Here is a 144,179-nt window from a genome sequence, read left to right as displayed (position 1 = left end):
GTGTACGAATGGTATATATATACTGGGTGTGTATGAATGGTATATATATACTGGGTGTGTGTGAATGGTATATATATATACTGGGTGTGTATGAATGGTATATATACTGGGTGTGTATGAATGGTATATATACTGGGTGTGTATGAATGGTATATATATACTGGGTGTATGAATGGTATATATATACTGGGTGTGTACGAATGGTATATATATACTGGGTGTGTATGAATGGTATATATATACTGGGTGTATGAATGGTATATATATACTGGGTGTGTACGAATGGTATATATATACTGGGTGTGTATGAATGGTATATATATACTGGGTGTGTGTGAATGGTATATATATATACTGGGTGTGTATGAATGGTATATATACTGGGTGTGTATGAATGGTATATATATACTGGGTGTGTATGAATGGTATATATATACTGGGTGTGTATATGAATGGTATATATACTGGGTGTGTGTGAATGGTATATATATATACTGGGTGTGTATGAATGGTATATATACTGGGTGTGTATATGAATGGTATATATACTGGGTGTGTATGAATGGTATATATATACTAGGTGTGTATGAATGGTATATATACTGGGTGTGTATGAATGGTATATATATACTGGGTGTGTATGAATTGTATATATATATACTGGGTGTGTACGAATGGTATATATATACTGGGTGTGTATGAATGGTATATATATACTGGTTGTGTATGAATGGTATATATACTGGGTGTGTATGAATGGTATATATACTGGGTGTGTATGAATGGTATATATATACTGGGTGTGTGTGAATGGTATATATACTGGGTGTGTATGAATGGTATATATACTGGGTGTGTATGAATGGTATATATATACTGGGTGTGTATGAATGGTATATATATACTGGGTGTGTATGAATTGTATATATATACTGTGTGTGTATGAATGGTATATATATATATACTGGGTGTGTATGAATGGTATATATATATATACTGGGTGTGTATGAATGGTATATATATACTGGGTGTGTATGAATTGTATATATATACTGTGTGTGTATGAATGGTATATATATATATACTGGGTGTGTATGAATGGTATATATATATATACTGGGTGTGTATGAATGGTATATATACTGGGTGTGTATGAATGGTATATATATACTGGGTGTGTATGAATGGTATATATACTGGGTGTGTATGAATGGTATATATATACTGGGTGTGTATGAATGGTATATATACTGGGTGTGTATGAATGGTATGTATATATATATATATTACAGTAGGTGTCTGTGTATTTATATGATGAGTGAACTGGCTTGGGTTTAACACATGGGGGGGGGGGGGGGGTAAATATCTGGGGGTCCCCTCCACAGGCCCCCTCACCCACAAGGCCAGAGATGCGGGGGTGAGAACAACAATGGGGCAAGGTGCCCTGGAAGGGTGTCCTCCTTGTTAGTTGCCCTCCCATGTTATGGGCAGGTGGGCTGGCATGGTTCTCGATGGTGGAGACACACGCTCATCGCCCCCCAGTTTCCCACATGCCTGGATAACAAAAATTCAGGGGCCTCCCTCAAAATCCACACCTGGTCCTTCTCCAGGCACAGAGCTCGGCTAGGAAAGGACGGGGCAGCAAACATGTGGCCCCCCTCTTTCCAAAACCACACCAAGCCAGATGCCCTCAACCCCCGAGAGGGTGTGGTACAAGGTTGGTGTTGCCCTGCAAGGCACCCCCATGTTGATTAAGACCTCTGACCCAATGGATGTGGGGGGGGGGGGGGGTCGGCAGAAAAGACCTGATGACATTTCTAAGCTCCTTTTAGAACCCGGGGACCTCAGATATACACCCCCCTCTACATGAATGGGGTCACAAAAAGTAGAAAGTTCATAAAAACATCTAGATGGGGCGGAGACTTGTGTCTGAGGCGTGTCCACCATAACGGGAGAACCGGACAAATCGGAACGTCTGGTTTGCCTTTTTTTTTTTTAGCCAAATGGCAGCCGGGCTCAGGGTGGGTGGAACTCATTCTGGACCTAAAGCTCATCACTGCAGTATATAAATAATAATAATATATATAGAGAGAGAGATAAATAAAAAAAAATAATATATATAGAGAGAGATAAATAAATAAAATAATAATATATATATAGAGAGAGATAAATAAATAAATAAATAAAATAATAATATATATATATAGAGAGAGATAAATAAATAAAATAATAATATATATAGAGAGAGAGATAAATAAATAAAATAATAATATATATAGAGAGAGAGATAAATAAATAAAATAATAATAATATATATAGAGAGAGCTAAATAAATAAAATAATAATATATATAGAGAGAGATAAATAAATAAAATAATAATATATATATATATAGAGAGAGATAAATAAATAAAATAATAATATATATATAGAGAGAGAGATAAATAAAAAAATAATAATATATATATAGAGAGAGTGATAAATAAAAAAATAATACATATATAGAGAGAGATAAATAAATAAAATAATAATATATATAGAGAGAGAGAGATAAATAAATAAAATAATAATATATATAGAGAGAGAGATAAATAAATAAAATAATAATATATATATATATAGAGAGAGATAAATAAATAAAATAATAATATATATATATATATATATATATATATATATATAGAGAGAGAGAGAGATAAATAAATAAAATAATAATATATATATATAGAGAGAGAGATAAATAAATAAAATAATAATATATATATATAGAGAGAGAGATAAATAAATAAAATAATAATATATATATATAGAGAGAGAGATAAATAAATAAAATAATAATATATATATATAGAGAGAGAGATAAATAAAATAATAATATATAGAGAGAGAGAGATAAATAAATAAAATAATAATATATATAGAGAGATAAATAAAATAATAATATATATATAGAGAGAGAGAGAGAAATAAATTAATAATAATATATATATATAGAGAGAGAGGTAAATAAAATAATAATATATATATAGGAGAGAGAGAGATAAATAAAATAATAATATATATATAGGAGAGAGAGAGATAAATAAAATAATAATATATATATATATAGAGAGAGATAATAAAAAAAAAATAATACATAGAGAGAGAGATAAATAAAAAAATAATAATATATATATAGAGAGAGATAAATAAAAAATAATAATATATATAGAGAGAGAGATAAATAAAAAATAATAATATATATAGAGAGAGAGATAAATAAAAAATAATAATATATATAGAGAGAGAGATAAATAAAAAATAATAATATATATAGAGAGAGATAAATAAAATAATAATATATATATAGAGAGAGATAAATAAAAAAATAATATTATATATATAGAGAGAGAGATAAATAAAAAATAATAATATATATAGCGAGAGATGAAGTCCGTGATTTTGGCGCTCTGTCACAAAGGTGAGAAACTCTGAATGAGAGAACATTTCACACCAACGATTGTACCGGGGATCGGCAACCTTCAGCGCAGAGTGCCGAAAAATGTGTTCAAAGAAATCGAGAGTGACGGCTACATTGTTACCATCACAATTCCAATCATGAAAAGTAACCTTTAACCACTTCAGCCCCGGACCATTTGGCTGCTAAATGACCGGGGCCACTTTCTGCGTTTCGGCACTGCGTCGCTTTAACTGACAATTGCGTGGTGGTGCGACGTGGCTCCCAAACAAAACTGGCGTCCTTTTTTTCCCCACAAATAGAGCTTTCTTTTGGTGGTATTTGATTTGTTTTTATTTTTTACACTATAAACAAAAAAATAGAGCGACAATTTTGAAAAAAAAGCAATTTTTTTTACTTTTTACTATAATAATAATAATTAATATAAAATGTATATAATAAATATCCCCCAAAAATATATAAAAAATGTGACAATGTGTAAAAATTCCAATGGAGGAGGGTAGGCGGAGCATTAGGTTCCGCCTCCGCCAGTTGAATGGCCAGTTACTGGCCGCTCAATGGGGGCACCAATGCCTCCCCCCACTGTGCCAAGTGCGCTCCATACTGCCCAGCAAGCCGCGGGCCGCTGGAGACTGTATATGTGCGGGAAGCGGCCGTGCAAGGTGGGACTTGAGAGGAGGTGTCGGGGGGCTTTTTTGTGCAGAAGGTGGCTTTTTTGCCGCCCCCGCAAAGTGCCGCCCTAGGCCTGGGTCTTGCCAGCCTGCACTGAGACAGCACTGCCAAACTAAACCCCCCAAGATGTATGAGCATTATGTGTCAGAATAGAAATCCCCCCCCCCAAAAAAAAAAGAATTGAGCAGTAATCTGCATGCTTAACCCCTAAGCATAAATCCCCCCTCCTCCCAGTACAAATCTCCCCTGCCAGCACTAATCTTGCCCCCCTCAAAGTTTAAATACTCTCTCTCTGAAAATTTCCCCAGCACAACCCCCCAAAAAAATCACCCCTCCTCTAAGCCCCAAAATCTCCCCTCCAAGCACAAATCCTCTCCCCAATCCCCCCTCCTAGCACAAATTCTCCTCTTCAGATTTCCCTTCCTAGCATAAATACCCCCCAATCCCCCCTCCTAGCACAAATTCTCCCCCAATCCCCCCTCCTAGCACAAATTCTCCTCCAATCCCCCCTCCTAGCACAAATTCTCCTCTTCAGATTTCCCTTCCTAGCATAAATACCCCCCAATCCCCCCTCCTAGCACAAATTCTCCCCCAATCCCCCCTCCTAGCACAAATTCTCCCCCAATCCCCCCTCCTAGCACAAATTCTCCCCCAATCCCCCCTCCTAGCACAAATTCTCCTCCAATCCCCCCTCCTAGCACAAATTCTCCCCCCAATCCCCCCATCTAGCACAAATTCTCCCCCCAATCCCCCCTCCTAGCACAAATTCTCCCCCAATCCCCCCTCCTAGCACAAATTCTCCTCCAATCCCCCCTCCTAGCACAAATTCTCCCCCCAATCCCCCCTCCTAGCACAAATTCTCCTCTTCAGATTTCCCTTCCTAGCATAAATACCCCCCAATCATCCCTACTAGCACAATCCCCAACCCCAAAAAATATCCCCCTCCTAGCACAAATTCCCTCCCCCTCTCCCTATCACTTTTTCTTGCACAAACCCCCAAATTCCCCCTCCTAGCACAAATCCTCTTTACCATCCCCCCTCCCAACACAAATCCCCTTCCCCCAAATTACCATTCCTAGCACACACCCCTTCCTAGAACAATCCTTATCCCCTGCCACCCTCCATTTTCCTCACCTCAACGCATATTCCCCTAATCTCCTGGAGGTGGCCCCCTACCTCACATGATACCACCAGTGGCAGCCTGTTCATTAGGGGCACACGGGTGCCACCCCCCATACATTGTGTCTGACCCCCTGATTTACATGCGGGGCGCCGGACGCATTGGATTCCAATAGGGGGTGTTTTTTTTTAAAGCACATGATTAAAATCTGAGGCTCTAATAGGCTTCAAAAAAGGATGTGCTCAGGGCGCAGAGCACTGTGCCCGAAGCCCACCCAGTTGTGTGAGAAAAGCGAATGAATATTCACTGTTGTAACACTGAATCTCCTCCCAGGCCAATCAGAAAGCAGGTCATCAGACCCGTCACCCGATTGGCCGAAAGGATATCGGATTGGATTGGCTGCCAGGAGGAGAAGGGAGGAGACACACGGCACAAAGAGGAAGGGAGAAGATGCTGGAGAGAAGCCGCTGTCGCCCGCGGCGCTGCCTGTGAGATGGGGTAAGGGCCTGACTGACCGACTGGGGGGGGGGGGGGTTCCGCTTGTGACCCGGCCGACCAACCCAGAGGGGGTGGGTGGATTGTTTGCCCCCCAGGAAGAAGAAACACCAGCCGCCACTGGATACCACAGTGCCCAGGGCAGCCGTCCCTTTAGCTCCCCCCCTTGTCCCAGGCCTGGTCACAGAAGTATAAAAGTAAGAGCACAGCTGTGACCCAGTATAGAAGTAAGACTAAAAAAGCTCAGACAGGAGATTCTAATCTGACCGCCTTGTTACTGACTTGGAAATTCTGGGGAGGGCGGGGCTTAGTACTACTTCCCCCATTGTCTGCACACAGCCTGGGGTTTGTCAGACCTCACTGGTGTCACAATCGTGTCATCATATTTACCCCATATTGGGGATGTAATGTCAGGGGGAACACATGAGGGGGGTGACCATTCACTGCACACCGAATTTACTCTTATAAGAATTAATGTTCGGGGGGAGGGTGGGGTGCCTGCTATGGGGTCCTCATGGGGACAGATTTTGTATCCAAATTTCCGAATGGACATAATAATGAAATCGAACAAATCTGAGAAAAGTTGTAACAACATTTTCAGATGCATTGAGAAGCGGGTTGCCAAGGAGCGGACAGCTGTCATGTCCCTAACAACCATGACTCATCTGCTGTCAGCGGAATTCCATGCTGTCAGCAAACTGTAAACAAAATAAATGCAGATGCTCAAAAAAAACAAAAAACAAAAGCAGCCCAAACCAGGCCCTTATCTGAGCATGCAGCCCGGAAAAGGCCACGAAAGAGGGGGGAACGTGTGGGTACCCCCCTGAACCATACCACATCATACACCCTCAACATGGGGAGTTCTTTGGAGGAGGGGGGCTCCCCCCCCTCAAAGCATCTTGTCCCCATTAGCGATGAGCCGAACACCCCATCAGAACCTTCGAACGGACCGAACGTTCGCGCGAACTTTAGAACCCCATTGACGTCAATAGGACTCGAACGTTCAAAATCAAAAGTTCTCATTTTAAAGCCTAATATGCAAGTTATTGTCGGAAAACGGGTTTGGGGACCCGGGTCTTGCCCCAGGGAACATGTATCAATGGAAAAAAAAGTTTTTTCGGGAGCAGCGATTTTAATGATGCTTAAAGTGAAAAAAAAAATTGAAAAATTCCTACCTGCTGGGTGTCTATAGTATGCCTGTGAGGTGGCACGTGTTTAGAACTGTCCCTGCACAAAATGAGATTACTATAAGAAAAAAGTTATTTAAGACTGCTTGCGGCTTTAATGTAATGTTTGGTCCCTGCAATATGGATGAAAATCATTGAGAAAAAAAAACCCAAGCTCCCCTGAGCCAGTTCTGCTGCCATATTGGCACAGGTACTCATTGATGGCCCTCTGCTGCGTGTGCAGCCGCTGCAGCATGGCCAACGTAGAGTTCCATCTGGTGGGCATGTCACAGATTAGGCGGTTCTTGGGCAGGTTGTATTCCCTTTGGAGGTCTGTCAGTCGAGCAGCGGCATTATATGACCTTCGGAAATGCACACAGACTTTCCTGGCCTGCTTCAGGACATCCTGTAAGCCAGGGTACCTGCCCAAGAACCGCTGCACCACCAAATTGAGGACATGAGCAAAACAGGGCACATGGGTGAGTTGTCCCTGTTGCAGGGCGGAGAGGAGGTTGGTGCCATTGTCTCAAACAACCATTCCTGGCTTAAGCTGGCGTGGCGTCAACCACCTCTGAGCCTGCCCCTGCAGAGCTGACAGAACCTCTGCCCCAGTAGCCCCTTGAACGCCTACGGAGCACCACTGGTTCCGAGGACAAATCACCACAGTAAGAGGCCACAGAGGAAGAAAATCTGGTCCTTCACGGGCAGCCAGTGAAGGGACCTGAGGGAGGGAGTGATTGATTCCCATGGTTTTTTCCTGTTACAAGTTGTGCCACCATGTTCTGGACGACTTGTAGATGAGCAACCTGGTATTTTGGAAGACCAAGGTAAAGGGCGTTTGCATAGTCGAGCCTGGAGTTGATTATTGCTCCCACCACTACCGCTGTGTCTTCTTTTGGGATGAAGGGTACGAGTCTGCGTAGTAGGCGCAGCAGATGGTGGGATCCACTGACTACTGAGCCTATTTGTGCATCCATTGTCATGTCGGAGTCAAAGGTGACTCCGAGGCTTTTGACTTTGGTGCTGGGGGTAATGGTTTGTCCCAGAATGGGCGGGGGCGTCCATGTCGTCGTCGCTAGTCTCTTTCGATTTGTGTGGAGCAGAAGAAGTTCTGTTTTTGATCCATTAAGTTTAAGGTAACGCTCCATCATCCAGTTCTCTATCAAAGTGAGGCATTTTTCTAGCCCGAGAGAATGATCCTTTTTACTGCTGATGCGAAAATAAAGTTGGGTGTCGTCGGCGTAGGAGTGGTAGAGTAACTCCTGGTTACTGATAATTTTCAGGAGAGGGCGGAGATAAATATTGAATAGTACGGGTGACAAGGGTGACCCTGAGGGACTCCGCATGACACGGTACGTTTTTCTGAAGTGAAAGGACCTAGTTTCACTGTCTGGGATCGATTTTCCAGAAAGGAGGAGAACCAAGGAAGATCCGAGTCTGTGACTCTAGCTACTTCTGCTAGGCGAGTCAGCAACATTTTGTGATCTACTGTATCAAAGGCAGCACTCAGGTCCAGCAGTATCAGAAGACATGATTCTCCTTCGTCTGCGGCTTCGAGAGCGTCATCCCATATTTTGAGAAGTGCTGTTTCTGTCCCGTGACCCGGACGGAAACCCGATTGTAGTGGGTCCAGTAGTTTGTGGGTGTCTAAATGGTGTTGTAGTTGTTGCACTACAGCTTTCTCCATTATCTAGGAGAAGACGCTTAGGCCTGTTATGGGGCGACGATGATTTAGGTCTTTGGGGTCGAGGTTGTTTTTTTTTAGAATGGGTTTAATTATGCCTTGTTTTAGGGAGGTCGGCACCATGCCTTCCTTAAACGATAATTTTATAAGGTGTGTAGCGCCCCCTTACGTTCAGTATGGGCGCTACGCTAAAGTTAGTGGGAGAATGGGAGAGTTATTTTGCTCCCATTCCTAATTTGTTAAATTATGGGCTGCTGTCATTCCTGAACTGTCCTGGGGGCCAGTCTGCGCTCCAGGGGTGCCGATCCCACCCCTGGGCGACAGTTGGCGCTAGAGGGGTTCTGGCGGAGCCACTTTTCCCCAGCAGCCAATTGGAGGAGTTTTCCCTCGCGGGGCATGCTGGGGGAGAGTATATCTGTGGCAGATGTCATTTTCTTCCGGGTGCGGCACCCACCTTTAGGGTGGGCGCATCCAATGGACCCCGGCGATATGGCCTACCAGGCCGGGGTCGCATACTACGCGGAGCTCCATGTTGCTGGAAGGAGGCCCAGTGACTTGCTGGGTCCCAAGCTTTATTGAAGAGATCCCCAGCTATGTGCTGTGCGGTGGGGGGTCGGCTCAAGGAAAACCCGGCAGGTTATCCGAGGGGCCTGAACGAACCATCGGGGATCTGGTGACCAGGGACATTGACAGGTACACTTCAACTGTCACCTGGTGACCCTAACCTAATCTACTGGGAGGATTTGCTCAATCCATTTAGCTCATCCAAGTACTACGCCTGTGGCACAGGTCCCTAGAGCCGGGTCTGTGGCAGAGACCTGTTCCTCCCAGCAACCATAAAATGGCGCTCCGGCTGCCAGGCTCGTGGCAGGGGTCTGTCCGGAGGCACTTCACCCACTCTTGCTAGAGTGGCGACAAACTGTATCTACTACTACTGAGAGCAGGATTGCTCTGTTCATATCCAGGCCTGATACCGCAAAGTTCTCTCTCGCTTCATCAACCTTTTCTCCCTACCTCATGTTGATGTTGGTCGTGTTGGGCCGAGAAATAAAGCATTCGGAAAATCTCATTCGCTGATTGAACATTCGTTTACTGCTCTACTAAAATACGCCAGCTTGTGTTCCCTGGTGCAGACCTTTATGGGGAATAACTTAACGCTGGACGTACAACTTACGCGAACCTCGTGTAGCCTGTGTGGGGCGCACGCAGGTTCGCGAATTGCCGTATTTCCCTCATTTGCATGTTTGAATGGCTAATCAATGGGAGCGGCACCATGCACCCAGCCTAAATGTGCGCCCACCCTACTCCGACGTAAGCAAGCTACGTCCGCCGGGTGTAGCCTGATTTTAGGCGCATATCTTTTTGTGGGTCTGGCGCACAGATATGACGGCGCACATTTGCACTTACGTTGGCGTAACTTGTTATACGTCGGCGTAAGTGCTTTGTGAATCTGGGCCATAGTGTTTCATAATTCGGAGCCTCTAGGCAGGCTGGATTCATGGTCTGAGCGACTAAATTAAAGAGCTCGCGGGGACGGTTACGGGCTTTTGCGAGGATATTTAAAAAATTATATTTTTTTGCTTTAAAGATTTCTTTGTGATATTTTTTAGTGATTAGTTTGTAGATTGTGTGGTTTTCCTTTGTTGAGGTTTTTTCTCCAGGCAGCTTCTGCTCTTCTGCGTTCTTGCTTCAATAATGTGAGAGCGGCATTGAACCAACCAGAGTTGTTTTTCCGGGTTGAGCGTTCTGCGTTTCGGAGCGATTATGTCTGCGGTCTGTAGTAATGCTTTGTTGATGGAGTTGAGTGTTTCCACTGCTGTTTGACGTTGCTCTATTGTTTTTATTTGGTTTAATAGTGTAGTTTTGAAGAGTTCCGAGTGAAGCTTCTTCTGGGATCTTGTTAACGGGTTTGGCGTTTTTTTGAAGACGGCGTTAGTAGTTATTTTGAATTCGATTGCGTGATGATCTGTCCAGGGTAAGGGCCTATTCTCCGTTATGTTGAAGACCATATCCTGTTTGAAGATGAGATCGAGGGTGTGACCTGAGGCATGCGTGGGCGCACCTATCAGTTGCTGCAGACCTAGTCCTTCCAATTGGTCAATGCAGGCGTCGGCGACGGGATCCTGTGTAGAGTTGGCCCAGAGGTTGACGTCCCCAAGTAACAGGAGGTGTTTGGTATTTAAGGTGTAGGTCGAGATGAATTCAGTCAGTGATGTACAGAGATGCGTCTTTGGGCCTGGTGGTCTATAACACAGTAGTATGTGGAAGGTGTCCTGGGTGTCCTGGGGTGTTGTTTGGAGTGAGGGTTTCCATGAATGGCAATGTGCTCTGTAGATTTGGTTTGGTGAGCGAGAGGTGAGCCTTGTAAATCACTGCCAGGCCTCCTTCTCTTTGTCCCACTCTGTTTTCGGTGAAAATACCATAATTCTCTGGCACAAGTTCTGCTAGAATTGTAAATCTACTGTTAGCCAGCTTTCTGTGACGAAGTGGCAGTCAATGTTGTGTTGAATGATGAAATCGTGGATTTCCTGTCTGTGTTTTACTGCGGATCTTGCGTTGATCAAGGCGCATGATAACTGTTGTAGCTGAGCTGGCGCCATCCTGTTTTTGATGGTAGATTGACTGCCAGATTGCTGTCCTTCTTGGGTACCCCCTCTCTCTGGGCTCACGTTACTGCCTTCCTCTAGCTGGGTACCATCATCGGAGCCTTCAAAACGCTGCACATCCTCCTGCAGCATGTACCCAACACTGTGGTCAAACAGTTTCGGGGGACTCCTCAGGAGGACATGGTGGGGCTAGGGAAGGAGTGACTGATGCCATTGAGCAGAGGGAAGAGGCCACGTTGGCAGCTACTTTGCCAGACAAAGTACCCTGAGCCTGGGTGAGAGAGAATGAGGAGGATGAGGACGGCTTGGTCATCCACTCTACCAAGTTTTCGGCATGTTGTGGCTCAACACGGCCAGCTGCCGAAAAAAAGGACGAGCGTGTCCCACGGCCACGTGCTGATGAGGATGCACCGTGTCCACGACCAGCACTGTTGCCTCTAGACGCAGAGCCTGCTTGCCCTATTTTATCGGCTCGTGACTCTCTGCCTCTCCTTGTTGTCCTTCCAGACATACTAATGGCCTGCAGGGAGATGTAGCTGCACAAATACTGACAATACTTGCTGATCACTGCCTGTGGTATTAATATGAGAACACCAGCAATTGTATTCACGTAGCTTTAGGTGCACACTGTGCAGAGGACACAGTAGACCAAGTGAAAATACTTGCAGATCAGTCACTGCCTGTGGTATTAATATGAGAAATCCACAATGGTATTCACGTAGCTTTAGGTGCACACTGTGCAGAGGACACAGTACACCAAGTGAAAATACTTGCAGATCAGTCACTGCCTGTGGTATTAATATGAGAACACCAGCAATTGTATTCATGCAGCTTTAGGTGCACACTGTGCAGAGGACACAGTACACCAAGTGAAAATACTTGCAGATCCCTGCCTGTGGTATTAATATGTGGACACCACAATTGTATTCACGTAGCTTTAGGTGCACACTGTGCAGAGGACACAGTACACCAAGTGAAAATACTGCAGCTAGCACAATCACCTGCCTGCCTGTCAGTATATTAGGGAGAGCATACAGGAACGGATCTATCTAAACTCAATACAGTGTAAAAATATATATACCGGTACAACACCTGGGATGCATATATATCCTCTACACACTGTAACTGACTCGCCTGCCTGCCTGCTCTATCTAACTCAAAATAAATGACACTGTCTCTTTCTCTCTATCTGTCTTTAACCACCGCAACACACTACACAAGGCCGCCACGGAGGCGGCCTTATATAGTGTGGGGCGTGTACTAAACCCCCTGAGACATAATTGGCCAAAGCCACCCTGGCATTAGTTCGACTCGAACACGAAGCTCATCCCTAGTCCCCGTATTGATGGGGACAAATGCCTATTCCCCACAAGCCTGCCTCAGTGTTTGTGGGGGTCTACAGGCAGCTTATCAGAATCAGGCAGCACCCTTTAACAAGTGGGCCCCCAGATCCCGCTCCCCCATGTGAATGAGTATGCCTACTCATGCACCAAAAAATCAACAACCCAAAATTTGGGATTTTCTTTCACTCTCAGTGATAACAGTGACCAGGACAAATAGAGCGAGTGAATCTCCCTACTGAGGGCAAAGACAGCAATACAAACTGACAGAGGTTCTAATCCACCTTCACTCCATCCAACACTAAAATAAAATGTTGCCTTTAGTTCTGTCACAAGGCAGAACCCCCTGTGCCCCCAAGCACCCTCCCCATGTTGAGGGCAGGAAGCCTAGTATGGTTCAGGGAGGGGGCGCTCGCTCAGATAAGGGTCTGGTATGGATTTTGGGGTACAAAGTATTCCAACTGATTCACCCAAAAAAAAAGTCAAAAGTAAATAAAAACAATACACAGTTTTTGACAAGTTCTTTATTTAAACAAAACAAAACAAAAACATTAGGCCGGATTCAGATACATCAGCGCATATTTCTGCTGGCGTAGCGCATCTCATATGCGCTACGCCAACGTAACACAGAGAGGCAAGCACGGTATTCACAAAGCACTTGCTCCCAACGTTGCGCCGGCGTAACGTAAAATCGTAGGCGTAAGCCGGCCTAATTCAAAGTAGGTGGAAGTGGGCGTTATCCACTTAAATGATGCGTGACCCCATGCAAATGATGGGCCGAAAGAACGGCGCATGCGCCGTCCCATGGACGTATTCCAGTGCCCATGCTCAGAATCACGTCGAATATACTCCCTAAGATACGATGGCTCAATGCCTACGACGTGAAAGTAACCTACGCCCAGCCCTATTCACGTACTACTACGTAAACGATGTAAAATACGACGGTCCATACCTTACCATGACTTACACCTGCTTTATGAGGCTTAACTTTACGCCGGACGTACGACTTACGTAAACCGCGTATATTAATGCGCCGGGCGCAAGTACGTTCGTAAATCGGCGTATCTCACTCATTTGTATATTTGCAATGAGGCGGCCAGCGTAAATATGCGCCCAAGATACGCCGGAGTAGGAAAGTTACGTCGTTCGGAGGAAGCCTATTTTCAGGCGTATCTAGTTCTATGGGCACGGCCCTTAGATACGACGGCGCACATTTACACTTACGCGGCGTATCTGTAGATACGTCGGCGTAAGTGTTATGTGAATCCGGCCCATTGTTTTTATTATTGTAAATCGTCAATCATAATGGACGCTGGCCGACACACAAAAAAAAGAAAAACCCCACCCCCTGAGAAAACGACGCTTCTCTCTCATTTCTTGAGGACCTAAAACCCCAGGACAGTACAAATATCGCCAAACAAACCATTTTTGGAAAGTAGACAGTCCAAGGTATTTAGTAAGAGGCATGGTGAGTTTTTTAAAGTTGTAATTTTTTGTCATGATTTTTGGAAAAATAAGACGTTGAATTTTTTTCTCACAAAGTAACAATTTTAACACATTATTTCTCATGCACATGCATAGGTACTGTATACTTATAATTACACCCGAAAATACATTCTGCTATGCCTCCTGAATATGGGAATACCACATGTGTGAGACTTTTTCACAGCATGGCCACATAGAGGGGCCCAACATCCAAGGAGCACCTTCAGGCTTTCTAGGGGCATAGATGACACATTTACTGTCATTTCCTGACCACCTATCACATTTTTGGAGGCCTTGGAGCACCAGGACAGTGGAAACGCCCACAAAGTTACCACATTTTGGAGATTAAACAGCCCAAGGTATCGTTTAAGCGGCACAGTGAGGCCTTCAAAGACTTCATATTATTGCCACAAGATAAGAAAGAAAATGAAAAATTTTTTTTTACACAAAGTTGTCACTTTAATAAGATATTTTGCACACATAGCATGGACATACAAATGATCACACCACAAAACACATTCTGCTACGTCTCCCAAGTATAGAGATATCACGTGTGAGAATTTTTCAGTGTCTGGGCAGATTGTAGACCGGACATTGTATCTTGTGTATCACACATATCAACCAAATGTGTGAAAACCAATGTACAGTAAGAATCGCCTCTATACAAGTGGTCAGAGAATATAGCTTAGTGTAAAGTGACCTATAGTAGTCCCAGTTCCTATAAGCCAAGCAAGCATAGCCTACTAGTATGTGGTTGCCCCACAGAAATGCCATGTCCACTGACCTGGTGTCTTGTAGGTATGTAGTCAGTGGGGTGTGCAGATGGGTCAATACAGGCCACAGACAGAAACATGGTCAGCAAACAGGCAAAGGATTGGTCCAGGTAGCAGGCAGAAATGTGGTCAATAAACAGGCCAGGTGGCAAGTAAAGGCAACACTGCACTGGTGTGGAGGTGAGCAGGGACACTGTAACTGGTGTGGCGATGATCAGGGACACTGTAACTGGTGTGGTGATCAGAGACACAGTAACTGGTGTGGTGATCAGAGACACAGTAACTGGTGTGCCGGTTATCGGGAACACTGTAACTGGTGTGCTGGTGATCAGGGACACTGTAACTGGTGTGCCGGTGATCAGGGACACTGTAACTGTTGTCCTGGTGATCAGGGACACTGCAACTGGTTTGCCGGTGATCAGGGACACTGCAACTGGTTTGCCGGTGATCAGGGACACTGTAACTGGTGTGGCGGTGATCAGGAATACTATAACTGGTGTGGGGGTGATCAGGGATACTAAATGGTGTGGCGGTGATCAGGGGCACTGTAACTAGTGTGGTGGTGATCAGGGACACTAACTGGTGTAGCGGTAATCAGGGGCACTGTAACTGGTGTGGCGGTGATCAGGGACACTCTAACTGGTGTGGCGTAAATCAGGGACACTGTAACTGGTGTGGCGATGATCAGGATACTATAACTGGTGTGGCGGTGATCAGGGGCACTGTAACTGGTGTGGCGGTGATCAGGGGCACTGTAACTGGTGTGGTGGTGATCAGGGACACTGTAACTGGTGTAGTGGTGATCAGGGACACTGTAGCTGGTGTGGCAATGATCAGGGACACTGTAACTGGTGTGGCAGTGATCAGGGACACTCTAACTGATGTGGAGGTGATCAGGAAGCTGTAGCTGGTGTGGCAGTGATCAGGGAAACAGGAACTGGTGTGGCAGTGATCAGGGACACAGGAACTGGTGTGGCAGTGATCAGGGACACAGGAACTGGTGTGGTGATCAGAGACCCCAATTGGTGTGTCGATGATCAGGGACACTGTAACTGGTGTGGCGGTGATCAGGGACACTCTAACTGGTGTGGTGATCGGGGACACTCTAACTGGTGTGGCGTAGATCAGGGACACTGTAACTGGTGTGGCGTAGATCAGGGACACTGTAACTGGTGTGGAGGTGATCAGGGACTCTGTTACTGGTATAAAGGTTATCAGGGACACTCTAACTGGTGTGGCGATGATCAGAGACACCAATTGGTGTGCCGGTTATCAGGGACACTGTAACTGGTTTGCCGGTGATCAGGGACACTGTAACTGGTGTGCCAGTGATCAGGGACACTGTAACTGGTGTGCCGGTGATCAGGGACACTGCAACTGGTTTGCCGGTGATCAGGGACACTGCAACTGGTGTGACGGTGATCAGGGATACTATAAGTGGTGTGGGGGTGATCAGGGATACTAAATGGTGTGGCGGTGATCAGGGGCACTGTAACTAGTGTGGTGGTGATCAGGGACACTAACTGGTGTAGCGGTGATCAGGGGCACTGTAACTGGTGTGGCGGTGATCAGGGACACTCTAACTGGTGTGGCGGTAAACAGACACTGTAACTGGTGTGGGGATGATCAGGGGCACTGTAACTGGTGTGGTGGTGATCAGGGACAATAACTGGTGTGGAGGTGATCAGGGACACTATAACTGGTGTGGCGGTGATCAGGGGCACTGTAACTGGTGTGGTGGTGATCAGGGACAATAACTGGTGTAGCGGTGATTAAGGAAATTGTAACTGGTATGGCAGTGAATATGACTGGTGTGGCGCTGATCAGTCATTAGGGATACTGACTACTGACACTGGTCTGGTGACATTGTACTGGTGTGGTGGTGATCAGAGATAGTGAGTAGTGGTACTGCAATGCTTGGCAGTATAGCCAACGGGCTTCAAAACAGTGAATGTTCAAGAGTACACCTCTTTCTTAAACCTACACTGCGTAACCCTAACTAGGGGGTGATCTTATAGGTGTTTACCCCAGTAATCAGTAGTACACTCTTCCAAATCTTCTGCTGGCCTGCTTATTAGGGCCCAAACCTTGTGTTGGAGTGCCCAGAGTAGAATCTCTAAAAACTTATGCTCACTTCTATGGCTTGAACTGAATGGACTTTTTTTCAACCAGCCTAATGTTCTTAGTCAGCAACTCTGTCCCTCTTTTGGAAATTTGCAGTCTAAGGTGGCCAACGGCCTCTCGCCAGTTCTGTTTAGGATGAAGTTCTCCTTCTATCCACTAAGAAAAGGGGTCTAGCTCTCTTTCTCATGCTGCGGCTCCTCTGTGTCCCGTTCTTTAATTGAACAGCAGGCTTCTTGAAGTCCAGGTCTCACCCCGGTGCTCGGGTATAGAATCTGCTCATCACCTCCACGGCTTCCCGGCAGTAATTGCCCCTCTCTTCTTCCCAGGCACAGAAGGTCTGTAGCAGTGTCGGTCTCCCTCCATAAAGAGGGACCTTCCTTTCTATTAACCTGGAAAAAGGAAAGGGCCTCAATCCACCCTACTCAGTCTCTCTGTCTAGGAATTGTAGTTCTGATTAAACCTGTAATAATAGTCTCTTTGGTGAACTACACTCCCCAGAATCCTCCACGTTTCCTCTCAAACATCTTCAATAGTTCATGTCTTCACTTGCCCCTCCTAGTGGATGGAGGACAGTTAACATTAAGAAGTGATATGGGGGATAAGAAGCGCATAGCTCAGGGTTACATATATTTTGCAACTAAATAACATTTCTAATCAAAAGTTAATCACATGAGTCCCCCTTTACATCTGAATCCACAGAGTTCCCTTATACTGTGAAGGGGGACTCTGCAGTCTGTGATGTAAGGGAGAACTCTGGGGATTCTAACATAAGGGATGCTCTGGGAACCCTGATTTAAGGGGGAACACTGGGAACTCTGATGCACGGAGAGGACTCTGATGTAAGGTGGAACACTGTGGCCTCTGGTGTAAAGGGGAACTATGATGTAGGGGGTGCTCTGAGAACCCTGAATTATCTTGGTGTACCCACTCAGAGTCAGGAGAGAGAAGGGGGGAGACTTCAGTCACAGACAGGGATGGATGGTGAGCTCACTTACCCCTTGGCAGTCATCACCTCCCATCCAGATGTATCTGAGGCTGCTGGACTTAACATTTACGGCCCCCACTTTCCTTTTCTGAGGCACAGTGCCTGGGATTGGAGTGTGGGCAGACACAGAGGGGTAGGGGCAGGAGGAAGAGGAGCAGATGGAGCCCTCTCTCCTCTCCCATCTGTATGTGGGGTAATTGTTAGTGTTGGCTTTGGGCAGAGTGAAAGAGAGTGTAACAGATACTCTCAGCTTAGACAACTGCAGCCAGTAACCCTGCTGGGAGGCCATAGTCCGGTCTGAATAATGTGTCTGGGTTTCAGACAGTTTGAAACCCGAACACATGATTCCGAACCCGAACTGTCCGGGTAAATCCCGGACAGGTGGTAACCCTAGTTTGGAGTCATATTAAAAATTCCCAGCCATTAACACACCAGCTGAGGGGTAATTGGCTATGAACGGTGTAAGTTTACGGAGAATATGTAGGGTCGCTGGGGGGGGGGGGGGGGGGGATGCAAAGTCCCACAATCAAAGGTTCCAGCTTATCACACATTGCATGGAGGGACTTGTGGATCAGGACACTGACACCTCTAGAATATGACGAAAAGGTTGAGAGGTAATAAGGTCCCACCCAGGGCTTCCTGAGGGCCAGTGTCCTGCCCCCCCACTAAGTGAGTCTCCTGCAACACACACATGAGGATTATATTTTTTCAAGTAGTTAAAAACCAAAGACTTTTTGATCTTAAGGTCAGGCCCCGAACTATCCAAGATAAAATGGGAGCCATCAGAGTCGTTGTGACGGGAGTCACTTTGGGTGGGGGGTTTGTGCAACTCGGCTTACCTCGGAGAGCTCTGGGAACTCTGGGCCATATTCTCAAACAAGTTACGTAGGCGTATCAACAGATACGCCTACGTAAGTCCCTTTCCTATGTTTAAGTGTATTCTCAAACTGAGATACACTTAAACATGCCTAAGATACGACAGCTTGCGCCGTTGTATCTTAGGCTGCAATATTTACGCTGACCGCTAGCTGGCGGTCAGCGTAGAATATGCAAATGACTAGTCACGCCGATTCTCGAACGTACGCTTGCCCGCCGTAGTGTTTTAACGTCGTTTCCGTAAGCGATACGCGGCGTAAAGATAAAGATGCCCCCTAGGTGGCGTACTCAATGTTAAGTATGGCCGTCGATCCCGCGTCGAAATTTCAAAATTGAACGTCGTTTACGTAAGTCGTCCGTGAATGGCGCTGGACGCCATTGACGTTACAGTCAAAACAAATGACGTCCATGAGACGTCATTTAGCGCAATGCAAGTCGGGTAATTTACCCGACGGAGCATGCGCATTACGATCGGCGCGGGAGCGCGCCTAATTTAAATGATCCACGCCCCCTGCCTGGATCATTTGAATTAGGATGGCTTACGCGGGTGGACTTTACGCGATGCCGCCGCAAGTTCACAGGTAAGTGGTTTGGGAATCCGGCACTTGCCACTTAAACTTGCGGTGGAGTAACGTAAAGTACATACGTTCCGCCGCCTGAAATGTATGAGAATATGGCCCTCCGTGTCCAGCTTCCCTGCACCCTCTTATGTGTGAATCACCCTGTGTCTCTAATAGGGGTACAGGGTGACCGAGAAATCCACTATGATCTGTACTAGTCAGACTCACGGTACAGCCACATTGGAATGTTGCGTATATATATATATATATATTGTATATTGTCTCATTTTGTTGTGGGCTCTTTGCTGTGATGGTTTGGGGTGTGACTGTATTCTATTGTTATATTGTGGTGTCTGCCTCAACTCTTATGGGATGTGTAAAGCCGGCCATACACAGTCGAATTTCGAACAAACTTTATTTTCAAAATCAGAAAGTTCGTTTTTTTTTTTGTGATCCGCCACCATTGATTTTCGAAATTCGGCCGACCAAACCTTCATGTTGCTAAAGAAAAGAATTTTCGTGGCTGTAAATCTTCTTTTCTCTTCGGGAATTTTCTTTTCTTGCAAATGTGCAAATTTTTTTTTCTGTTACATTTCTCGCACGATTCTCCCATCATTGATTAGAAAATCGTTTGTTTTTCCAAAAATGTCCAACATGTCCGATTCCTCAGATTTGATTGCTGCACGAAAATCGGCTGTTGCTGCCGCCCACAAACGTGCGAAACTCGTACAAAAATTCTTAGAAACGATTTTCGAAAGAAAATTATTTCGAAATTCGAACCGTGTTTTGGCCGGCACAAGTGTGTTTGCTGTGAGGAAAGAGGGAGGGGGACTCCTCCAGCAGCCCCCCTGCTGATAAGACTGTTTACTGATGAGAAGTTTGAATACACCTGACCTGTGTTTCTATTGTTATTAAACAGTTTACCCCCCCTGAATCCAAGGGCCCAGATTCAGGTAGATCCGCGCAATATTTGCGTGGGCAAAGGGCAACTATTTTTGCTCTGCGCCCACGCAAATATTTCGATTTGCCCGCGATTCACGGAGCAGTAGCTCCGTAAATTGCGCGGGCGCTATGCTAATTAGCCGGCGTAAGGGCGCCTAATGTAAATGATCCCGCCGGGGGCGGGAATCATTTCAATTAGGTGCGCTCCCGCGCCGAGCGAACAGCGCATGCTCCGTCGGGAAACTTTCCCGACGTGCATTGCGGGAAATGACGTCGCAAGGACGTCATTTGCTTCTAAGTGAACGTGAATGGCGTCCAGCGCCATTCACGAATCACTTACGTAAACGACGTGAAATTTAAATTTCACGAGCGGGAAGGGCGGCTATACTTTAGCATTGGCTGCCCCTGCTATTAGCAGGAGCAACCTTGCGCTAAAGTCGCCGTACGGAAACTCCGTACCTTGCGTGCGCAGGGCCCGCGCAACTTTTGTGAATCGGTGGTAGTATGCAATTTGCATACTATACGCCGATCACAATGGCCGCGCCCCCTAGCGGCCAACGCAAGAATGCAGCCTGGGATGTGAAGGCATAAGGAGGCTTATGTCTGTCATATCCTAGGCTGCAGTCCGCGTAGCGATGTTCCTGAATCAGGGGCATTCGCTACGCGGGAGCAAAACAGCTATTGCGCCGCGCAACCTATGGTTGCGCGGGCGCAATAGCTTCTTGAATCTGGGCCAGTGGTGGGAGGGAGTGTCTCGGAGTTGAATATCTGTGTAACATGTGCTTGAATAAAGTGAGTCTGCTGGTTTTTACCCGACACTGAAGTACGGCTGGTGACTGGGGGGGGGGGCTAAAGAGTCTTGGATAGCGCTGGTTCTGGACAGAGGAAGCATTGACGGCGGACATAGTCCTGTTGAGGATGAGGGTTTGTCACATCGTATATGAAGAACCTGGGAGCACCGGATCAGTAATAATAACATAAAGATAGGGAACATCCATATAGAGAGAACAATCACTAGTATGAGAGCATAGATAGAAAGATCTCCATCGCCATCTAGTGGAAGAAGATCAGAGCTACACATTTTGCTTAAAAAAAACATCGAAAAAGGGAACAACAAGAAAATAAACAACATGGAGTAAGAACATTCACTCCAACAGTACCCCCAGCCCTAGGGTTGCCATCTGTCCGGGATTCACCCGGAAAGTCCAGGTTTTGAATCATGTGTCCGGGTTTCAGTTCACATTATTCAGACTGGAATGTGGCTCTGAACAGGGCCTGACAGGAGGGTGAGGGGGCACTATGTGCGTGGCATTACTATTCTCTTTGGAGTGCCCAAAGGTTTCTCAGGTCTGGTACATTCCTACAGTGTATACTAAAACTGTGGTGCTAAAGTGTTCGGGATTGTGGGAACCCTACCCAGCCCCCCCACTAGGGTTGCCACCTCATCCCTTTAAACCCGAACACATATGAATTACACAGGTTCTGAGGCTAATTTAATGCAGGAAAGGCAACAAGTGAGTTTATTTACCACCTTAATCAGCCACAGAACCTGTGTAATTATTATGTGTTCGCAGAGCTTTTTTTCTCAGAAAATAGGTGCAGGAACTCAACCACGATCCCGTTCAGTTTTCACAAACAGTAGAAGGGTCTTAAAGGGGCATTAAATACCAGGATTGCATAACATACAGAGTGCAGAGTTCAGGGGGTTACACACAGAGGGGCAGATTCATGTACAATGGTGCAGATTTGCACCGGCGTGGCGCATCATTTTTAGACTACGCCGGTCCAGCGCGGAGAGGCAGTTAGGTGATTCAAGAAACTTTTTTTGTCTGCGATGCCCCAGCGGGGTGGATTTTAGACGGCGTAAGGCGGGGTAAGGCCAACTGGGAGTCACCCTATGCTAATGAAGTGCCGACCGTGGCGCAGGGGTCACGCCGGGGCGCATCTTAGACCGCACATGCTCAGTGACATCCAGGGGTAAATGCCCCAATCTGCACATTCTCAGAACTGCGCCCCGGCGTGATCCCTGAGCTACGCCGACCCACTACCAAAGCCCAGTCCATGAATCAGCCCAGACTTCCGCCCTGCAGGTGCAAATGTACTGAAGCTTTTTTTTTTCTAAGCTAGGTGGTTTGCATTGTGGTGGGGCAGTTATGGCTGATGAGGAATCCTCAGGGGGGCGGATGACCAGCCCAGAGGAGAGGGCTGTAATTATTGAGGGCCTCTCCCAACATGGGGACCGCCTCTATGTGTTGTCCAGCAAGTGTTGTTGCTCAGTTCGTCTGTAACGCTGCTGCTTTAGCTGCTCTCCAGCTGACCTCTGCAAGTTTGGTGCAAAGTTACCCCTGCTTTTATGAGGTGTAACTTTGCACCGGAAATTTCAGCTCCGCTCACCGGGAGTAGCCTGCGCCGGTCATGCTTAAGTTGATGAATCGGCCCAAAAACCTCATTTGCATATTTAAAACACAAAAACCATGGCCGCGCCAGATCCGACCAGCGTAAATCTGTGGAAAGGTTACACCGAGGCGATGAAGTCTATTTGGAGGCGTAATCTGGTTCTCTGGGTAAGGCGCAGCGATCCGCCGGCGCAAATCTGCACTTACGCCGCGCATCTACCAAAAAACGGTGTAAGTGCTTCATGAATCTGGCCCAGAGTGTAGAGCTGTCACTTGTAAACACAAAAACTGGACTTCTGTATTTACAAGTGATTGTGGTGAGCAGGCACCAAAGGGTCTGAGCCAGAGGTGGTGGAACTGAGTTCCCCCAAGTTCCCCCTGAAAAAAAGCCCTGTGTGTTCGGGATTAAAGGGATGAGGTGGCAACCCTACCCCCCACCCGGCTCCAACCCCCAAACTTCGACATGCCTCCTTCCCAAAAAGAAACATGGCAACTGCCATTGAGGATTGTGAACAGTGGGACACCAAAGTGTCTCAGTACATACAAAGATTCCTCCTGTAAAATTCAAGGATTAACGGTCCCTGCAGATTGAAAGGCCTCCCGGAAAAATTCCAGGGGTACAAGACATAAGCCGGTTGCAAACTTTTCTTGAACTGTGTCCCCCCTTTGCCAGCAGGATATGTAGGAGTAAGGGTAGTGCTCTGAGTTAGAAGTGAGCCCAGACATGGAAATATCCTGGGGGGAATACAAAGTTATAGGCACCCTGCAGGCTCAGGCAGACTATCCCCCAACAAGTGGCAGTAGGGGGGAGTAACATGAGCATGGGCTAGCCATGCATAAAGAGAAAAAATATTTTATATATCTTACAGTTAGGATCAGCCTCTAGGTAGGGTCTCCAGACATTGCGATGCATCTTCAGGGGAGGTAAAGAAACGCACCGTCTCCCCATCTTGCACTCTCTGCTGGGAAGGGAACAACATACTATATTTAATTTTCTTGTTGTGCAGGTTGAGCTTCACATGGTCAAAGGAGCGAATTAGCTTCTGAGTGTCCCCCGAATAGTCGGGGAAGATCATGAGTTCCACCCCCTCAGGGCATCACATCTATCTTCCTTGCTTCTCGCAGGCCCAGATCACGGTCCCTGAAATTCAGGAGCTTCAGGATGAAGGTGCATGGAGGAGCTCCCAGGGGGCCCCTGGGTAGCAGGCATTCTATGGGCCCTCTCCAAATTACAGAACGGGACAAGCGGGATGAGGGTGCAGGTGTTCCATGAACGCAGTCGGGTTGGTCCCTTCTGCTCCTTCTGGCAGCCCCACAATGCGAAGATTATTCCACCTGTTGCGGTTTTCAGCGTCTTCTGCTCGTGCCTCCAGGGTCTTAATCTTGGTCTGCAGTGTGTGGAGGGAGGCAGTCTGCTCCTGCAGTGTATCTTCTATATCATCCTTGCGGCGCTCTGCCTCTGCAAGGCGGGAGCAAAAGCAGTCCATATCCCGGCGGATCAGACTGATGTCCAGCTGCATAGTTCTATCGTAACCATTTGGGTAGATTGGCGGGTATTGATCACCTGCATCAGGGCATGAAAGTTGAACTGCTCCCACAGCGCTGGGTCTCTGTCAGTGTCCTCCGTTTGGGATGCCATGTTAGTTGCAGCGGACGGGAAGAGGGCCCGCTTTGGCAGGAGTTTTAGCTGATTTCTGTGATTTGTGGCTGGTCAAGGCACCTTTCCCTTTGGTCATACCGGTCACCACCGATGGCTCGTCCCTTCCAGGCAGAATATATCAGCCAATGTGCAGGGGAAAAGGGCATAAAGCAGGAGGTTGGGAGAGAGCTCACTCAGTGTACGTCTGCTTTAGTGGCCATCTTGGACACGCCCTCATGCAGCAATTGTTTAATGGACATTGATTATGAGTTTCCACATAGTCTATAATTAAGTGAAATGAGAAAATGCCAAGTCATCTTCCTTAATTTCTCTGTAATTTCTCTTTTCTCACACAGACCCAATATGATGACCACAGCAATGTGCCCCCTCCGTGTCCTCCTCCTGTGGGCTCTTCTCTGTCCAGGCACAGGTATGTAAGAACATTATGTAGAGGTGATAATACGGTATTATTATCAGACAGAGTACATATCATAGATACCCCAACTGCAGTAATGTGTCCCCTCTGTGTCCTCCTCTTGTGTCCCCTCTGTGTCCTCCTGTGCCTCCTCTGTGTCCTCCTGTGTCCCCTCCGTGTCCTCCTGTGCCCCCTCCATGTTCCCCTCCTGTGTCCCCTCCATGTCCTCCTCCTGTGTCTCCTCCGTGTCCTCCTCCTGTGTCCCCTCTGTGTCCTGCTCCTGTGTCTCTTCCGTGTCCTCCTCCTGTGTCTCCTTCGTGTCCTCCTCCTGTGTCCCCTCCGTGTCCTCCTCCTGTGTCTCCTTTGTGTCCTCCTCCTGTGTCTCCTTCGTGTCCTCCTCCTGTGTCCCCTCCGTGTCCTCCTCCTGTGTTTTCTCTGTGTCCTCCTCCTGTGTCTCCTCTGTGTCCTCCTCTTGTGTCCCCTCTGTGTCTTCCTGTGCCTCCTCTGTGTCCTCCTGTGTCCCCTCCGTGTCCTCCTGTGTCCCCTCCATGTCCTCCTCCTGTGTCCCCTCTGTGTCCTCCTCCTGTGTCTCCTCCGTGTCCTCCTCCTGTGTCCCCCTCCTGTGTCTCTTCCGTGTCCTCCTCCTGTGTCTCCTTCGTGTCCTCCTGTGTCTCCTTTGTGTCCTCCTCCTGTGTCCCCTCCGTGTCCTCCTCCTGTGTCTCCTTCGTGTCCTCCTCCTGTGTCCCCTCCGTGTCCTTCTCCTGTGTTTTCTCTGTGTCCTCCTTCTGTGTCCCCTCCGTGTCCTCCTCCTGTGTCCCCTCTGTGTCCCCTCCGTGTCCTCCTCCTGTGTCTCCTTTTGTGTCCTCCTCCTGTGCCCCCTCCGTGTCCTCCTGTGCCCCCTCCGTGTCCATCTGTGCCCCCTCCGTGTTCTCCTCCTGTGGGCTCTTCTCTATCCAGGCAGAGGTATGTAAGAACATTATATAGAGGTGATAATACAGTATTATTATCAGACAGAGTACATATCATAGATACCTCGACAGCAGCAATGTGTCCCCTCCGTGTCCTCCTCCTGTGGGCTCCTCTCTGTCCAGTAAAAAAAACAAGGGGAGATGTGCCTCTAAGTGTTCAATTAAAAACAATTTAATAGAATCATCCAATTGGCAACTCACATGTGTACAGAGATAAAAGGGATGTCATCGGTGGGAAGTCAAGTTTCCCCGCTCCTGTCTTCGCAAGGCACTAGGATCCCCACTGGCCACCGTTGTGATGGAAGAACGGTGAAAGAAACCAAAGCAAGGCTTGGTGCGCAGGTGACTGGGTGGCATGAAGGGATGACCTCACCGGAGTGCATCGCGTTCTCGAGCATGCGCGCTGTGTGTGTTGCGTCAGCGGCGCTCTTTTCTCAAGCATAAGAATGAGAACATTATAAAGAGGTGATAATGCAACATTATTATCAGAGTACATATCATAGAAACCCCGACTGCAACAAAGGCTGGGTCAGTACTGAGCAAGCAAGGAACAGCAGGAATCTTAGCGCACAGGTTATCTGGTAAGAAGACGCAGCGCCAGCCACCAAAAGGGTAGGTATAAAAATGCTCCACATCAGGGATGCATGCCAATGCACTCCAAAGGCAACAAGCTGGTGCTTGTGTAACAGTGCAAATGGTCAGGAAGGGCTCAGCTCCTGGCTTCACAGTACAGTTACTATAATACTGAGCTGCAGATGCAGCCATTCTGGTCCCAAAGAGGGTGTTTCCAAAAAATAACATAACCAATCAAAGTGTCTGAGGGGTGTGCTGAAGTGTTTTATGATGTTCCAATCAATAAGCGCTTATTGCGATTATTTTTGTACCAAAAATATGTAGAAGAATACGTATCGACCTAAACTGAGGATAAAAAAATGCTCAGGTCAAGAAGGGGTGAAGTGGTTAGTAGAAGTCAATGCAAGTCGCCTCAAAGTAGTGCAGGAACCTTTTCTTAAGTTGGAGGGACTTGAATCACTCCTATCAGAACGGTTTCATTGCACTGCATGGAGAGCGACTTGTCGGGTAGCTGAGTCACATGACAGGTCGCCCCGGTGTGAACCCGGTCTAAGTGTCTCAAGAAATGAGATTGACCGTCAGCACATCAGGTGTGATCTGGGACACGTGGGCACTGTAGGCAGTGTTGCTCATCTTCCCTTAAAAAAGTAATTAGTTACAGTTACAAATTACTTGTCCAAAAAAGTAATTGAGTTAGTGACTCAGTTACTACATTGGCAAAGTAATTAGTTACTCAGCAAAGTAACTGTGTGTACAATATCATCATCATCACCTCCACATGCCCAGCAAATTCAATACTGTACAATATCATATTCCACCTCCACATGTCCAGCCCGGCCCCAGCCCCAGCCCCAGACTAGGCCACTCTCCCCCCCAGTACCAGACACTTCCAATCCAGTCCACACATGCCAGTCCTCACCTGCGCTGCAGTCTGAGTCTCGCCACGTCGCAGGGCCACGGTCGGTGCTGAGCTGAGTCTCTTTGATCCTCCGCGGGGGAGATGTCGGCGGCTGAGCTGACTCTCTCGTGACAGGCGGGCGGGAGACTCCAGGCGCATGCATGCGCCAGCAGGGCTGGCCCAAGACATTGTGCTGCCTGGGCCCAGGAATGAAGTGCTGCCCCTCCCTCTAAAAAATAAATAAAAATCTTACCGACAAAAAGGCCCCCACAATTATTTTATATCATGACAATTAAAACCAAAATTAAATTCATCAGTAAGTCAGATTTACATGCAACAGTGATGGTGGGGTTCAGACAGAGGCAGCAACGGTGGTGAGAGGGGGGGGGGGGTTAGACACAGGCAGGGGTGGTGGGGGGGAGTTTAGACACAGGCAGGGGTGGTAGGGGGTTATACAGAGGCAGGGGTGGTGAGGGGTTTAGACTCAGGCAGGGGTGGTATGGGGGTTAGACACAGGCAGGGGTGGTAGGGAGGGGGTAAGACACAGGCAGCAGGGGTGGTTGGGGGGTTTAGACTCGGGAAAGGGATGGTATGGGTGTTTAGACACAGGCAGGGGTGGTAGGGAGGGGGTTGGACACAGACAGGGGTGGTAGGGGTGTTAGACAGAGGCAGGTGTGCTAGGGGGGTTAGGCAGGGGTGGTAAGGAGATAGCCCTTGTAATATATTGCATTGGCCTCTAGGTGGCAGTATTGACCATATCATCTCCATGCGCCCTGGGCCGTCTTTGTATCACACCAGGTGGGCCGCAGCCAAGCCCTCTTGCTAAGCAGATTCTGGTATATTTCAAAGCTTTGAATGTCCTTACAACTTGGGACCATCTGGCTGTAACCGGGAAGCGAAATTCCAGATGAACTCATGTTGCCTTCCAATATGTCTTGTTATGCTGATGTCTTAGGAGTTCCCTTCACTGTAACTAAGGGGGTCAAGCCCAACCCCTGAGGGGCCAAGCCCAACCCCTGAGGAGCCAAGCCCAACCCCTGAGGGGCCAAGAACAACCCCCGAGGGGCCAAGCCCAACCCCTGAGGGGCCAAGCCCAACCCCTAAACAACCCCACACCTTATTCCCCTCTCCACCAAATGGTTTGGACCAGTGCACAAAGGAAGGTCCATAAAGACACGGAGGAGTGAGTTTAAAATTTCGTTTTTTTTCCTTGGTCACATGATGTATAGATGAACTGAATTATATATTACTTCCACACTAATAATGCTTCATGTTATTTAAAGGGATAGTAACCATGTATTCACTTGGATTCTTCAGCGGACATATTTATGTTTTGTGACATTGGGGTCCGTTCACAAAGATTTACCGCATGCGATGTGGGAATCACGTTACTCATTTGCGTAAATTATCGCATGCAGTAAACTAAGTCCAAGTCACCCAAAGAAAAAATAACGATTACAGCGGAACCTCGGATTGCGAGTAACGCGTTTCACGAGTGTTTCACAATACGAGCAATTTGTTTTTTTTATAATTCCTAAATCGGTTTGCGAGTGTTGTCTCGCGAAATGAGCAGGATTCGAGCCAGCATGTGGCCAGAGGTGCGGGGGCGCCGGTGACAGCCGGAACGGTTCAGAGCCGTTTGGAAATACTCAGAAACACTCGGAAATACTCCCTTTCCAAGGGTTTCCGAGAGCAGCCGAGCGGTCTCTGAAGATTTCCAAATGCATCTGAGCCATCTCTAAGTATTTCAGAGTCTCTCCAGCGCCCCCCCACCTCTGGCCACATGCGGTATTGCATGCAATAGAAGTCAATGCGGAACGAATTATATTAGTTTCCATTGACTTCTATGGGAAAACTCGCTTTGATATGCGAGTGCTTTGGATTACAAGCATTCTCCTGGAACGGATTATACTCGTAATGCGAGGTTCCACTGTATAGGGTATTTACCCCCCAAAAAAATGTTCTGGTAAATATCGCAAAAAAGTCCAATTCACAAATGGACCAGAGCATTAAAAAGCATGCAATAATTCCCACGCAGTTTTTCTGGCGATATCACATGTGGTATTTGTCAAAAAACAGCCTGGGGGTCCTCAGACCCCCCAGGCAGTTTTTTGACAAATAGCTGGTTGCTAAGCAGTGGGCCAGGAAGCTGGCTGCCGCCTCCTTAACAACCGATGATCGCCAGCTGTCAGTGGGCTTAATCGCTGACAGCTGAAAAAAAAAGCATAAAAAAACAGCGCAGGATCCCCCCAGTCCAGGGGTGTCAAACTGGCGGCCCTCCAGCTGTTGCAAAACTACAAGTCCCATGAGGCATTGCAAGACTAACAGTTACAAGCATGACTCCCACAGGCAGAGGCATGATGGGACTTGTAGTTTCGGAACAGCTGGAGGGCCGCCAGTTTGACACCCCTGCTCCAGTCCATTCCAGGCCCTTTGGGTTTGGTATGGTTGTTAATGGGAACTCCATGCCAATAAAAAAAAAAAGAAGTGTGATGCCCCCCCCCCCCCAAAATCCATACCAGACCCTTATCGGAGCATGCAGCTTGGCAGGTCAGGAAAGGGCCCCCCCTTTCTGAACCATATCAGAACATGGGGGGGGTGCTTATATGGGTGGAGGCTCTATGCCCCAAAGCACTTTGTCCCCATGTTGATGAGGACAAGGGCCTCTTTCCCACAACCCTGGCCAGTGGTTGTTGGGGGTCTGTGGGCAGGGGGGGGGCTTATCGGAATCTGGAAGCCCCCTTTTGCCCACAGATCCCGCTCCCCCCTATGTGAATGAGTATGGGGTACTGCAGGCAGGGGGCTTATCAGAATCTCAAAGCTCCCTTTAAGAAGTGAATTGAACTTTCACAACTGATTTATCGCATTTTATTTGCTGTTATTTAACTCTTAGTGAATCAAACCCATAGTTTTTATTGATTTTTTTTATTTATCATTCATTTTGTGTTTAAGCGCAGCACTGTTTTTACTATTAGCTGGAAGGTTTATTGACCTTTTAGTGCTAGCGGCTGTTTTCTTTATTTTTTTCCACTAAGCGCTGACTTTACATTTTTCATCTGTACACTGTGACCTGACTGGGATCTGTATTCTGTCTGTACAGGAAATGTCCCGAGTGTTCAGGAGGAAATATTCACCCGGCCGGGATCTGATCTTCTCCTCCCCATCAGACTCAATCTAACCCTCAACCGTACAGATACAAAGAGATGTGATCAGATTGAATGGAAATATAAAGACACCAGAATATTTAATCTCAAGGGATGTACATCGGGTAAAAATAACAACACAACTTTCCCCAATATGAGGATATCAGAGAATGGAAGTCTCATCATATCCAATGTGACTCTGGAGAATGACGGGAGATACAGTGTGACTATACACAACTCTGCAGGAGGCCTTATACAGACAGATAATTACACCGTCCGTGTAGAAGGTAAGTCCACCCATCCCCCACCCCCAGTCCTAGCAGTGTCCTCCCCGCTCCATGTAGAAGGTAAGTCCACCCATCCCCCACCTCCAATCCTAGCAGTGTCCCCCCCGCTCCATGTAGAAGGTAAGTCCTCCCATCCCCCACCCCCAGTCCTAGCAGTGTCCCCCCAGCTCCATGTAGAAGGTAAGTCCTCCCATCCCTCACCCCCAGTCCTAGCAGTGTCCTCCCCGCTCCATGTAGAAGGTAAGTCCACCCATCCCCCACCCCCAGTCCTAGCAGTTTCCCCCCCGCTCCATGTAGAAGGTAAGTCCTCCCATCCCCCACCCCCAGTCCTAGCAGTGTCCCCCCCGCTCCATGTAGAAGGTAAGTCCTCCCATCCCTCACCCCCAGTCCTAGCAGTGTCCTCCCCGCTCCATGTAGAAGGTAAGTCCACCCATCCCCCACCCCCAGTCCTAGCAGTGTCCTCCCCGCTCCATGTAGAAGGTAAGTCCACCCATCCCCCACCCCCAGTCCTAGCAGTGTCCCCCCCGCTCCGTGTCTTTATATCCATACATTATATAGGAGAAGATCTGGGAGAGACGTATGTACAATGTCCTCTGATTCCTGCCCCATCCTCACCATTCCCTGTGGATTCAGATCTGCGGTGCTCAGCCCTCCTGAAGTTGCTGTGATCTGAACTGTGCTGTGCATTCTGCTCGGGGTCCCCATGTGGTAGACGTGACCATTGATGGGGGTGTGACAGATCCCCAATACACACACTGACAATGGAGCAATCTGGAGACCACGGAGGGGATTTCAGTGACCCCAGTTGGGGCTCCAAACCCTCAGGCTGACCTCTGACCTAGGCGGAGCCGACCTCTCCGCGGTAAGTTGGAGGTCAGTTTACTGGGATGGAGCCGATTCATCAACATTGGAGGGCGGAGCTTCTGCCAACAGCAGCCAATCAGATTTCACCTCTCAAAAAAAATGAATTAAAAATTCTGATTGGTCGCTTTGGGCAGCCCCTCCCCTCTGTGCTCATTTTCCTCTCTCACTATGAGGACTCCATGATCTGGGTGGTGGGAATTCTGCTGATGGATGGGTGACAATGGTGGAAACACAGACGGGGTGTGAAGATCTCATCCTTCACCTGAGCGGGGAAATCTTCACCCCTCCCCCCGTACAGATGTTGGGGGATTCCCAGCACAGGAGACTCTTCATCCCAGAGGAATCCACCAAGAACCACACTGGGCGGAGTCTCCTCTACAGGGAACTCCTCATATCCTGTTTTTGTATTCCGAATAAAATCTATTTTCTTCACATATTACAATGAGGGAGGAGCTTAAAGGGGTTGTAATGGTCAATTTTTTTCCCTAAATATCTTCCTTTACCTCAGTGCAGTCCTCCTTCACTTACCTTAGTGCAGTCCTCCTTCACTCACCTCAGTGCAGTCCTCCTTCACTTACCTCAGTGCCGTCCTCCTTCACTTACCTCAGTGCCGCCCTCCTTCACTTACCTCAGTGCCGTCCTCCTTCACTTACCTCTTCTTTCCATTTTGCTTTTTAATGTCCTTATTTCTTCTGAGAAATCCTCACTTCCTGTTCTTCTGTCTGTAACTCCACACAGTAATGCGAGGCTTTCTCCCTGGTGTGGAGTGTCGTGCTCGCCCCCTCCCTTGGATTACAGGAGAGTCAGGACGCCCACTAACACACAGCTTCATTTCTCTATCTGCAACGTAGCGAGCACAACACTCCACACCAGGGAGGAAGCCTCGCATTACTGTGTGGAGTTACAGACAGAAGAACAGGAAGTGAGGATTTCTCAGAAGAAATTGTTCCTTTACAACCCCTTTAACTCAGCCACATAGTTTCAATTTTGAATAAATGACATAAAACACCCCCATTAAATGTTACCAAATGCTTTATTGTTTGAATATAAAATTGATCCCAAAAACAAATGAGCCGTCTGTGGCAGAGGGAAGCGCCATCTTTGAAAAGTCCCTGCGACTTTCTTCTTGTCGGCCTCATCTGCCCAATGGTTTCCAAATCCCGCACATGCCCAGTGTGCCTGTACTGTTCCCTCAATCCAACTTGTTTACGGAACAGAAAGTTCGTAGTTTAGTAGACGTGTGCGGCTCGTTTTGCTCCGAATCCAAATTCAGAAGGATTTTATTGTTTTTCGGAAATTCGGATGTAGCAAAATTTCCAAATTACAATAGTAATGAATTTAAAAAAATCAGAAATAATGGAATGGAATTCAGCTCAAATTTGAATCAAATTGGAATTTTAAATCGAAAACAAGAATAGAAGAAAATAGAATAAAAAGATGAAATAGAATAGAAAAAAATAGACTAGAAGAAAATAAAATAGAATAGAACAAACAATAGACTAGAAAGAATATAACCACCTTCCAAAATTCTAATTTAGATTAGAATAAGATCAAATATAATAGATTAGAATAGAATGGAAAGATTACTTTGTAGAGAATTCTAGATCCTGAACACACAATGCATATATATTCTTCCCTTTCTCTCACTTTTTTTTTATATATATATTATTTATTTGTTTGGTAAATTAGCACAATTAATTTTTAAGGGAATTTATTCCCTTTCCACCCCTCCCCTTTACTTGTCTTTGCACTATGCACTTTAGAGAATAATGAATCGAGAACTCTAGATTTCAAACACATAATAATATATATATATATATATATTCCCCACCCCCAAAAAAGAAAAAAAAAAGAAAAGGGGAAATTTGTATTATTTTTTTATTATTTTTTTTTTTTTCTCTCTCCTTCTCTCCCTTGAATTTCTCCCCATCTCCTCACTATCTCTTTGATTTCTCTTTTTAGAGATATATAGCTAGATTCACAAAATCCGCCCTAACTTTGCGGCGGCGTAGTGTATCGTGTTTACACTATGCCGCCGTAAGTTAGCGAGGCAAGTACATGATTCACAAAGTACTTGCCTGCTAAGTTACGGCGGCGTAGCGTAAATCGGGCGGGCGTAAGCGCGGCTAATTCGAATTCGGCAGAGGGGGCGTGTTTTATGTTAATGGGGGGTGACCTGACGGGATTGACGTATTTTAAGAACGGCGCATGCGCCGTCCGTGTACATATCCCAGTGTGCATTGGGTCAAAGTACGCCGCACGGGCCTATTGGTTTCAACGTGGACGTAAATTACGTCCAGCCCTATTCACGGACGACTTACGCAAACAATGTAAAATTTTCAAATTTCGACGCGGGAACGACAGCCATACTTAACATTACTATTCCAGCTATTTGATGGAATAACTTTAGGCCTGAAAGTGCGTTACGTAAACGGCATATCTTTACTGCGTCGGGCAAGCGTACGTTCATGAATTGGCGTATCTACTCATTTACATATTCTAGGCCGACCGCAATGGAAGTGCCACCTAGCGACCAGCCTAAAAAGTACACTTTAGGATACGACGGTGTAAGACACTTACGTCGCTCGTATCTGAGCCTAATTTGAGCGTATCTGGTTACCAGAATACGCTTAAATTTGCGTTGGCGCAGATTCAGACTTAGGCTGGCGTATCTACTAATACGCCAGCCTAAGGGCCAGATTCAGGTAGAATTGCGGCGGCGTAACGTATCGTAGATACGTTACACCGCTGCAATTTTTCATCGCAAGTGCCTGATTCACCAAGCACTTGCAATGAAAACTACGCCGGCGGCCTCCGGCGCAAGGCGGGCCAATTCAAATGGGCGTGTGCCATTTAAATTAGGCGCACTCCCGCGCCGGACCTACTGTGCATGCTCAGTTTCGCAATTCCCGTCGTGCTTTGCGCGCCGTGACGTCATTTTTTCGAACGGCGATGTACTTCCGTATTCCCGGACGTGTTACGCAAACGACGTTAAATTTTAAATTTCGACGCGGGAAAGACGGCCATACTTTAGACAGCAATACGTTTGCTGAGTAAAGTTAGGGCAGGTCAAACGATGACTAACTTTGCGACGGGAAACTAGAGGAGTTACGGCGAAAATCCGTCGGGAAACGCCGTAACTCCTAATTTGCATACCCGACGCTGGTTTACGACGCAAACTCCCCCCAGCGGCGGCCGCGGTATTGCATCTTAAGATCCGACAGTGTAAAACAATTACACCTGTCGGATCTTATGGATATCTATGCGTAACTGATTCTATGAATCAGCCGCATAGATAGAAACAGAGATACGACGGCGTATCAGGAGAAACGCCGTCGTATCCCTTTTGTGAATCTGGCCCTAAGTCTTTCTGAATCCACCTAATAGATTATAGGGGCGATAGGTTTGGGCATATTGTATATAGGATGAGTAGATTACCCAGTATAACTTCTATCAATGCTAGTAGATCATTTTAATAAGAGAGTATATTGAGACCATTTATGTTTTATGTATGTGCGTATAATGTATTTTTTTATCTTTGTAATGTTGGAAAAGTTTAATAAAGATAATTAAAAAAAAGAAGAACAATAAAATGGAAACTAATAGAAAGGAATAGAATAGAAAAAAAGAGAATCAAATTGAAAGGAATAGAATAAAAATACAATAGAATAAAATAGAAATAATCTAACCGTCTGGCGAAAATTTGAATAGAATAAATTAAAATTTGATTCAAATTTTCCAAATTCAGTCAAACTCAATTTGACCGAATTCAGAAAATTTCAATCAAATTCAAAAACGAATAAGCTAAATGAATTCTGAAACCAAATTAAATGAATTTAACAAAATTAAATAATTGAAATAACCAATCGAATACGAATGTTTTGGTTCTGGGCGTGTCTAGAGTTTAGCAAAGTGTTCTGTCCTCACCACGCCTTTCCCTGTGTTTAGCTCGACATGCAGCTCATCCCTCCTATTCTGGGATAAACCCGACTGGATCCAATCTTGAAGCTTTATTGACAAAGCAGTGTGGGGTGAAACTTTGGGAAAAATCAATGAGAAATACATACAATCAATGTAGGAATCATACAGAACACAATGAAATAACGAGGCTGCAGTTGGCAATGAGTCCATTCTCACCAGCAATGCTGCCTGTAGGGGATGTCATTTCAGTCCACAACATGTGCTGCAGATATGATGTCTGATTTCCTCTCCCTTGGTTCTTAAAATGGAGTCTGGGCTCCCAGGATGCACCTGTTACCTTTTCTTAGAATGAAGGATGATGGGAGATTTTATTAAAGCTGAACAGTCTCTATCTTCTGTAAAACAGTACAGTTATTCTGGGCTCCATCTAGTGGCCACATTTAACATCGCAGGCAGGACAACATGATGAATTTTGCTCCTGAAGGCAAAAAACATACAGGGCTAGATTCAGGTAGCTGCTCCCCTTCTTACGGCGGCGCAGCGTATCGTATTTACGATACGCCGCCGCAACTTACAGGAGCAAGTGCAGTATTCACAAAGCACTTGCTCCGTAAGTTGCGGCGGCGTAGCGTAAATGGGGCCGGCGTAAGTCCGCGTAATTCAAATGTGGAAGGGGGGCGTGTTTTATGCTAATATGTGATGACCTGACGTGACTGACGTGTTTTACGAACGGCGCATGTGCCGTCCGTGTACATATCCCAGTGTGCATTGCTCCAAATGACGTCGCAAGGACGTCACTGGTTTCGACGTGAACGTAAATTACGTCCAGCCCTATTCTCGAACGACTTACGCAAACCACGCCAAAACTTCAAATTTCGAAGCGGGAACGACGTCCATACTTAACATTGGCTGCGCCACCTAATAGCAGGAGCAACGTTACGCCGAAAAAGCCTTAGGCCTCGTACAGACGACCGGATCTATCCGCTGGGATTGATAAAAATGCGGATAAAAATCCAGCCGACGGATTCCCAGCGGATAAAATTTTTGTAGCATGCTACAAAATCTATCCGCTGGAATCGAGTCCAGCGGACTGATCCGGTCGTCTGTACAGACTCACCGGATCAGTCCGTCTGCTCCCCTCCCTCGCATGCGTCGTAATGATTCGACGCATGCGTGGAAGTATTTACCTTCCAGCGTCGCAGACCGGTTCCAGCGGATATCGTCTCGTGTGTACGGGGCCTTACGCAAACGACGTAAAAAACTACTGCCGGGCGCACGTACGTTTGTGAGTCGGCGTATCTAGGTAATTTGCATACTCTACACCAAAAACGACGGAAGCGCCACCTAGCGGCCAGCGTGAGAATGCACCCTAAGATACGACGGCGTAAGAGACTTATGCCAGTCATATCTTAGGCTAATGTCGGCGTATCTTGCTTTCTGAATACAGAAAGAAGATACGCCGGCGCAGCTTTGAATTTACGCGACGTATCTATGGATACGCCGGCGTAAATCGTTGCTGAATCTAGCCCACAGTGTCCGGCTCCCTGCTCTCATAAACAGAAAAGCTTTGCCCAATAAATGCCTCAGTGATTTATTTCCTTGAACCCAGTGCTGGTACTCTCATCCCATCACTGGAGACATACCCCCCTCATACCAAATATCCAACATCCAGCCTAGCTCACCAAGAGAAACGTCTCTGCTCTCCAGCTCCCCTAGTGGCAGAGGCATTTGACTATTGTGATTTTCTGCCTGAGCCAGAGTTTGGCTCGGTTCATGCCTACAGGTATATGTGTTTTCACGCATCATTGTGCAGGGCAGTCCATTCCTTTCAATGGGCTCCTCCACTTTTGGAAACATGGAAAATACTGTAAGGCCTCGTACACACAATTGGTTTTCCTGGCAGAAAAACTGCCATGAGAGCTTTTGCCCGGGAATCCTAGCCATGTGTATGCTTCACTGCAGTTTTCCATAAAGGAAAACCACCAGGAATCCCAAAGGGAAAAATGTTCTCTTTTTTCCCGTCGAGATTCCAGGTGGTTTTTAAGCCTTCAGTGGAGCGTACACACGGCCAGGTTTCCCAACCAAAGCTCTCATGGCAGTTTTCCTGTTGGGAAACCCGGCCGTGTGTAGGGGGAAAAAGCTACTGAGCAGGTTCTCGGTTTTCCCCTCGGTTTTCCCGGCAGACTTTTTACCGCCGGGAAAACCGATCCTGTGAACAAGGCATTAGTCTCTGACCCTGCACCAAACTGTGCCACCATGCACTCTGACGTGTATGAAAATACGTGACCTTAGCAGATGCATGGGGGGTGCCATTAACAATTAAGGGCACCACTGGGTGTCTGGGAAACGGGTTGAGCAAGGATCATTAGTGTCCCTCATCAGAGCCCCCCCACAGCAGGTGTCCCCCATCAGAGCCCCCCACAGCAGGTGTCCCTCATCAGAGCCACCCACAGCAGATGTCCCTCATCAGAGCCCCTCCACAGCAGGTGTCCCTCATCAGAGCCACCCACAGCAGGTGTCCCCCATCAGAGCCCATCAGAGCCCCCCCAAAGCAGTTCCCAGCGGAGAGAGCAAGCATGATGGGGAAACGCAGCACCCGCTACATGGGCTCCGCCTCTGGACACAGACAAGGAGGAGGGAGGGGAGCACGTTGGAGCTTCGGCGCCCCCACCTCTGCGGCGCCTGGGTGCGGAGCACCCCGCGCACCCTGCCTAGGATCGGCCCTGCCTGTATTGTTAAAGGTGGCTTCCCACTGGAAGACCCCTACGACCACCAGGCCAGGGTTAGGGGAAAGAGACCCTTGTCCTCATCATGGGGATGAGGTTCTTTGCCGGGGGGGGGGGGGTTCTCCCTGGCAAGATATGCCCTTATAATGATGGCATGTGGCCTGGTATGGTTCATGAGCGAGGGGGGTACACACTTGTCCCCCCTTTCCTGGCCAACTAGGCTGCATGCTTAGATTAAAGGTCAGGTATAGATATAATGGAGACCCTACACTTTTTTCTTGATTTCTACATTGGGTTCCCCAATATAATTCCATGCCAGACCTGAAGGGTACATCACCCTGTGGGGGTCTCCCCTTAACACATATACAAGACAATCATAGGGGTTTGGTGTAGATGAAAGGAATCCCTGGCCGTTGACTTCAGTGGGGTTTGAATTCGGCACCCGAACTTTAGTCATGTACCCGTTCAAACCAAACCCGGGTGCGTTCACCTAATCCCTTTACAATGTACAGAATATCTCTCACACAGCAGTAGCCATGTACAATGTTCTTAGAGCCGATCATCCAGATGAGATTGATAAGCGCTGTGTATGGGGGTCACATGACTGAAGAAAATGGGTGTCATGTTAGTGGGGGAGGGGATTTAGTGTTTGGGGGAGGTGTGCACACAATCTATCTCCTCCAGTCTCCAGGAAGATGTCTGCACACCTGTTTATAGGTAAGGATGGGGGAGGGGCATGCTGTGTATATATTGGACCTTATCAATGGAAATGATTGTCTCTCTCAGTTCCAGTATCGGTTCCGCTCCTCCATGTCTCATGTCTCCGGAATGGCAGCGCTGAGATCTCCTGCAGGGTGGAGGCGGGGACTAAGCCGAATATCAGCCTATCTGTGATTGGAGGATCCCAGGAGAATTATTCCACTTCTGCCAATAAGATTACAGCCATTGTGGGGTCACCGGGGCCCTGGAACATCACCTGTACTGCGGAGAATGGGGTCAGCCAGTTGAAGGCAAGCAAAGCCAGAGATACCTGTCCAGGTGAGGAGAGATCAGGGGATGGGCACAGAGACATTTAAAAGATAACTCCGCCTTTCTGTTCTTCTTTCACAATACACCTGTATTTACAATAATAAAAAATGTGATAGCGCTATTATCAACTAATGTGAGTATAATTGACAGCCTATGCCAGTAACAGTGATAGATACAATAGCTATTGAGTGTGCAGATAGCTGGTGATAATACAAATAAAATAAAATAAAATCACACAAAAATAATAATCAGTGAGTCCACACAGAGTTAAGTGGAAAAAAGCCAATTCACATAGGGAGTCCTGCAAGCAGCCAGCGCTTCCCTTTCACTGCTTTAGATTGAGATCACTGCTTCAAGGGATCAGGCCAACCAAATATGTTAGGATCGCTCCAGCGGCATATAAAAGAGAAAAAAGAGAAAGAGGACAAGCCTCCTAGTGCAATATTGCGAGGAACAAGGAAAGGGGACACGGACTACACCGACGGTGTATGCACTCACGAATCCTCTGTTGAACACAGGCTCATGTTAGATAAGGTTGCCACTCAGTTCGATGGTCTCCTCATTAGGATCGAATGTCCAGTCACATAGGCTCCTCCCCCACGCGTTACGTCACTTGCCACGTGACTTAGTCATGGGTCACTACGTGACAGTGGAGATCCGGCTGAGCTTTTAACAGAGCCGCTGCGTTTCAAAGGATACAGGAAGTAGAACCAAACGGAGGGAGCTGACCTCAACATCATTGCTGGCAAAAGTTCAAACATGTATGGTGTACAGAGTATCCATGCAAATGCATCTACAAAAAACGACTTTTAATACAAAAATAAAAATGCATTTAAGAAAAAACCTTCTCATTGCAATGCCACGGTAATCAATACCCCGTAACACCGAGGGCCGGGCATTGGGAAAAAAAAACCCTTGTTCATTCCGTCGAATAGGTATGGTTAAAAAATTATATTGTACATATAATTAAGATATATAAAATCTCATAGATCTTATAGATCTCATCAAACTTTTAGATGGCAATTGAATCTTAAAGATGGCAAAACAGGATCAGTAGCATCCTCTCCGGATAGAGAGGTACGCATCATCACCCCACCGAGGGAACTCAGATATAGAACACCTGAACCCCCGAGACCTACTGGGGATGATTATGCAAGATCCCAACGTGATTATGCTAATGACTAAACTAGACAGTATAGAGAGGAACAGAGTGGTCCGAGAACACCTAAACCTTGGTGGAGGAACAACAAAAATGATCAAAAACCTCGATCCAAGTCCCCAAAAAAACCTTTTTGGAAAAACAAAAATAATCAAAAGCCCCAAAATTCAGCACATAACCAATCAGGAGGTAATCAAGGGGGTCATGTACATGGTTACCAACAGGACTCTAATTACTATAATCCAGATCGAAGGGACCCAAGAGATAATTCAGATCGAAGGGACCCGAGGGATTACTACCCGCCACAGTATTATCAACATCAAGCGGGCCAGTACCAATCATACCAGCAGGGTGCCCCCTCCAATCGAGATTATTACCAACATGATTCAAGAAGAAGCCCAATACCTACTCATAATCATTATGAGCCACTTGCCAACTATAGAGAGGAACAGGATCCCCGTTCTTCTTTTTTAGACCACCGCAGAAACGAAAGATCTCCGCCACGATACGAGCAGGTAGCACACTCCCGAAGTCCAAACGAACGAGGGGATGCAGAGGCGGACACAAGATCAAAACGAAGAAAAGTCCAATAGGTGAAGGTATCTACAATATTAGTGGGGTTGAAATAACACAAACAGAGATTATTACATTGGATAAAGGTCTTAAGTTTGCCCCCCAAAAGAAACCTAAGTCAATTCGACACGTATGTGGACATTCAAAAATACACAAGAAAGTTGAATATCAAAAAATATATGTTAAATCAACCCACTAAGAACGAACCAGATAGATCAAATTTGTTGGGAAGAGTCACACATAGTCAATTAAGAAACAAGTCCTTATTTAATCCCCAGGTACACAATAATCACCACGTAGAGGTGTTTAACAAAATGGTACTTAGGAACATCTGATGATTAACCACTTAAGCCCCGGACCATATTGCTGCCTAAAGACCCAAGGGGTTTTTACAGTTCGGGACTGTGTCGCTTTAACAGACAATTGCGCGGTCGTGCGACGTGGCTCCCAAACAAAATTGGCGTCCTTTTTTCCCCACAAATAGAGCTTTCTTTTGGTGGTATTTGATCACCTCTGCGGTTTTTATTTTTTGCGCTATAAACAAAAATAGAGCGACAATTTTGAAAAAAATGCAATATTTTTTACTTTTTGCTGTAATAAATATCCCCCAAAAACATATATAAAAACATTTTTTTTCCTCAGTTTAGGCCGATACGTATTCTTCTACCTATTTTTAGTAAAAAAAATCGCAATAAGCGTTTATCGATTGGTTTGCGCAAAATTTATAGCGTTTACAAAATAGGGGATAGTTTTATTGCATTTTTATTAATTTTTTTTTTTTTACTACTAATGGCGGCGATCAGCGATTTTTTTCGTGACTGCGACATTATGGCGGACACTTCGGACAATTTTGACACATTTTTGGGACCATTGTCATTTTCACAGCAAAAAATGCATTTAAATTGCATTCTTTATTGTGAAAATGACAGTTGCAGTTTGGGAGTTAACCACAGGTGGCGCTGTAGGAGTTAGGGTGCACCTAGTATGTGTTTACAACTGATGGGGGGTGTGGCTGTAGGAATGACGTCATCGATCGTGTCTTCCCTATAAAGGGAATGACGCGATCGATGCGCCGACACAGTGAAGCACGGGGAAGCCGTGTTTACATACGGCTCTCCCCGTTCTTCAGCTCCGGGGAGCGATCGCGACGGAGCGGCTATAAACAAATAGCCGCGCCGTGGTCCCGGATCGCTCCCCGAGCGGACCCGTCCTCCGCATGTAGCGGGGGGGGTCCCGATCGGACCCCCCACCCGCTAATAGGCGAGGACGTACATGTACGCCCATGTGCCTGTACGTGCCATATTGTGGACGTATATGTACATGCGGGGGTCGGGAACTGGTTAAGAAAATGCCGGACCCCAAAGCCATCCATAAGGGGATTAAAGAACTTGAAAAAAATAAACAAGTAATCGTTAGGCCGGCAGATAAGGGCGGGGCCATTGTAGTCCTTTCAAAAGAGTACTATCATGAAGAATTGGGTAATCAACTAAATGATGTCAACACTTACATCAAGCTCAGGGGTAACCCCACGGGGGAATACAAAGAGGAACTCTCTGAACTTATCTACAAAGGAAGGGCAAGAGGTATTCTCACCAAAAGAGAGGAAAAATACCTAATACCAGATATATGTAGGGTTCCAATTATATATACAGTACCCAAGATTCACAAGGATCCTTTAAGACCACCTGGGAGGCCTATCATAAATGGAATCCAATCGATAAATTCCCGCCTGGGACAATATGTTGACAAATTCATCCAACCACTAGTCCCCTTAACCAAGGCATATCTGAGAGACACAAAACATCTTATTCAGATCCTTGAGACTACAGTGATTAATACACAGGAAAAATATCTGCTAGCCACAGCGGATGTGGCATCACTGTATACGGTGATAAACCATGAAGAGGCCATTGGAGCAACAAAGTGGGCTTTGAATAAATATGGCACTCTTATTTCAAAACAAAAACGGTTTGTCCTAAGGTGCCTAGCCTATGGTCTCCAGCATAATTACTTCTGGTACAAGTCTGATTTCTATCGACAACTCAATGGAATAGGGATGGGCGCTAAATATGCGCCGAGTGTCGCAAATGTATTAATGTCCGAATGGGAGGAAATGGCTATCTATGAAAATATGCCTAACCATCTAGTTCTATACAGAAGATATAAAGATGACTGCATCATCATCTGGAATGGTGATGAGGCCTCCCTGAGGCCTCGTACACACGACAGAGTTTCTCGGCAGAATTCACCGAGAAACTCGGTCAAAACCCGGATTCTGCCGAGAAACTCTGTCGTCTGTACAGTTTTGGCTCGATGAAGCCGCCGAGGAGCTCGACGAGAAAATAGAGAACATGTTCTCTATTTTCTCATTGTTCTATGGGAGAAGGCGGCCCGCCGAGCTCCTCGGCGGCTTCATCCCAGAACTCGACGAGGAACTCGACGTGCTTGGCACGTCGAGTTTCTCTGTCGTGTGTACGAGGCCTGACACAATTTTTTGATAATTTAAATCAGAATCAAAAGAATATCAAATTGTCGTACATAATCAGTGAGAAATCGATTCAGTTTCTTGACTTGGAAATTACCCTGGAGGCCGAGAAAATAACCACAAAAACATATTTTAAACCAGTGGAAAGGAACAGTTATAAACCGGTAGATAGCTGCCATTTTGATCCCTGGTTGATCAACATTCCCAAAGGGCAAATGATAAGGATCAGGAGGAACTGCACTGACGCTGATGTGTTTCTGGAACAAGCAAATATGGTGGGCATGAAGTTCGTAAATAAGGGTTATGACAAAGACTTTATACAAACCCAAATTACAAAAGTCTATGAGACCCAGGGGAGGGCTGGCAGCCCTAGGCCTGGGGGGCAAGTCCAGTCAAGTGGCCCATAGAGCGTGGAAAAGTGATGGATCGAGGAAAACAGATTTTTCATGATCACAAGAGTCCGCACAGAGCCTCCCCTTACATCAGAGTCCGCACAGAGGCCCCCCTTACATCAGGGTCCACACAGAGGCCCCCCTTACATCAGAGTCCGCACAGAGGCCCCCCTTACATCAGAGTTCACACAGAGGCCCCCATTACATCAGATTCCGCACAGAGGCCCCCCTTACATCAGAGTCCGCAGAGAGGCCCCCTTACATCAGAGTCCGCACAGAGGCCCCCCTTACATCAGAGTCCGCACAGAGGCCCCCCTTACATCAGAGTCCGCACAGAAGCCCCCCTTACATCAGAGTCCGCACAGAGCCTCCCCTTACATCAGAGTCCGCACAGAGCCTCCTCTTACATCAGAGTCCGCACAGACCCCATATACATCAGATCTGATGTAAGGGGTGTTCTGGGAAACTTAATTTAAGGGTGCATGCTGTGGACTATTGTGTAAAGAGGGTCTCTGCTCACCAAAGCCTGCCCCCCTCCCCTTTAACAAAGTCCACAGAGCACCCCTTTTTATACACTGGGAGGCAGGAGAAACTAGAGAGGGTGAGCTTACCAGGATGGAGGCTGAGGCGCAGGCAGGCCTTCTGAAGCTTTTTTGGGGTTCAAACTTCCTGTCCAGTGCCCACACATGCCCGGGGAATGTGGGTAGGGTAGACTCAGAAGGAGGAGGAGCAGATGAGCTCTATCTCTCCTCATGTCTGTGCAGAGAGAGAAGGGGATGTCAGCGCTGGTGTGCGCTGAGGCTGAGCTATGTGTGAGACGAGACATAGCTCAGCTCTGCAGCCATCTACCTCGGAGCTGACACAGGCACAGTGGGAGGTGAGCGGGGGCCGTGACCTGTGTTAACAGAGCTCCAGCAGGCATATTCCTGCTCTGCAAAAACAGGTAGTGCCGGCCGGTGGCTGTGCATAGTGTCACCAGCCCGGGGGGAGATTTCCACCCTGCCCCCCCTGCCAGCCCTCCCCTGATGAGACCCCCAGAGAATCCCTTATACAGGATAAAATAAAAAACAACACCTTCCAAACCGAATTACCCATTATTCTTAATTATAGCGCTCAGCATAAAAAACTAGAAAGGATTTTTAGAACACGTTGGCCTATATTACAAGCTGACAGGCAGTTACAAGGCATCTTGCCAAGTGTTCCAAAAATAATATATAGAAGAGCTCCTACTCTGAGGGACCTGGTAGCGAAGAATGTCCCTGACCCCCCAACAAAAAACAACTTACTTACATTCTATCAAGGAAAGGGTTTTTTTTCCCTGCAAGCGGTGTTACGCCTGCAAAAAAACGAATTTCAACGGACAGAAATGTTCTAAATTTGTGTCAAACGTCACCCAAAAAGAATATGCTATCAAAGATCTTATTACCTGCCGAACAGAAGGTGTGGTGTATGTCCTACAGTGCTCCTGCTCACTCCAATATATAGGACGCACGAAAAGGCCTATGTGGAAACGCATAAGAGAACATGTTCAGAACATTGAAAAAGGCTTCGATAAGCATAATGTCTCACGCCATTTCGCAATGTGTCACGATAATAACCCAAAAGAAATGAAAAGTTTTGGGCCATTGAAAAATACACCCCCCCACTGGAGAGGTAGCCATAAGGTTCGCGAACTTAGTAAAAGTGAATCCAGATGGATACACAAAATGCGATCTTTGGCACCGAATGGACTCAACATCGAATTCGATTTGAATTGCTTCATTTCAGATTATTAGTTGGAAGTAAGGGTTTTTTTATTTTATTTTATCTGCATATAAATTAGTTTTTATATATAAATCTTTCTAGTTATCTTCTCAATTTTATTGGTAAACTATGTAATTTTCTATTCAATTCCTCCACCCTCCCATTATGTCGCAATAACAAATGGGCTAAAGGGGTTTTTTTTTTTGCTTGAGTTCATATTTGGGTTAACCATTCATGACAGTATATGGGTAATTGTTTTTTAACATGCTTGATGTATAGTCTATGGTTGATCTAATGTCTAATTGGTTATGTGTATTCAATACCCTCATATGCACAATGAGCTCTGCATTTTATATGGATTATGTGGGGAGATGATTAGCAGCACCCCCCTTTTTTTTCTATGTGGTGATTTACATAGTTCTGTGATCAGCACCCATTTAACATGAGGGACCCACTCTCCCCACTGGAGGGGTTTGAGTGTGTGTGGGTTTTGTTTCTCTATATAAACCCCTTTTTATATAAACCCTTTTTTTTATATATCTTAATTATATGTACAATATAATTTTTTAACCATACCTATTCGACGGAATGAACAAGGGTTTTTTTTCCCAATGCCCGGCACTCGGTGTTACGGGGTATTGATTACCGTGGCATTGCAATGAGAAGGTTTTTTCTTAAATGCATTTTTATTTTTGTATTAAAAGTCGTTTTTTGTAGATGCATTTGCATGGATACTCTGTACACCATACATGTTTGAATTTTTGCCAGCAATGATGTTGAGGTCAGCTCCCTCCGTTTGGTTCTACTTCCTGTATCCTTTGAAACGCAGCGGCTCTGTTAAAAGCTCAGCCGGATCTCCACTGTCACGTAGTGACCCATGACTAAGTCACGTGACAAGTGACGTAACGCGTGGGGGAGGAGCCTATGTGACTGGACATTCGATCCTAATGAGGAGACCATCGAACTGAGCGGCAACCTTATCTAACATGAGCCTGTGTTCAACAGAGGATTCGTGAGTGCATACACCGTCGGTGTAGTCCGTGTCCCCTTTCCTTGTTCCTCGCAATATTGCACTAGGAGGCTTGTCCTCTTTCTCTTTTTTCTCTTTTATATGCCGCTGGAGCGATCCTAACATATTTGGTTGGCCTGATCCCTTGAAGCAGTGATCTCAATCTAAAGCAGTGAAAGGGAAGCGCTGGCTGCTTGCAGGACTCCCTATGTGAATTGGCTTTTTTCCACTTAACTCTGTGTGGACTCCCTGGCCCAGATTCAGGTAGAATCGCGCAATATTTGCGTGGGCAAAGAGCGAACATTTTTCTCTGCGCCCACGCAAATATTGCGCTTTGCCCGCGATTCACGGAGCAATTGCTCCGTAAATTGAGCGGGCGATATGTTAATCAGCCGTGCGTAAGGCTGCCTAATGTAAATGATCCCGCCGGGGGCGGGAATCATTTAAATTAGGCGCGCTCCCGCGCCGAGCGAACAGCGCATGCTCCGTCGGGAAACTTTCCCGACGTGCATTGCGGCAAATGACGTCGCAAGGACGTCATTTGCTTCTAAGTGAACGTGAATGGCGTCCAGCGCCATTCACGGTTCACTTACGTAAACGACGTAAAATTTGAACGTCGCGAGCGGGAAGCGCAGCTATACTTTAGCATTGGTTGCGCCTGCTATTAGCAGGAGCAGCCTTATGCTAAAGTCGCCGTACGGAAACTCCGTACCTTGTGTGCGCAGGGCCCGCGCAACTTTTGTGAATCGGTGGTAGTATGCAATTTGCATACTATACGCCGATCACAATGGCCGCGCCCCCTAGCGGCCAACGCAAGAATGCAGCCTGAGATGTGAAGGCATAAGGAGGCTTATGTCTGTCACATCCTAGGCTGCAGTCGGTGTAACGAGGTTCCTGAATCAGGAGCACTCGTTACACCGGAGCAAGTAAGCCCTTGCGCCGCGCAACCTATGGTTGCACGGGCGCAAGTGCTTCTTGAATCTGGGCCCCTGATTATTATTTTTGTGTGATTTTATTTTATTTTATTTGTATTATCACCAGCTATCTGCACACTCAATAGCTATTGTATCTATCACTGTTACTGGCATAGGCTGTCAATTATACTCACATTAGTTGATAATAGCGCTATCACATTTTTTATTATTCCTATTTGGTTTGGTTCACCGCTAGATACACAGCTTTTATCATTTATTGATTTTTGTTTGAGTTTTTTCACTTGTAATTGGTTTACATAGTAGCGCTGTAGTACCACAATTTTGCACCTGTATTTACAGTGTCTTAAAAAAGTATTCATACCCCTTGAAATTCCCCACATTTTCTCAGGTTACAACAAAAAACGTGTATTTTTTGGGGATTTTATGTGATGGACCAACACAAAGTGTCACATAATTGTGAAGTGGAAGGAAAATGGTACAAATAAATCTGTGAAAAGTGTGGGGGGAGGGGCATTTGTATTCAGCCCCTTTTACTCTGATAACTAAAATCTAGAGGCACCAATCGCCTTCAGAAGTCACCTAATTAGTAAATAGAGTCCCCCTGTGTGTCATGTAATCTCAGTATAAATACAGCTGTTCTGTGAAGCCCTCGGAGGCTTGTTGGAGAACCTTAGTGAACAAAACAGCATCATGAAGGGCGAGGAACACACCAGACAGGTCAGGGATAAAGCTGTGGAGAAGTATAAAGCCGGGTTAGGTTATAAAAAAAATCTCCCAAGCTTTGAAGATCTCGCGGAGCTTCTGTTCAATCCATCATCGGAAGCCAGCAGGGGAAGAATCTGTCATTTAGCGGCAATGGGCTAGATTCAGGTAGCTGTTACGGCGGCGTATCTCCAGATACGCCGCCGTGATTTCAAATCTGCGCCGTCTCTACGCCGATTCTCAAAGGCAGATACGTTCAAAAAATAGGCTTCCCCCGCCGACGTAACTTGAATACGGCGGCGTATAATTGTCTGCAATATTACGCTGGCCGCTAGGTGGCGCTTCCGTTGTTTTCGGCGTAGAATATGCAAATGACCTAGATACGCCGATTCACAAACGTACGTACGTACGTACGCCCGGCGCAATTTATTTACGTCGTTTACGTTAGGCTTTTTTCGACGTAAGGTTGCTCTTGCTATTAGGTGGCGCAGCCAATGTTAAGTATGGACGTCGTTCCCGCTTCGAAATGTGAATTTATTACGTCGTTTGCGTAAGTCGTTCGCGAATAGGGCTGGACGTAATTTACGTTCACGTCGAAATCAATGACGATTTGCGTCGGAATTTCGAGCATACGCACTGGGATTCTTTCGCCGTCCATGCGCCGTTCGTTAAAAAAACGTAAAATATGCGGGGTCAACCTAATTTAAATAAAACACGCCCCCCTCATCATCATTTGAATGACGCGCGCTTACGCCGGCCCCATTTACGCTGCGCCGCCGTAAGTTAGGAGGCAAGTGCTTTGTGAATACAGCACTTGACTCTCAAACTTACGGCGGCGCAGCGTAAATACGATACGCTGCGCCGCCGTAATACTGGCCGCATCTACATGAATCTAGCCCAATATTTATTTTCTTAATGTCACACATCATACAGGCGCACACCTACACGTGCAGGTTCAGGGCGTCACCCATACATGTTATTTAAAGGAATTGTGTATTTCTGGATTGCTCTTTAAGCCACCTTGAAGGACCTGTCCCCATTGAACCGTAATTAAAAAAAAATGTTTTTTTTGTATTGGTCCTCGTCCTATTGGCCAGTTGTCCACACCCCAATAGCTTGCCAAAAGACCAGGGAAAAATAACCAGATTTGGCTTTTCAGGACTCAATGGGGTCCAACATTCTGCTCGGGTTTAGTGGATTTTCGCATTGATATTGCCAAACCTCCCGAGGACAGAACTTTTCTCCCTTCCCCCCTCACTTATACTGATGGTGTAAAAATGTCCAAACTCTACCCTGTGCTCTAAATAAGGACAGGAATTTTATTGGACCACTGTAAGTTGTTCTGTTTCAAATGCCGCTTTATGCATTGACCCAGACAGTATGGTCACTTGCTGACTTGGCACTAGGGATGAGCTTTGAGTTCGACTCGAACATTGCCTGTTCGGCGAACAACGAACAATTTGGGGTGTTCGCGGCAACTTCGAAAAACCGCGGAACACCCTGTTAAAGTCTATGGGAGAAATCTAAAGTGCTAATTTTAAAGGCTAATATGCAATTTATTGTCCTAAAAAGTGTTTGGGGACCCGGGTCCTGCCCCAGGGGAGTGTTTGGGGACCCGGGTCCTGCCCCAGGGGAGTGTTTGGGGACCTGGGTCCTGCCCCAGGGGAGTGTTTGGGGACCCGGGTCCTGCCCCAGGAGGAGTGCTTGGGGACCCGGGTCCTGCCCCAGGGGAGTGTTTGGGGACCCGGGTCCTGCCCCAGGAGAGTGTTTGGGGACCTGGGTCCTGCCCCAGGGGAGTGTTTGGGGACCCGGGTCCTGTCCCAGGGGAGTGTTTGGGGACCCCGGGTCTTGCCCCAGGGGAGTGTTTGGGGACCCGGGTCCTGCCCCAGGGGAGTGTTTGGGGACCCGGGTCCTGCCCCAGGGGAGTGTTTGGGGACCCGGGTCTTGCCCCAGGGGAGTGTTTGGGGACCCGGGTCCTGTCCCAGGGGAGTGTTTGGGGACCTGGGTCTTGCCCCAGGGGAGTGTTTGGGGACCCGGGTCCTGCCCCAGGGGAGTGTTTGGGGACCCGGGTCCTGTCCCAGGGGAGTGTTTGGGGACCCGGGTCCTGTCCCAGGGGAGTGTTTGGGGACCTGGGTCTTGCCCCAGGGGAGTGTTTGGGGACCCGGGTCCTGCCTCAGGGGGAGTGTTTGGGGACCCGGGTCCTGCCCCAGGGGAGTGTTTGGGGACCCGGGTCCTGCCCCAGGGGGGTGTTTGGGGACCTGGGTCCTGCCCCAGGGGAGTGTTTGGGGACCCGGGTCCTGCCCCAGGGGGGTGTTTGGGGACCTGGGTCCTGCCCCAGGGGGAGTGTTTGGGGACCCGGGTCCTGCCCCAGGGGGAGTGTTTGGGGACCCGGGTCCTGCCCCAGGGGGGTGTTTGGGGACCCGGGTCCTGTCCCAGGGGGAGTGTTTGGGGACCCGGGTCCTGCCCCAGGGGGAGTGTTTGGGGACCCGGGTCCTGCCCCAGGGGGGTGTTTGGGGACCTGGGTCCTGCCCCAGGGGACATGTATCAATGCAAAAAAAAGTTTTAAAAACTACCGTTTTTTCAGGAGCAGTGAATTTAATAATGAGTGAGTGAGAAACTTGTAAAGCGCAACACATGCAAACTGAATCGCCTCTGGGCGCTGTATCCATTTCATGGGTAAGGAACCCCTTGACCCCAGAAGAGATGGGTTTTAATCTTTCTCCTGAAGGCCAAGTGGTCCGCCTCCAGTCGGATGGTGGTTGGTAGCGCATTCCACAGCCGAGGTCCCTGGACTGCAAATCTTCGATCTCCTAATAATGCTAAAAGTGAAACAATAAAAGTGAAATATTCCTTTAAATTTCGTACCTGAGGGGGTGTGAAGTATGCCTGTGAAATAGCGCATGTTTCCCGTACATAGAACTGTCCCTGCACAAAGTGTCATTTCTGAAAGAAAAAAAGTCATTTAAAACCGGACTTGCGGCTCTAATGAATTGTCGACTCTGGCAATTCAGAGAGAATTCATTCATAAAAAATAAATAAATAGCGTGGGGGTCCCCTCAAATTCAATTACCAGGCCCTTCAGGTCTGATATGGATATTAAGGGGAACCCCGCCGTCAATTAAAAAAAAAAATGATGTGGGGTTCCCCCCAAATATCCATACAAGACCCTTTAGGTCTGGTGTGGATTTTAAGGGGAACTCCACCAAAAATAAAAAAATAAAATGGCGTGGAGTCCCCCAAAAATTCGCACCAGACCCTTATCCGAGCACGTTAACCTGGCCGGCCGCAGAAAAGAGGGGGGGGACAGAGTGCGCCCCCCCCTCTCCTGAACCGTACCAGGCCACATGCCCTCAACATGGGGAGGATGTCCTCATGTTGATGGGGACAAGGGTCTCATCCCCACAACCCTTGCCCGGTGGTTGTGGGGGTCTGCGGGCGGGGGGCTTATCAGAATCTGGAAGACCCCTTTAACAAAGGGGACCCCCACATCCTGCCCCCCCCCCCATGTGAATTGGTAATCGGGTACATTGTACCCCTACCATTTCACGACGGAAGTGTAAATAGTTGGAAAAAACACACAGACACCGTAGAAAAAAAATCCAGTGGTGACACTCGTTCCCGGCTTCCTGCTTCAATGTTGTCTGTATCCAGGGACGGGTGCGGGTGATCTCCGGTCCAGCAATGAGACGATCCATCCATCCAGAGCGCAGCATCGCCGACCTCCTCTCTCCGCTGGACACAGCCCAGCGAATGACGCGGCTGAAGCTGTGACATTTCTTATATAGGGGAGGCGGGGCCACCTGTCATGTGCCCCCACCCCCTCTGACGCACCCTCTGCTACGTCACTGGGGAAGCCCAGTCTTCCCCCTTGCGTCAGAGGGTGCGGGATCACGTGACGGGTGGCCCGCCTCCCCTATTTAAGAAATGTCACAGCTTCAGCCGCGTCATTCGCTGGGCTGTGTCCAGTGGAGAGAGGAGGTCGGCGTGGCTGCGCTCTGGATGGATGGATCGTCTCATCGCTGGAGATCACCCGCACCCGTCGCTGGATACAGACAACGTTGGAGCAGGGAGCCGGGACCGAGAGTGGATTATCACCGCTGGAGTTTTTTTTTTTTCTTTTTATTAATAAAGGACTTTTTTCTACGGTGTCTGTGTGTTTTTTCCAACTATTTACACTTCCTTCGTGAAATGGTAGGGGTACAATGTACCCCATTACCAATTCACATAGGGGGGCCAGGATCTGGGGGTCCCCTTTGTTAAAGGGGTCTTCCAGATTCTGATAAGCCCCCCGCCCGCAGACCACCACAACCACCGGGCAAGGGTTGTGGGGATGAGGCCCTTGTCCCCATCAACATGGGGACATCCTCCCCATGTTAAGGGCATGTGGCCTGGTACGGTTCAGGAGAGGGGGGCGCACTCTGTCCCCCCCTCTTTTCTGCGGCCGGCCAGGTTAACGTGCTCGGATAAGGGGTCTGGTGTGTATTTTTGGGGGAACTCCACGCCATTTTTTTTTTTTTTTTTTTGGGGGGTGGAGTTCCCCTTAAAATCCACACCAGACCTGAAGGGTCTGGTATGGATATTTGTGGGGAACCCCACATCATTTTTTTTTAAATTGACGGCGGGGTTCCCCTTAATATCCATTCCAGACCTGAAGGGCCTGGTAATGGAATTTGGGGGGACCCCCACGCTATTTTTTTTTTTTTATGAATGAATTCGCTCTGAATTGCCAGAGCCGACAATTCATTAGAGCCGCAAGTCCGGTTTTAAATGCCTTTTTTTCTTTCAGAAATGACACTTTGTGCAGGGACAGTTCTATGTACGGGAAACATGCGCTTTTTCACATGCTGACTTTACACCCCCCCCCAGGTACGAAATTTAAAGTAATATTACACTTTTATTGTTTCACTTTTAGCATTATTAAATTCACTGCTCCTGAAAAAACGGCCGTTTTTAAAATGTCCCCTGGGGCAGGACCCGGGTTCCCAAACACTCCCCTGGGGCAGGACCCGGGTCCCCAAACACTTTTTAGGACAATAACTTGCACATTAGCCTTTAAAATTAACACTTTAGATTTCAAACGTTCGAGTCCCATAGACTTTAACAGGGTTCTAAAGTTCACACAAACATTTGGTGTGTTCGCAAGTTCTGATGCCAACCGAACAGGGGGTATTCGCTCATCCTACTTGGCACCATCCACAGGCAGCTTAATGCCCCTTACACACAATCGGAAATTCCGACAGCAAAAGTCCGATGTGAGGTTCTGAATGGAAATTCTGACCGTGTGTAGGCTCCATCGGACTTTTGCTGTCGGAATTTCCACCAACAAAAGATTGACGCCGCGTACACACGATCGGATTTTCTTGGATGGTTTTTCCGACGGAATTCCGCTCAAGCTTGGCTTGCATACACACGGTCACACAAAAGTTCTTTGAACTTTCGTCCGTCAAGAACGCCGGTGACGTAACAACACTACGACGAGCCGAGAAAATTAAGTTCAATGCTTCCAAGCATGCATCGAATTGTTTCCGAGCATGCGTTGGAATTTTGCATGTCGGAATTTCTACAAACGATCGGATTTTCCGCTGAGAATTTTTTCCGTCTGAAATTTTGAGAACCTGCTCTCAAAGTTTCCCGACGGAGCATGCGCTGTACGCTCGGCGCGGGAGCGCGCCTAATTTAAATGATTCCCGCCCCCGGCGGGATCATTTACATTGCGCGCTCTTACGCCGGGCAATTTTGCCGGCGCGCCCTCGCTACTGCTCCGTGAATCGAGGGCAGCGCAAATTATTTGCGGGGGGGAAGGGCAAAATCGTTGCTCTGTGCCTCCACAAATAATGCGCAAGTCGTACCTGAATCCGGGCCAGTGAGTCTCTGATCCAGAACAAGCATGCATCAAGTGAAGTCAGGGCAAAGTCAGTGCTAACAAGCAATGAATTAGTTTCAGGTCAGTGGCTCTTGTAGTCAGAGGACCAGCATGACAATCAGGTGACTGGTACTTCCAGGAGAGGGTCACCTTGGCAGCCTCTATATTCCTATAGGATCGTCTCACTTTCCATGTCATTACTCTGACCAATCATATCCTGGAATTCTGTCTCCTCAGCCCCCCTCTCTGACATCGCTGTGAACTCCTCCTGTCTCCCGGATGGCAGCGCAGTGGCCGAATGTTCGGTGAAAGGATCAGATCCGCGTTATTCCTGGAGTTTGGATGGAAGATCCGTCTCCTCCTCACACAGCCGGGTAACTCTTCCTCCTCCGGTCTCCGGAACCCTCCGCTGTGATGTCACCAATCAGATCAATCATCTAAATAGATCCATCAACATCTCCTGTGCAGGTGAGTGGGAGACGGAGACCTCTCCGGAGTTTATATTTCTAAGGTTGGGTTCACACTGTGCTTGAGCTTCTTCAAACATTTTGCAAGCTTCCTTTATGCTCTTTTGTACTCGTCTTTTTTGGCCCATTTTTTTGCTTTTGCCTTGCCTTTTCCTAGTTGCTAGGAGAAGGAAAGGCAAGAAATTGCATGAAAAGTGAGCATTGGGAGCTTTGAGAGGCCTTAGGCAAAACGTAATCACTTAAGGACCGCCTCATGTACATATACATCAGCAGAATGGCACGTACAGGCACATGCACGTACCTATATGTCCTCTGCTAGACGTGGGTCGGGGGTCCGATCGGGACCCCCCCCCCGGTACATGCGGCGGTCGGTAAGCCTCAGGGAGCGATCCGGGAAGACGGCGCGGCTATTCGTTTCTAGCCGCCCCCTCGCGATCGCTCCCCGGAGCTGAAGAACGGGGAGAGCCGTATGTAAACACGGCTTCCCCGTGCTTCACTGTGGCGGCGTATCGATCGTGTGATCCCTTTTTATAGGGAGACTCGATCGATGACGTCATTCCTACAGCCACACCCCCCTACAGTAGTAAACACACACTAGGTGAACCCTAACTCCTACAGCGCCCCCTGTGGTTAACTCCCAAACTGCAACTGTCATTTTCACAATAAACAATGCAATTTAAATGCATTTTTTGCTGTGAAAATGACAATGGTCCCAAAAATGTGTCAAAATTGTCCGAAGTGTCCGCCATATTGTCGCAGTCACGAAAAAAAATCGCTGATCGCCGCCATTAGTAGTAAAAAAAAAATGCAATAAAACTACCCCCTATTTTGTAAACGCTATAAATTTTGCGCAAACCAACCGATAAACGGTTATTGCAATTTGTTTTTTACCAAAAATAGGTAGAAGAATACGTATCGGCCTAAACTGAGGAAAAAAAAAAAAATTATATATGTTTTTGGGGGATATTTATTACAGCAAAAAGTAAAAAATATTGCATTTTTTTCAAAATTGTCGCTCTATTTTTGTTTATAGCGCAAAAACTAAAAAACACAGAGGTGATCAAATACCACCAAAAGAAAGCTCTATTTGTGGGGAGAAAGGGACGCCAATTTTGTTTGGGAGCCACATCGCACGACCGCGCAATTGTCTGTTAAAGTGACGCAGTCCCGAACTGTAAAAACCCCTTGGGTCTTTAGGCAGCATATTGGTCCGGGGCTTAAGTGGTTAAAGAGGGGGTTCACCCTATACATTTTTTTTTCTAGCATTAAATTAAGAATAGTAGCGCGAGCTACAGTATGCCATTATTTATTTCTTTTCCCCGGTACTCACTGTGTAATCCTATAGTGAAGATTCCGACTCCCCGCGGGGAATGGGCGTTCCTATCCAGAGGGAAGATGATTGACGGCCGGCTCTGGCACGTCACGCTTCTCCGGAAATAGCCGAAATAGGACTTGGCTCTTGACGGCGCCTGCGCCTAGTCTGTGCGCAGGCGCCGTATAGCGCCGTGAAGAGCCGAGACCTACTCCGGCTATCTTCGGGGAGCGTGACGTTCCATAGCCGGCCGTCAATCATCTTCCCTCTGGATAGGAACGCCCATTCCCCGCGGGGAGTCGGAATCTTCACTATAGGATTACACAGTGAGTACCGGGGAAAAGAAATAAATAAAGGCATACTGTAGCTCGCGCTACTATTCTTAATTTAATGCTAGAATGTTGTTATTGAGGGTGAACCACCGCTTTAAATATGAGGCCCCACTCACATCCATAATGGGAAAAATGAACTGGGGCACGAGTAAGGCAATCATTAGGGGTTCAGGAGTGGGGCTTACAATTGGTGTGCTGTAACCCGTAGTGTTCACTTCTACAGCTCACGGAACATTGGCGTGATCAGAGAGCTGTCATATAAAAACATTTAAATATTTTTTTATTTTATTTAAATAACAAGACATACTTAACTCCACTGTGCAGTTCATCTTGAACAGAGTGGCCCCGATTGTCCTCTTCTGGGGCACACAGTAGAACACTGTGCACATCATGGGGCACACAGCAGAACATTGGGCACATCATGGGGCACACAGCAGAACATGGGGTACATCATGGGTCTCACAGCAGGGCATAGGACACACCGCAGGGCACACAGCAAAACATGAGGTACATCATGGGGCTCACAGCAGAACATGGGGCACTTTAAGGGGCTCACGGATGGGTATGGGGCAAGTAGCATAACATGGGGTACACAGCAGGGCTTATTACAAGGCACACAGCGGGGCATGGGGTGCACATCAGGGTACAGGGCACACAGCAGTGTACATGGCACAGCAGGGTACAGGGCAGATCCTGGTACAGGGCACAGCAGTGTACAGGGCACAGTAGGGTGCATGGTGCAGGGTACAGGGCACATAATGGTACAGGGCACAGCAGTGTAAATGGTATGGGGCACAGCAGGGTACAGGGCACAGCGGGGCACGGGGCACAGCAAGGCATGGGCACAGGGTACAGCAGGGCACCAGGTATGGGACACATCAGGGTACTGGGCACAGGGTATGGGGCACATCAGGGTACTGGGCACAGCAGGGCATAGGGTATGGGGCACATCAGGACACAGGCACAGGGTACGGGGGATCACCACGGGGCACAGGGTATGGGGCACAGCAGGGTATGGGGCACAGCAGGGCATAGGCACAGGGTACAGCAGGGCACCAGATATGGGGCACATCAGGGTACTGGACACAGGGTATGGGGCACATCAGGGTATGGGGCACATCAGGGTACTGGACTCAGGGTATGGGGCACATCAGGGTATGGGGCACATCAGGGTACTGGACACAGGGTATGGGGCACATCAGGGTATGGGGCACATCAGGGTACTGGGCACAGGGTATTGGATTGGAATTAATGCTTATAGAGCGCTGAATGCGAGTTGTGAAACTCGCGTCTAAGCGCTTACCAACACGCTGGGGGTATCCAGTTCCCAAGAGCAAAGAAAAGAGACTAGGACATCTAAGTAAAAGAGGCGAACAAGCAAGAAGTAAACAGAAATATAAAAAAAAGGGAGGGGAGGAGGGGCAGGACACAAGGAGCCTATCCCTACTCCCTGACCATGGACCGCAGCCTGGGATTAAGGCAGCGTCCTGCTAAGAGCTTGGATGGCCAAGTGGCCCCTCCCCTCTCCACCATCTCAGGTGATGTCACAAGCATACAACGAGAGGAGAGGAGGGGAGGGGCCACCGGCGAACAGAACGATATGAGAGAGGACAGTAAGGACTTATTACAGCCGTGAGCCGCTTCCCGCGCTACTCAGCATGTCGGCGCATACTGTCTGGAAATTGACGGCTAAATCGCCGCGGAGCATTACATTACAGCATTATGGCATTACAGACTGGGAAACCACCACTGTCTGTTAAATACTGCAATAGGCAAATTAGGCGGCTGCGAGGCCCCTGTCAGGGTGGGGCCTTAGGCGACCGCCTAATTTGCCTAATTATAGAGCCGCCTCTGATTGGGAGTGGTTTTCAGGAGTTTTTCCAGTTGGCATCTATAGGGACCAAAAACATGATCCAAAGAAGCTCAGGTACTTTTTGAACTTTTGAGTAACGTGCTTCAAGTGACGCGATGCTCAGGTGTGAACAGACACCATAGGATACATCGGGAATCCTCAAGGAAATGTGGCATCACAACACATTGCACACTTTTTTATACTTTATTTACACAAAGGGGGAGATTTACTAAAACTGGAGAGTGCAAAATCTGGTGCAGCTGTTCATAGGAGCCAATCAGCTTCTAACTTCAGCTTGTGGATGAAAAATCACCTCCTGCAGTTCTGCAGGCACCGACTTATGTATTCTGAGAGGAACACCCTGCTGCTGTCAGAATACACACATCAGTGCTGCAGCTGTTTGGCGCCCCTGAAAAGCAAATAACAATGGGTAACAATAACACAGTGGTCGATTTACTAGAACTGCTAAATCTGACACAGTTGTGCATTGTAGCCAATCAGCTTCTAACTTCAGCTTCTTCAAATACGTTTTTTTTTACCAAACCCCCCCCCCCCGAAAGCTGATTGGTTTCTTTCTGCACAAATAACCCCCCAGACCTCCTCAGCACCCACTAGCTCTCCTCTCTGCCCAAATCCCACCAGCTCTCCTCTCTGCACAAATCCCCCCAGCTCTCTCCTCTGCAGAAAAATCCCCCCAGCTCTCCTCTATGCACAAACCATGTCCCCCCCAAAGCTCCCCTCTCTGCACAAATCCCCCCAGCTCTCCTCCCACTTTCCCAGCTCTCCTTTCTGCACAACTCCCCCCACTTTCCCAGCTCTTCTTTCTGCACAAATTCTCCTTCCACTTTCCCAGGTCTCCTTTCTGCACAAATCCCACCCCAGCTCTCCTCTCTGCACAAATCTCTCCCAGCTCTCCTCTCTGCAGAAATCCCAGTTGATTTCCTCTCTGCAGAAATGCTCCCAGCTCTCCTCTCTGCACAAATCCCCCAGCTCTCCTCTCTGCACAAATTCCCAAGCTCTCCTCTCTGCATAAATACCCCCCCCCCAGATTTCCTCTCTGCACAAATGCCCCCAGCTCTTCTCTCTGCACAAATCCCCCAGCACTCCTATCTGCACAAATCCCCCCAGTTCTCCTCTCTAACCAAATCTCCCCCAGCTCTCCGCTCTCCAAAATCCCCCCGAGCTCCCCTCTTTGCACAAAGCCCCCCTAGATCTTCTCTCTGCACAACCTCCTAGCTCTCCTCTCTGCACAAATTGTCATCAGTTCCCCTCTCAGCACAAACCCCCATCACTTTCCCATCTTTTTCTGCATAAATCCCACCCCAGCTCTCCTCTCTGCACAAACCCCCCAGCTCCCTTCTCTTCAGAAATCCCCCAGCTCTTATCTCTGCACAAATCCCCCCAGTTCTCCTCTCTGCACAAATCTTCTCCCAGATCTCCTCTGCACAAATCCCCCCAGCTCTCCTCTCTGCACAAACCCCCCAGCTCTCCTCTCTGCACAAATCTCCCCAGCTCTCCTCTCTGCACAAATTGTCATCAGTTCCCCTCTCAGCACAAACCCCCATCACTTTCCCAGCTTTTTATGCATAAATCACACCCCAGCTCTCCTCTCTGCACAAACCCCCCAGCTCCCTTCTCTTCAGAAATCCCCCAGCTCTCCTCTCTGCACAAATCTCCACCCTCAGCTCTTCTCTTTGCACAAATCTTCTCCCAGATCTCCTGCCTGCACAAATCCCCCAGCTCTCTTCTCTGCAAAATTACCCCAGCTCTCCTCTCTGCACAAATCCCCCCCTGCTCTCCCCTCTGCACAAACCCCCCAGCTCTTCTCTCTGCACAAATTCCCCCCAGCTCTCCTCTGCACAAATCTCCCCAGCTCTCCTCTCTGCACAACCCCCCCAGCTCTCCTCTATGCACAAATTCCCCAGCTCTTCTCTCTGCACAAACCCCCCAGCACTCCTATCTATACAAATCCCCCCAGTTCTCCTCTCTAACCAAATCTCCCCCAGCTCTCCGCTCTCCAAAATCCCCCCGAGCTCCCCTCTTTGCAAAAAGCCCCCCTAGCTCTTCTCTCTGCACAACCTCCTAGCTCTCCTCTCTGCACAAATTGTCATCAGTTCTCCTCTTAGCACAAACCCCCATCACTTTCCCATCTCTTCTTTCTGCACAAATCACACCCCCAGCTCTCCTCTCTGCACAAACCCCCCAGCTCCCTCCTCTTCAGAAATCCCCCAGCTCTTCTCTCTGCACAAATCCCCCCCAGCTCTCCTCTCTGCACAAATCTCCACCCTCAGCTCTTATCTCTGCACAAATCTCCCCCCAGCTCTCCTGCCTGCACAAATCCCCCAGCTCTCTTCTCTGCAAAATTACCCCAGCTCTCCTCTCTGCACAAATCCCCCCCTGCTCTCCCCTCTGCACAAACCCCCCAGCTCTCCTCTCTGCACAAATTCCCCCCAGCTCTCCTCTGCACAAATCTCCCCAGCTCTCCTCTCTGCACAACCCCCCCCAGCTCTCCTCTCTGCACAACCCCCCTAGCTCTCCTCTCTGTACAGAATCCCCCCAGCTCTCCTCTCTGCACAAATCCCTTTCCCCCTCTTCCTTTCCATTCACAGCTCCCTCACCTCTTCAGGAAATCTGACACATTATCAAACTGGACATGGTATGTGTGGGCTTTTTTTTATTTCAGCCCAATACAATGTGACTGGAGAGCTCCACCTATCAGAACTGTCGCACAGAGCGGAGGAGGAGTTTCAGAGCTCTTTACTTGGCCCCATGCTCCATTTTCTGATTAGCAGCGGCAGGCAGGGACAAAGGCTGCCTTCCGAAATCATCACCGGCAGGTGCAGTTACAGTGCCGGGACCCGAGGCACTCATCATTGCTGGAGGGTAGGAACCCTGGTTTCCCAGCGCTGGCACAGAGAAGATGGTAGAGGAAGTGAGCTGTGCAGAAAACTTTCCTCTACCAGCTTCTCAGTTAGGTGACAGAGAGGAAAGGAGAGGAGAGGGCTGCCAGAGGTTCCGGAACTCCGTTCCGGCATGTTCCAGCTGAAAAAAAGGCTTGGTGGGTCATAATACTAAAAATAATATTAGTGGGTTCATTCCGAATTATGGAATTATTGGATGGGTTATATAGCCCATCATTCCAGAAAAGAAAAGTGGTCGAGGTGGTGCCAGGTTCCGTGTCCCCCATGGTGCCCCCCCCCATGTAGAGACCATTATGATTCCCGTATATGTTCCTCCTCCAGGTGGTGCTAGACATGTGCATTTCTTTGGGAATCGATTTTTAAGCTGGAAATTTTTATTTTCAGACTCAAATGAACAGACTATTACCGTATTTATCGCGGTATAACGCGCTCCCGCGTATACCGCGCACCCCCAAAGTGGCCCGAATTCCTGTGGAAAAAATGTTTTTTTGTACTTACAGTTTTGGTGTCTTGCGCGGCGTTCATCGGCGGCCTCGTCGGGTCCGGCGTCCATCTGCGGCTTCGGATGTCCTCTTCGGCGGGTCGGGCGTCCGTCTTCGGCGGGTCGGGCGTCCGTCTTCGGCGGGTCGGGTGTCCTCTTCGGCGGGTCGGGTGTCCTCTTCGGCGGGTCCGGCGTCCTCTTCGGCGGGTCCGGCGTCCTCTTCGGCGGGTCGGGTGTCCTCTTCGGCGGGTCCGGCGTCCTCTTCGGCGGGTCCGGCGTCCTCTTCGGCGGGTCCGGCGTCCTCTTCGGCGGGTCCGGCGTCCTCGCGGCGTCCTCCCCGCTCGTTTCCCGCCACGAGTTTTGAATACTGCGCCGGCATATACCGAGCGCAGTACACTCGTGTAACGTCGGGCAGGCTCGGCAACTGTCGCGCTGACGTCCTGTACGCTCAGGACGTCAGTGCGAGAGGCGCCGAGACTGCCCGAAGTTACACGAGTGTACTGCGCTCGGTATATGCCGGCGCAGTATTCAAAACTCGTGGCGGGAAAGCGGGTATCGGCGTATATCGCGCACCCACGATTTTTCCCTGATTTTCAGGGCAAAATAGTGCGCGATATACGCCGATAAATACGGTAGCTAGATTCAGAAAGAGTTAGGCTGGCTTATCAGTAGATACGCCGACCTAACTCGGAATCTGCGCCGACCTAAGTTTAAGTGTATTCTCAAACAGAGATACGCCTAAACATATCTAAGATACGACGGCTTGCGCCGTCCTATCTTAGGTTGCAATATTGAGGCTGGCCGCTAGGTGGCGCTTCCATTGTGGTCGGCGTAGAATATGTAAATTAGTAGATACGCCTATTCACGAACGTACGCCCGGCCGCCGCAGTACATTTACGCCGTTTCCGTAAGGCATTATCAGGCCAAAAGTTATTCCATCAAATAGGTGGAATAGTAATGTTAAAGTATGGCCGCCGTTCCCGCTTTGAAATTCGAAATGTTTACGTCGTTTGCGTAAGTCGTCCGTGAATAGGGATTTACGTAGTTTACGTCCACGTCGAAATCAATAGGCCCGTGCGGCGTACTTAGCCGCAATGCACACTGGGAAATGTAGGCGCCCGGCGCATGCGCAGTTAAGAAAAAACGTCAAAAAAGTCAGGTCAAAGCAGATTAACATAAAACACGCCCCCCTCAGCCAAATTTGAATTAGGCGCGCTTGCTCTCGCCGCATTTACGCTACGCCGCCGTATCTTAGCAGGCAAGTACATTGTGAATCATGTACTTGCCTCGCTAACTTACGGCGGCGTAGCTTAAATGCCTTAAGCTACGCCGCCGCAAAGTTGCGGACATGTACCTGAATCTAGCTAATAGTAACAAACATCAACAAATCCCCCAAAAAAGTTATAACCAAATTAACAAATTACTAGTTTCATTCGGGAGATGTCACATGATGCAATAGTAGTGCGGGCCCAAAGGGGAAATAATTTCATCAGCCCCCGAAGAATCTACCCCCTTTCCTGACCAGAGGACTTTTTGCGATTTGGCACTGCATCGCTTTAACTGACAATTGCGCGGTCGTGCGACGTGGCTCCCAAACAAAATTGGTGTCCTTATTTCCCCACAAATAGAGCTTTCTTTTGGTGGTATTTGATCACCTCTGCGGTTTTTATTTTTTTGCGCTGTAAACAAAAACATGCGACAATTTTTAAAAAAACACAGTGGGCCAGATTCACGTACCTGGGCGCATCTTTGTGTGGGCGTAGCGTATCTTATTTACGCTACGCCGCCGAAACTTAGACAGGCAAGTGCAGTATTCACAAAGCACTTGCTCCCTTTTCTCCCTAAGTTACGCCGGCTCAATGCCTGTGACGTGAACGTGACCTACGCACAGCCCCATTCACGTACGACTTGCGTAAACGACGTAAAAAGATACGCTTGTGCCGACGTCCATACCTTGCATGGGCTGCACCTCATATACCAGGGGTAACGCTACACCGGACGTAAGCCTTACGTAAACGACATAGCGGGCGCAAGTACGTTCGTGAATCGGCGTATCTAGCTCATTTACATATTCGATGCGTAAATCTACAGAAGCGCCCCCTGCGGCCAGCATAAATATGCACCCAAGATACGACGGCGTACTAAGACTTACGTCGGTCGGCTGAAGCCAGATTTCAGGCGTATCTAGGTTCCAGAATACCGCGCAGAGATACGAAGGCGCATCTTTTAACTTACGCGGCGTATCAATAGATACGCCGGCGTAAAACCTTTGTGAATCTGGGCCAATATTTTTTACTTTTTGCTATATTAAATATCGCACATTTTTTTCCTCAGTTTAGGCCGATACGTATTCTTCTACATATTTTTGGTAAAAAAAAATCGCAATAAGTGTTTGTTGATTGGTTTGCGCAAAAGTTATAGCGTCTACAAAATAGGGTATAGTTTTATGGCATTTTTATTATTATTATTTTTTTACTAGTAATGGCGGCAATCTGCGATTTTTATCGTGACTGCGACATTACGGCGGACACATCGGACACTTTTGACACTATTTTGCGACCATTCACATCTATACAGCGACCAGTGCTATAAAAATGCTCTGATTACTGTGTAAATGACACTGGCAGGGAAGGGGTTAAACACTAAAGGGGTGAGGACGGGGTTAAGTGTGTCCTAGGGAGTGATTCTAAGTGTGTGGGGGCGCGGCTATTAGTGACACGACAGTGATCACTGCTCCCGATCACAGGGAGCAGTAGATCAGTGTCCTGTCACTAGGCAGAACAGGGAAATGCCTTGGGCTAGATTCAGGTACCTTTTGCGCTTTTTTTACGGAGGCGCAGGGCAACGTTTTTGCCCTGCGCCCCCGCAAATTTTCTGCGCTACCCGCGATTCACGGAGCAGTAGCTCCGTAAATTGCGTGTGCGCTCCGACAAAATGCCCGGCGTAAGCGCGCGTAATTTAAATGATCCCGTAGGGGGCGGGAATCATTTAAATTAGGCGCGTTCCCGCGCCAAGCGTAGAGCGCATGCCCCGACGTGCATTGCGGTAAATGATGTCGCAAGGACGTCATTTGCTTCAAAGTGAACGTCAATGGCGTCCAGCGCCATTCACGATTCACTTGAGCAAACTGCGTAAATTTTATATTTCACATCACGGGAACGACGGGTATACGTAACATTGGCTGCCCCTGCTAATAGCAGGGGCAGCCTTACGCGAAAACCGCTGTACGCAAACGACGTAAATTGCGTACGCAGGGCTCGTGTAACGTTGTGAATCGGCGTTAGTATGCAATTTGCATACTATACGCTGAGAACAACGGGAACGCCACCTAGCGGCCATCGCAAGAATGCAGCCTAAGATATGCGGGCATAAGAGCCTTATGCCGCGCATATCTTATGCCTAGTACACACGAGAGGATTGATCCGGTGAGTCTGTACAGACCATCGGATCAATCCGCTGGACTGGATTCCAGCGGATCGATTTCTTAGCATGTTAATAAATTTTGATCCGCTGGAAATCCATCGCCGGGGAAAATATCTGCGGAAAAAAATCCGCTGGATCGTACACACCAGGGGATCTATCCGCTGAAACCAGTCCGCGGATCAATTCCAGCAGATCGATCCTCTCGTGTGTACGGGCTCTTAGTCTGCAGTCGGCGTAGCGAGGTTCCTGAATCAGGAGCATTCGTTACGCCGGCGCAAGTAAGCAATTGCGCTGCGTAACTATGGTTATGCAGGCGCAATTGCTCTCTGAATCCGGGCCCTTGTTTACATCTCCCCGTTCTGGACACACGCTATATAAGTACCTGAAATAAATAAATAAAATAAATGATGGTGTAGACATGAACATCACTGAGTGGGATGGAGAGCCAGCTCTCTACAGGGCAGATCTTTGTTCAGTTCACTAAGTGGATGGAACGGGACATCCAGTCTCCATGGATACACTAGATCTCCCCATTGACAACGTCACATATGACGAAACGTGTCTGGAGGAGGGGACGTACTGACGTCCCCACGCTGTTTCACTAGGAGGACGGGCTTCCGATTTTATCTGCCGGTCGGCACTGTTTTTACTATACTATCTACTTATTTGATGTAAGTGCATTACCTTTTTTTTCCCAATAAAGTACACTAGACTGTATTACGCTATTTGCTGTAATTACGGACACGGACTCTATAGACGGTCACAGGGGGAGATCCTCAGCCATGCAGCCTGCCTGCCAGGGTTTTCGATCTGATCATCAATTGCAAGCTCAAGGCTGTGGCTGGGTTATAGCCAAACGCCCTTTGTGCTTGCCATCTGGTAATCAGGGGCCAGATTCACAGAAACAGTACGCCGGAGTATCTGCTGATACTCCGGCGTACTTTCAAATTTGCCGCATCGTTTTGGCTAAGATCCGACAGGCGTACGCCTTCGGATCTTAGGTGTAATTTTCCGGTGGCCGCTGGGTGGAGTTTGCGTCGTTTTCCAGCGTCGGGTATGCAAATGAGCTGATACTGGCGATCCACGAAGATACGCGCGTTCGTCGCAATCTCTTACGTCGTCGCTAGTCGGGTTTTCCCGTCGTAAAGTTAAGAGTGCTATTTAGATGGTGTAATGTTAAAGTATGGCCGTCGTTCCCGCGTCAAATTTTTTTTTTTGCGTAAGACGTCCGGGAATACGAAAGTACGTTACGCACGTCGCCGTTCAAAAAACACGTCGGGGCGCCGTAATTTCACGCAAAGCACGGCGGGAAATTTCCAAACGGAGCATGCGCAGAACGTTCGGCGCGGGAACGCGCCTAATTTAAATGGTACACGCCCCATTTGAATTAGGCGGGCTTGCGCCGGACAGATTTACGTTACGCCGCCGCAAGTTTACAGGCAAGTGCTTTGTGAATCAGGCACTTACGCCGAAAACTTGCGGCGGCGTAACGTAAAGGTGATACGTTACGCCGCCGTAATTATTCCTGAATCTGGCCCCAGGTCTTTATTAGACATGTGCATTTCATTTCGTTACGAATTCGAATTCGGACAAATTTTTCATTATTCGGATAATTGTATGCATCCGAATTTCCGAATTACAAAATTAACGAATTTAAACAAATTCGAAAAAACGCGAACGAAATTCGAATCGAATTTAAATCAAATTTAAATCGAATTTGAATCGAATTCGAAAACAAATTAAAATCGAATTTGAAAAAATAGAAATCGATTTTCTAAAAACTACAATTAAATAGAGTATAAAACAATAAAGCAATAGAATCAAAAAGAATAGAATAGAAGTTAATAGAATGTAATAAAATAGAACATGAACAGTCTTCCGAAATTCGAATAGTATAAATTAGAATTCTAGAATAGATTGGAAAATAATTACAATTTATGGAAACTAAAATATAAAAGAATAGAAAAACAATAGAACAGAATAGAATCATTTATAATATATATTATATTTTATTCTATTCTCTTGTTTTTCTTTTCTATTCCATTCTAATCTTTTCTATTCGAATTTGAATTCATTTTATACGAAATTCGAATTTCTTATTGAATGAAATCGAATTTGAAGAGAAAAGATTATAAAAGATTAGTTTCATATTAGAATTTGAAAACATTTTGACCGAATTCCTAAAAAGTCGATCAAATTTGAAAAATGTAATTAGTTTAGAAAAATTCTACCGCATTTGAAAACAATCTACTAAATTAGAAAAAACTACCACATTCGATTTTTTTTTTTTACATATAACCATTTTCCAAAATTCGAATTTCATATAGAATGAAATCGAATTGGAATAGAAAAGATTAGAATAGAATATATTATATATTTTTTCTATTTTTTTCTATTCTGTTCTATTGTTTTTCTATGCTTTTCTTTTCCATTATTTTCTTTTCTATTGGAATTCGATTTCATTCTATACGAAATTCGAATTTTAGAAGATGTTAAATATATATATAGAGATATATAAAATATTTTTTTTTTCTGTTCTGTGCTATTGTTTTTCTATACTATTCTTTTCTATTTTTTTTAGATTCTAATTTAATCTTTTCTATTCAAATTCAATTTCATTCTATCCGAATTTTGAATTTCAGGAAATGGTTACCGTATCTATCGCGGTATAACGCGCTCCCGCGTATACCGCTCACCCCTAAAGTTGCCCCCAATCCTGTGGAAATTTTTTTTTGTACTTACACTTTTGGTGTCTTGCGCGGCGTCCATCGGCGGCCTCGTCGGGTTCGGTGTTCGTCTGCGGCTTCGGGTGTCCTCTTCGTCGGGTCCGGGGTCCTTCTGCGGCGTCCTCGCGTCCTCCCCGCTCGTTACCCGCGCCGAGTTTGAATACTGCGCCGACATATACAGAGCGCAGTACACTCGTGTATTGTCGGCAATGCTCGGCTACCCGCGCTGACGTCCTGTACGTCCAGGACGTGAGCGCGGAAGTAGCCGAGACTGCCCGACTATACCCGAGTGTACTGCGCTCGGTATATGTCGGCGCAGTATTCAAAACTCGGCAGGGGGAAAGCGGGTATCGGCGTATACCGCGCACCCACGATTTTGCCCTGATTTTCAGGGCAAAAAAGTGCGCGGTATACGCCGATAAATACGGTATATAGTTTTGTTTAAATGTGGTAGCATTATTTTGAATTTGATAGTTTTTTTCGAATTCGGTAGATTTGTTTTCGAATGCGGTAGAATTTTTTTGAATACGAAATGAATCCCGAAAACGAATGTAATGAATGCAACAAACTTAACTAAACAAATTTCATTAAATAACGAATCAAAACGAAACAAATTTTTTCATCCTGCATCTTTATTACGGTGGTCGGGCACTCTTCTTTAATTATTTATGATTTATATGATTGGGACTTTTAGCGCAGCTTCACTTTTTCTCTATCCAGTAGATTTGCCGGTTGCAGTTTGGTGGAACCCGTTCACCTGTCTCTGGTTGTGCTTTATTCTGATTATGGTGAGACAAACCCAAAACCTGTTCTAAGTAAAGCCTCTGACGTCTTCTCCCCATCTCTGTGTCTCTCAGTTCCGGTATCGGATCCGGTCCTGCATGTGAATTGTCTCCAGAATGGCAGCGCTGAGATCTCCTGCGAGGTAAAGAGCGGAACTGACCCCTCCATCTACCTGACTGTGAATGGAGAATTGAAGGTGAATGGCACCGGATCAGAGCGGGGGGTCCGTGTCACTGTGCCTCCTGTGTCACCCCCCGATTCCTGGAATATCAGCTGCTCCGCAAAGAACAACATCAGTGAGAAATCCACCAATCAGACGCATGCCAATTGTCCAGGTGAGTGACGTGTGTGTCCTTTAACTCCGTATGTACCTGAGTGGTGTTCCCCATCGTTATTGCACAGTACATCTCTGCTTGCAGGCTCAGGACTGAGTTGGGTTTCAGGTTATGGTTGGGTTAGGCTTTGGGTGAAGGTTAAATTAGGGTTTAAGATCATCTCCAGACAAATATAATATAATATCATCTCCCTCCCACTCTTCCCTCCTCCAACTGATTCATGGCATCAGAAAAAAAATATCTAAATTTAATCACCGACAACTGCGGTCACATGACATTCCAGTCCCCAGTCTTCTGTTCTTCAGTTTACAAGAAGTGGGGCCCCCTCCAGGTGTCCACATCGCTATCTGCATGACCTGGATACTGCCCATTGTCTGCCCAGCAGTGGGGTCCCTCTCCAGGTGTCCACATCGCTATCTGCATGACCTGGATACTGCCCATTGTCTGCCCTGCAGTGGGGTCCCTCTCCAGGTGTCCACATCGCTATCTGCAAGACCTGGACACTGCCCATTGTCTGCCCAGCAGTGGGGTCCCTCTCCAGGTGTCCACATCGCTATCTGCATGACCTGGACACTGCCCATTGTCTGCCCAGCAGTGGGGTCCCTCTCCAGGTGTCCACATCGCTATCTGCATGACCTGGACACTGCCCATTGTCTGCCCAGCAGTGGGGTCCCTCTCCAGGTGTCCACATCGCTATCTGCATGACCTGGATACTGCCCATTGTCTGCCCAGCAGTGGGGTCCCTCTCCAGGTGTCCACATCGCTATCTGCAAGACCTGGACACTGCCCATTGTCTGCCCAGCAGTGGGGTCCCTCTCCAGGTGTCCACATCGCTATCTGCATGACCTGGACACTGCCCATTGTCTGCCCAGCAGTGGGGTCCCTCTCCAGGTGTCCACATCGCTATCTGCATGACCTGGACACTGCCCATTGTCTGCCCAGCAGTGGGGTCCCTCTCCAGGTGTCCACATCGCTATCTGCATGACCTGGACACTGCCCATTGTCTGCCCAGCAGTGGGGTCCCTCTCCAGGTGTCCACATCGCTATCTGCATGACCTGGATACTGCCCATTGTCTGCCCAGCAGTGGGGTCCCTCTCCAGGTGTCCACATCGCTATCTGCAAGACCTGGACACTGCCCATTGTCTGCCCAGCAGTGGGGTCCCTCTCCAGGTGTCCACATCGCTATCTGCAAGACCTGGACACTGCCCATTGTCTGCCCAGCAGTGGGGTCCCTCTCCAGGTGTCCACATCGCTATCTGCATGACCTGGACACTGCCCATTGTCTGCCCAGCAGTGGGGTCCCTCTCCAGGTGTCCACATCGCTATCTGCATGACCTGGATACTGCCCATTGTCTGCCCAGCAGTGGGGTCCCTCTCCAGGTGTCCACATCGCTATCTGCAAGACCTGGACACTGCCCATTGTCTGCCCAGCAGTGGGGTCCCTCTCCAGGTGTCCACATCGCTATCTGCATGACCTGGACACTGCCCATTGTCTGCCCAGCAGTGGGGTCCCTCTCCAGGTGTCCACATCGCTATCTGCATGACCTGGATACTGCCCATTGTCTGCCCAGCAGTGGGGTCCCTCTCCAGGTGTCCACATCGCTATCTGCATGACCTGGATACTGCCCATTGTCTGCCCAGCAGTGGGGTCCCTCTCCAGGTGTCCACATCGCTATCTGCAAGACCTGGACACTGCCCATTGTCTGCCCAGCAGTGGGGTCCCCTCCAGGTGTCCACATCACTATCTGCATGACCTGGATACTGCCCATTGTCTGCCCAGCAGTGGGGTCCCTCTCCAGGTGTCCACATCGCTATCTGCAAGACCTGGACACTGCCCATTGTCTGCCCAGCAGTGGGGTTCTCTCAGGATCCAGAAGAGGAATGATGTCAGTTTGAGACCCGGATGGTGTGGGCACATCTTCAGTGCTACGGTAGGCTAGCGGTCCTCTCAGGATCCAGAAGAGGAATGATGTCAGTTTGAGACCCGGATGGTGTGGGCACATCTGCAGTGCTACGGTAGGCTAGCGGTCCTCTCAGGATCCAGAAGAGGAATGATGTCAGTTTGAGACCCGGATGGTGTGGGCACATCTGCAGTGCTACGGTAGGCTAGCGGTCCTCGACACCCAGAAACGATGCTGATGAGGGACGAGACAGCAGACGTAGGTTGGTATGCAGTATTTTACTTTCCAAGAAAAAGTAACGACCATGTGAGATACTGTAGGTCAGGGGGTAGGAGGGAGTTAATATTTGTTTTCGTCTTTCGTCGGACCAGTTCCCGCGGACATGTTTGGTCGTGTGTAGGGCCGACCGGACAATTTTACGGCCGACCGGACAGGTTTCCAGCGGACAACTGTTTCTTAGCATGCTAAGAAACATGTGCGCTGGAACCATGCCTGCCGGACATGTCCGATGGTCAGTATGACTCATCAGACATGTCCACTGGCCCGAGAACCCGCGCATGATGTCGAAGTGATTCGATGCATGCGTGGAAGCATTGAACTTCCGGGTTCGCGCACGTCGCCGTCACGTCACCGCGTATTCTGTCCGTGCGGATTTTGGTTTGATGGTGTGTACAACCATCAGACCAAAAATCTCCAAGCGGACATGTCCGATGAAAACGGTCCGCAGACTGTTTTCATCGGACAGGTCCGCTCGTCTGTACTCGGCCTTACGTTAAACCCAAAGAAGCTTAAAAATCTCTGTAGTATAGTAATATGCTCAACAAAACAAAAAGGCTTAGTTGATGATTCCCCTCAATTTTTTTTCAAGATTTGGCAACTGTGGGATGACTACGAGTCCGGTCCAGAAGTAGATAGCTCTAGTTGATAACTCGCTGCTGTATTGAATTTGTATAGACTTGATTTCGGGTTCAGTGATGCCTTTTTAACGAAAAGGATGTTTTATTTTTTCATTTTGTTTTTTTTGTTTACTTTGCTGTCCATCTTTAACGTACCGTTTACTATTTGATAATGCTTACGTTCTTTTTGTGCTAATTTCCGGTAACAGCCAGTGTTTTCATCTGTTCTTTTTGTTTTTTTTTTGTTTTCTTTTTGTATATTTCTTTTTTTTCTTTACTTTGTACTACTTACTTGTATGTTGACATATGTGCTTTATATGTTATATAAAAACTTCAAAATAAACAATTAAAAAACAAAAACAAAAAAAAAAGGCTGCACATAAAACTGCAATGACAACAATTCATAGCATACAAGATATTACAAAATCTGCCTACAACATGCACAAGCTGACTATTCTTTTTAGCAAATAAGCATGTACAATGTATCCGATAGGCCTACCAAACATCTATCAACTTGGGTCTTTCTTCCTGGTGATGGAGTTGTCATCCAGGATCTTCCAGACTGCTTGTTTCTCCAAAGTCCTCCAAAAAACTGTTGCTCCCTTGTTCCCGATCACATGGCTTGTTCAAAGTCCTTTCTTCTCCCCCTCACTTCCTGCCACCTCATTTCCTGTACAGAGTTCACGAAACAGCCCAACAGGTTCATTAGCATATACTGTAGATGGGGAGACCTCGCTTCTAAAAAGAACACATGTAACTAAAATCTAATAATTATGTAGCGGTACTCCCGAAGGAGCTGCTGGTTTGTTTTGGGTGGCATGTTACCTCGTGTGTCTCCGCTGTCTAGGGGTGTCTGATGAAAGTTGAAGCAAATGGAATGTCCACATGTCTTTTCTGTGCTCTTTTTTACCCAGCCGGGCAAAACAGTAAAACTTGGTGAGGAAAGTAGAGATAGTAGAAATGAGGAATAACAGATTCAGGCGTACATAATAGGGAAACAGTCCTGCTTCCAATGACAACTCCTTTTCTCCACCACTCCAGCCGGAATGGGTATAATGCACCTGGCAGCCAGAGTGTCACTCGGAACTTGGGCACAAGTCTCTGCCACAGACCCTCCCTTTGGCTGCAACAATGGAAATTCGACACCCAGGTCTCCTTCAGGTAGTTCAGTAGGTTACCGGCAGATATGCGACCGATGTCCAGCCTCTCAGCACCCGGTTACCTTGGTCCCCGGTGGATGGTCAGAACCCTCTTGGAACACCAGCCTCTCTTGGTAATCCTCAGTCAGACTCTCCACCGATCAGCTTCCTCTCTCACAGGACCAACGCCTGGGACCCCTTTTAGCTTTGGGACCCAGTCGATCACTAGGCCCCATCCACAGCTCAAATGCTCCAGGCCAACATGGTCCCGGAACATGGAACACCGCGTAGCACGCGCGCCCCGGCCCGGAAGGCCATCTCGCTGGGGCGCCATGGTATGGCCATCCTAAAGGTGGGCGCCACACGTGAAAAAGAACTCTCTAAAAAAAATGGCATCCGCCCCATAAATACCCCCTCCCAGCATGCCCAGCAAGGAAATCCCCTACTGATAGGCCACCGGGAGAAAGCATCCAAATCTCTGACTCAACTGCTGCCACCTACCGACCTGGGGTGAGATCAGCACCCCAGGAACGACAAAGCGAGCCCACAGCACAGCCAAAGCTGAGACAGAAGCCTTAAATTTGAATCAATCAATGTGGTCAGAGTTACTTAACTCTCTGACCCCTCTAAATTTACACTAGCACCGGTTCTGGAAAGCAACCCGACGCTACAATTACTTCAGATCTAAACTAATAGAAAATCACCGACATAGAAACACAAGATGGTCTTTAGAATAACCAATTTCCCTTGCTAATGTTTAGAGAAACAGCTGTGAAATATGAACTATTCCTCTATAAAGGACGCTCCAATACATAACAAGTGAACAAAAAATCTCTACTACAGTCCATCCCCGGAGATCCCATTATTCCCCCATTGGGTGCCCACAATTTGCCTCTTACACCACGTAGAGAAGTTGAAGTCAGGCAGCCAATCCCAGCCCTTGACTCAAAGACCCCTTTGTCCTTCCTGTGACCATAAAGTGTCACTGCTCTCTGCCTATGTCAGTGACCAAGGGGAGTGGTTAGAGACAGAGATGAAGGCTAAGCTAATGACTATTGATAAGAAGTCAGTATCAGTGCTGTTTGGTCTTCTTATGCCCTGACCTTTGTCCGACCAAATTCACATCGGAGGAAAAGAGAACATGTTCTCTGTGTAAACTCTGATGGAATTCATAGGAATTTCTGATGGAATTACTCCGATACGGCATGCACACGGTCCGAATTTCAGACGGAAAAAGTCTGTCGTACTTTTTCCATTGGAAATTCCGATCGTGTGTACGAGGCATTAGGTTGCAAATTTTTGTAGAAAGGAGGAATATGTTGGAAACAAATGATGGAGCAGATTATGGAGGTATCACCATGTTTCAGTGCTTGGAAGGGTGTGCATAAGTCCATTCCATCCTTGACTAAAGCCCATAGGAAGCTGGTGGAGTTTGTCTTCCTGGCAGCATGGCTAAGGCCTGGCGCCAACCGTTCCTTCATATTGCTGAGGTTAAACAGCGCCTTATGGGAACCATGGTGCATAAGAAGCTTGTGTCTATTCTCACGGACACCCACTCCAAGTTCCTGAGAGGTGGGACCCTTGGATTACCTTTAATGACCATTTAGGTCTGGTCTGCGCCCTGCTTTCGATATGACCATCTCCATGGCCCCTCCTAGGGTAGCACAGTGGACTGAACCGCACAGGACACTCTCCACCCTCTTTTTCCTCTCCCCCAGGCAAGTTCCCCCTAGCCATTGCTTCCCCTTCTATCCTTTAGGCCAGTGTTTCCCAACTCCAGTCCTCAAGGCACACCAACAGGTCATGTTTTCAGGATTTCCCTCAGATGAAACGGCCGTGGTAATTACTAAGGCAGTGAAACTGATCAAATCACCTGCGCAAAATAATGGAAAGCCTGAAAACATGACCTGTTGGTGTGCCTTGAGGACTGGAGTTGGGAAACACTGCTTTAGGCCACTTAAGCTGGTAAGTGACCCTCTTTTACCCCTTCCCTCTGGCTTTTGGCCCCCCTGTCCATGGAGTTGGAGGGCTTTTCCTGAGGTGTACATTTTTCATTGGCAATACATTTTACTAGACTTGTTACTAGACGTGTTTGGTCTTTCCTACCTATTTTTTCAGCTTCAGAAATTTTGTGGACTTTATCTTGTGTATGTAGCCAAGTCCCGGGCCTCTCCAGGCCTAATGATGACCTCCAGAGATAGAGACAGCTGACATCCTTCTATGTAGAGTGGGTTACAAGGCATGGTGGGTGTAATGTAAGATAGATTCATTGGCGCCAGACACTTCTTGAATGCAAAGAGATTTATTGTCTCTCAAACAGAACTGTGGGGGAGAGGTTTGGCGCCAGGGCACCCTTTAGTAGTTGCGATGTTAATTTAGAAGACTCCGAGACTTCTATAGGCAGACAGCCATGCAAGGAAAGGCATCCATAACGACACCACATCTGCATGAGTAGGACCGCTGTCACCTATGGCAACAATCTTCAAACAGTTTCTAACAATGGTTGTAATGAACTTCTTCGCCTCTTCTACCATCTCCTATTGTAGATCTTCACTCAACTGAGCTCCCAGTCTATCACTTAGACCCGCTGATCCCCTGCCACTGGATGTCCTGAGCTCTTCCAACTTTCTTGTTCAGTATCTTCCTCAAGCGTCACCCCCGCTTCCCTGCTGGGTCCATAGGTTGGCACTCACAGATACTCCTCCAGTGTCACCCCACTGGCTTGCTCGGTCCCTGGCTTGGCACACAATACTGTACTCATTCCCATAGCACGGGTTTTCTTACTAATCTTTTCAATAAACATGTTATACTTGTATGTATACTATGTAGTTGGTTTTGCACAGAGCAGCCCCGATCCTCCTCTTCTCGGGTCCCTCCCAGGGCCCCTCACCCTTTTTGTGAAGGTAAATTGGGTATCTGGCGCTCCAGGAGGCCATGCCCTTAGTTTGTAATAATGCACATTTGATTAGTCAGTCTTTAGGTAAAAACAAAGTCGAACCAACGGTAAAGAGGTGATTTAAAAAGAGGCCGCCATCCTCAGAGTGTGTCCAGCAACTCTGCAAAACATATAAAAGAAACAGGGGGGGGGGGCGCTTCTCTAAGTGTAGTATTAAAACAGTAACATTTATTGCACGATCCCCCCCCCCATCTGAGCCACATGGCCACTTAAATATGCGGCAGCCATTTTCAAACCAAACCTTTTCTAAACAACCATCAAAGTCCACCAAACCATCTGTGTCTTGAGTTAGTTAAACAATCTACTTGTTGGTCTCATAAATAGGTAATAATCCCAATCCATACATTTATATTTCTTATATACATCACAAACTTATTGCACAGCATACAGTTACTTTCACAAACATTTTAGGTCGTATTAAATGGGTCCTATAGAGGAGGTAAGTGTCCCAAACAACAGACCCAGCTACAATAACAAACATCCAATTAAAATCCCTCCATTATACCAAAAGATGAAAGATTTGCTCTTTTGCGAAGCAGAACCTCCCTAACACATCGGAGAGAGAAAACAAATCCCTTTGCCTCAGGACAACAAAGGATTTCAAACAGTTTGATGTCCTGGACTGGGATCTGCTCTCCCTCCTTCCTCTTCTGGTGTGTTGGAGGTTCTGTTCGCTCCATAATATCTTGGCTCGCCATTACTGATGTGAAAATTCCACTATACGATGTGCGTAATCCAAGTCTCCTGCGCTAATAGATCGACCCTTTCAGCCTTTTGGTATAACACATCCCTTTACACCCCGTATCTTCCCAAATAACACAGACATGACCACCGTCCTCACATCCTGAGCTCCACAGGCAGACTTGCTGATAATGGGAGCAATCTTCATTTATATAACAATAGATCGTGTTAGCTTTACATTCGGCCAATCAAGCACAGGCATTCCTTCAAACAGGAGGAGTCATACAAATCTCAACCAATGAACAATGACTAGGGGAGTTTATGGGCATGTCTGGGCAGGGGCAGTGTGTATGATTCCCCGCCCCTGGTGCCACATGGCTGGCCTAAGTACTCATGAACACTGCCCGCCTCCGACCACAATGCACACAAAGAATCCAGTTTTTACCATTTGTATGAATCCTTATTCTGTATTGTTCAGAGAACAACACATACCCGGATTATACTACCGTTCCTGAGGATGGGAGATTATCTGCAGGAACACACCATGGCCTCCCGAAGTGTTGATCAGACAAACAGAGACACACGAGTGTACATCCCCCATAACCAAAAATGTCTTTGCAGAGTGAACACATCCCCCCAGACGATCGTCTGTGCATTATACAGGGGCCCTTTGCTGGTGGACATATCCCCACTCTGCAAACATTTCTCCACATCTTACAGGAAGCTTTTCACTACCAAACGGGTCTCAACTTGCGTCAGTCTGCCCCAGTCAGCTCTTTAGAGCGGGCTGCAGGAGAACTATCACTGGGAGACACTATGACAATACATATTAAATACATCTTCATAAAATTTCCACAATAGTATCTTCCTCAAGCGCTTCCCTGCTGGGTCCCTAGCTTGGCACTTTGGATACCTTCAAGCTTCACCTCTGCTGACCGGCTCAGTCCCTGGCTTGACACACAAGGCTGCTCTGCAAGCATCACCTCCGCTGGTTGAGTCCCTGACTTGATACCCACTGAAGTTTCCCGATTCTTCACCATGCCCGTTCGGTGATAATATGGTTCCGGTCCCTTGTACCTCTGACCACTCACACGTTCTCCGGCCGGCAGAACCGTCACTTCTGGTTGGACTGCAAGCAGCAATCCCAACCCTGCACTGCTCTCTCACTTCTGGATAGGCCCTCAGACAGCCTAGCAGCCAGATGCCCCCGGGATAGACCCAATCTCTGGCCTGGCAGCCCAGAGCATACGACACACGTCCACCCAGACAGCCGTCCAGGTGGCACAGAACACAGATCACTTGACTCCACCCAAATATATAGGCTCTCCCAGCAGGCCACAGGATTCAAGAAAACCCCTGCTCATTGGCTGAGACACCCCATATACCCATAACCTGATCTTGGGTTGTCCTTCTCATATCCTGTACCACCAATGGCCCGGCCATCTAGTGGCAGAAGAGAAAAGTACAACAAGGCCAAACTTAGGGAGAAATCAATGGATGTCTCATCAACAGTTTAACTATGGTATTACTTCTGACAAGGAATTTGGTGAGGAGCTCCCTGACTAAACCCCAGGGTGCTACATGTTTTAAGGAGGCAGCTTGTGTAAATGTGTTGGATATCTCCTCAGATCCCCTCTCTGCACCCCGTGTGAATTTCTCTTGCAATAATGATGGAAGTGCAAGTGTCTCCTGCGTGTTAGAGAAGAATGAGGATGTATCTTATAACTGGACAGTGAAAGGGTTTTTTCTTCCTGGAAATCACTCCCGTAATATCACCATTATTAATGAAGAAGTCATCTCTGACCCTCTGAATCTGAATGTCAGCTGAGAGCAACAACACCAACATTTTCTGCCCAGGTGAGTAGAGAGTTACCTCTGCTCCCTGTCCTTCCCCATGCTCTCCCTCAGTTCCCTGTCCTTCCCTGCACTCTCCCTCTGCTCCCTGTCCTTCCCAAAACTCACACTCTGCTCCTTGTCCTTCCCCACATTCACACTCTGTTCCCTGTCCTTCCCAAAACTCACACTCTGCTCCCTGTCCTTCCCCATGCTCTCCCTCAGTTTCCTGTCCTTCCCTGCACTCTCCCTTTACTCCCTGTCCTTCCCAAAACTCACACCCTGCTCCCTGTCCTTCCCCACACTCACACTCTGCTCCCTGTCCTTCCCCACACTCACACTCTGCTCCCTGTCCTTCCCCACACTCACACTCTGCTCTCTGTCCTTCCCCACATGCACACTCTGTTCCCTGTCCTTCCCCACACTCTGTTCCCTGTCCTTCCCCATGCTCTCCCTCAGTTCCATGTCTTTCCCCACACTGTTCCTCAGTTCCCTGTCCTTCCCCACGCTCTTGTCCTTCCCCATGCTCTTCTTTGGTTACCTGTCCTTCCTCACACTCTCCCTGTCCTTCCCCATGCTGTCCTCAGTTCCCTCTCCTTCCCCACACTCTCTCTTGGTTCCCTGTCCTTCCCCACACTTTCCCTCGGTTCTCTGTCCTTTCCCACACTCTGCCTCGGTTCCTTGTCCTTCCTTATAGTCACATTTTTCCTCTTGCTCTGCTCTCTGTCCTTCCCCATGCTCATAGTATGATAATTGTCCTTTTCCATACTCTCCCTACCCTATCTCTATTAGTAACGGGTGAATCAGTGTCAGGGTCCGGATCTAGTGGCACACCATGCTGTCACCCTACAATTACTTCTGGTCCCCCGTGACAGGGAGTCCACAAAGTCCACTTCTGGTTAAGTTGGTCATGGCTTGTGAAGAAGTCAAACCTTTAGCCACCTAAACCCATTAGCTAGCAACGTAATCCCTCCGGAGATGATTCTGGATGATGTTTGCTTCTCTCTGATTCTGCCAGGGAAGGTGAAAGCGATGGTCTAAGTTCCTAAAAGAAGTTGAAGCTTGTGAGTAAGTTGGAAGTCACCTGCCAACATCCAGCAGATGGAACATGTCATCCTTCGTCTTTCCACAAGTGGGGAGGGAATTTTTTTTCTTAGGGGATGCTTAAATCACTTTGAATTACATGCCAGCAAGGAAATGATGGGATGGACAAGGAGGCAGTATTGTACCCTGTGGCCAAAGATCTTTTCTGAGTGACAGAGGGACTGATACTGAGATGGAGTAGAAGAGAGAACCATGGCGTGTTTAGTCAACAGGTGGAATTGCTACAACGTTTTTGGCAGCAACGTAAGGGAAGTTTTTTCCATAACACATCTTGTTAAGTAGTAACAGGATCACACAATAGATCACATGGCCTGGGTCAGCCTCAAATTCATTGGAGCAGGGTCCTCCAGGGTAGAAGCAAGGGCAGAGACTACCCATGGGTGTGCTGCCATTGAGTTAGTCAGAAAATACCATTTAAATTACCATTAATTGACATAAACTGGCCACTTTATGCATTTTATGCACAACGTAAACATAGCTGCCATGATACCCCTTAACATCCATACAAGTTACTAATCCTTTAGACAGCCTAGGTGACTCAGAGATGTGACCTTTAGGCCAGACTTGCCATCTTTTAGCTCAGAAGACACAATCAACATTATCATAAATATAAACACAGAACTTCTTCACACAATAGCAGAGTTAATTAACACAAACAACAATGGGCGAAATACTCTTAGAGCCCACACAAACTTATTTACAATAAACACATTATAGCCAACAACAGACAGACAGGTGAGTGGAGTTGATGACATCATCATATTTTATGAGCCCCAACATTATGAAGCCATCACTACAATATGGCATATACAGGGTTCCCAGAGTCTGTGTGTTTTGGGGGGACATGGACTTGAATCCAAAGTAACATTACTTCAAGGTCCCCAGGCATACACCTCACAAAGAGTATTGTTCCCTTAAAATCCAGGGCCCATAATCAGAAGGCAAGAGGCCAGCATTCAGTCCTCTCCAAAAGCCTCTGTCCCGGCTAGGTCTGTCACACACACGTTCCTGAAAATGAAAAAGGTGCTATGCTGGGGGGGGTCCCCTCCAGAAAGGTCCCCTCCAGAAAGGTCCCCTCCATATGTTGAGTGAAGAAATGTCACCAGCACACCAAGGATTCTTCAAAATAGGTCCAAAGCTTTATTTCCGTAGTCAGATGGTAAACATAAGGCAGTGTTTCGGAGCTACGCAGAGCCCCTTCATCAGGCAAGTCACTTGAAAAGAGAAAATAAAGCTTTGGCCCATTTTAAAGAATCCTTGGAGTGCTGGTGACATTTCTTCACTCAACATATGGAGGGTACCTTGCAGGCGGGACCCCCCTAGCATAGCACCTGGTACCCATGTTGATGAGGATAAGTGATTCATCTACACATTCATAGCTGGGAAGATGTAGGATTCTACATGGGGAATAATAAAATAAAGTAACCCCCAGATTTCCAGCCTACCTTTACATATTCTGACCAACTCCTCCACAGCTGAATGTCAACATATGGACTGGGCTCTGGCTGACGTCTATGACCATATTTTGTCACTGTCCTCACCCAGGATGCCCATCAGCATTTATATGAGCCACCAAGTATAGGGATAGTGGTTGCTAGGATGCTGGTGACTGCCTTCACCTTGGCAACCAACAACGCTAGCAGCCTACGAGATGTTACAACCATTTTTTATTGGGGGTAGTAATACCACCGAATAAGCAATGGCTGATGATACTTCCATCAAGAGGTTTGGGTGGGCAAAAAGGCTGAATAGTTTGGCTGGTCCTTGACCCCCAAACAAGAGGGTACGAAGCAAACCCTGCTCTGCCAATCACTTGAGTGGTCCTTCCCCATGTTCACTCTATAATTCCTCTTCTTCTTAGCAGTAATTCCTCATCCTTCCCCGTACTCTGCTCCTCTCACCATTTCTTTCTCTCTTTTCATCTCCTCACCGCACCTCACCTCTACACTCTTCTTGTTTCTACCTTTATTTCCTTTCTTCCCCTTTTCTTTCTTGTCTTCTACTTCCTCATCATCTCCTCCTTTGTAAGTTTCCTCAATTTCTTTTCAGCTCCACCCTCTACACCTTATGTGATCTTCTCCTGCCAAAACAATGGAAGTGTCAGTGTCTCTTGTGTGGTAGAGAAGGATCAGGATGTCACTTATAATTGGACAGTGAATGGGACAGTATTTAATGGAGACCCCTCCCCTAATATCACCTTCAATAACGAAGATCTCAAGACTGGCCCAATGAATGTCAGCTGTTCTGTACAAAACTCAGTGAGCATGAAAGAGAGCAACAACACCCAAATCTCCTGCCCAGGTGAGTAGAGAGTGACCTCTCCTCCCTGTCCTTTCTTATGCTGATACTCTGCTCCCTGCCCTTCCCCACACTCACACTCTCTCCCCCCGTCCTTCCCCACACTCTCCTCCCGTCCTTCCCCACACTCTCCTCCCGTCCTTCCCCACACTCACACTCTCCTCCCCGTCCTTCCCCACACTCGCACTCTGCTCCCCGTCCCTCCCCACACTCACACTCTGCTCCCCGTCCTTCTCCACACTCACACTCTGCTCCCTGCCCTTCCCCACACTCACACTCTCTCCCCCCGTCCTTCCCCACACTCTCCTCCCGTCCTTCCCCACACTCACACTCTCCTCCCCGTCCTTCCCCACACTCGCACTCTCCTCCCCGTCCCTCCCCACACTCACACTCTGCTCCCCGTCCTTCCCCACACTCACACTCTGCTTCCCGTCCTTCCCCACACTCACACTCTGCTCCCTGCCCTTCCCCACACTCACACTCTGTTCCCCGTCCTTCCCCACACTCACACTCTGCTCCCCATCCTTCCCCACACTCACACTCTGCTCCCCATCCTTCCCCACACTCACACTCTGCTCCCCGTCCTTCCCCACCCTCGCACTCTGCTCGCCGTCCTTCCCCACACTCACACTCTTCTCCCCGTCCTTCCCCACACTCACATTCTGCTCCCCATCCTTCCTCACACTCACACTCTCCTCCCCGTCCTTCCCTACACTCACACTCTGTTCCCCGTCCTTCCCCACACTCACACTCTGCTCCCCGTCCTTCTCCACACTCACACTCTGTTCCCCGTCCCTCCCCACACTCACACTCTGTTCCCCATCCTTCCCCACACTCATACTCTCCTCCCCATCCTTCCCCACACTCACACTCTTTTCCCCGTCCTTCCCCACACTCACATTCTGCTCCTCGCCCTTCTTCACACTCACACTCTCCTCCCCGTCCTTCTCCACACTCACACTCTCCTCCCCGTCCTTCTCCACACTCACACTCTCCTCCCCGTCCTTCCCCACACTCACACTCTCCTCCCCGTCCTTCCCCACACTCACACTCTCCTCCCCATCCTTCCCCACACTCACACTCTGCTCCCCGTCCTTCCCCACACTCACACTCTGCTCCCCGTCCTTCTCCACACTCACACACTCCTCCCCGTCCTTCCCCACACTCACACTCTCCTCCCCGTCCTTCCCCACACTCACACTCTGCTCCCCGTCCTTCTCCACACTCACACTCTCCTCCTCGTCCTTCCCCACACTCACACTCTGCTCCCCATCCTTCCCCACACTCACACTTTGCTCCCTGCCCTTCCCCACACTCACACTCTGCTCCCCATCCTTCCCCACACTCACACTTTGCTCCCTGCCCTTCCCCACACTCACACTCTGCCCCCTGTCCTTCCCCACACTCACACTCTTCTCCCCGTCCTTCTCCACACTCACACTCTCCTCCCCGTCCTTCCCCACACTCACACTCTCCTCCCCGTCCTTCCCCACACTCACACTCTGCTTCCCGTCCTTCCCCACACTCACACTCTGCTCCCCGTCCTTCCCCACACTCACACTCTGCTCCCCGTCCTTCCCCACACTCGCACTCTGCCCCCCATCCTTCTACACACTCTGCTCCCCATCCTTCTACACACTCTGCCTTGGCATTCCTCTACGCTGAGCTTTATCAATGTATATCTGCTGTGTGATATCATCTAAGGCACTATTGAGTCTGACTGTTGGTATCTCCATATTAAGAGTAAGGTTTGGTGATATCAGTGCTGCTCACTGTTTTCCTTACTGGAGAGGAAGTTGTACTTGAGGCACTGCCATGCAAGGATCTCCTTGCTTCTGATTCCTCAATTTTGTAGATTTGTGCTTCCTCCACCTCTATCATTACCGCACCAGTCATCAGGACATTTGCGGGCAGCTTTGAAATGAGGAAGCATAGCCCTGCCTGTACCAAGATGGTCACCTCCAAAAAGCAACACAGTGCAAAACAAGGAATGATAGGCCAGTAATGAGGAAATGTTTAGCTGTTCGGAGGCCAGAGCAAATACTGGCCACTCGTCCTTTGTCCCCTCCTTGACTGTTTTTGCATGGCTTGCTATGGGGTCACCTGTAGGAAGAGAGGAGAAGACAGGGGGGACTCCAGAAGAAGAGGTAAGAGACCACTCTCTGCAATACCATTTTTTTTATTTTAACAAGAAACATATATAGACTTTACAATCACTTTAATAACAGACATTGTGATGTGGTAAATTTTTCATGGGTGGGGTTCCATATCCACTAAGAGGAGGAGAGTCTTGGTGATTTCAGGAATGGATTTAAGAATAGAGTCTTCAGACGGTACTGAAGATGGAGCATAGTAATCCAGACAACTGCAGAGTGTGACAGAATCTACGATTAGACACTGGTGTCATGGAGGTGTCACTAGAATGTTTCAGAATCCCTAGAGCAATGGGGCACAAAGGGGCACACTGGGTTCAGCAGAGGGGCAGTACTGGCAGCTTAAGAAGCTCAGGGGACCTAGTGAAGCTGTGTCCTGATTGGTTGCCACCCTGGCACTCCAGGTGAAACCCAGAAGTTCTGGTGGCCACACACCAAAGAGTAGACTCAGCATTGGATCGGAAAAGAGGGTGAGTGTGTTATAATTAGGGTTGTTATATAATGGAGAGTGAATGTAAGGTTCACAATGCTGGTTTTGGCACAAAACAAGTCAGAATTCCAGCTTGCATTGGATTAATAAAATAATTGTCCATCATTTCTGGTTTGCGTTTCTTCATTGTGAGTCTACAAGTGACATGTTCTGACTGAAGAGTGTCCACCTAATACAGATAAAAGCTGAAAAAACATTTTGAAAATATCTCACACTCTGATCTCTCCCATCTTTTGTAGATCAGCCTTGTTTCGAGTGTTTGAAGAATTCCCTAATTGGGGGCTCTGTGGCTCTGTTTGTGACACTGACCCCTGTCTTCATCGCCCATTGGTGCATTCTACGAGGTATGAAAAAGAAATCCTAGACCGTCTCCACATAGGACACACAGGAACAATCCGCCTTTCAACACGAGACAACAAGGACACAAGATCGGTGTTTGATTGATATAAAAAGATCTGGGTCTTCAGAACGGACTTTTACTGCAAAACGATCCCTTTATCACCTCTGCCTGGCTATGGAAGACATAAACATTTCCTACAATCCCTCCAAGTTCCCCGATACTACCCACCATCTTCTTGTATGACCTTATCGTGTCTATATTTCCCACAATCCCTCCTACTTCTATCCACGTCTTCTATGACCTCAGTGTGTCTACATTTCCCTTTTACAGTGTGTCTACATTTCCTTCAATCCCTCCTCTTTCCCAAGTACTACCCGCCATCTTCTTGTATGACCTCAGTGTGTCTACATTTCCTTCAATCACTCCTACTTCTATCCACGTCTTCTATGACCTCATCGTGTCTACATTTCGCACAATTCCTCCTATTTCCCCAGTACTACCCGCCATCTTCTTGTATGACCTCATTGTGTCTACATATCCTTCAATCTCTCCTTTTTATCCAATACTACTCACCATCTTCTTATATGAGCTGATCGTGTCTACATTTCCTACAATCCCCTCTTGTTTCCCCACCATTATCCTGTATGACCACAGCGAGTCTACACTTCCTATAACCCCCCCTCGTTCTCCAATACTACCCAACAACTTCTTGTATAATCTCAGTGTATCTACCATTCCTACAGTTCTTCCCCATTTCTTAATATTTCCATCCACCTACTTGTATGATTTCAGCCTTGTCTACATTTCCGACATTCCCTCCTGGCTCCCCCATACTACCTGCCATCTTCTTGTATGACCTCAGCATGTCTACATTTCCTATAAACCCTCCTTCTTCCTCCCCTACTACCTGCCAGCTTCTTGTATGACCTCAGCATGTCTACATTTCCTATAAACCCTCCTTCTTCCTCCCCTACTACCCACCATCTTCTTGTATGACCTCAGCATGTCTACATTTCCTATAAACTCTCCTTCTTCCTCCCCTACTACCCGCCATATTCTTGTATGACCTCAACATGACTACACTTCCTATAAACTCTCCTTCTTCCTCCCCTACTACCAGCCATCTTCTTGTATGACCTCAGCATGTCAACATTTCCTATAAACCCTCCTTCTTCCTCCCCTACTACCCGCCATCTTCTTGTATGACCTCAACATGTCTACATTTCCTATAAACCCTCCTTCTTCCTCCCCTACTACCCGCCATCTTCTTGTATGACCTCAACATGACTACACTTCCTACAATGCTTTTTTGTTCCCAAATAATACCTGACATTTTCTTGTATGATCTCAGCACATCTACATTTTCTACAATCCCTCCTCGTTTCCCAATACTGCCCACCACCTGGTTCTATGCCCTGAGCATGTCTACATTTCCTACAATCCCTCCTTCTTTGCCCCATAATATCCACCATCTTCTTGTATGACCTCAGTGTGTATGCATTGTATTCAGTCCCTCCATGTTCCCCAATACTACCCACCAACTTCTTGTATGTCCTACATTTCCTACAATCCCTCCTTCTTCCTCCCATTCTACCCACCATCTTCTTGTATGTCCTACATTTCCTACAATCCCTCCTTCTTCCTCCCATTCTACCCACCATCTTCTTGTATGACATCCGGATGTGTCACAGATGAAATTCTGGTGATCCTTCTAATCGTGTCCCACCTAAACTAATGCCCCTTTCCTGGATTTGCACTATAACTAGGAGTTCTTGCTTCTTTGTAATATAAATATTGTTATTTTTGGTTACATTTAATCCTCCTTCTTCCTTCCGTTCTACACACCATCTTCTTGTATGACCTCAGCAAGTCTACATTTCCTACAATCTCTCCATGTTCCCCAGTAATACCCACCATCTTCTTGTTGGACCCCAGCATGGTCTACATTTCTTACAATCTTTCCTCCTTTGCCTTATACTACCCGCCATTTTCTTGTATGACCTCAGCAAGTCTACATTTCCTATAATCCCTCCTTCTTCCTTCCATTCTTAATCACATGTTTTGGATTCATCTGCGTTCACAGGAGATACCAGCTAATTACTTGTTAATTGGGTCTCCAATCACCATCCCACTGGCCGTGTGATCAGTGGATCAGAGTATATATTCGATATCCATTTGTTGTGTATGTTAGCTATGATTAAGCACTGAGTTACAGTGTGAAATGCGTCAGCTTGCATCTGTTTTTTTGCTGTGGCATGTATTTTTGTGATATGATTTTACAATAAAGGAACCAATTTTTTTGGAGTGCGACTGTCCAAACCTTCCTTCCTACTTTTTGCATTCCTCCCATTCTACCCACCATCTTCTTGTATGACCTCAGCAAGTCTATGTTTCCTATAATCCCTCCTTCTTCCTCCCATTCTACCCGCCATCTTCTTGTATGACCTCAGCAAGTCTACATTTCTTACAGTTCTCCACCATCTTCTGGTATGACCTCAAGGTGTATGCATTGTATTCAGTCCCTCCATGTTCCCCAATACTACCCACCCTCTTCTTGGATGTCCAACATTTGGTACAATCCCTCCTTCTTCCTCCCATTCTACCCGCCATCTTCTTGTATGAGCTCAGCAAGTCTATGTTTCCTATAATCCCTCCTTCTTCCTACCATTTTACCCACCATCTTCTTGTATGGCCTCAGCAAGTCTACATTTCTTACAGTTCTCCACCATCTTCTGGTATGACCTCATGGTGTATGCATTGTATTCAGTCCCTCCATGTTCCCCAATACTACCCACCCTCTTCTTGGATGTCCAACATTTGGTACAATCCCTCCTTCTTCCTCCCCTACTACCCGCCATCTTCTTGTATGACTTTAGCATATCTACATTTCCTACAATCCCTCCTTCTTTCTCATATACTACCCACCCTCTTCTTGGATGTCCAACATTTGGTACAATCCCTCCTTCTTCCTCCTATACTACCCGCTATCTTCTTGTATGACTGTAGCAAGTCTACATTTCCTATAATCCTTCATTCTTCCTCCCATTCTACAATACATCTTCTTGTATGACCTCAGCAAGTCTGTTTTTCCTATAATCCAGGGATATGCAATTAGCGGACCTCCAGCTGTTTCAGAACTACAATTCCCATGAGGCATAGCAAGACTCTGACAGTCACAAGCATGACGCCCAGAGGCAAAAGCATGATGGGACTTGTAGTTTTGCAACAGCTGGAGGTCCACTAATTGCTTATCCCTATATAATCCCTCCTTCTTCCTCCCATTCTACCCACCATCTTCTTGTATGACTTCAGCAAGTCTACATTTCTTAGGCCCCATACACACGACCGAGTTTCTCGGCAGAATTCAGCCAGAAACTCGATCGGAGCCGTATTCTGCAGAGAAACCCGGTCGTGTGTACACTTTTGGCCGAGGAAACCGAGGAGGAACTCGTCGAGCCAAATAGAGAACATGTTCTCTATTTCCTCGTTAGTCAATGAGGAAACTCGGCTCGCTGAGATCCTCGGCGGCTTCACAAGGAACTTGACGAGCAAAACGATGTGTTTTGCCCGTCGAGTTTCTCGGACGTGTGTATGGGGCCTCACAGTTCTCCACCATCTTCTTGTATGACCTCAAGGTGTATGCATTGTATTCAATCCCTCCATGTTCCCCAGTACTACCCACCATCTTCTTGTATGACCTCAAGGTGTATGCATTGTATTCAATCCCTCCATGTTCCCCAGTACTACTCACCATCTTCTTGTATGACCTCAAGGTGTATGCATTGTATTCAGTCCCTCCATGTTCCCCAATACTACCCACCCTCTTCTTGTATGACCTCAGCAAGTCTACATTTCTTACAGTTCTCCATCATCTTCTTGTATGACCTCAGGGTGTATGCATTGTATTCAGTCCCTCCATGTTCCCCAATACTGCCCGCCATCTTCTTGTATGACATCCTCGATGTGTCACAGATGAATTTCCGGTGATCCCTCTAATCGTGTCCCACCTAAACTACTTCCCCATTTCCTGGATTTGCACTGTAACTAGGAGTTCCTGCTTCTATGTAATATAAATATTGTTATTTTTGGTTACATTTCATGCTATTTGTTTGAATTATCAGATGATTTTATTTGATGTATTTTATAAAGCTTTGTTGTATATGTTGTTTTAAATAATTACTTTCTATGGATTTTCTTTTCTATGGCTTGTACATGAAAGTATGAGAAACATGAATTCAATAGTTCAATGAATTAAGAGTTCTCATTCTTGTGTTCATCTATTGCAGTGGTTCTCAACCTGGGGGTCGGGACCCCCTCGGGGGTCAAATGATGATTTGCCAGGGGTCACCAGATCCTGGGCTGTTACCGAAGCCCGCACCACTCTCTCTCCCAGCCTTTTTGCAGCTGCACACTCACTGTTTTTTCAGCCGCCCATTCAGTTCACGGCATGGCTGGGGGGCTGAGACTAGAGCTCAGCTGACTGGTGAGGAATGTGAAGTGGGAGGGGCTGGAGGAGACCCTATCTCCTGATTTCGGCATAGGTGTCACTGCTACGAGAAACACCACAAAGTCGGAGAAACAGTGAAGCCGGAAACAGTGAGTAACACTACCTGTGAATATAATTGCCATTAAAATTCCCCACTACAGTACTCAGATCAGCAGATGACCTTGATCAGGAGCACCTAAGTTGGCCAATCAGAACTCCCTGCAGCACTGCCACTCATCCCAACCCCCCACCAGCACTGCCACTCATCCCAAACCCCCACCAGCACTGCCACTCATCCCAAACCCCCACCAGCACTGCCACTCATCCCAACCCCCCACCAGCACTGCCGCTCATCCCAAACCCCCACCAGCACTGCCACTCATCCCAAACCCCCCACCAGCACTGCCACTCATCCCAAACCCCCCCGACCAGCACTGCCACTCATCCCAAACCCCCCCACCAGCACTGCCACTCATCCCAAACCCCCCACCAGCACTGCCACTCATCCCAAACCCCCCACCAGCACTGCCACTCATCCCAAACCCCCCACCAGCACTGCCGCTCATCCCAACCCCCCACCAGCACTGCCGCTCATCCCAAACCCCCCTGCCAGCACTGCCGCTCATCCCATACCCCCCACCTACCCACCAAGGAGTAAGAGAAGGAAATAAAATAGAGAATACATGAAAGGGAGAGAAAAAGAGGGAGAGAAAGAGCAAGAAAGACAGCTGGAGAGGGATTGGGGTAAAAAAACAAGAAATTAGGATAGAGAGAGATAAAAGGGAAAGAAAGGAGAACATAGAGAGTGGTACAGCCTAAAACGTACCATAAGGGTTTTAATACTGTACAAGTGGAAGGGTCTCGGGAAGCGCTAAATGCTCATGGGTTAGGGGTGCAAACTACTTGTCTTGCCTTGGGTGCTGACAACCAGAGGCGTCCCTAGGGGGGGGGCCAGAGGGGGCCATGACCCCCCCCAACATCATGCTGTGCCCCACCATGTGCCCCCCCAAAAATTGCAATTTTTGTATTTTGCTCCCCGAGAGGGAGAGCGATCCCAGTCAGCTCTGCGGGGGATTCCTCCCCCTCCCTCTGCTCGCCGACACTGCATAATGCGAGCGCTCACACAACCAGATATTCTAGCCTGGGCCGTGTTAAAGTGTGTGCACTGCAGACTGCAGTACACTGTAATCACTGAACTACATTATCTCCATCCCTTCTCTCTCCCCCCCATCTGTCTCCCTCCCCCTCTCCTGTTCTTTCAAAACATTCACAATTTACTCTCACTTTCAGTTAGACAGATAATAAACGGTGCAAATTTCTTTCCTGCATCCACAGATTGCAGGAAATAAACTTGCATGATTCCCCCATCAACAGACAGTGGTGACAGGGGTATATCACAGTGGTGATAGGAGGCCCAGCAATTATATTCTCCCGACAAACAGTGATTATCACTAGTGACTATACAGTAACCACTAGTGATAATTATAAGAGAATCTGCTCATTAATGGTTCAAATCTCAGCCAGTTTCTGCTGAACCAGCTGAGATTTAAACTGTCTATGGCTGGTCTTGGCTCTTAGGCAGCCCATACATTGATTAGCACTGTGGAGTGTCGGCTTCCTGGCGGGATCGGGCATGTGGGATTTCAAACACACCCGAGCCCGATCTCTATTGGTTGTAGACAGTTGAGCTCCCTGCAGGTTGCTTAGCAGCAGTGGACCCTTCTCTGACATGCTGATCGGGATGCAATCCAGGTGATGCTCTTAGTCAAATCCTAGTCATAAATATCAGAGATTTTATTGATCAAAGCCCACACTTTACAGGCATAGAGCCCACACTTTACAGGCATAGAGCCCACACTTTACAGACATAGAGCCCACATGGCTGCGGAACATACGGTTGATTATATTTATGTGGTTGTACTCTTGATGCTAATAAATACTGTGTTTATTAGATCTGACTGGGAGCATCACCTGGATCACATGCCGATCAGCATGTCAACAGAGAAGGTTATACAGTGTCATGAATATGCATCAAGTCTGTCTGCCTACCTGATCTCCATGTGTTCATTAGAGGCAGATCCTGTTCTGGTCTCCCTTCTTATCACTTCCTCTTCCTGTATGGCTCCACCCTAGTCCATCCCAGGAAGCCTATATTAACCTTTGCTCTACAGGTCTGCAGTGCTGTTCAACAGTGTTCCTATGCTTAGTTCCTGTCTGCAGTATAGTTGCTAGTTCCTGTTTGCAGAGTGCTTCGTTCATCTTTCTGTGTACCGTTTTGGCTTGTCCCCGACTTCCTTGTCTGCCTGTGCCCCTGACTATTTGCATGTCCCACGGTTATCCTTGTCTGCCTGTTGCCCTGACCTCGGCTTGCCCATTACCACTGTTTGTCCTGCTGACTGCTTCGGAGTGTGACTTGAGGAATCTCGGGGATGCGACCTGGACCCAGTCGCGGCCAAGACCATCCTTACCATCAAAGGCTCTGGTGAATACAAGACTGGGTCTTAGACTCCGCGCCCTGGGTGATCTTAGGTTCACGCTTCGTCTCTGCTAGCAGTAGTCGGCCATAGGATTCACCACCCTGTGGTGCATCCCTGACCCCAACAGGGTGCACTTGTCACCTGGCTACGGGTGACCTGACAGTTTGAACAGCCATGAATCCGGCCGACATGCCGCTCCCCGCAGATGATCCATTACAGTGCATTGTTCGCAGACTCGAGACGCATGAAGCTAATCAGGATCAGGTGATGCGTTACCTTCAGGATCTGGCTTCCCGCTTTGATCAGCTTCAGACCTCGCTGGGAACCCCGAATCCGCAACCCCAAGTACAACCAGCAGCTGCACCTGTTGCACCAGTCGCAGAGTCGCATTCACTGAAGTTATCACCTCCAATGCGTTTTTCTGGAGACTCCAAAGCCTGCAGGGGATTCCTTAGCCAATGCACTATTCATTTTGAGCTCCTGCCCCAGTACTTCTTGTCTGATCGGGCCAAGATAGCCTATATCATTTCTCTCCTCTCCGGGGAGGCCTTAGCCTGGGCTGCCCCTCTGTGGGAATTGAATGATCCAGTGGTTTCTAGCCTGCCTGTTTTCTTAAAACTTTTTCGGAATATCTTTGAAGAACCGGCTCGTGTCTCTTCAGCAGCCAGCGCCCTTTTACGTCTCCGCCAAGAATCCCGTTCAGTGGGACAATATTCTCTTCAGTTCCGTATCCACTCAGCTGAACTGAGCTGGAACAATGAGGCCTTAGTCGCAACCTTTTTGCATGGCCTATCTGATAGAGTGAAGGATGAACTAGCAGGAAGAACCATCCCCACTGATCTGGACGGAGTGATCTCCTTGTGTAATCAGATCGATATTCGCTTTCAGGAAAGGACCCTAGAAAAGCGACGCCAACATCCCTTGGCCCTTAGTCAGCCTGAGCTCCCCTCTCTTCGACCCGTGGAGCATCCCTTGCCAACTGAGGAACCCATGCAGCTGGGTCGGACCAGGCTATCCCCTGAGGAACGTGCCAGGCGCAGAACTCTAGGCCTGTGTCTATACTGTGGGGGCAAAAGTCATTTTCGTGACACTTGCCCTCTTCGCCCCGAAAAACGCTCGGGTTCAATACATCTGGAAGGTGGAGTATTGGATCCAGAAATATCTCCTTCACCTTCTCGTCTTTTTCTTCCTGTGTCCCTTCATTTTGGTGCTTCTTCTCATTCGGTCTCGGCATATCTGGATTCCGGAGCCGCTGGCAATTTCATAGACTGGGAAATCGCATCGTCCATGAGACTTACCCTTTTGCCCCTCACCACACCATTGGTGGTCTCGGCGATTGATGGCACTGTTCTCCCGGGGGGTCCTATTCGCTTCCAGACAGTCCCTGTTAAGATGTCAGTAGGCACACTTCACCAGGAGTGGATATCCTTCCTTGTTCTACCTAAGACCTCAGCTCCTATCGTTTTGGGTCTTCCTTGGTTAAGACTCCATTCTCCTCACATTGACTGGACTGCCGGACAGATCCTGGCTTGGGGTCCCTCCTGTTCCACGTCTTGCCTACCCAAGGTTGCCCCAAAAGAGAAACTTCCTGTTGCCACCATTCCAGAATCTTTTGCTCGTCCTACCACATGTAGTGGTGTCCGGAATGTGTCCTGCAATAGTCAGGCTGATGCACTTTCTAGCCAATGTAGCACTCTGGATGAGGAGCCCGTCTGTGAACCTGAGCCGATCATTCACTCCAGTTTACCGTTGACTGTCCCTAAAACGCACAGCCAGGCTAACTTGTCTGCGAGTTCTGCAGTCACTACGCCTTGTGATGCGATTCGGGTAATCACTACACCTGACTATGCTATTCGATCGGCCTCTGCATCAGCTATGCCAGGTCAGCCCATGCCCAGTGAGCCTCCTACCTTTTCTTGTTCAGGTCCTCCTGCAACCTGTCTAAGGGGCTCAATCCATCCTTTGGATAGATTGCCTCATTCGGCCAAATGGGGTTTCCTACCTTGTTTTCAGGGCTCTCTGCATTCTGCTGATTTCCCTGCTATCCAGCTTGACTTCTGTGCCCTGTCACCTTCTAACCAACCTGACTTCAGGGTTCCTCTGATCTCTGCCCAGTCTGATGGTCCTGTGCTTAATCCCCAGTTCATCTTTAAGGGTCTGCTTGATCCTCCTCGGATTTCTGTTGACCCTCTCATGCCCTTACTTATTCCTAAAAGGCCTTTGGTCCTCAATAAATCCTCTCCTCCTGTCCCTACTTCGGTTCTGGTCAATGAGGATACTCAAGTTCTGGATTCTCATCTCTGCAGAGGCGTTCTTCAGTACCTTGTGCTTTGGAGAGGATTTGGTCCTGAGGAGGCGTCTTGGATTTCTGCATCTGAGATCTTTGCGCCCCATTTGTCGAGGAGGTTTCTTCTGGGATTCCCCTTTAGCCCTGGCTCCAGGCTGGGGAGGGGGAGGGGCCTTAAGAGGGAGGGTACTGTCATGAATATGCATCAAGTCTGTCTGCCTACCTGATCTCCATGTGTTCATTAGAGGCAGATCCTGTTCTGGTCTCCCTTCTTATCACTTCCTCTTCCTGTATGGCTCCACCCTAGTCCATCCCAGGAAGCCTATATTAACCTTTGCTCTACAGGTCTGCAGTGCTGTTCAACAGTGTTCCTATGCTTAGTTCCTGTCTGCAGTATAGTTGCTAGTTCCTGTTTGCAGAGTGCTTCGTTCATCTTTCTGTGTACCGTTTTGGCTTGTTCCCGACTTCCTTGTCTGCCTGTGCCCCTGACTATTTGCATGTCCCACGGTTATCCTTGTCTGCCTGTTGCCCTGACCTCGGCTTGCCCATTACCACTGTTTGTCCTGCTGACTGCTTCGGAGTGTGACTTGAGGAATCTCGGGGATGCGACCTGGACCCAGTCGCGGCCAAGACCATCCTTACCATCAAAGGCTCTGGTGAATACAAGACTGGGTCTTAGACTCCGCGCCCTGGGTGATCTTAGGTTCACGCTTCGTCTCTGCTAGCAGTAGTCGGCCATAGGATTCACCACCCTGTGGTGCATCCCTGACCCCAACAGGGTGCACTTGTCACCTGGCTACGGGTGACCTGACATACAGCATTACTGCTGCTAGGTGACCAGCTGGGGGCTCGGCTCTCTATAACCAATAGTGCCAGCCTTCCCCTGCATGCACCCATAATGTCACCAGCACTAGGTCCTAATAGACTGCTGCCGCTGCCAAGGAGACAGATGCCAGACCAGCGCTGTAAATAGCAGGGACAGGACAGCTGGGGAACCCCACAGTGGCAGAACAGGGCTTTCTTTGCAACCCTGATAGTTCTCCCACTGCTTTGTACCCTTATATTTTCTTGGTGTGCTGGTGACATATATCTTGTTTTCTGCCACCCTGGGGGGCCCCAGTATAGTAGGAAGGGAGCTCACTGCAGAACATGTGAAAGGGCCCATAGTGGGATCGTAGTAAAGGGCCCCAGGAGATTATATATATATAATTGCATTTTATAGTTGGCCCCCCTACTTTTGTCCCTGTCCCCCATGTGCCCCCCCTAAATATGAAATCTGGAGACGCCACTGCTGACAACCCACACTACGAAAATAATTTTACTGTTAGGGGTCCCCACAACTTGGGAAATTTTATCAAGGGGTCACGGCACTAGAAAGGTTGAGAACCCCTGATCTATTGGATCGTTCTTTGTACTGGTCTGACTGCATCCAATCAGAGTCAGGCCGGGGTAGGACAGAACTACAGCCCAGATATGGGAAGACAAGGGGCACCTATTCCTCGGTCAGGACTTGGGAAGGGGTTTGTGGTCTAAAACAGCTGACCTGATGTAGCACTGCCCCCTCAGGGGCCGCTGGTAATAGCTGGTTCTTCCCTAGTAGTACAGAGGCCGTCCACATGCACCAGTCCCTACACTCCGGCTCCAATACCTTTAGCCTAGGGGATGTCTTATTACAAGGTATTGCTTGAAGAACTTTTAAGAGGAGAAGGGTTAGGGCATGGGACACTCCAAAACTCCGCACAGCAACAGTCTCTAGGCTGACACTCCCAAATTCTGCTGTGGATGGAGAATGGCAAATACTTTAGACCCTATGAGAGGCGTCCCAGTCCAAGCTATCTCTGGCACTTATATCCCTAACACACGCAGTCACCCGGAGACAATCCTTCTCCAGACCAGATCCCTTATGGTGTAGTCCTACAGCCAGAAGATCACTCAAGACCCTCAGCCCTGACACAGGTGAGACCTCAAAGACCAGCTACACAGTCCACAGGCTGCCTCAAAGGGGCAGCAGCCCCCCAAGGCTTGGAACCCTCCTGAGGAGCGAGAACAATCTCTCCAGGGCTTCAGACAACTCCTTAGCCACCTTCTGTACCAGTGGCAGCTGGTGCTCAACATTTTTGGGAGGGCGCAAACAAATTGAAAAAAAAACAACCTCAATTGCAGCCTCACTCTGCCATCAAATACCGCCACTGTGCCATCAAACACAGCCACTGTGCTCATCAATTGCAACCACTGTGCCATCAAATGCTGCCACTGTGCCATCCAATACTGCCACTGTGCTCATCAATTGCAACCACTGTGCCATCAAATGCTCCCACTGTGCCATCCAATGCTGCCACTGTGCCATCAAATGCACCCAATTCTGCCACTGTGCCATCCAATGCTGTCACTGTGCCATCAAATGCACCCAATGCTCCCACTGTGCCATCCAATGGTGCCACTGTGCCATCAAATGCACCCAATGCTGCCACTGTGCCATCCAATGCTGCCACTGTGCCATCAAATGCACCCAATGCTCCCACTGTGCCATCCAATGCTGCCACTGTGCCATCAAATGCACCCAATTCTGCCACTGTGCCATCCAATGCTGTCACTGTGCCATCAAATGCACCCAATGCTCCCACTGTGCCATCCAATGCTGCCACTGTGCCATCAAATGCACCCAATGCTGCCACTGTGCCATCCAATGCTGTCACTGTGCCATCAAATGCACCCAATGCTCCCACTGTGCCATCCAATGCTGCCACTGTGCTATCAAATGCACCCAATTCTGCCACTGTGCCATCCAATGCTGTCACTGTGCCATCAAATGCACCCAATGCTCCCACTGTGCCATCCAATGCTGCCACTGTGCCATCAAATGCACCCAATTCTGCCACTGTGCCATCCAATGCTGTCACTGTGCCATCAAATGCACCCAATGCTCCCACTGTGCCATCCAATGGTGCCACTGTGCCATCAAATGCACCCAATGCTGCCACTGTGCCATCCAATGCTGTCACTGTGCCATCAAATGCACCCAATGCTCCCACTGTGCCATCCAATGCTGCCACTGTGCCATCAAATGCACCCAATTCTGCCACTGTGCCATCCAATGCTGTCACTGTGCCATCAAATGCACCCAATGCTGCCACTGTGCCATCCAATGCTGTCACTGTGCCATCAAATGCACCCAATGCTCCCACTGTGCCATCCAATGCTGCCACTGTGACATCAAATGCACCCAATTCTGCCACTGTGCCATCCAATGCTGTCACTGTGCCATCAAATGCACCCAATGCTGCCACTGTGCCATCCAATGCTGTCACTGTGCCATCAAATGCACCCAATGGTGCCACTGTGCCATCCAATGCTGTCACTGCGCCATCAAATGCACCCAATGCTGCCACTGTGCCATCCAATGCTGCCACTGTGACATCAAATGCACCCAATTCTGCCACTGTGCCATCCAATGCTGTCACTGTGCCATCAAATGCACCCAATGCTGCCACTGTGCCATCCAATGCTGTCACTGTGCCATCAAATGCACCCAATGGTGCCACTGTGCTATCCAATGCTGTCACTGCGCCATCAAATGCACCCAATGCTGCCACTGCGCCATCAAATGCTGCCATTGTGGCATCACATGCTCCCACTGTGCCATCCAATGCTGCCACAGGCAAGTGCTTTGTGAATAAAGCACTTGCCTGAAAAACTTGCCGCGGCGTAACGTAAATCAGATACGTTACGCCCGCCCATTTTTACGCCATTCTACGAGAATCTGGGCCTCAGATTTTAGTGCAAGACACGGAACATTTAACCAAAACACCAAAACTTTAGCTTTAGCATTTAATACACAGAGGGCCGGATTCAGATAGGTTAGAAGATCTTTAGATCCGCGTAATCTATCTGATTTACGATCCGCCGGCGCAAATTTGAGAGGCTAGTGCAGTATTCAGAAAGCAATTACCTTGTAACTTGCGCCGGCGGATCGTTAATCCCCCGGCGGAATTCAAATTCCGCGGCTAGGGGGAGTGTAGTATTTAAATCAGGCGCGTCCCCGCGCCGATTTAAATGCGCATGCGCCGCCGGCTAAATTTCCCAGAGTGCATTGCTCCCACTGACGTCGCATGGACGTCATTGGTTTCGTCGTGAATGTAAATTCCGGCCATCCGTATTTGCGACCGACTTACGCAAACGACGTAAAAATTAAAAACTCGGCGCGGGAACGACGGCCATACTTAACATTGGATACGCCGCATATAGCAGGGGTAACTATCCGCCAGGAAAAAGCCGAACGCAAACGACGTAAAAAAAAAAAGCGACGGGCGGGCGTTCGTTTCTGAATCGGCGGATCTCCTCATTTGCATATTCGTCGCGTATACAAACGGAAGCGCCACCTAGCGGCCGGCGGGAGATTGCAGCCTAAGATCCGACGGTGTAAGTCACTTGTTGGATCTTAGGGAGATCTATGCGTAACCTGATTCTTATGAATCAGGCGCATAGATACGACCGAGCGCACTCAGAGATACGACGGCGTATCTCTATCTGAATCTCCCCCACGGTATCGAGGCGAAGGCTCCACAAATTCTAGAATGAACATCAATGATGGCTCAGAATTCCGGCGTTAAGGAATGACAATAATACAGAAGAGTCTGGGTTCTGGGTTAGGGAAGAGATAAAAAAGATATAAATGTGAAGGAAACGCGATGGGACCAAAACATGTCGCCGATAAATCATCACATGGAAACCTATAGAGAAATAAATACAGATAAGTGTAATGAATGCATCGGCCACAAGAGGTCAGTAGTGCCAAGGCTGAGATCCACAATCCGCACAAATGTATGCGAGTCTCAGGGATCGGAGGTCAGAGAGAAATCGGGGGAAAGCACGGCGCATGCCCATAAAGATCCGTCTCCGGGACACCGAGAAACGCGTTGGAGAGATATCGGCGGAAAGCACGGCGCATGCCCATAAAGATCCGTCTCCGGGATACAGAGAAACGCGTTGGGGAGATATCGGGGGACAGCACGGCGCATGCCCATAAAGATCCGTCTCCGGGACACCGAGAAACGCGTTGGGGAGATATCGGGGGAAAGCACGGCGCATGCCCATAAAGATCCGTCTCCGGGACACCGAGAAACGCGTTGGGGAGATATCGGGGGAAAGCACGGCGCATGCCCATAAAGATCCGTCTCCGGGACACCGAGAAACGCGTTGGGGAGATATCGGGGGAAAGCACGGCGCATGCCCATAAAGATCCGTCTCCGGGACACCGAGAAACGCGTTGGGGAGATATCGGCGGAAAGCACGGCGCATGCCCATAAAGATCCGTCTCCGGGATACAGAGAAACGCGTTGGGGAGATATCGGGGGACAGCACGGCGCATGCCCATAAAGATCCGTCTCCGGGACACCGAGAAACGCGTTGGGGAGATATCGGGGGAAAGCACGGCGCATGCCCATAAAGATCCGTCTCCGGGACACCGAGAAACGCGTTGGGGAGATATCGGGGGAAAGCACGGCGCATGCCCATAAAGATCCGTCTCCGGGACACCGAGAAACGCGTTGGGGAGATATCGGGGGAAAGCACGGCGCATGCCCATAAAGATCCGTCTCCGGGACACCGAGAAACGCGTTGGGGAGATATCGGGGGAAAGCACGGCGCATGCCCATAAAGATCCGTCTCCGGGACACCGAGAAACGCGTTGGGGAGATATCGGGGGAAAGCACGGCGCATGCCCATAAAGATCCGTCTCCGGGACACCGAGAAACGCGTTGGGGAGATATCGGGGGAAAGCACGGCGCATGCCCATAAAGATCCGTCTCCGGGACACCGAGAAACGCGTTGGGGAGATATCGGGGGAAAGCACGGCGCATGCCCATAAAGATCAATCTCCGGGACACCGAGAAACGCGTTGGGGAGATATCGGGGGAAAGCACGGCGCATGCCCATAAAGATCAATCTCCGGGATACCCAGAAACGCGTTGGGGGGGTATCGGGGGAAAGCACGGCGCATGCCCATAAAGATCCGTCTCCGGGACACAGAGAAACGCGTTGGGGGGGTATCGGGGGAAAGCACGGCGCATGCCCATAAAGATCCGTCTCCGGGACACCGAGAAACGCGTTGGGGGGGTATCGGGGGAAAGCATGGCGCATGCCCATAAAGATCAATCTCCGGGATACCGAGAAACGCGTTGGGGAGATATCGGGGGAAAGCACGGCGCATGCCCATAGAGATCCGTCTCCGGGACACCGAGAAACGCGTTGGGGAGATATCGGGGGAAAGCACGGCGCATGCTCATAAAGATCCGTCTCCGGGATACTGAGAAACGCGTTGGGGAGATATCGGGGGAAAGCACGGCGCATGCCCATAAAGATCCGTCTCCGGGACACAGAGAAACGCGTTGGGGAGATATCGGGGGAAAGCACGGCGCATGCCCATAAAGATCCGTCTCCGGGACACCGAGAAACGCGTTGGGGAGATATCGGGGGAAAGCACGGCGCATGCCCATAAAGATCCGTCTCCGGGACACCGAGAAACGCGTTGGGGAGATATCGGGGGAAAGCACGGCGCATGCTCATAAAGATCCGTCTCCGGGACACCGAGAAACGCGTTGGGGAGATATCGGGGGAAAGCACGGCGCATGCCCATAAAGATCCGTCTCCGGGATACAGAGAAACGCGTTGGGGAGATATCGGGGGAAAGCACGACGCATGCCCATAAAGATCAATCTCCGGGACACCGAGAAACGCGTTGGGGGGTATCGGGGGAAAGCACGGCGCATGCCCATAAAGATCCGTCTCCGGGATACCGAGAAACGCGTTGGGGAGATATCGGGGGAAAGCACGGCGCATGCCCATAAAGATCAATCTCCGGGATACAGAGAAACGCGTTGGGGAGATATCGGGGGAAAGCACGGCGCATGCCCATAAAGATCCGTCTCCGGGACACCGAGAAACGCGTTGGGGAGATATCGGGGGAAAGCACGGCGCATGCCCATAAAGATCCGTCTCCGGGATACAGAGAAACGCGTTGGGGAGATATCGGGGGAAAGCACGGCGCATGCCCATAAAGATCCGTCTCCGGGACACCGAGAAACGCGTTGGGGAGTTATCGGGGGAAAGCACGGCGCATGCCCATAAAGATCCGTCTCCGGGACACCGAGAAACGCGTTGGGGAGATATCGGGGGAAAGCACGGCGCATGCCCATAAAGATCAATCTCCGGGATACCGAGAAACGCGTTGGGGAGATATCGGGGGAAAGCACGACGCATGCCCATAAAGATCCGTCTCCGGGACACCGAGAAACGCGTTGGGGAGATATCGGGGGAAAGCACGGCGCATGCCCATAAAGATCCGTCTCCGGGACACCGAGAAACGCGTTGGGGAGATATCGGGGGAAAGCACGGCGCATGCCCATAAAGATCCGTCTCCGGGATACCAAGAAACGCGTTGGGGAGATATCGGGGGAAAGCACGGCGCATGCCCATAAAGATCCGTCTCCGGGACACCGAGAAACGCGTTGGGGAGATATCGGGGGAAAGCACGGCGCATGTCCATAAAGATCCATCTCCGGGATACAGAGAAACGCGTTGGGGAGATATTGGGGGAAAGCACGACGCATGCCCATAAAGATCCGTCTCCGGGATACAGAGAAACGCGTTGGGGAGATATCGGGGGAAAGCACGGCGCATGCCCATAAAGATCCGTCTCCGGGACACAGAGAAACGCGTTGGGGAGATATCGGGGGAAGCACGGCGCATGCCCATAAAGATCCGTCTCCGGGACACCGAGAAACGCGTTGGGGAGATATCGGGGGAAAGCACGGCGCATGCCCATAAAGATCCGTCTCCGGGAGCCAAGAAACGCGTTGGGGAGATATCGGGGGAAAGCACGGCGCATGCCCATAAAGATCCGTCTCCGGGACACCGAGAAACGCGTTGGGGAGATATCGGGGGAAAGCACGGCGCATGCCCATAAAGATCCGTCTCCGGGATACCCAGAAACGCGTTGGGGGGTATCGGGGGAAAGCACGGCGCATGCCCATAAAGATCAATCTCCGGGATACCCAGAAACGCGTTGGGGAGATATCGGGGGAAAGCACGGCGCATGCCCATAAAGATCCGTCTCCGGGACACCGAGAAACGCGTTGGGGAGATATCGGGGGAAAGCACGGCGCATGCCCATAAAGATCCGTCTCCGGGATACCGAGAAACGCGTTGGGGAGATATCGGGGGAAAGCACGGCGCATGCCCATAAAGATCCGTCTCCGGGATACAGAGAAACGCGTTGGGGAGATATCGGGGGAAAGCACGGCGCATGCCCATAAAGATCCGTCTCCGGGACACCGAGAAACGCGTTGGGGAGATATCGGGGGAAAGCACGACGCATGCCCATAAAGATCCGTCTCCGGGACACCGAGAAACGCGTTGGGGAGATATCGGGGGAAAGCACGGCGCATGCCCATAAAGATCCGTCTCCGGGATACAGAGAAACGCGTTGGGGAGATATCGGGGGAAAGCACGGCGCATGCCCATAAAGATCCGTCTCCGGGATACAGAGAAACGCGTTGGGGAGATATCGGGGGAAAGCACGGCGCATGCCCATAAAGATCCGTCTCCGGGACACCGAGAAACGCGTTGGGGAGATATCGGGGGAAAGCACGGCGCATGCCCATAAAGATCCGTCTCCGGGACACAGAGAAACGCGTTGGGGAGATATCGGGGGAAAGCACGACGCATGCCCATAAAGATCCGTCTCCGGGACACCGAGAAACGCGTTGGGGAGATATCGGGGGAAAGCACGGCGCATGCCCATAAAGATCAATCTCCGGGACACCGAGAAACGCGTTGGGGAGATATCGGGGGAAAGCACGGCGCATGCCCATAAAGATCAATCTCCGGGACACCGAGAAACGCGTTGGGAAGATATCGGGGGAAAGCACGGCGCATGCCCATAAAGATCAATCTCCGGGATACCGAGAAACGCGTTGGGGAGATATCGGGGGAAAGCACGGCGCATGCCCATAAAGATCCGTCTCCGGGACACCGAGAAACGCGTTGGGGAGATATCGGGGGAAAGCACGGCGCATGCCCATAAAGATCCGTCTCCGGGACACCGAGAAACGCGTTGGGGAGATATCGGGGGAAAGCACGGCGCATGCCCATAAAGATCAATCTCCGGGATACCGAGAAACGCGTTGGGGGGGTATCGGGGGAAAGCACGGCGCATGCCCATAAAGATCCGTCTCCGGGACACCGAGAAACGCGTTGGGGAGATATCGGGGGAAAGCGCGGCGTATGCCCATAAAGATCCGTCTCCGGGATACCGAGAAACGCGTTGGGGAGATATCGGCGGAAAGCACGGCGCATGCCCATAAAGATCCGTCTCCGGGATACAGAGAAACGCGTTGGGGAGATATCGGGGGAAAGCACAGCGCATGCCCATAAAGATCCGTCTCCGGGATACAGAGAAACGCGTTGGGGAGATATCGGGGGAAAGCACGGCGCATGCCCATAAAGATCCGTCTCCGGGATACTGAGAAACGCGTTGGAGAGATATCGGGGGAAAGTACGGCGCATGCCCATAAAGATCCGTCTCCGGGACACCGAGAAACGCGTTGGGGAGATATCGGGGGAAAGCACGGCGCATGCTCATAAAGATCCGTCTCCGGGACACCGAGAAACGCGTTGGGAAGATATCGGGGGAAAGCACGGCGCATGCCCATAAAGATCCGTCTCCGGGATACCGAGAAACGCGTTGGGGAGATATCGGGGGAAAGCACGGCGCATGCCCATAAAGATCAGTCTCCGGGATACAGAGAAACGCGTTGGGGAGATATCGGGGGAAAGCACGGCGCATGCCCATAAAGATCCGTCTCCGGGACACCGAGAAACGCGTTAGGGAGATATCGGGGGAAAGCACGGCGCATGCCCATAAAGATCCGTCTCCGGGATACCGAGAAACGCGTTGGGGAGATATCGGGGGAAAGCACGGCGCATGCCCATAAAGATCCGTCTCCGGGATACAGAGAAACGCGCTGGGGAGATATCGGGGGACAGCACGGCGCATGCCCATAAAGATCCGTCTCCGGGATACAGAGAAACGCGCTGGGGAGATATCGGGGGAAAGCACGACGCATGCCCATAAAGATCCGTCTCCGGGATACTGAGAAACGCGTTGGAGAGATATCGGGGGAAAGCACGGCGCATGCCCATAAAGATCCGTCTCCGGGACACCGAGAAACGCGTTGGGGAGATATCGGGGGAAAGCACGGCGCATGCCCATAAAGATCCGTCTCCGGGACACCGAGAAACGCGTTGGGGAGATATCGGGGGAAAGCACGACGCATGCCCATAAAGATCAATCTCCGGGATACCGAGAAACGCGTTGGGGTGGTATCGGGGGAAAGCACGGCGCATGCCCATAAAGATCCGTCTCCGGGATACAGAGAAACGCGTTAGGGAGATATCGGGGGAAAGCACGGCGCATGCCCATAAAGATCCGTCTCCGGGACACCGAGAAACGCGTTAGGGAGATATCGGGGGAAAGCACGGCGCATGCCCATAAAGATCCGTCTCCGGGACACCGAGAAACGCGTTGGGGAGATATCGGGGGAAAGCACGACGCATGCCCATAAAGATCCGTCTCCGGGACACCGAGAAACGCGTTGGGGAGATATCGGGGGAAAGCACGGCGCATGCCCATAAAGATCAATCTCCGGGATACAGAGAAACGCGTTGGGGAGATATCGGGGGAAAGCACGGCGCATGCCCATAAAGATCCGTCTCCGGGACACCGAGAAACGCGTTGGGGAGATATCGGGGGAAAGCACGACGCATGCCCATAAAGATCCGTCTCCGGGACATTGAGAAACGCGTTAGGGAGATATCGGGGGAAAGCACGGCGCATGCCCATAAAGATCCGTCTCCGGGACACCGAGAAACGCGTTGGGGAGATATCGGGGGAAAGCACGGCGCATGCCCATAAAGATCAATCTCCGGGACACCGAGAAACGCGTTGGGGAGATATCGGGGGAAAGCACGGCGCATGCCCATAAAGATCCGTCTCCGGGATACCGAGAAACGCGTTGGGGAGATATCGGGGGAAAGCACGGCGCATGCCCATAAAGATCCGTCTCCGGGACACCGAGAAACGCGTTGGGGAGATATCGGGGAAAGCACGGCGCATGCCCATAAAGATCCGTCTCCGGGACACCGAGAAACGCGCTGGGGAGATATCGGGGGAAAGCACGGCGCATGCCCATAAAGATCAATCTCCGGGATACCGAGAAACGCGTTGGGGAGATATCGGGGGAAAGCGCGACGCATGCCCATAAAGATCCGTCTCCGGGATACTGAGAAACGCGTTGGGGAGATATCGGGGGAAAGCACGACGCATGCCCATAAAGATCCGTCTCCGGGATACCGAGAAACGCGTTGGGGAGATATCGGGGGAAAGTACGACGCATGCCCATAAAGATCCGTCTCCGGGACACCGAGAAACGCGTTGGGGAGATATCGGGGGAAAGTACGACGCATGCCCATAAAGATCCGTCTCCGGGATACCGAGAAACGCGTTGGGGAGATATCGGGGAAAGCACGGCGCATGCCCATAAAGATCCGTCTCCGGGACACCGAGAAACGCGTTGGGGAGATATCGGGGGAAAGCACGGCGCATGCCCATAAAGATCCGTCTCCGGGACACCGAGAAACGCGTTGGGGAGTTATCGGGGGAAAGCACGGCGCATGCCCATAAAGATCCGTCTCCGGGATACTGAGAAACGCGTTGGGGAGATATCGGGGGAAAGCACGACGCATGCCCATAAAGATCCGTCTCCGGGACACCGAGAAACGCGTTGGGGAGTTATCGGGGGAAAGCACGGCGCATGCCCATAAAGATCCGTCTCCGGGACACCGAGAAACGCGTTGGGGAGATATCGGGGGAAAGCACGGCGCATGCCCATAAAGATCCGTCTCCGGGACACCGAGAAACGCGTTGGGGAGATATCGGGGGAAAGCACGGCGCATGCCCATAAAGATCCGTCTCCGGGACACCGAGAAACGCGTTGGGGAGATATCGGGGGAAAGCACGGCACATGCCCATAAAGATCCGTCTCCGGGATACCGAGAAACGCGTTGGGGAGATATCGGGGGAAAGCACGGCGCATGCCCATAAAGATCCGTCTCCGGGATACAGAGAAACGCGTTGGGGAGTTATCGGGGGAAAGCACGGCGCATGCCCATAAAGATCCGTCTCCGGGATACTGAGAAACGCGTTGGGGAGATATCGGGGGAAAGCACGGCGCATGCCCATAAAGATCCGTCTCCGGGATACAGAGAAACGCGTTGGGGAGATATCGGGGGAAAGCACGGCGCATGCCCATAAAGATCCGTCTCCGGGACACCGAGAAACGCGTTGGGGAGATATCGGGGGAAAGCACGGCGCATGCCCATAAAGATCAATCTCCGGGATACAGAGAAACGCGTTGGAGAGATATCGGGGGAAAGCACGGCGCATGCCCATAAAGATCCGTCTCCGGGATACCGAGAAACGCGTTGGGGAGATATCGGGGGAAAGCACGGCGCATGCCCATAAAGATCCGTCTCCGGGATACCGAGAAACGCGTTGGGGAGTTATCGGGGGAAAGCACGGCACATGCCCATAAAGATCCGTCTCCGGGATACCGAGAAACGCGTTGGGGAGATATCGGTGAGCTCTATGTGTGATAGGCCATAAGATTCAGATATCGGTATCACAATGTAATTATCCACCAATGAGAGAGCGGATTTAGGGCCAGATTCACAAAAGAGATACAACGGCGTATCTCCTGATACGCCATCATATCTCTGAGATACGCTTGTCGTATCTATGCGCCGGATTCATAGAATCAGTTCCGCATAGATATCCCTACGATCCGCCAGGTGTAACTGTGCTACACCGTCGAATCTTAGGCTGCAATTCTAGGCCGGCCGCTAGGTGGCGATTCCTTTGCGGTCGGCGTAGAATATGCAAATGACTAGTTACGATGATTCACGAACGTCCGCTTTGCCTGTCGCTGTAAATTTGCGTCGTTCCCGTAGAGATACGTCGCTTAAAACTAAGGCTGCCCTCTAGGTGGCGTAACCCATGTTACGTCGTTTGCCTTTGCGATTATGACGCGGCGACGTGCGCGACGCTGTCATATAAGGAATTCCACGCATGCGTCGAATCATTACGACGCATGCGGGGGATCCCTTCGCACGGATGGATCCGGTGAGTCTGTAGTCTAGACATGTGCACTGCCAAAAAATTCGTTTTTTTCGTTTTTTTTATTTTTTCGTAAATTCGGGAAATTCGAAAAAAAATTTTTTTCCGTTTTTGTTTCATTCGTTTTTTTTATTTTTTCGGAAATTCGTAAATTTTGAAAAAATTTTTTTTTTTTCGTTTTTTTGCTTTTTTCGTAAATTCGTAAATTCGGGAAATTTTCGGATTTCCGAAAAAGCAAAAAAACGGAAAAAACGAATGAAACGAAAAAAACGAATGAAACGAAAAAAAAAAAAAGAATTTTCGAAAATTCGAAAATTGAAAAATTCGAAAATTCGAAAATTGAAAAATTCGAAAATTGAAAAATTCGAAAATTCGAAAATTCGAATTTTTCAATTTTCGAATTTTCGAATTTTTCAATTTTCAAATTTTTCAATTTTCGAATTTTCGAATTTTTCAATTTTCAAATTTTTCAAAATGGAAAAATTTGAAAATTCGAAAATTGAAAAATTCGAAAATTCTAAAAATTTTCGGAATTTCCGAAAATCCGAATTTCCGAAATTCGTAAAAAAATACGGAAATACGAAAATTCGTAAATTCGAATTTTCGGAAATACGAAAATTCGTAAATTCGTAAATTCAAAATTTTCGGAAGTCCGAAAATTCGTAAATAAAAAATTTGTAAATGCGAAAATTCGTAATTCACGAATTTCCGAATTTTCGTAAAAAAACGAATTAGAAACAGAACGAATTGCACATGTCTAGTCTGTACAGACCAACGGATCCATCTGTTGGAATGGATTCCAGCAGATAGATTTGTTCAGCATGTCAGCGAATATTCGATCTGCTGGAATCCATCCCAGGGGAGAAATATCCGCGGATAAAGATCCGCTGGCGTGTACACACCATAGAATCTATCCGCTGAAACCCATTCGCTGGGATTTATCTGCGGATGGATTCTATCGTGTGTATGGGGCCTAAGTCGTCTGTGAATGGCGCTGGACGCCATTTACGTTAACGTCGAAACCAATGACGTCCTTGCGACGTCATTTAGCGCAATGCACGTCGGGTAATTTTACGGACGGAGCAATGCGCAGTACGTTCGGCGCGGGAACGCGCCTAATTTAAATGGTGCCCGCCCCATTTGAATTAGGCGGGCTTGCGCCGGGCGGATTTACGCTGCGCCGCTGCAAGTTTACAGGTACGTGCTTTGTGAATCAGGCACTTATTCTGTAAATTTGCGGCGGTGTAGCGTAAATGGGATACGTTACGCCGCGGCTAAGTTACGCAGAAATACGTGAATCTGACCCTTAGTGTCTTTCTCATGCACAACACTGCGTTTGTTTTATTTGATGTTCTCAGACGATTCCTGTGTTTGTTCTCCATGTGGAGAGTCTCTGAGACTCCGAATATAATTGTTCCGTATGGAAAAGATCTCAGGACGAGGTACCAAACACCTATTGGTACATAATTAACATTAACGATGAAGAGGCACTGAGGAGGCGGCACTGATAGGCACCAATGAGGCTGCACTGATGGACACTGATAAGGCAGCACTCATAGGCACTGATAAGGTGGCACTGATGAAGCTGCATTGATGAGGTGGCACTGATGAGGCAGCACTGATAAAGCTGCACTGATGATGTGGCACTGATGAGGCTGCACCGATAAAGCAGCACCAATGAGGCAGCACTGATGAAGCCTGCACTTATGAGGCTGCACTGATAAGGTGGCACTGATAAAGCTGCACTGATGAGGTGGTACTGATAAGGCAGCACTTATGAGTTGGCACTGATGAGGCAGGACTGATAAGGCTTCACAAATAAGTTGACACTGATGAGGTGGCACTGATGGGGCAGCACTGGGACAGCACTGATGCGGCTGCACTCATGAGGAGGCACTGATGGGGCAGCACTGATGAGGCTGCGCAAATAAGGCAGCAGTGATGGGGCAGCACTGATGAGGCAGGACTGGTGAGGTGGCACTGATGGGGCAGAACTGGGACAGCACTAATGAGGCTGCACTGATGAGACCTGCACTGATGAGGCGGCACTGATAAAGCTGCACTGATGAGGCAGCACTAATTATCAGTGTTCCCTTGTCACAGGATAGCCGGTGTGTGAGTTCGGTTCCCTGCCATGGTGATTGTTGCCCAGGAGTCTCCGCCAGGTGGGTGAGGGGCTCCGGGACGGTTCTGTGATTTTGGAGGAAGCCTCTGAGGTTTGGGGATCCGGAGTCCGGAGATGTGATCCGTGTGGGAGGAATCCTCCAATCCTGGGCCCGGGTTTTGGGAACGGCCAGGAGGTCGGAGGAAGATGGAAGAGAGGCCCAGACTCTGTGTGCCAATCAGGGATTGGTTTCCACGTCAGGAGGGCCGGGGACTAAACACCGAGTCTGAAAATAGTCCCGGTCCTTACAGTGCCTTGCAAAAGTATTCACCCCCCTTGGCTTTTTACCTATTTAGTTACATTACAGCCTTTAGTTGAATGTTTCTTTATGTGAATTCCATGTGATGATCAGAACACGAGAGTCGGAGTCGGGGAAGAAAAATTTGAAAAATAAATGTGCGTAAGTATTCACCCCCCCCCCTTTGTTATGAAGCCCACAAAAAGCTCCGGGGCCCCCAATTCCCTTCAGAAGTCCCATAATTAGTGAAATGATGTCCACCTGTGTGCAGGAATTATGGGGCCCCTTACACAGCTTCAGGCATGGGCCCCCTGGAGCAGAGAAACTGGGGGGGGGGGGTGCTGCCGCCTCAAATTGAGAAGCGGGGCGGGGCGTGAATTGGGGGGTTGCCCTGGGGACCTCTGGGCCTCTTACGAAAAAAAATATATAAAATATATATTAAAAAAAGGGGGGTTGCCATCCTGGGCCCTGGGGACCTCTGTGCCCTTTAATAAAAAGAAAAAAAAGAAATAAAAAAATATGTAAAACAAATTATTATTATTTTTTATATAAAAAAAAGGGGGTTGCCTGGGGACCTCTGGGCCCTTTAATAAAAACAAAACAAAAAATATTAAAATAAAATAAAAATAAAAAATATTTTTTTTTTAAAAAAAAAAAGGGGGGGGGGGTTGACATCCAGGGGCCCTGGGGCCCTTTAACCACTTCCATACAGGGCATTAATATACCCTTCCTGCCCAGACCAATTTTCAGCTTTCAGTGCTCTCACACTTTGAATGACAATTACTCAGTCATGCTACATTGTATCCAAACAAATTTTTTATCATTTTGTTCTCACAAACAGAGCTTTCTTTTGGTGGTATTTAATCACTGCTGGGTTTATTATTTTTTGCAATATAAGCAAAAAAAGAGAGAAATTTTCGAAAAAAAAACACTTTTTTTTCGTTTCTATCTTAAAATTTTGCAAAAAAAAATGTTTTCTTCATAAATTTGGGCCAAAATGTATACTGCTACATATCTTTTGTAAAAATAACCCAAATTAGTGTGTATTATTTGGTCTCTGTGAACGTTATAGAGTCTACAAGCTATGGTGCAAATCATTGAAAAATGATCACATCTGATCACAGCTGATGTACTGACGTCCTATCTAATTCTTGAGATCCTAACAAGCCAGCAAAGTACAAATACCCCCCAAATGACCCCATTTTGGAAAGTAGACATTCCAAGGTATTTAGTAAGAGGCATGGTGAATTTTTTGAAGTTGTATTTTTTTTCCCACAATTCTTGGGAAAATTAAGATTTGTTTTTTTTATGACAAAATTGTCATAATAACAAGTTAGTTCTCTCACAAAGCACATGCAAACTTACAATGACACCCCAAAATACATTCTGCTGCTTCTCCTGAGTATGGCGATACCACATGTGTGGGACTTTTACACAGCCTGGCCACATATAGAGGCCCAACATGTAAGTAGCGCCTCCAGGAGTTCTAGGAGCAGAAATTACACATCTCATTAGATGACAACCTATCACACTTTTGAAGGCCCTGGAGCACCAGGACAATGGAACTTCCCACAAAGTGACCCCATTTTGGAAAGCTAACACCCCAACGTATAATCTATGAGGCATAATGAGTCTTTTGAACGGTTCATTTTTTTCCAGACGTTTTTGGAAAATGGGGAAAAAAATGAAAACGCATTTTTTTTTACACAAAGTTGTCCATTTATAAGATATTTCTAACACATAGCATGTACACAGCAAAAATGACACCCCAAAATACATTCTGCTACTCCTCCTGAGTAAAACGATACCAAATGTGTGAGACTTTTACACAGCCTGGCCATATACAGAGGTCCAACATTGAAGTAGCACCTACAGGTGATCTAGGAGCATAAATTACACATCTAATCTCTCAACCATATGTTACACTTTTGAAGGCCCTGGAGCACTATGACAATGGAATTGTCCACAAAGTGACCCCATTTTGGAAAGCTAACACCCCAACGTATAATCTATGAGGCATAATGAGTCTTTTGAACGGTTCATTTTTTTCCAGACGTTTTTGGAAAATGGGGAAAAAAATGTAAACGCATTTTTTTTTACACAAAGTTGTCAATTTATAAGATATTTCTAACACATAGCATGTACATAGCAACAATGACACCCCAAAATACATTCTGCTACTCCTGAGTAAAACGATACCAAATGTCTGAGACTTTTACACAGCCTGGCCATATACAGAGGTCCAACATCCAAGTAGCACCTACAGGCGTTCTAGGAGCATAAATTACACACACAAATTCCTGCCAACCTATGACATTGTTGAAGGTCCTTCATATTTCTAACCGATAGCATGTACTGTACATACCAATTATAAACCAAAATACATTCTTCTGAGTAAAGAGTAAAGAAAAGATTACCTGCTGTCTTTGTAGTGCAGTGGTCCACAGAGGAGAGCATCGGTCCAGGTAGCAGGCAGATGTGGTCAGCAGCAGCGAAAGGATCGTCCATGCAGCAGGCAGGAATACTGTCCATAGTGCAGTCAGAGGTATGGTTAGTGCAGCCAAAGTCCAGGCAGCAGGCAGGACCATCAAGTTTAGGGCCTCGGTCAGGAAAGAATGGGGACAGGGGTAGAGGCTTCTCCCACCCAAATCGCTTTGAAGCCTCCGGGCAACCAGACCCTGTTCTGGGAACACAGAAAACCAAAAACTGGTTTTATGAACTCCGAACACTATTCTGGGGCCCCTCACATATGTGAGACCCCTGTGTAGCAGGGTAAAAGATCAGTCCAAGGGGCAGGCAAAAACATGGTTAACAAGCCGAGGTCAGTGCAGGTAAAAGGCATAAATAGACGGTAGGCAGAGGCATAGTCGATACAGTCCAGGGTCAGTTCAATGTGAAAGGCAGAAACATGGCGGATAAACAATGCAGACGGCAGGCAGAGGCATAGTCGAGAAGCAGTCCAGGGTCAGTTCACGTGAAAGGCAGAAAAATGGCGGATAAACAATGCAGACGGCAGGCAGAGGCATAGTCGAGAAGCAGTCCAGGGTCAGTTCACGTGAAAGGCAGAAACATGGCGGATAAACAATGCAGACGGCAGGCAGAGGCATAGTCGATAAACAGGCCAGGGTCAGTTGAGTTGAGGCACTAGGTTGGTTGGTTGAGGCAGCAGGGAAATAATCAGCACATAATTTGAAACTGGGGAAATGGCAGTCTATTAGAAATTTTGGTTAATAGTCTTCGAGAGTGTGATATCGTCTGAAGCATTTTCCGTTACATAGGCCAGGTTGGCCGGGACAGTCGGGGCAATAGTTACTGGTGTCTTTCCTAATTCCACTTTTGCTGCAAACCCGACATTTTTTTTGGCGTCTTCTTCCGGTTGCTGATGGTGGAATATTTTCAGGAAAATGACGCTCGTGCAATCTGCTGACACAATCAGAGCGAATGCTTTCTGGGGGGGAGACTTGCGGATAGATCAGGGCAGTGACAATTTTTTCAATAAATCTGATGAAGGGGATGGGCATTTCCGTTGTTTTGTGGTAAGTGACATATGCATTATAAAGGGCCATATGGATCAAGTATATTGCAATTTTTTTGTACCAAAAGAGGTACTTGCGTGTTGAGAGATAGGGCTGCAGCATTTGATCATTTAAATCCACCCCCCCCATGAATTTATTGTATTCGCTGATAGAGTAAGGCTTTTGAACGGTACGGCGTCTCCTGCTAAGTTGCACTGAGGTGTCATCATGGATGGTGGACATGACGTAAACGTCTTTCTTATCCCTCCACTTCACGGCCAAAACTTCTTCGTTCCTCAGGCTTGCCGATTCCCCCCTTTGTAGCCTTGTGGTAACTAGACACTGTGGGAAGCCTTTCCTGTTTTTACGTACAGTACCACAGGCCAAAGTTTTATTTAGGTATAGGTGGCGATAAAGGGGCAGACTGGTGTAGTAATTGTCCACGTATATGTGATACCCCTTTTGGAAAAGTGGGAATGCCAACTCCCATACAATTTTCCCGCTTATTCCCATATACGATGGACACTCAGGGGGATGGATTTGGGAGTCTTTGCCTTCTTACACACGAAAGGCATTCACATAGCCGGAGGAGCTTTCGCAGAGCTTGTTTAGCTTCAAGCCGTACCTCGCTCTCTTCCTGGGAATATACTGTTTTATTCCCAGCCGGCCAGTGAAATGGACCAGGGATTCGTCCACAGAGATGTTCTGTTCCGGGATGTAAACTTCGGCAAACTTCTTGTTAAAAAAATCTATTAGGGGGCGAACTTTATACAATCTATCAAAGTCCGTATGATTTCGGGGGGGGGCACTGTGAGTTATCGCTGAAATGCAAAAACCGCATGATCATGTCATAGCGGGACCTGGGCATTGTAGCAGAAAAAACTGGCATATGGTGGATGGGCATTTTAGACCAGTATGAATGTAATTCATTTTTTTTTGTAAGCCCCATGTTTAGCGTAAGGCCTATAAACAATCTAAGCTCCTGGATTGTTAGGGGTCTCCATACAAAGGGGCGGGCATAGCATGAGTTGGGGTTGGTTTCTATGAACTGATGTGCAAAAACATTTGTTTGGTCTAAGATGCTGTGAAGTAACTCATCAGTGAAAAATAAATTAAAATAATCTATTTCAGAGAAACCTTCGGTGTTGGCCTGCACACCTGGCTGTGCTGTAAAAGGGGGGATTGTGGCTGACCCTGTGCTAGAAGGCAGCCACAATGGGTTGGCCAAGGCATCCGGAAGATGGGTTTGGGCCCTAATTCTTTGGCGTGGAATTTCAGAGCTGGTACTGGGTCTTTCCTCCTGGGGTCTAGAAGTGCTTGTACTTGGCATCTCCTCCTGGGGTCTAGAAGTGCTTGTACTTGGCCTCTCCTCCTGGGGTCTAGCGCCATTGGCATTTGCTGATTGGCCATTGGGGTGTCCGGCTCTGCTGGTAGCTGCCTGGGGTTCAGTCCGTCGTTTTTTTGGACGGACTACTTCCTCCTCTGATTCAGATATACTGCCTTCGGGGGGCTCATATTGCGAACCAGAATCGGAAATTGAATCAGAACTGTACTGGGGCGTTGAGAGCTCCCCGCTGCTCTCATCGGTCTGGGCTAGCACTTGGTATGCCTGTTCTGTGGTGTAAAATCTTTTGGACATGGTGGCTGGCTGTAGGACAGGGCTGCACGACAAGGACTAATGGGCTGTATGTCAGCTAGAAATTGGCTGCACGTCAGGCACTGCTGGGCTCACGGGACAGGTACTCCTGATGGAGGTGACGGGTACTCCTGATGGAGGTGACGGGTACTCCTGATGGAGGTGACGGAACTCGGGTACTTCTGATGGAGGTGACGGTTCTCAGGTACACCTGATGGGGGTGACGGGTACTCGGGTACACCTGATGGAGGTGACGGTACTCAGGTACTTCTGATTGGAAGTGACGGTTCTCAGGTACTCCCGATGGGGGTGACGGGTACTCGGGTACTCCTGATGGAGGTGACGGTACTCGGGTACTCCTGATGGAGGTGACGATACTCCTGATGGAGGTGACGGTACTCGGGTACTCCTGATGGAGGTGACGGTACTCGGGTACTCCTGATGGAGGTGACGGTACTCCCGATGGGGGTGACGGGTACTCGGGTACTCCTGATGGAGGTGACGGTACTCGGGTACTCCTGATGGAGGTGACGGTACTCCTGATGGAGGTGACGGTACTCGGGTACTCAGGTACTTTTGATTGGGGTGGGTGACAGGTACTTGGGTACTTTTGATGGTGGGGTGACAGGTACTCTTGATGGGGGGGGGTGGAGGTACTTTTGTTTGGGGTGGGTGACAGGTACTCTGGTACTGTTGATGGAGGGGTGACAGGTACTCTTTATTCCAGGGGGGGACAATCTGGGCACAGTAGGTGACACTTTTTTACAATTGCAACACTGTAACTCACTGTTTCAGATCTTCTCCTCACACAGGATCGGTGTGTGAGGAGAAAGACACAGCAACAGCAGTTACAGTCTGCTTTGTTTACACTTGTGACCGGCTGTGATTGGACACAGCCGGTCACGTGGTAAAGAGCCAAATTTCATTGGCTCTTTACCCTGATCGGGGCTGGGCTATGTCCAAGGGACGAGCCTCGTCCCCGATCGCCGCGCGTGCGCGCCCCCGGGGGCCGCGCACGAGCGGCATGCAAGACGGAAGGATGCAATGTGACCGGCTGTGATGGAATGCAGCCGGTCACATAAACAACCGAAGAGCGGCACGAACGGCTCCGGATCGGGGATGGGATGTGCTGTGCGGGGTTGGGCTGTGTCCGGGGGACACGCCTCTTCCCCGATCGCCGCAATACGAGCCCCCAGGGGGCCGCAGGAGCAGTGAGACGCGGTGGACGTCATATGACGTCCACTCTGTAAGACGAAGGGTTCCTGCGGACGTCATTTGTCAATGGCGCGGTAAGGAACAGGTTAATAAAAACAAAAAAATTCAATAAAATATAAAAATATATATATAAATATATATAATAAATAAATAAATACATAAAAAATTATAAAAAAATAAATAAAAAAAGGGGGGTTGCCATCCGGGACCCTGGGGACCTCCAGGCCCCTTACAAAAAAAATAATAATAAAAAAAGGGGGTTGCCATCCGGGGGCCTGGGGACCTCTGGGCCCTTTAATAAAAACAAAACAAAAAATATAAAAATAAAATAAAAATATATATATTTTTTTTTTTTTATAAAAAAAGTGGGGAGGGGGGTTGCCATCCAGGGGCCCTGGGCACCTCTGGGACCTTTAATAAAAACAAAAAAAATCAATAAAATATAAAAATATATATAAAAATATATATAATAAATAAATAAATACATAAAAAATTATAAAAAAACATTAAGGGGGGTTGCCATCCGGGACCCTGGGGACCTCCTGGCCCCTTAAAAAAAATAATAATAAAAAAAGGGGGTTGCCATCCGGGGCCCCTGGGGATCTCCGGGCCCCTTACAGGTGTGCTGCCTGTACCCCCCTGATGGCGGCCCTGCCTGTGTGCAATCTAAGTGTCACATGACCTGGCATTACATAGACACACCTTTCTGAAAGGCCTCCAGAGGCGGCAACACCTAAGCAAGAGGCACCACCAACCAAACCCGGCCATGGAGACCAAGGAACTCTCCACACAAGGAAGGGGCAGATTCATGCGGATAGTTTTTTTTTCAGTTAGTTTGCGCCCCCCAAAAATTGTGAGCACCAGCCACCACTGCCAGGGCCGTCTAAATAGCATCATGGGCCCCTGGGCAAAGCAATGCTCTGGGGCCCCTACAATGATGACAGTGCAGGTAAACAGACATCAAGTAGGTAGGAGGCAGACTGCCCCCCCTGTGTATCTTTCACTCTCAGTGCCATCATGGGGCCCCCAATTTCGGGGCAGCGTGAGCTCAAGGGCCAGCTGCTTTGGGGAACGTGCACGGGCCCCCCATGCAGCCGGGGCCCCTGGGCAGTGCCCTCCCAGTAGGACAGCCCTGGCCACTGCTTATAACGTACAAGGCTCAGGATCAGTTCAGTTGCTCCAGTTGTGAAGCTCGGAGGCACATCGGGGGTTAAAGATTTATGAAGGCGAAGCAGCGGAGAGTCAACTTATAAAGAGGAACTTCAGGCTTTTCATGTGTTTCCTATTCCTCTAATATTCGGGATATTATATTATTTCATATCCTGAATTGTAGAGGAATAGGAAACACATGAAAAGCCTGAAGTTCCTCTTTATAAGTTGACTCTCCGCAGCTTCCCCTTCATAAATCTTTAACCCCCGATGTGCCTCCGAGCTTCATAACTGGAGCACATGAACTGATCCTCAGCTTGCAGCAGGGCTGTCTTAATGAGAGGGCACTGCCCAGGGGCCCCAGCTGCACGGGGGGCCCCTGCCCTTTCCCCAAAGCAGCTGGTCCTTGAGCCCGGGGCTGCCCCTCTACATCCCAGATATGCCCTCAGCACTCTGACCCCTCTACATTCTAGATATCCCCCTACCTCCTACCTACTTGATTTCTGTTTACCTGCACTGGCCCAGATTCAGGTACATTTGCGCTTTATTTGCGGAGGCACAGGGCAACGATTTTCCAAGGACGTCATTTGCTTCAGAGTGAACGTGAATGGCGTCCAGCGCCATTCACGAATCACTTACGCAAACGACGTAGATTTTAAATCTCGCGACGCGGGAACGTGGCCATCCTATAGCATTGGCTGCGCCTGCTATTCGGATGTGTAACCTTACGCGAAACCCGACGTACGCAAACTACGTAATTTGCGTACGCAGGGCTCGCGCAACGTTGTGAATCGGTGTTAGTATGCAATTTGCATACTATACACAGATCACAATGGGAGCGCCCCCTAGCGGTCATCGCTAGAATGCAGCCTAAAATCTGCGTGGCATAAGAGCCTTATGCCGCGCAGATTTTAAGCTGCAGTCGGTGTAACGAGGTTCCTGAATCAGGAGCATTCGCTACGCCGGAGCAAGTAAGCAATTGCGCTGTGTAACCTATGGTTACACAGGCGCAATTGCTTCTTGAATCTGGGCCACTGTCTCCATTGTGGGGGCCCCAGAGCATTACTTTGCCCAGGGGCCCATGATGCTATTAAGATTTCCCTGGCTTGCAGTACTATGTCATGGTTGTGACAGTCAGTGTCTCTTCTCTTGAATGTGTACCTGTCCTGATGAAGACGACTGTCGGGTAATTTGATTGGCTCTTTACCCTGATCGGGGCCGGGCTCTATCCAGGGGAAAAGCCTCAGCCTCGATCGCCGCGATGCACGCCTCCGGGGGCGGGTGCCATCCACGCCGCTGCGCTGCTCTGCATATCCGGTAAGTTACACTGGAAACTCCGCCGCCGCTACATTGCCCCCATCGGGGATTGGCTTTGTCCCGAGGGACACACCGGATCAATTTGCTTTCCCCCCCGGGGGCGGGCGCCGTGCACGCCCACTGCGCTGCTCTGCATATCTGGTGAATTACACCGGAAACTCAGCCGTTCCGCCGCCGCTACATTACCCCATCAGGGATCGGTTGTGTCCTGAGGGACACACCGGATCGCTGCTTTCCCCCCCAGTGGCGGGCGCCGTGCATGCCGCTGCGCTGCTCTGCATATCCGGTAAGTTACACCGGAAACTCCGCCGCTCCGCCGCCGCTACATTACCCCCATCGGGGATCAGCTGTGTCCCGAGGGACACACCGGATCACTTTGTTTTCCCCTCGGGGGCGGGCGCCATGCACGCCGCTGCGCGCTTCTGCATATCCGCTAAGTTACACCGAAAACTCTGCTGCTCCACCACCGCTAAATTACCCCCATCGGGGATCGGCTGTGTCCCGAGGGACACACTGGATCGCTGCTCTCCCCCCCAGGGGCAGGCGCCATGCGCGCCGCTGTGCTGCTCTGCATATCCGGTAAGTTACACCGGAAACTCCGCCACTCCGCCACCGCTACATTACCCCCATCGGGGATCACTGGATCGCTGCTCTCCCTCCCAGGGGCGGGCGCCGTGCACGGCGCTGCGCTGCTCTGCATATCCTGTAAGTTATACCGGAAACTCTGCCGCTCCGCCACCGCTACATTACCCCCATCGGGACACACCGGATCGCTGCTCTCCACCCCAGGGGCGGACCCATGCACACCGCTGCGCTGCTCTGCATATCCGGTAAGTTACCCCGGAAACTCCACCGCTGCTACATTACCCCCATCGGGACACACCGGATCGCTGCTCTCCCCCCCAGGGGCGGACCCATGCACGCCGCTGCGCTGCTCTGCATATCCGGTAAGTTACCCCGGAAACTCCACCGCTGCTACATTACCCCCATCGGGGATCGGCTGTGTCCCGAGGGACACACTGGATCGCTGCTCTCCCCCCCGGGGGCGGACCCATGCACGCCGCTGCGCTGCATATCCGATAAGTTACACTGAAAACTCTGCCGCTCCGCCGCCGCTACATTACCCTCATCGGGGATCGGCTGTGTCCCGAGGGACACACTGGATCGCTGCTATTCCCCCGGGGCGGGCGCCGTGCACGCCGCTGCGCTGCTCTGCATATCTGGTAAGTTACACTGGAAACTCCGCCGCTCCACCGCCGCTACATTACCCCCATCGGGGGTTCGGCTGTGTCCCGAGGGACACAACGGATCACTGCTCTTCCCCCCAGGGGCGGGCGCCGTGCATGGCGCTGCGCTGCTCTGCATATCCGGTAAGTTACACCGGAAACTCCGCCGCTCCACCGCCGCTACATTACCCCCATTGGGGGTTCGGCTGTGTCCCGAGGGACACACCGGATCACTGCTCTTCCCCCCAGGGGCGGGCGCCGTGCATGGCGCTGCGCTGCTCTGCATATCCGGTAAGTTACACCGGAAACTCCGCCGCTCCACCGCCGCTACATTACCCCCATTGGGGGTTCGGCTGTGTCCCGAGGGACACACCGGATCACTGCTCTCCCCCCCAGGGGCGGGCGCCGTGCACGCCTCTGCGCTGCTCTGCATATCCGGTAAGTTACACCGGAAACTCCGCCACCGCTACATTACCCCCATTGGGGATCACTGGGTCGCTACTCTCCCCCCCAGGGGCGGGCACCGTGCACGCATATCCGGTAAGTTACACTGGAAACTCCGCCGCTCTGCCGCCGCTACATTACCCCCTTTGGGGATCGGCTGTGTCCGAGGGACACACCGGATTGCTGCGCTCCCCCCCCAGGGGCGGGCGCCGTGCACGCCATTGCTGCAGCTCTGCATAAGAAATCCGGTATGCTGCACCGGAAGCTCCGCCACCCGCTGCTGCTCCGCCGCCACTCCATTACCCCCCATCGGGGAACAGATCTCTGCAGTAGCGGCGGAAAGCTGAAGACGTCACATGACGTCCACCCAGGATGGGAGATCCCGTCTGTGGACGTCATTTGACTATGGCTGGATAATGAAGTGGTTAAAAATCCTTTAGTGTCACTTTAAATGTGTGTTCCCTCAGTGTGTTCTAACTGTATGGGGGATGGAACTGAATACGAGAGAAGACATATCGCTGTTCCTATGTTTACTAGGAACAAATGACACATCTCCTCTCCCCAGACAGACGCCTCCGGGCGACACGCATGTGCCCTCCGGCGGCTCTTAAAGGTCCGATGTACCCATATGGGATTTTGCGCACCTGTGCCACTTTGCCGATGCATATGGGCGTGAGACGGTCGGCAAGTGGTTGAAGAGGAATTACTTCTTGAGACCTCAGAATTTCAAAGAATAAGGTGTCCAGGAATCTTCATGAATTTAGAGATATGAGTTGATGAATGGAGAGTGTGTGTCTGATTAAAGGGCCGTACACACGATCGCCCGACGGACCTGTTATAGCGGACAATCCGTCCGTGTGTACGCTCCATTGGACAAATGTTTTGTGTTTTTCATCGGACAAACTTTCCGGGAACAAATGTCCAATGAAGCAAAATCCGATCGTGTTTACACAAGTCCATCGGACTAGTCCACTTTCCTACTGTCTGCCACCATCCATGGCCCTACTGTCTGACACTGTGCACAACCCTAAGGTACGACTTCTTTTCCATCGGTTAAAAATCTGTTGAGTATCACTTATCACTTCCAACCACTAAGCATGTCTGAGGGCAGAAATACATGTTCTGAAATATCTTCTATTTTCATCACGTGTATCTGTTTGTATATTGGTGCTGATTAGGGATGAGCTGAGCACCCCCCCGGTTCGGTTCGCAGCAGAACATGACGAAAGATTTGTGCGAACCCCGTAAAAGTCTATGGGACATGAACATGAAAAATCAAAAGTGCTCATTGTAAAGGTTTATATGCAAGTTATTATCATAAAAAAGTGCTTGGGGACCCGGGTCCTGCCCCAGGGGAGTGTTTGGGGACCCGGGTCCTGCCCCAGGGGAGTGTTTGGGGACCCGGATCCTGCCCCAGGGGAGTGTTTGGGGACCCGGGTCCTGCCCCAGGGGAGTGTTTGGGGACCCGGGTCCTGCCCCAGGGGAGTGTTTGGGGACCCAGGTCCTGCCCCAGGGGAGTGTTTTGGGACCCGGGTCCTGCCCCAGGGGAGTGTTTGGGGACTTGGGACCTGCTCCAGGGGGAGTGTTTGGGGACCCGGGTCCTGCCCCGGGGGAGTGTTTGGGGACCCGGGTCCTGCCCCTGGGGAGTGTTTGGGGACCCGGGTCCTGCCCCAGGGGAGTGTTTGGGGACCCAGGTCCTGCCCCAGGGGAGTGTTTTGGGACCCGGGTCCTGCCCCAGGGGAGTGTTTGGGGACTTGGGACCTGCTCCAGGGGAGTGTTTGGGGACCCGGGTCCTGCCCCGGGGGAGTGTTTGTGGACCAGGGTCCTGCCCCAGGGGAGTGTTTGGGGACCCGGGTCCTGTCCCAGGGGAGTGTTTGGGGACCCGGGTCCTGCCCCAGGGGAGTGTTTGGAGACCCGGGTCCTGTCCCAGGAAACATGTATCAATGCAAAAAAAGTTGTAAAAACTGCAATTTTTTCGGGAGCAGTAATTTCAATAATGCTTAAAGTGAAACAATAAAAGTGAAATATTCCTTTAAATTTCGTACCTGGGGGGTGTCTATAGTATGCCTGTGAAGTAGCGCTTGTTTCCCGTGTTTAGAACTGTCCCTGCATTTAAAACTACTCGCGGCTATGATGAATTGTCGGGTTTTTGCAATACAGATAAAAAAAAAACGCATGGGTTCCCCCCTTATTCCATTACCAAGCCCTTTGGGTCTGGTATAAAAAAACGAACCAAAAAAAAATGGCGTGGGGTCCCCCCAAATTCCATATCAGGCCCTCATCCGAGCACGCAACCTGGCAGGCCGCAGGAAAAAAGAGGGGGATTGAGAAAGCGCCCCCCTCCTGAATCATACCAGGCCACATGCCCTCAACCATTGTCCGGTGATTGTGGGGGTCTGTGGGCGGGGGGGCTTATCGGAATCTGAAAGCCCCCTTTAACAAAGGGGACCCACAGATGCAGGACCCCCCCTATGTGAATTGATAACCCCTACTATTTCACCCAAAAAAGTGAGAAAAAAGAAAAAAAACACACACACAAAGTTGGGACAAGTCCTCTAATAATACAAAAAAAAATATTCCAGCGCCGTAATCCTTCTACGAGTCCGACCCGCCGGTACGAACGATACCGCCTCCATGGGAGGCTCCCTGCCAAATGACGTGCGACCCGTATGACAGCTGTTTTATAATCGAGGGCGGGGCCACTCGTGACGTGGACGGGTGACCCCGTCACCTCTGACGCAACGGGGGTTTCCAGCGGTTCCAATGGAGGCGGCATCGTTCTTGGCGGCGGGTCGGACTCGTAGAAGGATTACAGCGCTGAATTTATTTTTTTTATTAAAAGGACTTGTCACAACTTTGTGTGTGTGTTTTTTTCCATTTGTTCTCACTTTTTTGGGGTGAAATGGTAGGGGTACAATGTACCCAGTTACCAATTCACATGGGGGGCGGGATCTGGGGGTCCCCTTTGTTAAAGGGGGCTTTCGGATTCTGATAAGCCAAGGGTTGTGGGGATGAGGCCCTTGTCCCCATCAACATGGGGACATCCTCCCCATATTGAGGGCATGTGGCCTGGTGCGATTCAGGAGGGGGAGTTGCTCGTCTTACAAAACGCTTGTTAATTGCGTTACTCGTAATCCAAGGTTCCACTGTATACGGAGAGTCCATGATATCGGGTGTCACATCTGGATATTGGTGGCTATCTAACCCTGGAAGGGTTGATGCTGTTCTCCCGAGCGTGAGAGTGCAAGGCATCGCCATTCGGGGAGTGTGAACACTGAGTGAAGGCGGTGTGGGGAAAGTTTTGAAGATTTCACATCAGGATATATTCAGCTTTCCTTGTTTGAGAGTTTCATGTATGGACTATTTTTGCACAAACTTTATTAATTGTTTATTTATAATTATTAATTGTTTATTTATATATTAGTGTTGATCACTATCACCTGTCACTGGGTTTATTTATTTTATTGTTTAAAGCTACTATTTACTTTGGTTTATACTGTAAATGCTTATTAACATCCAAGTAGTCAGTTTATCCCCACACGGGGCGCCATTTAATGTCTTGACAATGAGGACCACACCCATCTCCAGGAACAAAAGACTACTTTTTTATGGCGATAAAAGCTTTATTTAACACATGTGTAAATACAATAAAAAGAGAAAATTGTTCTGAATACATTATACTTGAAATGACAAATAGGGGGCAGATTTTCAGCCCAGAAGCTAAACATTTCTTCTCAGGAATGTTATCCTAGGTGGACACCTTTGTGTGGCTTTCTCTAATATCCAAAGAAGGTAAAAGGTCCATTAGTTCCATAAGTTCCTGGCGGGTATTCTAGTCATACAGTTATTAATGAGATTTATAAAGAGAAATGATCAATATGTGGCGGGAGAAGGTGAAGCAGCGAACAACTATATATATAAAATGTCAGATAAATGTCTCTCACAAGATGAGGGCAAAGCCTTGCAGATCTACAGATCCGGCACACAAGAGGTTTCATTCGCAGTCATCATAGTAAGTTGGTTCCATTTCCATCTCCACCTGATCTCTTCTCCTCGTCCTCCTCTCACTCCGATTCTTCTCATTCTTCCTCTTCCTCAGGTCATTGACTATACAGATAAGGAGCCCGGTGTAGAGGACAAAGACCGCCCCGGATGACAGGAAGTGACCCCAACATGACCGACTTTCTCCTAAATGGAGATAATGGGGTACAATGAGAGAGTTGTACAGAATAGAATATTATATATCAAACCCAATCAGATCTTCAGTACAGCAGTGTCAGTATAACAGGACAGTCACTCTGGTAACAGGGCAGAGATTCTGGATGTCTTGATAAGGCCGGATATTTAATAACTCGTCCAGTAAACATGGAGAATAGAAGGAGGTCAGATCATCATCACACAATGACAGCGGGCCGGGTGAGGACATGACCATGTGCAGTGGCGTTGCTAGGGTCTGGCTACTGGGGCTATAGCCCCAAATTTGGGGTCCATAGCCCTGAGTCTCTTACCTAAGGTGGGCTCTGGGCTTCATCTCCTCCGCTGGTGGCCGGGGGAGGAACATGACTAGTTCATGTTATCAGGTACAAGTTCTTATCTATAAACAAAACGATCATTTACAATCACTTTAAGTCTTACTCTCCAGGCTTTCATCAGAAAGGGGCACAGATAATGGAAAAATTACACCCATCCCTAAGCTAGTAGGAGCGGCAGAGTGGGGGGGGGGTGTAATTCAGATTTTTTTTTATTCTGCACTGACTGTCTTTGAAATTGCCCCAGCCCCTGTTCAAATCCAATTTGGGGACAGTGTACTCAATCCCATCGAACATGCGCTGGTTTACCTGGGGACAGGTAAGCATATAGACGATTTTCACGTTGGGATTCCCGGCCAAATGCTCTCCTGGCAGTTTTCCTGCCGGGAAAACCGGTCGTGTGTACGAGGCTTAACACTTTATTCTGATACACTTACATAAAAGTATCTTGCAAGCTGCACACAGGGTGAATGTGATCACCAATCAAGCAGCCAGCCATCGCGAAGGATGAGAAGACCACTGTGGCGATAAGCTCAGACCCGCCGTATGGAGGTATATTGCCGGCAGTGTTTCCAGCTCTCACAGAGCTAGTGAGAGACCATATCAGGTAGGGGTGGGCCGCAATGCGTTTCTGAGGCCTCCGCCTCCTTCTTCAGACGAAAACATTATTGCCCAGGAATATTTCACTGTTGTCACCATTTAAAGTGGACCTTCCATGAAAATAGAAGGCCACAAAAAGCTCTCCAAAATCACATCACCGGCAAAAATCTAAAATCTAACATCTAAAAATAAAAATGTTTTAGAAAAAGAAAATTGCCTCCCACCGAAATTCCAACACTTCTGAGAGGAATCGGAAAAGTCATCGTACCTCACCGCTACCTCCTGGGATTGCTGAGCGCTTAAAATGTTCTCCAGACCATTGCAGGGACGTATTCTCATGGGATTTACAGCACCCCCAAGATATGAGGAGTTCCCTCTATAGGAGACCTCTGCCCAGTGTGCTTCTTGGTGGATTCCTCTGGGATGAAGAGTCTCCGGAGCTGTAAATGCCCCGTGCTGGGAATCCCCCAACATCTGTACAGGGGGAGGGGTGAAGATTTCCCCACTCAGGTGATGGATGAGATCTTCACACCCCGTCTGTGTTTCCACCATTGTCACTCATCCATCAGAAGAATTCCCACCATCCAGATCGGCTGCATGGGGTCCTCGTAGTGAGAGAGGAAAATTAGCACAGAAGTAAGAGGCTGCCTCAAGCAACCAATCAAAATGTTTAATTCCTTTTTTTCTGAGAGGTAAAACCTGATTGGTTGCTATTGGCAGAAGCTCCACCCTCCAATGTTGATGACTCAGCTCCATCCCATTAAAATGAACTCAACTTACAGTGGAGAGGTCGGCTCCGCCCAGGTCAGAGGTCAGCCTGAGGATCGGAGCTCCAACTGGGGTCACTGAAATCCCCTCCAAAGGTCTCCAGAGTGCTGCATTGTCAGTGTGTGTATTGGAGATTAGTGATGGATTGAACACCTCCGGTTCGGTTCGCACCCGGACAGCGAACCCTATTAAAATCTATGGGACCCAAACTTGAAAAATCAAAAGTGTCCATTTTGAAGGCTCATATGCAAGTTATTATAAAAAGGGTATGGGGGGGCCTATCAATGCAAACATGTTTTTTTTAATCCTTTTTAAAGGAGGAGTGATTTTAATGAAAAAAACAAATATAGTACCTGGGGGTCCCCTTAGTCTGTCTTTAAAGTGGCACATCTGTACCATGTATAGAACCTGCTGCAGCAAAACTAACGTATACAGAAAAAATTACATTTAAAATGATTTTGCAAGCCATTGCCGGCAATAAAAAAATGTAACAAAATGAAATGGGGGTCCCCCAATCCAAACTAGTCCCTTTGGGTATGGTATGGATTTTAAGAGGAACCCCATGCCAAAAAAACAAAACAATGTGGGGTCTTCTACAAAATCCATACCAGAAACTTATACTAGCATGCAGCCTGGTAGGTCAGGTACAGGGGGGAGGAGTGATTTTAATGAAAAAAAAACAATAAAAAATGAAAATCCCTTTAAATATAATACATGGGGGTCCCCTTAGTCTGCCTGTAAAGTGGCACATCTGTACCATGTATAGAACCTGCTGCAGCAAAAACTAATATATACAGAAAAAAATGACATTTAAAAAGATTTCTCCGGCTGTGTGTTACAAAATAGAATGGGGGTCCCCCCAATTCAAACTAGTCACTTTGGGTATGGTATGGATTTCAATGGGAACCCCATGGCAAAAAAAACAAACAATGTGGGGTCTTCTACAAAATCCATACCAGAAACTTATCCTAGCATGCAGCCTGATAGATCAGGGACGGGGTGAAAGGGGAGGAGTGATTTTAATGAAAAAAAAAAACAATAAAAAATGAAAATCCCTTAGTCTGCCTGTAAAGTGGCACATATGTACCATGTATTGAACCTGCTTCAGCAAAACTAACATATACAGAAAAAAATTACATTTAAAAAGATTTTTCCTGCTGCAAGCCATTGCCAGCAATACAAAAATGTTACAAAATGGAATGGGGGTCCCCCCCAATCCAAACTAGGGAGACGTTGAAACCTTGTTAAAAAATGTGATCAAAGTAGTGGGCGAGTTTGGGTTATTCTCCGGATTGGTCATTAATTGGGAAAAGTCAGCACTACTGCCAATTGACCCCCTTGGTGCCCAGATACCTCATGGAATCCCTCAATTAAAAGTAGTAGCTACGATGAAATATCTCGGGATTTGGATCACGAGGGACATTAATAGCTTTGTCCAGAATAACTTAATTCCTCTTCATCTAAATGGGAACATAAAAGAGACATCTGGTGTAGGCTACCATTATCCATAGCGGGACGATGCAATCTGATAAAGATGATATGGCTGCCCCAGTTACTCTATATCCTCCATAACTCCCCAGTCTGGATAGCTCAAAAATGGTTCAAAAAAATAGAATCCCTCTTCAGAGAGTTAATTTGGAAGAAGGGACAAGCTAGGATTTGTCTCCAGACCATGCAATTGCCAGCTAAAGAGGGGGGAATGGCAGTTCCTCACCCGAAAACATACTTTCTAGCCTCACAGCTACAACAGCTTGCGAACTGCGGACTGGAGGGAGGGGGGAATTCCGCTAGATTGATGCTAACTGGGGCACCACATAGGACAATAGTGGAGGCACTTGAGGCTGGTTCGTTCGTCCATAGATGTCCAACTATAAAACTTAGCATCAAAGTGTGGCAAACAACAAATGCATTGATGGGCTACAAGGGAATAACAATATTCGCCCCCCTCTGGTGCAACCAAAATCTAAGAGAATTAAAAGACATTGAGAGATGTAAAGAATGGGAGAGACAAGGGATAAGCCGGTTAAACCAACTTTACAAAGGAGAACAGTTGAAATCCTTCGCAGAGTTGCGACAGGAATTTAATATAACAAATAAAACATTTTATAGATACCTACAGATACGACATGCTATCCAAGCTCAGTTTGGGTTACAACCCATTGTATGGTCCTCGGCCCCCACCCTCCTGAAAATAACCTCTCCAAAAACAACCAAAGGCCTGATATCCGAGCTGTACTCTAGATTAGGTGCTAAAACAATAAGTAGGGCAGGCCCCATTAAGAGCAGGATAGGATGGGAGAGAGACTTAGGGCAAATGACCACGGAACAGTGGAATGCGATCCTGAGGAGGGGGGCATTGGTCTCGATCTCCCCATCTCAGAAAGTATCACACTTGTTCCTCTTGCATAGAGTATACTACACCCCCAGGAGAATGTTCAATCTCGGGTGGAGAAGTACTGACGAATGCCCAAGGTGCAGAGCGACAGGCAATCTTATCCACATGATGTGGAAATGCCCAAAGCTATTCAGATACTGGGAGGAGGTGGTTACCATAATAAATAAAACTTTTAAAATTAAGTTAGAAGTTGAGTCTAAGATTTGCTTGTTAGGCAGCATAGAGGAGAATAGAGTGCCAGCCAGCTCCCTTGAAGTGGTACTGAGATGCCTCTTCCAGGCAAGGAAGTTAATTGCGTTAAGGTGGCAGGCCAAGATACCACACACGGGTTTGCGGGGTGGGGGAGGGGAGGCGAGGCGAGGTATGACAGTTCAGAAATAATTGTTTCTTTATTTAGTCACAATGTCACAAAGAACGAGGGTAGGAAAAGATAAGAGGAAAATAGGGAAAAACGTATTGTTGTGTATTGTTTATAATATGTATGAAGATGTAACACTTTTTTTGTATTTTTTTATATGCAAACAATAAAAAAAAATTATTAAAAAAAAAAAAAAAAAAAAAAGATTTTTCCTGCTGCAAGCCATTGCCAGCAATACAAAAATGTTACAAAATGGAATGGGGGTCCCCCCCAATCCAAACTAGTCACTTTGGGTATGGTATGGATTTTAAGGGGAACCCCATGCCAAAAAGAATGTGGGGTCTTCTACAAAATCCATACCAGAAACTTATCCTAGCCTGCAGCCTGGTAGGTCAGGAACGGGGGGAGGACAAGCTAAAGAAAGAACTAAAACACACACACAGTTTTTGACAATCCCTTTATTAAAAAAAAGAAAAAAGGTATCTCCATTGTCACTCATGACCCCCGCTGCACCGCTGCACCTGAGAAAAAAAAAGCTATGCCTGCGACAAAGGCTCCCTGCCGACTGCTTGCCCTGCCATCTGAGAGTCTTAAATAGGTAAGGTGTGGAACAACCTGGCATTGTCAGCTGGTGGCACCACCCCCTTGTGACATCACTGTCCGGCGCATGCTGGGTCGGTGACATTAGATGGGCGGTACCACCAGGTGACATTGCCTGATGGCTCCGCCCCTTACCTGTTTAAGAACCGTCAGATGGTGAAGCAGGCAGTCAGCGGTTAGCCTTCGTCACGGGTGGAGCTTTTTACTTTATTTTTTTGGCTCTGGCGGTACGATGGGCGTCGCGATTGATGATGGATCTACATTGGGGGGACATTTGTTTTTTATTTTTAATAAGGGGATTGTAAAAAAAACTGTGTTTATATTTCTTTTTGACACTTTTTTTGATGAACGAGTAGGGGTACCCCATACTCATTGATGTATCAGGGAGTGCCGGAATCTGGGGGTCCTCTTGTTAAAGGAGGCTTCCAAGATTCTGAGAAGCCCCTTGTCTGCAGAATCCTACAACCACCTCACAGGGTTGTAGGGAGGAGGCCCTTGTCCCCATCAACATGGAGGGCTGAGCACTGCAGATCTGAATCCACAGGGAATGGTGAGGATGGGGCAGTAATCAGAGGACATTGTACATACGTCTCTCCCAGATCTTCTCCTATATAATGTATGGATATAAAGACACGGAGCGGGGAGGACACTGCTAGGTCTGGAGGTGGGGGATGGGTGGACTCACCTTCTACATGGAGCGGGGGGGACACTGCTAGGACTGGAGGTGGGGGATGGGTGGACTTACCTTCTACATGGACCGGGGAGGACACTGCTAGGTCTGGAGGTGGGGGATGGGTGGACTCACCTTCTACATGGAGCGGGGAGGACACTGCTAGGTCTGGAGGTGGGGGATGGGTGGACTCACCTTCTACATGGAGCGGGGAGGACACTGCTAGGTCTGGAGGTGGGGGATGGGTGGACTTACCTTGTACATGGAGCGGGGGGGACACTGCTAGGTCTGGAGGTGGAGGATGGGTGGACTTACCTTCTACATGGACCGGGGAGGACACTGCTAGGTCTGGAGGTGGGGGATGGGTGGACTCACCTTCTACATGGAGCGGGGGGGACACTGCTAGGTCTGGAGGTGGGGGATGGGTGGACTCACCTTCTACATGGACGGTGTAATAATTTATCAGCATATCTTCTCCTGCAGAGTTGTGTATATCCACAAAGTATATCCCGCCATTCTCCAGAGTCACATTGGATATGATGAGACTTCCATTCACTGATATCCTCATATTGGGGAAATATTTTCTCTCATACAGACCACAATTCCTGTGTTCAGCTACTTCTTCCCATTGTACCGGAGATTTCTTATAGTACCAGGAAAACCGGTCACATCTCTTTGTATCTGTATGGGTGAGGATGAGATTGAGTCTGATGGGGAGGAGAAGATCAGATCCCGGCCGGGTGAATATTTCCTCCTGAGCACCTTTTCCTGTACAGACAGAATACAGATCCCAGTCAGGTCACAGTGTACTCCCCTCCCCCCTCATATAACACACATTGATGTAGAACCATCTGGAATCCCATAAAAAAATCCAACACTCTCCAAGACCTCCATGTGACAAACGTGGATCAGACCAAAGTCACCTTCACCAACTTGTGACCAATGACAGGTCCTCCTCACACCGCGCTGTCACTGATACCCAACAACGCCACTCTCAGCCTCACCCGGCACAAAGATTTTCCAGCTTGCGGGACACAATCCAAGTGCCAGCAGACTGAGAGCGATTGTCGCTGGGTTTGGATAACTAAGCAATGAACTGTTTAAACTTCCACCAACTACTTTTATTGAGAAGTAGTAATCATTCACCAGATTAGTAATAGCAACTGGGATTGTAGAATAAATGTCTGTAACACTCGCTGTCACACCAGACAGGAATATTCAGAGATTTACACCACAGGAGCGCTCTTCAAGAGACAGCGACTCTGAGCTCTGCGTTGGGGCATTAGAGGTCATTTAACACTTTTCTTAACCACTTATAAGGACCGCCTCCTGCACATATACGTTGGCAGACTGGCACGGCTGGGCACAAGCACGTACAGGTACGTCCTCTTTAAGTGCCCAGCCGTGAGTCGCGCGCCTGCTACCCGGTCCGAAGCTCCGCGACCGCGGCCGTGGAAACCGTGGACCCGATCGCCACTGGAGTCCCGCAATCGGTCCCCGGAGCTGAAGAACGGGGAAGCTATGTTTACACTCACCTCTCCCTGTTCTTCACTGTGGCGCTGTCATTGATCGTGTGTTCCCTGATATAGGGAAACACGATCAATGATGTCACACGTCCAGCCCCGCCCCCCTACAGTTAGAAACATATATGAGGTCCCACTTAACACCTTCAGCGCCCCCTAGTGGTTAACTCCCAAACTGCAACTGTCATTTTCACAGTTATCAGTGCATTTTTATAGCATTTTTTGTGAAAATGACAATGGTCCCAAAAATGTGTCAAAGTTATCCGAAGTGTCCGCCGTAATGTCGCAGTCATGAAAAAAATCGCTGATCGCCGCCATTAGTAGTAATAAAAAAATTAATAAAAATGCAATAAAACTATCCCCTATTTTGCAAACGCTATAAATTTTGCGCAAACCAATCGATAAACGCTTATTGCGATTTTTTTTTACCAAAAACAGGTAGAAGAATACGTATCGGACTAAACTGAGGACATTTTTTATATATATATATTATTGGGGGATATTTATTATAGCAAAAAGTAAAAAATATTGTTTTTTTTTTTCAAAATTGTCGCTCTATTTTTGGTTTATAGCGCAAAAAATTAAAATCGCAGAGGTGATCAAATACCACCAAAAGAAAGCTCTATTTGTGGGGAAAAAAAAGGACGCTAATTTTGTGGGAGAGATTCTGGTGTGTATGGTAGTGATCGGGGAAGTGTTGGGCGAGCGGTTCAGACCAAGCATATGTTCAGCCCGAATAATGGCCATTTGTCCATTCGGCAAACACGTGAATTTGCTGACTAGCCTCTCAGCCAATCAGGTTGCTCAGGTCTGGTTACCTGTCACCTGATTGGCTGAAAAAAACAGGCACCGCTATTGGACACCTGACGGGAGGACGGAAGAGCAGGAGACATGAAGGACCCCGCTCGTTACTGTCACCCACTGCCCCACAAGACAGGGTAAGTGCTGGATAGACGGCAAGCGGGCAAAGGGGCACACTCACACTGGCAGCATTTGGCACAGTGGCAGCATTTGATGGGCACAGTCGCAGCATTTGATGGCACAGTGGCTGTGTTTGATTTTTTTTTTCATTTTTTTTTTAGTTTGTTTGCGCCCCCCAAATTTTTTTTAGCACCAGCCGCCACCAGGCCCGGTATTTACTCCCTTTGCCACCCCAAGGCCGGGTCCTTTAATGCCGCCCCCACACAATCACATAGGGGGACTCCCCAGAGAGCCCCCCTTACATCAGGGTCCCCAGAGATCCCCTCCATACATCAGGGTCCCCAGAGAGCCCCTCCTTACATCAGGGTCACCAGAAAGCCTCCCTACTTAAATCGGGGTCCCTAGAGAGTCTCCCCCTACATTAGCATCCCCAGAGAGCCTCCCTATTTACATCAGCATCCCCAGACAGTCTTCCCCTACATCAGGGCCCCCAGAGAGCCTCCACTTACACCAGGATCCCCAGAGAGCCTCCCCTTACACCAAGGTCCCCAGAGAGCCCCTCCTTACATCAGGGTCCCCAGAGAGCCTCCCCCTTACATCAGGGTCCCCATAGAGTCTCCTCCTACATTATGGTCCCCAGAGAGCCTCCCCATACATCAGGGTCCCCAGAGAGCCTCCACTTACACCAGGATCCCCTTACATTATTGTCCCCAGAGGGCCCCTTTCTTAAATTAGTATCCCCAGAAAACCCTCCTCTTAAATTAAGGTCCCCAAACAGTTGACTCCCCCCCTTGCAGAGGTTCCCCTGTACCCGGCTGGTGGAGGTGGGAGGCGGCGATCGGCAGCTCTATGGTGTCCACAGGCAGGGGGATCTTGCTGGGGCTAGTAGTTCTATCTCCGAATATTTACAGCAGAGAGGGGAGGGGCCTCTGACCCGGACATCAGCAACAGTGTACAAGCAGAGTGAAAGTGAAAGTGATACCTGCCCGGGTCAGAGGCCCCTCCCCTCTCCACTGTATACACTGACACTCGAGAGAGTACTACAAGCCTCAGGGAGATCCCGCCGCCCACACAGGCACCATAGAGCTGCCGATCGCCGCCTTCCACCTCCCCCCACTGCACTCTAAATGGCCAGCCAGAGGTGCAGGGGGAGATGCCGCGGCGCCGCCCCTGCACCCACTGCTGCCCCGAAGCCTGGCCTCAGTGGCATTGTCAGGAATACGGCCCTGGCTGCCACTAGGGGGGGACACTGCTAGGACTGGAGGTGGGGGATGGGTGGACTTACCTTCTACATGGACGGTGTAATCATCTATCTGTATACGGTGTCCTGCAGAGTTGTATATGTGCAGAATGTATCTCCCGTCATTCTCCAGGGTCACATTGGAGATGATCAGACTTCCATTCACTGATATCCTTGTATTGGGGAAAACTCTGATTTCAGACGGCTTACAATTCCTGTGTTCAACTATTCCAGCCCCGTATCCAGGAGATTTCCAATAGTAGTACCATTTAAACCAGTCACATCTCTCTGTATCTGTATGGTTGAGGGTGAGATGACGTCTGATGGGGAGGAGAAGATCAGATCCCGGCCGGGTGAATATTTCCTCCTGAACACCTCCTCCTGTACAGACAGAATACAGATCCCAGTCAGGTCACAGTGTACTCCCCTCCCCCCTCATGTAACTCAGACTAAGGGCTAGTTTACACTTGCTTCAAAACAAGGCTTCGGACAGGCTTTATTAAAGCTCTTTTAATGCCAGTTGTAACAGAATGACCCGGGACACCCAGAGACTTTGTGAGGATGGGGGATACTCCTGTGTCAGCGTCACTGATAACTCTTGGGTCTGAGTCCACCCTGTGCCCTTTGGGCATGGGGTGGCAAGTGAATCATAATTCATGTATTACATGAGATAGGACATCACTGATAGTTCGTATTGCAGGATTTTGAGATACTGCAGGATGTTGGTCCAACCAGTCAATAGTGACTCATTCTATGACTAGCCCTGACTAGTGACATGCTAATTAAGTCAGAGCCTGGAAGACATTTCATTGTCCTTGTGAAAGGTGTTAATTGCATAGACTCCTAGATATTTCATTAACCATTGTGTAAGGCTGTAGAGGGGTTAACCCAGGTCTGCTCCCAGAACTCTAATTATGCATGCTAAATACTGTTTATGTGTGATAACACTGTCTAAAGCCTAGTGATGCTCAGAGGTGTGAATAGGTGTCAAGCTGTATGTGGAGACGGAACGTCTGCCTAGGGAACTCAGTGTGTGATGGGGTTTTAAGTTTGTTATGCTGTTAATGAAGGAATGTGCAGTGATTAGACATGATAATTATAGGCCGGCGCCGACCTGTCTAGAATGGTTAGTAATTAGCCTTAGTGTGTGGGTGGGGAGTTGATTGTTCCTTTAATGCCTGGTACTGTATATAAGCTGAGAAGAAACCATTAAAATTGTCTTCATTTGAAACAAGTACAGAGCTGCGTGTCTCGTCTTGATTCTGGGGAAATCGGATGCCTGCTGGTTTGTCTGTGTGTCAGATGAGCTGTCGTAGTTGAAGGTCGTAAACGGTGGTGACCGTTACACCAGTCAAAGCTCCTGTCACTAAATAAATTGGTAGCTTATAGTCCTGATTACACCTTGCGTTTGCTTTGCTCAGGCTTCCCTTCAAAAGTCATACCCCATGTCGCTTTAGTGGTGCTTCAAAAAGTGTCTTCAAAGCTTTCATAGAAGTCTATGGCAAAGCTCGCTTGAAGCACCTGCAGCTTTTGAGAGGCTTTAATTCAGCTTTAGCTTCACTTTGTTTTGGAGAAAGTGCAGGTATTGGATATCAACACACACACAGGGCATCTGTCAAGCTTCAAAAGAGCATCACCGAAGCTTCAAAAACACATGTTGAAGCAGTAGGCGCTTTAATGTGTGTTGAAGCCAAAGCAAGTGTAAATGAGCCCCAATGAATGAAAAATCCAACACTCTCCAAGACCTCCATGTGACAAACGTGGGTCAGACCACTGTCACCTTCACCATTTTGTGACCAATGACAGGTCCTCCTCACACCGCGCTGTCACTGATACCCAACAACACCACTCTCAGCCTCACCCCGACACAAAGATTTTCCAGCTTGCGGGACACAATCCAAGTGCCAGCAGACTGAGAGCGATGGTCGCTGGGTTTGGATAACTAAGCAATGAACTCTTTAAACTTCCACCAACTGCTTTTATTGAGAAGTAGTAATCATTCACCAGATTAGTAATAGAAGCTGGGATTGTAGAATAAACGTCTGTAACACTCGCTGTCACACCAGACAGGAATATTCAGAGATTTACACCACAGGAGCGCTCTTCAAGAGACTCTGAGCTCTGCGTTGGGGCATTAGAGGTCATTTAACATTTTTCTTAATATTGTGGAAGAGTGCCGTATAGATACAATTAGAATTACCACCTTCGTCCCATCAGAATGAGAGAGAGGATTGGGAGGAGGCTATTTTAATGGTGCCGTATTATTTGAACTGATGATACACAGTCAAGGTTTAGAAAAGATATTTAACCACTTGAGACCCGCGCTATTGACAAAAGACGTCAACTGGACGTCTTTGGACGTCATTTGAAAGCATCACCCGCGCGCGCCACTGGGGGGCACGCGGCGGGTAACCACTGTGCCGCCGCATCGCTGGGGAGCCGATGCGTGTACCTGGCGGCCGCGATGTCCGCCGGGTACACGCGATCGTCGGTGACACAGCCGGTAACAGCAGGGACATGGAGCTCTGTGTGTAATGATGAGGTGTAAACACAGAGCTCCACGTGCTGTGAGGGAGAGAGGAGACCGATGATGTGTCCCTTGTACATAGAGACACAGCATCGGTCACCTCCCCCAGTCACCCCCCTCCCCCCACACAGTTAGAACACACCCAGGATACACATTTAACCCCTTCCTCACCCCCTAGTGTTAACCCCTTCCCTGCCAGTCACATTTATACAGTAATTAGTGCATTTTTATAGCACTGATCGCTGTATAAATGTGAATGGTCCCAAATTTGTGTCGAAAGTGTCCGATACGTCCGCCGCAATATCGCAGTCCCAATAAAAATCGCAGATCGCCGCCATTACTAGTAAAAAACAAAAATAATGAAAAAAAATCTTAATTCTGTTCCCCATTTTGTAGGCGCTATAACTTTTGCGCAAACCAGTCGCTTATTGCGATTTTTTTTTTTTTTTTTTACAAAAATACGTCAAAAAATACGTATCGGCCTTAACTGAGGAAAAAAATATTTAAAAAAAAAAAAAATTGGGATATTTATTATAGCAACAAGTAAAAAAAAATATATATATTTTTTAAATTGTCGCTCTTTTTTTGTTTATAGCGCAAAAAATAAAAACCGCAGAGGTGATCAAATAGCACCAAAATAAAGCTCTATTTGTGGGGAAAAAAGGACGTCAATTTTGTTTGGGAGCCACGTCGCACGACCGCGCAAATGTCAGTTAAAGCGACGCAGTGCCGGAAGCTGAAATTTCGCCTGGGAACGAAGGGGGTTTTTTGTGCCCAGTAAGCAAGTGGTTAATTACAAAAATATACATATATATATATACACATGTGTCAGGATATTTACAATCTAAAAAACAGAGAATGACGACGATCACAAGGAGGCTTTGGTACATCCTGTCGTTATCCAAAAGGACAATAATACTATCCATGTACAATAGCTCAGAAAACTGCTCAACATTTTTGGGGTGGGTCACCTCCTGTCCTGGGTCCACAGTTTACTTCTTGATGCACCCCCTGGCAAGACATATAGTGGGGTGGGTTTTTCTCTGAGTGGATGTTTTTTCTTCATATAGAATTTAATTACGTATATTCACACTGTATTCTGTACAATAACATGTATATGTTTTCTTCATATTTTTTAGTCGCATGACAATCTTCTTGTCAGAACATTTGGGGTAAAAGAATATATATATATATATATATATATATATATATATATATATATATATATATATATATATATATATACAGTATATATATATACACAGTGGGCTAGATTCACGTAGAATGGCGTAACTTTGTGCGGGCGTAACGTATCCTATTTACGTTACGCCTCCGCAACTTTTACAGGCAAGTGCCGTATTCTCAAAAAAAAGTGGCGGCGTAGCGTAAATAGGCCAGGGTAAGCCTGCCTAATTCAAATTGTGAAGAGGTGGGCGTGTGTTATGTAAATCAGGCTTGACCCAACGTGATTGACGTTTTTCCCGAACGGCACATGCGCCGTCCGTGGAATTTCCCAGTGTGTATTGCTCCAAAGTACGCTGCAAGGATGTCATTGGTTTTCGACGTGAACGTAAATGACGTCCAGCCCCATTCACGGACGACTTACGCAAACGACGTAACTTTTTCTAATTTAGACGCGGGAACGACGGCCATACTTAACATTGGTACGCCGCACTTACGCCACCATATAGCAGGGGTAACTATACGCCGGGAAAAGCCTAACGTAAACGGCGTAACTGTACTGCGTCGGCCGGGCGTACGTTCGTGAATTCGCGTATCTAGCTGATTTACATATTTTGACGCGTAAATCAGCGTACACGCCCCTAGCGGCCAGCATTAATATGCAGTTACGATCCGACGGTGTAAGAGACTTACGCCTGTCGGATCTAATAGAAATCTATGTGTAACTGATTCTAAGAATCAGGCTCATAGATACGACCGGCCAGACTCAGAGATACGACGGCATATCTGGAGATATGCCGTCGTATCTCCACTGAGAATCTGGCCCAGTATATATATATAGCCATATATTGTATATTTTTCATATTTAAATATATTTAACAGGAGGGAAGCCATATTCTCTCTAAAAGTTGAAATTAAGTTTATAGCTCATGAATAGACATTGTGTAAGTCTGTACCACCTTCCCAAACCATAAAGTGAACACTTAGTAAAATAAACAAGATAAGGGGAGATTCTACAGACAAAACACAAGCTCACAGTATTTATCTTTGCATGAACGAAGCAAGGGCTAAATAAGCCATTGTATTACCGTATATACTCGAGTATAAGCTGACCCGGATATAAGCCGAGGCACCTAATTTTACCACAAAAAAATGGGAAAACGTATTGACTCGAGTATAAGCCTAGGGTGTCCATCTGCATGCCTCACTGTGCCTCACTGTGTCCATGCCTCACTGTGTCCATGCCTCACTGTGCCCATGCCTCACTGTGCCCATGCCTCACTGTGCCCATGCCTCATTGTGCTCATGCCTCACTGTGTCCATGCCTCACTGTGCTCATGCCTCACTGTGTCCATGCCTCACTGTGACCATGCCTCATTGTGACCATGCCTCATTGTGTCCATGACTCACTGTGTCCATGCCTCACTGTGTTCATGCCTTACTGTGCCCATGCCTCATTGTGTTCATGACTAGACTGTTGTTTAACATGGGAGTCTATGGAAGTGGTGCCCGGTTTTTAAAAATCGGCGTTCCCCAGCCGTAGGTCCTTCAGACAACAAACTTTGCACACTTGTAGAGGAGAAATGGGGCTTACATGTGTGCCAATTTCCGGGTCCAGGGGACCTACGACCGGCTGATACCAGGTCCCCAAATTTACTGGAGAAATGACTGTTTAACATGGGAGTCTATGGAAGGGGTGCCCGGCTTTCAAAAATCGGTGCTCCCCGGCCGTAGGTCCCCTGGACAAAAAACTTTGCACACTTGTAGAGGAAGAGTGGAGCTACATGTGTGCCAAGATTGGCCAGTACCGGGTTGTGAAGAAAATAGACTTTATTCTGGATTTTCTCATAGGTTCTGTTTGTTTTTTAAGAACCCCTGGACCGATCTGGGTGAAATTCGAATATGTTGGTCCCCCAGATCGGAGCTATCAGGGCATATGTAATTGTAGGGATACCTTGTGTGGAAAGGGGTGTTCCAACTTTTGGGAAACTTGGGGTGCTCTCTGCCTGGAGATAATTGGTTTATTCCTTAACTGATCTCAATATCTCCCAGGCAGAGCTTGCTGTGATAATATCGTCTGCAGTGTCATGTAAATGAACTTTCGTCTGTCTCTCAAGAAGCATTCATTGTGTGAATCTCTATAGTTTAGCAGGTGAGAAGATCTCACCTCGTCTGGGTAAATGACCAGTAATTAACACATGTGGATTACATCGGAGACAGGACGTCTGTCTCCTAAGAGGTCTATTGTAGGGGGGGGGGGGGGGGCTCGTTAGTAAAACCATTGTATGATGATGTGTGAGAAGATTATCATTGTTCATCTGATTACGTCAAGTATTCCTTTTGCTGTATATAAGTAACCTCCAGTCTCAATAAAGCGATTCTATATCTGGACACCCTTCATGAAGTCTTGGCTCATGTTTGGGGGGAACATTCATCTTGGAAACTGCATTCATCTCCACTATCCCCCTACCTTCTATGGTAGCGATAATCACTTATGCTCTGCGATTGAGGGACGGAAAGAAGGCCGCAGTACCTTAACCACTGCAGGTCTTAACACGGGTCCTCAAAGTCTGGGAGATCAGGTGCAAAAATGTGACTTGAGTATAACCAGAGGGGGGCATTTTCAGCACAAAAAAATGTGCTGAGAAACTTGGCTTATACTCAAGTATATGCGGTATATATGTTAAATAATAATGTTTCTTTTATAATATGTTTACAGTGTATCTGTATTAGTTAAAGTGGAGTTCCACCCATAAATATAACATTACATCAGTAGTTTTAAAAAAATGCCATTAGTCCTTTACGAATTTTTTTTTTTTTTAGATGCCTTCAAAGTGTTGTTGCTAGGCAGAATAATTAATCTTCCCACTTCCTGCACCTAGGTGCTTAATGCTTCCTAACCTACACCGCACAGACTCCTGGGAATGTAGTGGGTGTAACTTTCCAGGAGTCTGTGCATTCCCCAATCTCAAAGAATCATGTGACTTGGACAGCACAGGTGCTGAAACCTGATCTGACACTGCTTGTGCAGCACTGAGCATGTGCGAGATCTGCAAGGCTGAAATCCAGGAAGTCATACAGTCTGGCTTCATGATGCACACACTTAAGATGGCCCCAGTCAATTTCTATTTTATAAAGTGTCTAAATGCTGTAACAACCTAACAAAACGGACCTTAGTTTACAGACTAACTTTACTAGAATACATTAAGCTTGTGTATTACAGGGGTATTTAAATTTAAAAAGTGAAATTGTGGCTGGAACTCCGCTTTAACATTATATAAACCCGTTAAATACATATACATATATATATATTATTATGATAGAGGTTGCCAACGTGTATTCTAGTAGTAAGAATGTTCATAAATAACTATTATGCTAAACGTTACAACCGTGACTTAATTTTCATGGCATTCACAGGTCTCAGCTAATTGTATGGGAGCAAACTTTGCCAAACCATATATTTTAGGAAGCGCCAGGATGTCTGAAGGTAATTGACACATGTTTGACAGTTTTTGACAATTAATGGTGTTTCACTAAGCCGAGGGCCAAAGGTCATGAGAATAACATTAGAAGTGATTTTTTTTTTTCAAATATGATTTTATTAAAAAAAAAATCCAGGAATGAATTGCATATACATACTATAACAGTGTTTACAAAATGGGAGATCATAGTCTCCTAAAATAATAAGCATATATTACAAAAGAAACTTAACATATATTAAATTTATATATACAAAAACTCAAAAAATCTAAGTACTGCTACAGTAATCTAAGTTCCTGCTTCTTATCACCTTATGTGACAAAGCACCTCTGCTTTATTCCGCATACTTTAACTTAAAAAAAAAATCAAATTAGAGGTGATTTCTTATCCAACACTGCCCCTAGAGGTATATTAATTATTCAAGATGGATGCTGAACTTGGTTGTTATGGCAACATATAAACTTCATCGTCACATGACATCATCAATTACATAGTAATGAGACACACACCCACTTTTGGGGTGGGTTAAAATGGTGTTACAGATAGCGGAGAGGGAGATCTCAGGAAGGGAACAGGAGCTGAAGGGAAGATCTCTCGGGAGCTAGCTATACCTCGATATCTCTTGGGCAGGAAGGATGCTATGAGGATTCTGAAGGCGGACATCTTGAAATGCAGAGATGTAGTGTTACAGAATGTCCCGGGACACCCAGAGACTTTTGAAGGATGGGGGGTACTCCTGTGCCAGCGTCACTAATGGCTCTTGGGTCTAGGGTCATCCTGTGCCCCTTTTGGACATAGGGTGACTGAGAAATGATAATTATAAATTACATGAGATGGGAAATTAATGATAATTCATGTATTGCAGGAGATCTTGAAATATTACAAGTTGTTCTGAACTCAACAGGTCAATAGGCTCCTGAAATACATTCCATTGTCCATTGTGTGATGCTAATTCAGTCCGTAAAGGTCAGATGTCTAGCTTTTAGGTGTTAATTCAGCCGGGCTCCTAAGACCTCTCATTATGTATGCTAATACTGAATGAATGAATGAAAAACTTATATAGCGCGGCACATGCGAACCAAATCGCCTCTGGGCGCTTGTTGTTCCTGTCTCCTTTGATATCAAAAAAGATGAGTTTTGATCTTTCTCCTGAACGCTTGGTGATTTTCCTCCAATCAAATGCTTGTTGGTAAAGCGTTCCATAGTCTGGGACCCTGAACCGCAAATCTTCTTTCTCCCTTGGACTTGTATCTGGCTTTGGGTATTTGGAGCAGATTTTGGTTGGTGGATCGCAGAACGCGATTGGAGTTGTGAGCTTTTATTTTTTCGCATAGATAATGGGGGGCCTTCCCATGGATACATCTCTGCGTTAGGCAGAGTGCTTTAAAAACAATTCTGTCTTTAACTGGCAACCAATGAAGGGCTCTGAGCGAAGGTGAGATTGATTCCCAGGGTTTTTTCCCAGTCACTAGTCTGGTCGGCCGTGTTTTGTATGACTTGCAGACGGGCGATTTGGTACTTTGGCAGACCGAGGTAAAGGGCGTTTGCATAATCCAATCTGGAGTTTACAATCGCTCCCACCACGGCTGCCAAGTCTTCTTTTGGAATAAAAGGAGTGAGTTTGCGTGTGGAATGTACTTGTCAGCTGTAGTAATTAGGTCATGTTAAATCGGTGCCAAAACGTCTGACATAGAAATGTGTATTATGCAGGTGAATCATTTATTGTCGGAGACGGGACATCTGGGGGATGACTAATAATTAACTCCTCTGAATGTCATTATCTAAAAGAATGTGATTGAAGCCCCATTGTGTGATGTGTGGGTGGAGAGTTCCTTTGTTCCTTTGATTACTGTAACATGCTTGTAACTGCATAAAAAGCTGAGAGTGTACCATTAAAAGTGTTTGTTCATTTGACTCAGAACACAGAGCGTATGTCTCCTCTCTCTGAGGGAATTCTTATGGATCGTGTCTGCTGGATTGTCGGACTGTCGGATAAGCTGTCGTGGGTTGATGGAATGGGAGATCGTAAACGGTGGTGACCGTTACATGTAGCAATGTTGAAAGGAGTCCCCTTGGGGCTCATCACCTCACGTGAAGCTTCTCAAAATGACAGAGATTCTTAAAGTCGTGGTAAAGTATTATTCTGTTTATTTTACCTTTTTAGGTAATTGAAGTTTGGTTGAGCATATGCTTGACTAATCCAATGCATTGTTAGTTCAGATTTGGAGTGAAGTAAATTCTAACTGCAGTGTGAATTTGTTTTGCTTCTAAAACAAGGGAGATACATATATTGTCATATGTCACAAAACTGGCTTTAAAGTGTTAGAATTGGATTGGTTATAGTGTTAAACCATTAATTCATTCTAAATCTAAGAAAATAAGCCTTGACCAAATTATCAAGCGGTGCAAAATATGACATTTTGTCTGTACACGTTTAGGCTCCATGCACACTGAAGCTGATAAACTGCAGTTTTTTTTAAAGCCCATAAACTGAACTCTATGTTAGCCTATGTGCCCATGCACACCTGGGCGTTTTTTAGTGTTAATGAGTGTAACGGAATGACCCGTGACACCCAAAGACTTTGTGAGGATGGAGGATACTCCTGTGTCAGCGTCACTGATAACTCTTGGGTCTGAGTCCACTCTGTGCCCTTTGGGCATGGAGTGGCAAGGGAATCATAATTCATGTATTACATGAGATAGAACCTCAATAATAGTTCATATTGCAGGATCTTGAGAGATTGCAAGATGTGGGCCCAACCAGTCAATAGTGACTCATTTCTAGTGACATGCTAATTGCATCAGGGCTTGGAAGACATTCCATTGTCCTTGTGTAAAGGTGTTGTAACGGACAGGTGTTAATCCCAGGTCTGCTCCCAGAACTCTAATTATGCATACTAAATACTGCTTACGTGTGATAACACTGTCTAGAGCCTAGCCTATTGATGCTCAGAGGTGTCAAGCTGTATGCAGAGACAGAGTGGGTGAAGATGTTTTGTTGTTGATTAAGGAATGTTAAGTAATTACCCTTAGTGTGTGATTAGGGGGGTGGAGATCTCATTGTCCCTTTGAATACTGTCACATGGTTGTACTGTATAAAAAGCTGAGAAGAAACCATTAAAGTTGTCATTACATTTGGAACAAGCACAGAGCTGTGTCTCGTCTTGATTCTGGGCAAATGAAATGGGATCGGGTCCTGTCGGTTGGAGTGTCGATAAGCTGTCGTGACTGGGATGGAAGGTCGTAAATGGTGGTGACCGTTACAATGAGCTTTGGAGTTTATTGGCTTTTTTCTGAACGCCCGAAATTTGCGTTCAAAGTGCCGTTTTTTTGCGGGAAAAAACGCTAAACAATGCAAAACGCCAAAAAAATGCTCAAAAACTCTGAAAAATGTTTTTTTATCCACTAAAAAAAAAGCTACACTGAAAAGCGCTGATTAAAGCTATTGCAAAAACGCAAAAAAAACATTGAAAGGCTTCCTGCAAAGCTACTGGCGTTTTTTATAGCGTTTTTAGCTTCAGTGTGCATGGAGCCAAGAGAAGTTTTGAGAAGGACACACCGCTGTAACGGTC

The 144,179-nt window shown here is 48.1% G+C and overlaps 1 protein-coding gene and 1 long non-coding RNA gene across 2 annotated transcripts; both read left to right on the top strand.

Moving 5' to 3' along the window:
- Nucleotides 1-24,678: 24,678 nt before the first annotated feature.
- LOC120921651 lies at nucleotides 24,679-86,078 on the top strand. Its single transcript, XM_040334166.1, has 6 exons — nucleotides 24,679-24,750; nucleotides 30,275-30,604; nucleotides 38,902-39,153; nucleotides 54,243-54,473; nucleotides 68,377-68,637; nucleotides 84,329-86,078. The coding sequence occupies exons 1-6, from the start codon at nucleotides 24,684-24,686 to the stop codon at nucleotides 84,451-84,453; spliced, it is 1,266 nt and encodes a 421-aa protein (XP_040190100.1). The 5' UTR covers nucleotides 24,679-24,683; the 3' UTR covers nucleotides 84,454-86,078.
- Nucleotides 86,079-86,109: 31 nt separating this feature from the next.
- LOC120921652 lies at nucleotides 86,110-88,590 on the top strand. The gene is made up of 2 exons (XR_005744924.1): nucleotides 86,110-86,929; nucleotides 88,203-88,590. It is a non-coding gene; the product is annotated as an uncharacterized LOC120921652 (long non-coding RNA).
- The last annotated feature ends 55,589 nt before the right edge of the window (nucleotides 88,591-144,179 follow it).

The sequence above is a fragment of the Rana temporaria genome (genome assembly GCF_905171775.1).
Source record: "Rana temporaria chromosome 2 unlocalized genomic scaffold, aRanTem1.1 chr2k, whole genome shotgun sequence".
NCBI lineage: Eukaryota > Metazoa > Chordata > Amphibia > Anura > Ranidae > Rana > Rana temporaria.
The sequence above is the reverse complement of the archived record's forward strand: the minus strand, read 5'-3'. Positions and strand labels throughout refer to the sequence as shown.

Coding starts and splice junctions, on each gene's coding strand:
- LOC120921651 (XM_040334166.1), top strand. CDS start 24,684: ATGATGACCACAGCAATGTGCCCCCTCCGTGTCCTCCTCCTGTGGGCT. Junction 30,605..38,901: donor TTACACCGTCCGTGTAGAAG/GTAAGTCCACCC, acceptor TGTCTCTCTCAG/TTCCAGTATCGGTTCCGCTC. Junction 68,638..84,328: donor GACGCATGCCAATTGTCCAG/GTGAGTGACGTG, acceptor CATCTTTTGTAG/ATCAGCCTTGTTTCGAGTGT.